Source organism: Plectropomus leopardus, chromosome 7, assembly GCF_026936395.1.
Source record: "Plectropomus leopardus strain MGB_pleo_1.0 chromosome 7, ASM2693639v1, whole genome shotgun sequence".
Classification (NCBI taxonomy): domain Eukaryota; kingdom Metazoa; phylum Chordata; class Actinopteri; order Perciformes; family Serranidae; genus Plectropomus; species Plectropomus leopardus.
Window position 1 is genome coordinate 29,992,336 of NC_142182.1, and position 125,868 is coordinate 30,118,203.

At 40.4% G+C, this 125,868-nt stretch overlaps 2 protein-coding genes and 2 long non-coding RNA genes across 5 annotated transcripts; 1 reads left to right on the forward strand and 3 right to left on the reverse strand.

The window, feature by feature from the left end:
• Nucleotides 1-2,781: 2,781 nt before the first annotated feature.
• alx4b (ALX homeobox 4b) lies at nt 2,782-30,026 on the forward strand. Its single transcript, XM_042496334.2, has 4 exons — nt 2,782-3,468; nt 15,324-15,637; nt 24,622-24,750; nt 26,006-30,026. Exons 1-4 carry the CDS (start codon nt 3,135-3,137, stop codon nt 26,324-26,326), a joined length of 1,098 nt encoding a protein of 365 aa, XP_042352268.2. The 5' UTR covers nt 2,782-3,134; the 3' UTR covers nt 26,327-30,026.
• LOC148189219 (uncharacterized) lies at nt 29,365-44,745 on the reverse strand. 2 transcript variants are annotated; one of them, XR_015777060.1, is made up of 4 exons: nt 44,581-44,745; nt 43,388-43,442; nt 43,116-43,258; nt 29,365-29,438 (listed from the first exon to the last, which is right to left on the reverse strand). It is a non-coding gene; the product is annotated as an uncharacterized LOC148189219 (long non-coding RNA). The 2 variants fall into 2 exon arrangements; XR_015777061.1 differs by lacking the exon at nt 29,365-29,438 and adding an exon at nt 30,592-31,013.
• Nucleotides 44,746-47,970: 3,225 nt separating this feature from the next.
• On the reverse strand, nt 47,971-89,067 carry tspan18b (tetraspanin 18b). Its single transcript, XM_042496899.2, has 9 exons — nt 88,734-89,067; nt 63,873-63,956; nt 55,510-55,605; nt 52,770-52,964; nt 52,404-52,478; nt 51,715-51,813; nt 51,281-51,457; nt 50,501-50,584; nt 47,971-48,899 (listed from the first exon to the last, which is right to left on the reverse strand). The coding sequence occupies exons 2-9, from the start codon at nt 63,873-63,875 to the stop codon at nt 48,852-48,854; spliced, it is 777 nt and encodes a 258-aa protein (XP_042352833.1). The 5' UTR covers nt 63,876-63,956; nt 88,734-89,067; the 3' UTR covers nt 47,971-48,851.
• Nucleotides 89,068-108,942: 19,875 nt separating this feature from the next.
• On the reverse strand, nt 108,943-111,028 carry LOC148189220 (uncharacterized). The gene is made up of 3 exons (XR_015776894.1): nt 110,975-111,028; nt 109,392-109,501; nt 108,943-109,266 (listed from the first exon to the last, which is right to left on the reverse strand). It is a non-coding gene; the product is annotated as an uncharacterized LOC148189220 (long non-coding RNA).
• Between the last annotated feature and the right edge of the window lie 14,840 nt (nt 111,029-125,868).

Below are 125,868 nucleotides of genomic sequence, written 5' to 3' on the forward strand. Positions count from 1 at the left end.
GCCTGTAGCAGTGGCGTGGTTTATATTACGGGAGGCCTACATATAGGCTGCACTCAGAGTCCGTCACTCTTGATTGTTTTAGCTGTGTGACAACCTTCGATTTGTAATTTCTAGTTTCTTTACCCAACAATATTATCTTAAAATGTCTGTCTCCACCTCTCTTTACTTTGACGGGGAAACAGAAACACAAGGAGGAAAAAATAATTCCAATACAGTCTTCCTTTACTCCTTGAATTTTAAGCCAAAGTTTCTCATAACTAGACAAAACTCATGCATGTGCAAGTGTGCATGCACATGCATGAGCGTGCATTTTACTACCCTGTGCGTGCAAGCCATTGAGGTGCAAATAAATCCCATAATTTCCGGACCACATCTGATGAAATTTTGAAAGCTGTTTTCATTTTAATGCGAAATAAATCTGAACAGATCTACCAACACTAAGAGACATTATTTATATGCCAAAGGAAACACCAATTTGTTCTTTTAGCAAAATTATATAAATGTTTCGCTAAATTCTTTTGAAAACAGCGTGCAAACTGGGATCAACTGACAAACAAAGAGTGGATATATTTTTGGGATATGGATGAAATTTCAAAATGGGGGGGACACATATTAGAATGTTGGAGGTCTTCCGCAAGAAATTTTTGAGCATCATACACTTAATTTCTTGCATTTTGGTAATTTTTTTAAATGCACCAATTATTGCCTTTTCTGCATCAATTGATGGTGTACATGACAATCATTTTGTCAAAATGCAGTTGTAAAAGTCCTCTGCTACTTTCATGTTTTTATTGGAAGGACAAATGCACGTTTTCAGTAGCCTATTAAAGGGGGGGGTGCCCCCTGCCTCCCCCCAAAATCTACACCTATGTTTGTGTCAATATAATATATATAAAGATACATTTTAATTATGAAGTCAAAAATTGCATGAATAGTAGCCTAAATAAATTGGACTGAAATAAACTGAAGAAGGGAGTGCGAAAACACCCGGAATAACATGAAACAGGGTCTGTACTTCTCCTTATGTTAAAAAGCCGCAACATAAAAAAGAATACATAAACAAAAGTTGGGGTCGCAGCCAAAGTTAAACTCATTAAGTTATATTAGAAATAGCTCTTAAAATCCGGAGACATTTACTAATAAACCAACAAAGAATATAGACAGAATACTCGTTAACGAATACCTGCACAGCGAGAGAGGTGCCGGCGGTGAACGACACGATAAGACTGCACGTGCACTGGGCCCAAAACAGTAAATTCGTTTTATTTTATTATCAATATTTATTTTATTTTTTCCAACTGAGATATTAAATTTTCAAATTTCAAAATGTCACCTCTGGATAGCGAGAAACTTTAGATTATTTATTGCGTTTTGGAAAGTGAAAAAAACAGGATCTTAAAATATCTTGTGATTTTTTTTTTAAATGGTTTCTATCACGTTATCTTTCATCTTTCTTTTTTTTCTTTTACAGAAATGTAATCCCTCTGCAGATGTGGCCGACATCATGTTGCGAGCAGCTACAAGACAAGAGTTCTGGCTGAAGTCATAATTAATGAGTTATTTTGCTGGAAAAGAAAGAAAGAAAGAAAGAAAGAAAGAAAGAGAGAAAGAAAGAAAGAAAAATAAATGAATAAAAATAGAAATAAATGCAGAAAGAAAGACAGAAAAAATATAGCCTAAAGAAAATGAATAAAGAAAAATAAATAAATACGTTAAGATAGAGGGAAAGGCAGAAAGAAAAAAAGAAGGAGGCGGACTGAAACGTCAGTGCTCATATAAATGTGCATTCAAGCCTGACAGCCGCAGTTAAAACATTATAAAGAAATATTTCGTTTCATTAAAATATAATACTTGCGAGGCAATTCACGAGAATACTGTCATTAATATAAAAAATGTTTGGCCCTTAATTAATTGCCTAGGTTCTTAATAATGCATTGTAAATTAATCAAAGCTTGTGTCAGATTTAACATGATATATTGTCATAATACCGACATCACCTTGATCTTGTCAATTGCTTAAACAGAACAGAAAATTAAGCACTTCATTCAAAACAATTTATCCAATTTGACTGGCATGCAAAAGGCCTCTTGTTTCCTTATAGGCTGATATACGCGTTAATTCAGATTTTTATAACCAAGAACAAGCAAATTGCCGGCGCAGCGTCGTTTTACCAAATTACAAAAGCGCACCAAGCCAAATATTTCAACGAGCATCATTGGCTTAATGGTTCATAATAAATTTAGTATTAAGAAGCAGCCGTTTTTCAGATCGCAGGACTGAAAGTCGTTTAACGAGCTCTAATTCTCGTCATTATAAGTGGATCTATCCACGGTGACAGACTCTGATCTCTCACATAACTTGCTTAAACGGTGAATGTTTCGTTTAAAATAAAACAAACACAAAGAACATAATTCTGTAATATTTAAGCTTAACCTCGCTTTACTATAAGCACTGTTATTAGTTCTCATTCCCGACTTTATTCTATTCATTTACACTTTTTTTCTGTATAGGAGGCAAATAAAAGAGATTTGATTTTCCTTCAGTGACAAAGTGTGGCTCCTCTGACAGAGATGGAAACAACGTTTTAAAGATATAAAGAAAAGTCAGGGGTCAGGGCTCTCAGTCATGCAACAGCAAGAATTAAAGCAGCTATATTCACCCTCTAATTACATTAACGTCATGTGTTGTGTCTCCCGCGTGTTTACCAAAAAAGCTTTCCCCCTTCTGAGCTTGACCTCCCATTTCTGCAGGCTGCATAATAGCGCAGGCTGCAGCTCGGTGTGGGCCTACTTCAGATGTGTGTGGAGAGAGTGTGTTACGTGTGTGTGTGCGCGCGTGTTTGTGTGTGTGTCAGATACACTGTAGGCTACTGAGGCGGCATCAGCTTGAGCAAGGCATTTCTCTTTACCCCGACAAACCTTCAGGGGGCTTTTAGCATTTGTTCAGTCTGCAGTCTCTGGAAAACATCTGATTCATTTTGTAACCAGTCCCAGATGCGGCAGCGTGAGAGTGTGTGTGCATGAGCGCGTCAGTGTGAGTTTGTCAGTGCATGAGATTTTGGGGAGAATATCTGCTGTCTAAGGGGAGGGAGAGAAGAACCGTGTGGATTTTTTTTTAATATAACTTTTTTAGGTATGAACGCAGCGTGCGTCTCATACTGCGATATGACATCGATGGATTCATATTATAGCACTTCTACTGCGCAAGGTAGAGAGGCGAACCCGTTCAGGACTTTCCCGAACACTGAAGCCAAATACAGCCCCACGTTCATCCCGGGGAAAGGGCAGGCTTACGGAGAGAAGTCCCGGAGTCCTTTCCAGCCGGAGTGCCAGTCATTGGATGGCGCTGAGGAGGGCACCTTCAGCAAATACCAGCTCTTCATGCAGCGACCGACCTGCAAAACTCCGCCCGAAGGAGGCAAGCTGCACCCGGACAGCGGACACAACGGGACGCTCATTCCCTGCTATGGTGAGTGCGCACAAAGACAGCCGCAAACTGCGCGTCGGCATAGAGTTAAACGGAGATGCAAGACAAAAGCGGACATTTGCAAGCAACAATGGAAGCTGTAGGACAGAATCTGATCAGAATCTGATCATGTGAGAGCGCAGAGCAGAGAGAAGAAGAGGTCAGACCCACTATGACTCCTATCAAACATCCATGTTTTTAACCGATTAGAACTGCGCGTAGTTCTGAAATTAGTTTATATTTAATGTAACAAAATAATTTCCCATCAAACTGATGGTGGCAACGTACGCTATGACGAGAAAAAAATGGGGAACCGATACCTTTGTCGCATACATTAAAACGTAGTAAAACCCAGATAAAACTGCATAAGATGAGAACCTACATGGAGAAGTAAATTTTAATCACTGACTGACAAAATGCAACCATAAATGAATCAGAAAACTATTCAAGAAAAAGTAGGATTTCCTGCCCCGCAAGCGTGCAAGCTGAGCTATAATTGTAGCGCTATTGCAAATTTTATTCTTGATCTAAAGGTTTTGCTCGACTGAGAGATAAAGTGCTTATTTCAAACAGTTTTTTAAATGGACTTTTGCCCTTTATTGTGCCTTGACCCCATGATGTTTCATCATAATTTCATGCAGAGCCGCAGCATCACTGTCACTGATCTCACTGGCCTACAACTGCAGTCTGTTGCTGTCTATAGACAGTAAATCTATCCGTCAGCCACAATAAAGGCGTTCTTTATTTTAATATTAAAATATGAAATACAAGCCACCAAGGCACGCGCACACACGCACAAACAACCTGAGAATCCAAGAGCCGTGTAGTAAAAATGAAAGTAATTATACATATATATATATATATATATATATATATATATATATATATATATATATATATATATATATATATATATATATATATATATATAAAAATATCAACTGGATTATTTAAACGCAGTTTATTGTCTTTTTTGCGATTTCTTTTTTTTTTATAACCAATGATTATTTAACGATAATAAAATCACTCATTACGACAGGCGCAACTATTTCACTGTTATAGAAATATACTTTTCTCCAAAGGAGCTCCAGTTTCAGGCCAAAATTTTGCTGTTTGTCGACCACAATACAACTGTCAGTAACAAATTTAAACATTTAGAGACCGCTTTGACGTCCTGACAAATAGCATTCATTTAAAACGAAATCGTTACTACCTTTTAGAGTCTGCCGACAATCCGTAGCCCAACAAATGTCCAGTTTAAAGAAAACAATCTATTTTACTGTCCCTTTTTATTTTAAGCGTCTAATGAGACACTTAAAATAAAAAGAGCAAACCCTCTTATAGCAGACGGAATGGACTGTGTGACAACAGTTCCACAAGAGAGGGCCAGTAGACCTAAAAAAAAAAAAAAAAAACGTCAATTGTGTGTAAAAAAATTACTTTTCTTATAATATGTTTACATAATATATATGATCAAATACTAAAATTAACTAAAAAATAACATTTTGTTGAGTTCTCAGCGTATAGACTCACCGGCGCCTATATATTTTCAAGGCCCAGATGTTTATCATGACGCGGATGTTACAGAAGAATACATCTGTTATAATCGTGGCTGAAACTTGATGTTTTTCGAAACGTACGCAATAACTCAACCTTTAAATTCACATTTAAATCTGCGATTCGTGCTGGAAAATAGATTCAGTCACTGGAAGGGAAAAAAAGGCAACTCCGAAAATAAAACAGACTAAACAAACACATATAAATACACTCAATTGCTGGTCGAAAATAAATAAATGCAAGTATTATGTGTAAGAAAAAACATTGAAGGGTCCTAACTCTCTCAGTGGGACCAATTACAAGGCCTGCTGTATATAAGTATTTTCTGTGCAGTAGCCAGTCCCACACTTTGCCAAAAAACATCCATAAAATGCAAAGTAATCTGTTTTCCTGGGAAACAACTGGAGTCACTCTGAACTTTAAGCTGAAGTGTCACTTTTTTTTCACTTTTTTTTCTGGAGTTTGAGAGCAATGACTCCACACAGATTGGTGCACCCCTGCACTGAAGTGAATTGATTTGGCAAGTGCATTGACAGGACCATTTAAACACCATCATTAAATGCAACATGCCTCCCTTGAGGAGAGCTGTGCAATGTTATCATTGAAAATGTTGCAGCCAGATGAAGGCATCATGGCTTTGGGGAGGATGCTTTGGGGTCTTGCCAAAGCCTCAGGCGTCAACAGGCTTGTGCTGTTATGTGTGGTCCTCAATGGGAGATATATTGCTCAATGCTGACTCTTTATCTCCATCATGATGACAAAAGTCATCTCATATCCCAAAGGGAGTTTGTGTGGCAACTTTAGCTACAACTTACACGGCAACACAACATTTTGGATTTCTTTTCATTTAGGGGATGTTAAAAACAGTGTTTGAGAGCACAGAAATACATTATTACAAAAAGAAAAAAAATGCTAAAATAACTTATATGTTAATATTTATATTTAATAGCACAAGAGGATAAGTGAAGAAAAGATGTGAATTTACTGTTATTTCTTTCTGTTAAAAAATAATTGGAAATATTTTGGGCATATGCTGCATGCTCATTTTCATTCTTTTTATTCCGCACACTTCCAAACTTTTTTTTTTGCAAATGATTTCTTTTGAAATCAGTCTGTACCAATGACACAAATATGATTCAGCTGTGTTAAAACTATATACAAATTTAAGAGCTTAAAAGTGATTCTAAAATTCATATCTTCTTGCATTTTTGTAGTTTAAAATCCTTTTTTTGTTTTATGTTGTTTGTATAAAAATCATAGTTGGTTGCAAACAGATTTTAAATGATTTCCACTAAACACTAAAATAATGCCCCTGGAAGAGCGAATGAACCTATTTCTGCACAGTAGTTGCTCAGGTCGGCGGGCCTGTTTCCTTGAGTGCATGTTAATCAGTGAGACTGTCCCACAGCGAGAGCAGGGATGGAGCCGTCTACCTGCTCACACAGCGATGAATGAAATAAAACCCCTGGAGCTGATCGAGTGCTGAGGAATGCAGGTCAGCGCTGCAGGAGAGGTCCACATTAATCTGAGGCAGATGTGCATTACTGAGCTCCTATAGTTATTATTCATACTCACCAAACATCACATCTCCAAAGCTACAGAGGGTCCCAGCGAGTGACAAAGTGGGACTGGTTTACATAACCCCGTCTCAACAATACCTTGTACAAATAAGCAACGAGTCAGAAATGGACATCGAGATTGGGTAACGATTTGAGGGGCTCGGGAGAAATAAGAGGGTTTCTGGGAAAGCCGCACACGTGTGGGATTAACTGTTTACATCCACGTACTTCACTGAACTCTATGGCTTTGCATTGCATATATGAATATATGACTTTCTTTAGAAATTTGTGAGAACGTAAGACTAAATCTGAAAAGAAGAAATTGTGTTTTTTAGGCCTGTAGTTGATAGGTTGACTTCTGCACTGCTGCTGTGCAAAATAGTGTTTGTGTGAACACTGCAAGGCTGTCTGTGTCTAATCCTCTTTGTAGTCTCACAAAAAGAACCGTTTAAAGCAAATTCAACACTTACAAAACAAAGCTTTTTCAAAACTTTAATACAACCCCTCCTCCCTTCTTGAAGCATCCTGTGATATGTAAAACATTTTTCTCTGCATATGAAAACCAAAACAAGACCCACCCCCCCAAAAAGTCCTGGCAACGTTTTAAAAGCCTCCTGTCAAAATATAGTACTCTAAGTACATGTTAAAAGGCTCGGGGAAGTGATGTCACAGGATATGCATGTGCTGATGACTAACACATTGCTTCCATGTTCACAGTAAGCCTGAATGACACCTGTGATCGTGCCGGCGTGTGTCTGTGAACCAGAATAAATTAGAATATCTAATGAGGACACTTGAAAGGATTAATTCTTGGCTTGTTAAAACGTAATGGCTTGTATAAATGTGTGACTCAGGAGCAGCAACAATCTGTCTGCCATTGAATGAAAAGACATTCAACTCAAGGGACAGAGTGTTTCATGAGGTGTTCAGTTAAAGCTTTTCTCATTGCCACTCAAAAATACTTTCTCCTCATGCTGTTTTGCAGCTAACGCAGCATGCTGTGGCCTTCTTTTTTTTTTTGCTTTGAGACACCTCTCTTTCTTGCAGGGGAAGGTAACTCCCCACTGCCTACCTGAGCGCCGCATACAGGCCAGATTAAAGAGATGCTTTGGAAACTTTAACCAGCTGCAGCGCATTTTGATCTGTGCCTTTTGTGTTGTGAGTCTGTCGCTGTGTCTTTACTTTAGCCTCCTCGATTCTTATCAATGGACTGAATCTAACCTCTGTGGGAGCTCTTGAATAATGCAAACATTTGGCCTCACAAAATGGTCAGAAAATGGATGTGAGCTTTTCGCCTGACACTTTTGCAAATGATGGAATATACTGGGTAACGCAAAAGTATGATGATCATTTTTTGGTCCATGGTGAATGATATTTCTTTTCTCTTTCTCAGCTTGCTTTCAGCAGAGATACGAAGCCCATTTTGCTCATTTGATATATTTTTTTAAATAAAAACCAGGGGTGGAAAGTAACCCATCCAGTGACACTGCCTGCACCAAAGCTTTTCTTTATGACTTTCTCTGATTGCAAAGAGGCAAAATTATTTCATGAAAATGTGATTCCAATATGATCCACACAGTGTAAATGTGGTCATGGAATGGGTTCAGGACTACTGGAAAGCCAAGAGGTTGACAGATGATTGATTAAATAATCACATTTGCTTTCAATTCCTCTGCATTTTAATTCAGTCCTCTTTTTACTTGCTGTTTAAAGTAATATTGATAATGCAAAAGCAATCAAACCATTAAAAATAGCAACCTGACAAATGTCCTACATCTTGGCCCAGACTACGGACGGTTTCTCTACATTCACATATATCAACATTATGTTGAACATGTACTTTTAATTTTCACACATGCATTTAAAGGTGTACTATGCAGGATACATTGGTTATTGGTTGTAAAAACGTCTGCTTTTTCGCCTTGCTACATTTGCATTTTTTCAGCATTTTTCTGCAATTTTTGTAGCTTCCTCTTGGATGTGTGCTGCTTACGGTCTGGCACACTTATCAAGTCTGGACCTCACCTGTGCACTGTTATTGGCTGGGGGTGACACACCCACTGCTCCCAAAAGACAGCAAGTTGAGAAGAAAATAGAGGAATAGGGCAGGGTCTATGCAAATCAGTTCGCTGCCACAGACTTCTGGTTATCATACGTAATGATTGAGATGGATCCCTTTTTTTTGTTTATTTATTCTATTTACATCCTGCATATTATATCTTTAAAGGTCTAGTGTATAGCATTTAGTGTCATTAGTGTAAGTGTAACCTCTTCCCTGTGCAAAGTGTGTTTAAGAACTATAGTGGCTGACGCAAATATGCAAATGGACCTACCTAGAGCCAGAGTTCGGTTATTATATTAACATTATATACAATTTCTGTCAATAGATGTCCCTAAATAAACACTTGACCTTGAAGTATTAAAAATATTTCAAAATTCTCAGTTTTATGAATGTGCTCCACGTTATTTTCCCATAAGATGAAAACATGTATACTTCCACCAGCCTTTAAAAAAAACAAACAAATAAAATTCTATAAAATCCGAAACTGTTTTGAAGCTCTTGATTTGAGACAGTGACAGCTATAGCCCAAGGTATCATGACAGTAGTGAGGTCAAGGTCGTGTCAATTTATCAGGAGCTGAGGCTGAACAGAAAGATTTTTCGTTTCCCAGGGAATCTGCATTCCTGCGTGAGCCGCTGGCATAGATCTCTCCTCAAGGAACATCTGGGAGCCTCCCTTCCACTAAGGAAACAACAGTCAACATCAGGTCTTAGACTGTGCTGCAGGAAGAATAATTCAGCCCAAAGCATGTCTGCAGACCAGCACTGAATGTAAAATTAAACGCCACAAAAGCCAATGGAATATTTGTCTTTATTTGGTCCATATAAGGTGTGATAAGTAGAGAGCCATTGTGGCAGACTGAGTGTTTTGGGAGAACATTTTGGAGCACTCTGGTTAAAAGCATTCCCTTCCCTATTTAGTGTTTGGTCATTAACCCTTCCCCAGGTTACTAATTTATAGTGTTTCTTTTATTTGGCTTCACTTGACCCTCCCCGTCCCTTTCCATAAAAACCGAGAGGGTGCCCTGTTGCTTTACAACCAGTTAAATTACACTTTGATGTTTTCTCTCTGTTTTCAGCAGTGATTAAATTGCTGACCCTAGTAAACATCTGACCTCTGCTAACTGAAGAGGTCTGCAGCTTGTCACAGAGTAGCTTTGGCAAATTGCAGGATCAGTCGGTGATATTCGCCGCATTTATATATGTATATACGTTGATGCATACTGAAATGAGAACAGTCAAAAACACATTCCTCTGAATGCCAAAAAAAGCTGGAGCCAACGCAGTGGAATCTTGGCTCGCAAAAGAAAGTGTGTGATGGCTGTGTTCTCCAGAACAGCGTGCATAGAAGACAGCTCAGCATGCGGGAATACTGGAAGATGTTTGTGGCAACAGACTGTGTGTTGTTAGCGTGACAGAGAAAAAAGAGATGAGTTTGAAGAACTAGACACAGAAAGATGTCGATGAGAACAGATTATATTGCAAATTGTGGTTAAATTAGTCCTCAAAGGACCTTAAGAACCTTAAAGGAAAGGCTTGATATTTTGGGAAATCCTACTTATTTATAGGGGAGAATTAGATGAGACGACTAACACCAATCTCTTGTCCTATATAGTAAATATGAAGCAGCTACCATCAGCCAGTTAACTCAGCAAAAAGAGTGGAAACGGATAGCCAAGCTCTGTCCAAACGTATTAAAATCGGACCACCAGCACCTCTGAAGCTCACGAATTAACAAGATGTCTCATTTGTTTAATCTGCAAATGCTGTGTAAGAACATCAAACTGTCATTTTACAGGGGTTAAGTATCAAACTATTTCGAGGTCAGAACAAATAACTAGAGATGTTGCCACTGGATCTGAAGGATCAACTTCAGGTCTGATCAATACATTTTTTAACTGATCGGGGTCTGTTATTTTGAGCATATTCCCCACCCATCCCTTGTTTACGTCCACTGTCACACAGGTGTTGTAAAAGCAGAGCACAATTTGAGGCAGTGAGGCCCATACTCCATAAGTAGAAACTGATTTTCTTCCATGCTTAACTTAAGCTGCTACACCACTTTAAGTGGAATTAAAGTGAAATTTTTGTTGTTAATTTTTGGTAAACTAGTTTTATTGTAATGCTGTAATAAGTGCTGTGACCAATTTGTATTTGTTGAGACATTGAATGTTAAAGTTGAGCTATAGCACTACTTTGAGGTGAAATTGTGATTATATTACTCATTTAAAGTGCTCTTTACTTTTATTATAATGCTAGACTAACTGGATTTAAGAGCAATTTCTGAAGACACATTTTAGTTGGCTCACTTTGTTATTTTGTAAAAATAAAATGAAAAACACTTACGGAACTGTTTGGATGCAGACATATTTTCTTGTATTGCATGGCAGAGCTGTAAATTGTCAAAAAAATACTATAGATAGATTTTAATAACTTTAAAGAACTTGAAGTGCGCATTGTGCAGCTGCATTATCCAGGTAAATACAAGTATCAGATCAGGACTCGGTATCCACAGATACTCAATATTAAATGACCTGCATTGGGACTAGGGGCAAAAAAACTTGATGAGGACATCCCAACCAGTAAAAAGCTATGCTGTTTTCCTGGCAACTTGTCCCAGTTTGGCAATAGTTTCATAACCCCTGTAAAATAGTGAAATTCAGCTCTTCATATTAAGATAAGATAACCAGCTTCATAGCTTCAATAGCTTCATTTTAATTGTGCAGACATGTGAGTGGTATTCTTTTCATCTAACTCTCAGTAAGAAAGCAAATAAGTTTGTCTCTCTAGATGTCAAACTTATCTATTAAATGTCCTAAGAAGTGCAGATTCCAGTGTAAATAGGCATTTTTGGACCAGAGCTTTTTCATAGCTCTAAGAACCCCACTTTATATTGTGTCCACACCGCAAGAACTACGAACAATCACAGCTCTAAGTACGCAGTTTTGAGGGACTATTTAAGCTCCTATTTCAGAGACGATACTATCATAGCATAACAGGAACCCCGAATGACGCAAGTGACACTAGCTATCAATATGATGTCAGAAAGATTTGGAAAGACTTTAAAATTTTGGTTGGAGTACAAATTGGGTTGAACATTAGCATTCCAGGTTGTATGGATGTTAGCACTATGAAGTTTTGTAGATGTTGGGTTTTGGTCTCCAAACCTCCCAACTAAATGTTGTAATTCTATGTTAAGATGATGCTGAGACGTTGGATTTTGGTTACTTAAAAGTACAACTAAAAACCAACAAAATATCAACGTCATCTGTCATTATTTAATGTCATATTGAAATTGTTATTAGACGTCCTAACAATGGTGGCCAGCTGTGTGGTGATTGGTCAAACACATAAGCCAATGCAACACCAGCAACCGCAATTTTTAAAAAACCTGTTAGCCATGCAAACAAAAATGACAAAACACACACAAATGCACCAACAGTGAAGTTCCAACTTTACTGACCATTTATGCAACGGAAATACAACGCAATGTTGACTTTTCGCACTGACAATATGTCATGCAGAAGGGATGTTGCAATATCAACTTCTCACCAGGCTTACATAACGTCAGAAATCCTATTGGCGGCAATGCAAACATGAAAAAAAACAGCCCTTGCAGGCATGTAGTTCTCAGGGGAACTCTGCAGTTGGCAGTTCATCTCAGGGAGTTTCAAGAACTGCTACGTCAGAAAACTTCTAATGTTGTGAAAATATAGATCTGTATAGGAATGCGAATTTAAAACATCTTCATTTACTATTCAACCATTTTCTCTTATCTGTGTGCCCAGCTGCCTCATTGGCTTACAGGATACATGCTCAGGAGCATGACTGCATTTTCTCTTGAGGATGCAAATGCCAAGCAGGACCCTGGTTTTGACCTGTCTTACTTCTCAACATTGCAGCCACGCTCCTGCTCAGGGGTAGAAAGGAAATTTTGCACAGTGCTTTAGCATAAGAGGCCAGTGCAGGGGTAGGTGATGTCAGAACATCTGCCTGCATGGAGACTGTAAGAGGGTCTGACAGGTGGGCCACAGCGATATGAGGTCATGAACTCCAGCTGGGCGAGCTGTGTTGTTCCATTAGCATCTCTGTCAGGGCCAGCGTGAGCAAGAGGAGCGTAGGAGGGCTGCTGCAGAATTGAGAGCATGACTATTGACAACTCATTGTGGGACACATGAGCCAAAGGCGTACTAATCCATGAAAACAAACATGCTTGTTGCAGACAGCCACCGCCTAGCTTCATCACTCTCAAACTATTCAGTCATCTTACTAACCGCTGAAACACTTAGAGAGTCACCATGCCACAAGGTGTCAACTTTCTTTACCTCATTGCATTGGGTTTCCCAGAATGACAGGAAGCCATTACTCATAAACAAAATGCAAACTGACAAAGTAAAATGCACATTAATCCTCCTAAACTGGACCTAACTCAAACACAAATGTTGTTGGACTAAAGTAATGCTGGTGTTGCACAAGACTTGTAAGTGTGTTTATGCGGAGGAGACCATTATGCGCTGGTTTCAGACCAATACAGTTAGGACAGGGCGCTCGGCGTGCCCAGTCGCAGGAAAGGCAAACAGAGAGGCTGACAGAGCACACTGTTCTCACTGGCCCGCAACCAGAGCCCTTCAGCTTATTTATTCACACAGCTGTTTGTTTATTGAAGGAGAAGGGACAGCTTTCTTCATCTCCTAAAAGGACACAAAAAAGCTTAGCGAGCGCTGACAGGAACAGAGCGAGGTCTGTCACAAAATGGACGCTCTCGAAATTGAAGGTGACAAACACAATGTTGTTTACATCTCAGGGCAAGGCCGCAGGGGCAAGCGTGCTTGTACACAAGGCACTATATACAGCATCGAGACGAAGCAGCTTTTGCGCGGCTCGGGTTTCAGGTGGCGTGATTGAGAGATGTGAGAGAGAGTGCTTCAAGGGGTTGTGTCACAGGTCACGCCAATGTAAAGTGACATACCTTTCAAACAGAAAAAGACATTTCTTCTCTTGTGGCAAACAGACAAGGCCTTTGAACGCCAAAATAAAACATTGCAGAGGTGATGTAAGCTTAAAGTAAATGTCTTTTCGTGTGGATGTTGTAACGTGATGATGAGCAGACACACTGCCTGACTTGAACGTGAGGCAACGTGGTTTTATTCAGCCACATGTTACAGAAAGCATTGCTCTGCTGAATATTTCAATTATAGTGTAGTAACGATAATTATAGGACTATTATTGACAACATGTGGCCCTCCTTTTTTATGCTATGAAATGGTCAGAAAGTTGGTTGTAATATCTTGCTTGAGAATAATATTATTACAGTACGAATTTGATTAGTGAAGCCACGCGTAAACTGTGAAGGTTATTTTGATTTTTCATGCTTCGTATGAAAATCGTAAGAACGCCGCACTTCAACCGAAACCAAAATTACTCGAATGTAGTTTATTAAAACCACAGTGTAACATCTTAACTTTAAAACCTCCAGTATGTTTTAGGAGGTTTTTGAGATGTATCGTCAATACATGTCATAGAATTAAAGGACTCTCCAATGAATTTCGTGTTGTGCGTCCATAAAGCTGAAGATATAGATAAAAGAGAATTGTCAAAACATGCCTCAGAAGACAAGATGTCTTGAATTTATTTTCTAGCAATGGCCAAGCTCCAAAAAACCCTGGATCCTACATTTCCCATAATGCAAACAGACAACATCTGTCGAACGACCCACTTCTTTTCAACCCCACACCTTCAGGTAATCATACAGGCTTTCTGTTAAAAACTGAAGTCCACCGAAGAAGAAATGATCATATATTAATCATATTAACTCTTTATTGACCAAGTTGTTCATGTGACAAATAAATAAAAATTCATATATACAATCTTTTGAAGGGCCCCTTTCAAAGGTCCAGTGTGTAGGATTTAGGGCTCATGTACGCTCAACGATGTGTATACTGACATGAATGTAGTCTTCTGGCCGCATTCTGCATTCATTTGTTTGCATTTGTGCATGTTTTCTGAAAGCTTATAAATACAGATAAAATGAAGCAGTACCACCAGAGATTCTGGGGGCAGTGAAACATAGTTCATGCGGGATACAATAGTAGGAGACAACAAAAACATAAAAAAGCGGACACAGAACGAATCACTAATATAGTGAAATAAATTCTCTGTCACCATGTTGCAATGTATTTAATGGCCTCACATATCATTGCCATCTACAGCGCTGCCTGCATTAAAAGATAAATTATCTCAATGTCCTCCACTGCCACCTCATTTGTTGTGTGAAACTTTCAACTCAGCCATCTATTGACATCTATTGGCTGTATCTACGCTTTCATTAAGGATGCATGGAAGTATGAAGGCAGTGACGTTTCCAACATTTGAAACATTTTGTTTATGATAACCTGAAACTAAGAACTGCTGTGTTTTCGTTACCTTAAAGTGAGTAATTTATATACAGAGCGGGTCCTCTTCCACGAGTCCACCATGTTGTTTCTACAGTAGCTCGGAAAAGACAAACCAAACACTGGCTCTAGATGGGGCCATTCGGGAGAAGTTTTATTTGGTTAATATCTACAACCTCACAACAAGTTGCTCCTCAATCATACACACTGGACCTTTAAAAGAACAAAATACAATCGATCGTAACCCTTCAACTTTCTTCCTACGTCTTTCCATTTCTAACACTTACAGGAAAAGACAACAGCAGCCTGACAGAGTCTGAGTTGCCCCCGAGCGTCGACCCTCCCGGGATGGAAGGCAGCTACCTGAATCTAAAACCACCAGGCGAGAAGGGGCTGAGTGAGCGGCCGGGCTCTGAACTTTCCAGCCCTCTTGATAAAAGTGAGGCCGAGAGCAACAAAGGCAAGAAGAGACGCAATCGCACCACATTCACTAGCTACCAGCTGGAGGAGCTGGAGAAGGTTTTCCAGAAGACACACTACCCAGATGTTTATGCCCGTGAGCAGCTGGCACTGAGGACAGACCTGACGGAGGCTCGTGTGCAGGTGAGGAAAGGGGAACATATGACAAACTCTGATTTGGCATAAGGAGACAAGTCCTCCAAATTAAACGACAAAATATGTTCTTTGTCCACACCCTCTAGAAACACGACTGTTTCATGAGCTTCCTAAATCATTACTGTTGAAATATAAATCAGTTTTATTGTGTGACAATACTATGATTGAGTTTAGGTAAGGTTAAAGGAAACATGGTGGTCTGGCTTAAAAGGACCATTTTGTTATAAGGACAGTTCATCCCAAAATCATAAATACATATATTCCTTCCTGTCTGTAGTGCTATTTATCGATATAAATTGTTTTGGTATGAGTAGGGTATGAGCAGAGTGTTGGAGATATTGGTCATAGAGATGTCTGATTTTGAATATATAAGAACTATTTGGCACTTGGCTTGTTGTACTCAAAACACCATAAACAGAAATTTGAAAAAGTTGACATCAATGTCTCTTTCCAGAAATCAGGACCCGGTCACTCAACATAATCCAGAGACCTAGTTGTGAGCAGTTTCATGTAGGAACTATTTTCTGTCTACAGAGCTACACTCTATCACTGCGCTGAAGGAAGTGTGCATCTAATCATGGACGAGATGCTCATGCTCATGACAGCATGAGATTTAAACATTAATGGTGTCCTTTATGGCTGAGCTGTAATGTAAACTAGCTCAGTGGTGCTGGGTTAGCTAGCAGGAGGCATGCTTCGTTCCGCATGCTGAGGAACTGTATTTTCCAACTGAACGACACCTACTGACCAAATCATCTTTATCATGGCCCTAATCCTCCGTCATATGCTAATCATCAATCGAGATCATTTTGGTGTGAGTTGCAAAGTGTTGAAATTATTGGCAGAGATGTCTGTCTTCTCAAATAATGAAACTAGCCTACATGGTACTCGGCTTGTGGTGCTCAAAGTGCCAAAAAATACATTTGAAAAAGTCAAAAGCAATGTCTCTATACAGAAATCATACTTTGTTGTAAGCAGTTTTATGGAGGAACTATCTTCTTTCTACCAAATTACACCCACCAACCGTGCACAAAAGGAAGTGTGCATCTACTGCTAGCTCACCTAGCTCCACTGAGGTAGCTGATGCTACAGCTCAATTAAGAAGGACACTATTAATGTTTCCATTTTGCGCCATCACGCCTCTTGTCTATGAGTAGATGATTCCTTCAGTCAGTGATATGGTGACAGTTAGGGAACGATTGTGATCATGCTCACATGTTTTTCTTTGTTGTTTCCGTGAAAATTACTACAGCCGCTTGAGGGCTTTGTCACTTTGTTGTGAAGAAGTTGTTGGAGGCATTTGCTGAAACAACGAATGTTTGTTCCATCCTGGGAGGACAGTCTCCATGAGCTGTGTTGTATGACTGCAATCGTCAATGTTTGCGTGCTAATAATCACTTGGGGAACTGACAGAGAGGGCTGGGAGAGTCAAGACTGGCATGCTGACAAAGATTGTTCGGAGCAGCAGACAGCGAGCTCTATTGTTCTTCATCTCTCTTTCTGCCTGCCAGTTTTAGATCAGAGTGGGATGGGTGGGACTAGGGGAATACTCTGCTCTTAGCTCTTACATGCTGCAGACTCTGCAGAGGGGTCAGAGGCCAAGGGTTTCTCCTCAGCACTACCATGTTCAAACTACTTCACCGCACAACTCTGCAGGCAGGGAGGGAAAACACATGGAGAGGGGAAAAAAAAGAAAAGTCATCAAAGCTATTTGGCAAGGATATAAAAAACACTTTGAGATGCCAGTTTCAATTTCCACGCATGGTCCAAGACATAGTCAGGGACAGAGAACCTGGCCTGGTCCCTGTGGTGGTACAGTAAAATAAGTACATTCATGTTGTGTTCACACAGACCCATCTATTCCCCAGATGAATATAATTAAGTTCTTCATCTGACAGGCACACAGCAGACTCTGTTGAGTCACTGTGAGGTTTGACCCATACTTCTTAAAATCAGACCCTAAATATGTACGCAATCAAGACTAAACCCCACAATTTCAACTGAAGGTCTATCAAGACAAAGTCCAGGGATATCCAATTGTTGAATACCAAGGGGCACTCGAAGCTTGGCAAGCGATCGGAGAATCCTTTTCATCTCCAAAACAACAGCAATCGAAATCTAAAGTGCAGATGTTTTCTGCCAAAAAGCCAATGTCAAGGTCCTACGGTTTCACCCTCAGTTTGATGATGAACGTCTTCATAAAGTTGGGCTGCAGTTTTCCGAAATCACATCTGCGACTTCTGCTGCCGCTAGTTTATTTTGCACAATTAGCGCTCAGCCTCAGACTTGAACTTCACCGCGCTGCCTATGTTTTTATGGAGAGGGAGGCTGTGTGTGAGTGACTGCTGAGGCAGTCTATCAATCGCAGTGGTCCTGGATGACAGAGATGAGGTGAGACGGCTGGACTTCAAAGCTGCGTTTGGAGTTGTGCACTCTGCCCTCCCTCTCTCCCTCTTCCCGTCTCTTTCTGCCTGCTGGCTCTGGAGCATAAATAAAGCTCTTTAATGGCTCTGTAAGCTGCCTCTTGCTGTCAACGTCTTTAGCAATTACTGTATCACCGCCAAGCACTTTGAGCTCAGAGAGCTCTGAGCCACCTTCCTCGCAGATGTCCGCTAGATAAAATAAAGAAGAGAAGTAAGTGTTTGCAGTTGGTAAATATCATCCTTTTCGGGCTTCACATGGGTTCACCAGTGATCGTTATGAGAAATAACAAAAATTCTTCGTGTTAATTGAAATTCTGCGCATGCAAAAACACCACCAGCTTTCCTTTCTAATGAACGTGGAAGTTTGGGAATAAGAGACACGGAGTCGCAAAGGACACATCTGACTTCATAATGTTCCCCGAATGATCTCCCAGCCAAACTATTTGGCTTGGGTCTCATTCCTACTGCCGTTCAAAGGCAAAGCTACGTAGAGCGAACCCTCTGTGAAACATGACACACTCAGTACCCAGAAACCACGACTCAGGGCATATATGTGTTCAGACATTGTTTGCTTGTTTATAAAAGGGCTCCAGTGTGTGTGTGAGCGTCCAGGTTAAAAGAACGCATTTGTTAGGGACTGACTTTGAATTTTGTATATAACATGGTATGTAAATGTGTGTCTTTTCTGTGTGTATCCTGTGTGTGTATGTGTATGCTCGGCCCGCTTGCTCTCGTCTGCACGCCTCCGAAAGGTCAGTGGGGTTAGCTGCGGAAAGCCAAGGGCTTAGGCGTCAGGAAATTAAACATGAAATGAAAACAAGCTCCAGTTTGAACATTCTCCCATCTCACTTTCCAATATCCCCACTTCCCCTCGCTGACTTAAAAGGGAGGAGGGAGGAGAGAGACATGGAGAGAGGGGTTGGCGGTGGCGAGGGGGGAGAGAGGGGCTGGAGTGAGAAGGAAGAGGCTGAGCCTCAGTCGAGAGGGGTGGGAGTACAACAGAGAGATTCAGAGTAGAGAAGTAAAGTTGTGTTATCTTTGATCCATCACAATCAAGATGATGGCTCAGAAACTGATAAAACTTTTTTTATTTTAAAAGGGAGAACAGAGCTTTGATTTATCTGTGCATTAACCTTAACCCCAGTTTGTGCTTCTCATGTATTATTATTATATTCAAGTCACAGAGCTAAACAATGAATTTTTCTTTGAATAAATTCTGGATGATCTTTGAAGAGGGTTTTTTTTGCAACATTAACCACTGCTCTGATATTATTTCCAGAATCCTACAACACTCCTCAAATGATCTGAATGAAAAGTTAATTCTATCAGCTATATAATAAAAATAGTTTTACCTGTTTCTGAAGTTGTGACTGTATTTCCTAGACCAGCCATCCAGAAATTATGTCTTTAGTCTTCTTGTGAAACACAAGCATGTCTTTGTTTATAAAAACTCAATATATTCATTATCCAAAGTATGATCAAATATTTCATTTTGTTGATACAATTGATACAATTGGTGGCACTTCCACAAAAGTGAAAATAAATGAAGCTAACATCACTTTTAAAGGCTGTGGCACGCTCATTTTTCAAGCAAGGTGGTATTTTGTAAAACTAGAAGACCTAAGGCATCCATTGGTACCAAACTGTGTCAGCATAGCTTGTAAGGCAGGGTGCTAAACAATGCCCAGTCTGGCAAGGGAACAACTGGCATGGCCATTTTCACAGGGGTCCATTTAATTTTCAATACAAGATATCTGAATGAAAACAGGTTCTATGGGTACCCAAAAGTCTCCCAAAGCTTGAGAGCACCTGTCCTCTGTAAATATTATTTTCCTAATCAATGTACTCCTTCAAATTAAATTTGTAAATTTGTCCTTTTAATGAAAACAACAACCAGCCTCTTGAGAGAAGAACATCATCTAACATACAGCCTATAAATACTAGACACATAAAAACAGCATTGCTGTGAAAGTCAAAATGTTAACTGGCTCAGTACTAGTCCATGCACATCATAGCATTGGTAATATCATCTGTAAAATAAAAAAGATCAAAGAATATCAGCATTAACTATCCTAGGTTTTAACTAGCCTAAAAAGTTTAGCAGCATAATCAAATTCCTAAAGATTCAGTTTGGCATTTTGTTTTGGTGTTCCACCCTAAGATTTTTAGTGGCCCCATTCAGCAATACCTAAACTCTTAGTATAAATAACTCTCTTATTTGGTCTTCAATAACCTTTGAGTTTTTTTCAAATATTGCTATGTATTCATTCTTAAGGAAATCAGTTAAGTTAGCTCTGAGACTTGAGTATAAGAGTAATATGTAAAAAGTTACATCAACCTCTGACAAATCAACTGTGTCTTCGATAGATTTCTTTATTCTGTGTCATGCACACAAACATGTGCCCAACGCTCATGTGTGTACAAGACACTATCACAATACTGTGCAGTTATCAATGCAAAATGTGATCTTACTGCTCAATCACCAAACATAATATTCAGTCTATACAAGACTCGACAGACAAATTCTGCCACAAAAAAGGTTCCCCCTCTAAAATATTTCTCAAATTTGCCATAGTCCTCCACCTAAAAGAAATCAACATAAATGGAGGTCATTTTACCGAAAAGTACATCCCTTTTATCTCTGTTTGCAGGAAAGTAAAACAGAAAATTAACCTCATTTTCATTTTCATTTTCTCCTGTGTCACAGAGCAAACATCTGTCCTCCACTGGAGTGGCACCAAACCTGCCAGTCTCTAAGGGGTCGCTTACACAGCAATGATTCTTTCATGAAATGTTAAGCTTTTGCTGCGGATTGGCCTTTCATTCACACAACCACAGCGTTTTGGGACCTCGAAATGTAAACTTTTGAAACCAGGTTCCAGAATGTAATTTTTTGAAAATTCTTCCCTTTCTGTCGGCGTGTAAATTGGCAATGCATGAAACCTATGAGAACGGTGACATCATAGCTGCACTTTTCCCATTACATTTCAGACAAATAGCAATAACAACAATAACTACAATGGCAGACTACCGAGCTGTGTTTGTGCTGCTGACTCTACTGAGTTCGTTAACGTTGTCAGACCTCGTGCGTGCGTTCGCCATTGTCTTCTTGTTTGTTTATACTCACCACGCTGTAGAGGTGTTCTTCTGTGGTGTGTCATTACAAAGTTAGACTGCAAAATACTGGCCTGGCATGCATACTACACTGTTTTTGTTTGTTTTTGCACATCCGTGTACACGATGATCACTTTCACAATGTTATCATATCATCGCAGATTTTTTTTTTAAATGCAAAGGTGTAAAGTTTAAAGTTTCTAGAGACTAACTGCAAGAAAGCTTTGTGCTTATCAGCCCAATCAGGGCCTCTTATGTTAAGGATTATATAGGGAAAGCTGTGATGTTATGAGCTCACATAACCAAAGAAGAACCAAAGGAAAGACATGACAAACCCTAAACAATAATAGACCAAAAATCCTCAGGGGGCGCATAACGTAGACTCCCAGCCCCCCTGCAAACATATGATATAATTCAAAGGGCAACAACCCCTCACCTTGACATTGGGGTTCAGCCAAAGCCTCGGATATCAGCTTACCACTTTGCAAGGGTGAGCTGTCCTCTAATCTCACCAGCTGACCTGAGGAATGTCGGAGTCAGACGACATTTCTTTACGTCACCTTCTCGCAAAAACACAGCGGCTATTTGTGCCAAAGGAGGCCATATATGGTCCTCTATTTGAAAATGCTTGTTGTTTTACCGTGTCAGAAAAATGGCAGTTGTGTGTGCATGTTGAAGTGCTAATATCTGGTCTTATTTCATAAGATAAAAATCCACTCCTGCCCTTGTATGAAAATCTCAGTATGGGATCATATCTTTGTGCGACACTGCTCATGTTTGTCACTATTGTGTTGACTGAGAGAAATGGTGAGAGAGAGACATGAGTGGGGACTTGAGGAGGTTGACTGAGGGGAAATTGCATGTCAGGGACTGTGAAAACCACAAGCTGATTGGGCTGGGAATCAGCCCACAATCCGAGTTCAAACCCCTGTGTCGAAGCAGGATCGCTCTCTCTTTTCTCTTTGAAGAAGTTTCCCTTTCCCTCTTGGGAGGATTAGATTCAGACGACCAACAAATACATACAAATAAACATGTGGAGACATCCAGTACCTCCCTTTGCTTCTTTATGTGCTTGCATCAAGATGTGAGAAAACTTTGTAGAAAAAAAGTCAGCAAAAGTCTCAACTGATTATATTAAGAAATAGCAGAGATGCATGGTTGTAAAAGGAGAAAATGTGGAAAAATAAATGAGGTGGCTACCACCGGCTTACATTTTATTATATTATTATATTGTATAAAAATGGTGAGAATTAAGGTTTTCATAATACCAGAATTTTTTGAAAAATTATCATAGTATCAACACGTATATTACCAGTATTAATAATGTCTTAATTTGTGTCATTTGGGTAATGAAACTGTATTATTATTTGAGAATTGATAGATTTTCGTTAACAGGCAGATATATATTTTAGTCTGACTTTACCCCACTTTAGATGATTATTGCAGAGGTATTTTATATCTGGACTACATATATAAGGTGCATGCTAAGACTGCAACTAACTATTATTTACAAAATCTGCTATTCTAGCAATTACTTTCAAGATTAATCAAATAAATGTTTGTTTTAAAATAAACTCAGAAAACGGAGTAAACTGCCCTTCACATCTAGACAGCTAAAGGGTGACGTCTTTCTATTGTTTTGCCCAACCAACAATCTAATACGCAAAGACATTCAGTTAACTATGATGAAAACAAGGAAAAACAGATTTCAAACACAAATTTCAAACATTGGGACTGTCAAATGTTCGGCATTTTTGTTTGAACATTGAAAAAGATTTCCCACAGATCATTTTCTTAGGATAGCTGTCTCACGTTTGGCCTTTTTAAAAGTTTGAGACACCACATAGGTGTCCAAATACTTCATATTTAATGAATTATAAAGCAATGTGGCATGTACAGAAGAACTGAAACAAAAGAAATGGCTTTTGCTACAGAATGCATTTTGTCTACAAGGTTGTTTTATATCTATCATCACTATTCATTAGCTGTTTCATATGGCCAAAAATGTCACTGTTTGACTGTCTCCTATAAGTAATCATTGTATATAATGAAATTGTTTTCATAATTACATTGTGGTGTTAATGTATACACTATCAATTTCTTTGAGTTAACAAAACATTTTATTTAACTATATTTATGTACTGCGATGGATTCACAGGGAGGTGGTTGGGGTGGATGGCATACATGCAGGATTTTAACACTAGAATACTGCATTTGCGTCCAGATGATTAAATGTTACTTAAAAAGGGAATAATACAAAATTGCTGTAGTCACTACAAATGGAAAGTGTGTCGCAAGATTTCGGTGGAAAACAGATTCAAAGTTTAGGACTTGGAACTGAACTTGGGACATGAATACCAAGACTTGCAGCTTACTCGCGGCTTGCAAAACAATGACTCGGTCCCATCTCTGGTCATACGAGACAGGGCTGCTGTTCCTGTTTCTCATCATTATCTACACTATTGAATTAAATTTAGTTTATCTGGCCCAAAATCACAAAACAGCAAATTTGTCTCAAAAGGATTTACAGTCTTTACACCCTTTGTACTCAGATCCTCAATTTGGGTATAGACAAACTACTTACTACGTAGAAAATATTACACAGCATTGACAGTAAATAAAAAGACTGCGGTAAGAATATTTTGTTAATTTCTTTCAGGCTACAAATTTTACTTTTTTGCTCAAAACAGTCTTTCTTTGATAACTGTCTTACACCCTTCAGTCCCGCTTTCCCCTGTGCCTCCACAGTTAGGGAGAGGTGGGCTAAGTAGCCTGCACTCGGTCTGTCAGCAGGTACTGAAAGTACAACCACTCTTCAGAGCAGCACGTCTATCAATCTCACAGGGAGAAATTACCCAGCCACTTCATAAACCGCATCCAATACTTAATTATCCCAAAGACATGCAGAGAAAAACATATTCTTGGTCGAAAGTTGAACTTTGGTTTCATGGATTATACAGAGGGATTCCCCGCTGTATCCCACCATGCTGACATGTGGGGGAGAGCACACCTCTCTCAGAGTGATTTATGAATGGCTACAGGCCCAGATGTGGATCTGTCGACACTGGCAGCCTGAAGGGAGGCAGACGCCTGTGTATCAAAGGGAGGAGCTGATTCGTGCAGCACCAGGGGAGACTCAACCATTTTCACATCAATAGGTCCGTGTGGACGGCACTTTAAAGACACGTCAAGTCTTAAAACCTGGGCCTGGACTTTCATGTGTGGCAGAATTTATTTGCTACACTATCTTCATTTTTATGTAGTTCAGTTTCTGACTTTGTCTCACTGAGCAGAGAGGATGGCCTTGTTTCCTGCAAAAAAAGAATACTTGGGTTTGCACGTCATATGAGGGCGGTGTTTAAAGAGATATTCAAGTTTTGATGTTTGGTAATGGCTGGTCTGTATTTTCCTGATAGATTGGGGATTTTTTTGCAGGTGTGGTTCCAGAATCGCAGAGCCAAGTGGAGGAAGAGGGAGCGTTATGGCCAGATGCAACAGGTCCGGACACACTTCTCTACTGCTTATGAGCTGCCTCTACTGACTCGACCTGAGAACTACGCACAGGTAAAGGAAAAGATGGGGTAGTCCACTTGCTGATTAGTACTGAGAGCAGGTGCTCATGATCTGAGATATCAGAAACATAAATGGTTATGAGCATGGTTTGTTTTTAAATCAAAATAACTCGTGTTAACCACCTGGGGGCAGCAGTGAACACAACATTTACATACTATCAACTTTAAGGCCCGGACACATCGAAAAGAGCCAAAGAGTCAGTGGCGATGAGGGCTGACTGTTGCATGGGCTCATGTAACCTGTGTTCAGCCAAAAAGTTGCACATGAACACATCCCAAAGACTACAACCAATAGCCTGCTAGCATATACGTTCTGGGTCTACATGAGAGGAAATAACTCCCCATACCCGCAGGCATCAAAAGAAAGACAGGACAGAGTCAGGATGCTAGTTAGCAAATTGAAAACATAACCCATTGTTGCAAGAACAAAGGATATTTACCATGCACTGGTGAACAATAACACAAACAACTGCAAACCATTTCAGCCTAAGAGTCTAAAAAACACCTAATATAAAAAGTTTGCTTTAATATCATGGCCTCTTGCACTCAACTTCAGAGTGATTTCACCAGGCTCTGCCAGCTGTGACACTGATTCAACGTGAGGAATTGGCCGAAAAAAGGTAACAAGGGCCAACAAGGGCCTTGGCCAAGGTTGCAGTACTTACCACAAAGATTAGGGCAACAGACACTCACTGACAGCCCGACACTGACCAAAAGCCGACGATCGCCTTGGTGTGTCGGGCCTTGACAGTTTATATGACAAACTAGTAAGCAAACAGTTGCTTATTTACACAGCCAGATGTTACGGAGCAACATTATAATTTATTCAAACATATTTCTGTCCACTGGGTAAATGCCAGTCCAATATGCACTTTATTTTAGCTCTGTTTTTGATCTCTCCCAATCCCTACTGAGAGATTTCTGTCTCCTTAACTGCTAAATGCGCACTACCAGCTAATTGCCAACTGTGTCTGTCTACCATTTAATGCTGAGCAGGTAGGGTACAGTGGGTTTGTGGAGCTTTTTTTTACTCAAAACATCTGCTTTCTGCAGCCAAAAACAGCAATATGAGAGTTGTGAGCATGAACCAAAACAGTAAAGTTGCAGCTAAACAATAAGCTGAAACTCACTGTAATGCTTTGTAAATGGGGGAGCTTCATCACAAAAAGCAAGTTTTTTATGTTATGTTATGATAAAAATATGGATTAAAGCTGCCTTAAGTCCTAAACACTGCTTTTCTCCCTCAGATCCAGAATCCTTCGTGGATCGGGAGCAGCAGCGGAGCATCTCCAGTCCCGGGTTGCGTTGTGCCATGTGACTCCGTCTCATCCTGCATGCCTCCTCACCCTCATGGTCCTGGAGGCGTCTCTGACTTCCTGGGCGTGCCCAGTCCAGGGAGCAGCCACATGGGACAGACACATATGGGCAGCCTTTTTGGGGGTCCCGGGATGGGCGGGGGAATCAATGGCTATGATCTCAATGTTGACCCAGACCGCAAATCTTCCAGCATAGCTGCGCTGCGTATGAAGGCCAAGGAACACAGTGCGGCCATCTCTTGGGCTACATGATGTCTCAGCCCGGTTCCACCCCGCCCCCATATGGCTCTCGACTCTGGAGCAGCCAGCAGCGAGCGCTGTGGGGGAGGAAGGAGTTTTCCTGAGAGCACTAATGATAACACAGGTCAAATGAACAGGGGGAGACGGTGGAGATAACAGAGGCCAATACAGCGGCCAAAACAACCAAGATAACAACTGTGACTGTGACAATCAGCAGATGCTGAAAGTGAGAGAAATACAGACGTGTGACTCAGAAGAAGACGATACTTTTCATTTTTGATTCCTTGATCTCTCAGGTCTTGATAAAATATGGGGTCAATAAATCCCTAAAAAAACTGGGTATCATTCTTGATAGTAATAGATGTCAATAAAATAAGCAATATAATAAATATAGTTTACAAAAAGCAGTCACAGAATCCAGGAGTTCAGTGCCAAATCCAGCCATATCATACAGTATTTAACTGAAGCTTGATTATTTACTTCCTTTAGCTTATTTTTTTATACCATCCATCCTGCCCCACTCATTTTTTGTGTTACTTTATAAGCTTGTCTCGTATCTTTGAGTTCAAGTATCTGAACATTCAGTATTTGCATTCAAAAAGCCATTTAAAAAAAACATGCTTAGAGGGACACCGCATGTTATGAGTCTCTTTTCTGTCACTTGCCATTCACAAACTGCCCTTTAAAGCAAATTGGTTAGAAAGGAAAACATGAATTTTGTCAGAGCTTGCAATGGGTACTTTATGTCCCTGCTAAAGACAGAAGTTGAATGCAATAAGTGAACAGAGTCTAATTGACTGCAAGCAGACATGGGCCTGTGCCAATTTATTCTGGGAGGAGGGCAGGCCTTGGATTGGTAGCAATTTCAAACCAACGTGTCATTTCCTCCCCCAGGGCTGCCTCCAAAGGTTCCCCTGCTAGGCTCAGGCCTCAGGTTACAGGAAACACTGTCTCCACCGGCAGACAAGGCGCAGCAATGCACAGCAGCAGCCTTCAACACCAACTAGCCACGCCAGCTTCAATCAGTGACCGACGGGAATAGACACACTTAATTAGCTTCAAAGTGAGCCGTCCTGCCCCGCGAACACCGTAGCACATCACAGCGTACATGGTGAGGACATACTGCACACACAGTTCCACACGCTGTAATAATCAATTCATCGTCAGACGTGGGCTCAGCAGAGATGACTCTTGAGCTCGCTCACACAACCCGCCACATGCCAGAGACTGCAGGCCAAATCAGTGGCCCCAATCGTCCCGAAGTGCATTCTGTAATGTTTAGGTAATGTGATGACTTTTGAGCTGGACTGCAGGAATGTGGTGAATATGTCCAGTGATTGCTGGGGTGTCTCTGTGTGTTACCCCGCAGGAATAAGCTTGTCACCAGAGCTGGGCTGCAGGCTGAGGCTAGAGACAGGCTTCATTAGTCTTTTGGCTGATCTTTCTGTGACGCCCGCTGGGCTACATATCCGTTTTCTTTCCCCACTGAGGATGATGGCAGGAGAGTCTGTTTCTGCTCCTCATAGCTGGCTGATCTTTGTAACATATGAGTGCCAATTACAGCCGTTCTTTTTGAAAGCAGAACTGCAAATAATCACTATTTTAAGTACAGATTTATTTCTCAATTGGTCAATTAAATGTTTGGGCTAAAAAATCAGCACATCCTGGATGTTGCAAACGCAACAATTAATGCAAATTCAAGCAATCCTCATGAATTCTCTGCAATCTCACAAATTTGTCCATTCACCTTTTCCACAAATTTGACCAGGCCTCATAGTTTCCCATGAGTATCACTAGTCATTGTAGTCCCTCGCACAAAATCATCAAACCTACCAAACTCACCACCTTGTTTTTGTTATTGGTCAGTCTTACATTTACCAACAAAATTTACTGCTACCATGCAAGACGATGCCCTGATGCTCTGCACAAAAACAGGGGTAAACCATTTTGCACCGCATGTAACGTTGTGGTGGCACACAAATAAAATCATTTGAAAAACACTTTTCCACAGCAACACACACCCAGAAAATGGCTGAAACAAGTTGACAACAGGCAAGGCAAATCACAACAGAGGCTGTTGCATCCAGATTTGGAAAGAATCAAGGTGAGTTAGATTAAATAATCATGGTTAGTGGTTAAGTTAGTGTAGTGTGACTCGCAAACTTAAAAGGGTTCAGTTTTATTCTTACTGAAACAAGTCACCTTCAGTTTTTAATAAATTACACAAAAATAAGTCACAACTTTTTTTTATTTTTTTACTTGCTCCCTCAATATTATTACAAAAAAAACACCTACCAAACTTTGCATCACATCTTTATTTTTTTTTTTTTTATAAGGAAAGCTGCCGTAAAATCAGGCAATTTAGACTGCAACAATCACTCCCCAAAAAAGCCTATGAAATCTTGGAGGGACTGTGACATGCCAGAAAACAGTGAAAAATCACAACCCCTCAAAACTCAAATGCCATATATTCCGTTTATTAATACTAAGGAAAAGCGCCAAAGTGAAAGGATGGAACCAAAGAATAGTAGCCATTTTTGCTTGAGGAATTATCTAAAATGATTATAAATACAATTGTAGTTTAATGTTTTGTCTACTATTTGTTGCAAGTCTACAATTCTTCATTTAAAATGTAGAAAAAATTGCAAAACATTTCTTTTTCCATATGAAGGCAAAAACATTTTAAAAAAAATTCTTCTATCATCTAGTGACAAAACAGATTCATTTTTATTGGCATTTAAATCGAGCCCCCTCTTGTCAACATAAGGTGACAACATAATGAATGCTTTGACACAAGTATTCCTGCTGTTAATATATTATAGACAGCGGGCTTATTGGCAAAACTTAGAAACAAGTGTCATCAAATGGAAAGACAAAGGCCTCTAAAATTGTGCCAGGAACTACATTTAGTAAAGATTTTGAATGAATATAAACTTTGTTGGATGTGCAGAATAAAAGTCAAAAACATTATTGTCTAAATTTCAAGAAAATAAAACAGGATGTGGCTAAAAAAAATTAGTGCACGACTTTGTGTGTGACTGAATTCCTACCTTGTTGTGTTTGTCTTCTCGCTGGTCGTCCCTCAGTGCTCCACTCCTCTGCAGCTCCGTCCATGTTGATACTACTGAAATGAAGCAAATGAAATCCATAGTTATAATGTCATATTGTGTGAATGTGAACAATATTAATGATATTGTTCTTTTGCTTGTACATTTGTTTTGCTTATTTGTCAAGTAATGGACCTCCAGAGATAAACCATTGAAGTATTACAGTAATATTGCCAAGAAATGTAAAGTTATGTTTTGTGTGTTATTCTGAAGAGTTGCTCTGGACTTTTTACCAAGGTTGAAATTGCTTTCTAATTTCCTTGTGGCTTTAAGCAGATTTCTGTATATTAATCAACTATTTCTACTTTTGATTGTGTCTTTATATAATGTGCCATTGCAATAAGTTATTGCACTTACAGTGTTGGAGGAGATGTTTTGTTTTTTTGACCTTCACTGGGACAGTGGTCTCTTTGCTAAAGCCAGAGGCGTGTGGTTTTGTGGCCCAACAGTCGAAAACTGTCTCCTAAGCCCGTCCATATTTAGCACCATGAACAGCATCACTGACATCTGTTTAAAGTGCCTGACATTTGTTTGTACAGAAGTAACTGGCTGTTTCTGTTGATGATGGTTTTGAATTTTTAAATAAATGATTCTCCAAATGTTAATTGAGTTCAGATAGTTTCTTCTTGACAGGCTGTTAAAAAAACAACATTCTCAGTTTCATACTCCACCTCATGGAAGTCCTCCATGAGTTTTTTATTTGTCACATACTCAACCTATTTTTACACTGAGCAATGAATTGGTTTCTGACCTCTCCAGTACAGTGCTTTGAATAAAAATACCATACAACAAGAAATTAGATACAAAAAAGATACTATAAAAATATAAAATATAGTGCAGATTAAATAAGGTATAAATATGGTGCAAACACAGAGGGATGCAAGGGACTAGTGGAGGTAACTGACACTAAAGGTGTATTCTGCCAGCAGCCTTATGTTGGCTTAAGCTGTAACCGTTTAATTATTATTTCACATAAGATATTTCTTTATTTGTGTTTTTGTCTGTGCTCGTCTCACTGGTTTGAGGGGCTCAGGTGCACCAATCAGGATTTAGCAACATTTGGATTTAAATCTAATGCCGTTTGTTGGGTTGTTTACTTTTGAGGTCAGGCCAATGTCGATTAAATCTGATCAAATTACCCACACAGTTTTATGAGCAGACATATGATATTTCTCTCACTTATGAATAATTGTCGTTTTGCGTCATCACTGACCATTGATGTGTTCCAATATCTAAAATAATTAGACACATTGCATTCTGGGATTGCTACAGAGGCAAAAAGTGGTGTTGTGGTGTGTTGTTGTGGAAATCTTCTTAGAACACTAGAGCAGAAATTTCCCACTCAACATTTGGACACTAAAATAGAATTTTTGAGTATTAAAACCTTAAAAGGAATAGTCCAACATTTAGGGAACACTGACTAGATTTAGACCACAACGTGTCATTTTTACAGTTCATTTTTGTAGAGATAAAACAGACAAGATATATCATTTTAATCAGTGAGCTTTACAGGTTATCTTAAAACAAAAAAGACATACAGAAGTCAGTAAGTAGTCAAAAATGCACAACAGATGCAACAGTGAACATGTCATCTAAACTCACAAACAACAGATCAAATACACAAAGGGGGAGAGAGAGAGAGAGAGAGAGAGAGAGAGAGAGAAGGAGAATAAATTAGAAACTGTATTAAAGTATTAAATTTGCTGCACAATCCATCAACAGACATGTCCAGAAATAATTATAGTGTCATATCCAGTTAACAGTTCTTAACATGTGAGATGAGTGGCTGCCAGGCCTTTTAAAATTTGTCAGTAGATCCTCTCAGAGTGGATCTAACTTTCTCTTGTTGGAAAAACTGCATTAATTCTCTAATCCAATAAGTGTGGGTGGACGATGTCTCACCCTTCCACTCAAAAAGAATTAATTGTCTAGCAATCAGAGACACAAAGGCAATAGCGTTTAATTTATATTTTGGAAGGTTAGCGTCTTCAGCCCCCACTCCAAATACTGCTGTCAGCAGAGACTGATGGAGAGGGCTCTCAACCACCAAAGTCGAGGGACAAGAGACCCTTTTTTAATTTCTACATCTAGCACACATGGGATTCACATTAGCATAGATCTTGGATGATTTCTTTGTAGTGAAGTCGATGGAGAATTTTAAACTGTATGAGTCAGTAGATGGATTTTTTTTACAGAGCCCTATATGCTTAGTTAACTGGGTGCTGGTTGAAGTTTCATCTTTAAAGGGAAAGTTCAGATGTTTTTGAAGTGGGGTTCAATGAGGTACATATCCATACGTGGTGTATTACCTACAGCATGGTGGTTGGCACGCTCCCAATTTGGAGAGGCAGGTAGGAGGACCAACACAGAAGCTCAGTGTGGTACTGCTGTGGCCGAGGGCAGCAGCAAAACATATTTTAGCCACCTAAAATATCTATTTCATTTTAAGAGTACACTATATTTAGAATATTTTAACCCATTTACCTTGACATTAGAAAGCCCTTTCTGATGGGGAGCTAAGCTGTTATTTATGCTCTCTTCAAAGCCACCAGACTCCATTGATAAAAATAGTCATTTTACCTCGCAGAACACAGGAGTTGCTGGTCTACCTCTGCCTTGGTCAGTTAGTTTATTTGTGTGATTGTGGGACTTTAGTGTATTGGAACTAACCCTTTAAAACACCAAAGTCACACATTGATGTAAAATAACTAACTGATCAAGGCAGCTTTAGACCAGTAACACCTGTGTTCTGAGAGGTAAAATTACTGTTTTTGTCAAAGGAATCCGGTGGATTTGAAGAGAGTGATACAACAGTTTCAGTTCCTCAAAGGGCTGTCTAACATAAAGATAAAGCAGTGAAAATATTTTAAATATAGCGTACACTTAAACTAGTATTTATTTTTTTAGGTGGCTAAAATAAGTTTTGCTGCTGCCCCAAGCCCAAAAGAGTATATTGCTTACTGCATGTAAGTACCTAATTCTTTAAAAAAAAAAAATCAAAATTATTTCTTTAACAGACGGATACAAGAGTGGTACCAATCTTCCCATATAACTCTCACCAAGAATGTGTATTACTTCCCAAAATGTCAAACTATTCCTTAAAAAAATACAAACTAAGACTTCCTCCAATCTGGAACTTTGGCAGAAAAACTTGAAACAAAGTTTTGAACAACATGACAACAAAATAAGATGGGTAAACATTCACAAATACTTGCATGGTGATATGTAATGACACATAGAGCTCAATCCAACCAACACGTATTAAACTACAGAAATGTCTAATGTATCACTAAGCCAAGATGAGTATATGCATGTGTGTGTATGTGTGTGTGGTTGAAGGTGGATGATATGTGATCCCATTCTTTTTCTCGCATCAGCAGCTTCCAGATGGGATGCTCTGCCCAAGCCATTAGGCCCAGAGTTAAGCCTAATAGTTTGAATGGGACTTAAATACCTCCAGGTGGTCTTTGGCTAACAGTGTAGTTATGGCCGGGGCGAGAGAAAGCTGTCATGCAATACAGTATGCAACATCGTTTCACACAGATGTTCTTTGTTTTTGCAATACGAGCTCAATCATGCAACAAAACAGTCTTCAGAAAAACATTTCTAATCACTTCAAAACGTCTTTCCTACACAACAAAAACTGTGTCTGCAATCAATCCAGCCTTTATTTCAAACTTTGTGCTGAATATCATCCACAGAAGGCACAACAACTTAGGACAACTCTCACATAAGACAAAAGAGACAGCATGGCCAGGAAAAGAAAAAAAAAAGATAACCTGTGCCAATTTACAGCTTGCCATCGCTGTGGTCTTTGCCCTATGAAGAATGTTGGAGCTCTCCCATTTCTGCTCGCTCCCAGCAACAATTGCTGTCTTTTCCACAGTTGTGCAAGAGTTTAACTAGAGCACTGTGATCGCACGAGAATGGGAAAACTCAAAAGAGGCCCACTAAAGCCTCCAACTCTAGTTGAGGAACTGGAGATCATCAATAGGACTGAAATGGAAGGGTAGAAGAGGACCTGCCTCAGTGCAGGCTAGTACCTGCCAAACAAAATACTTATTGTGCAGTAGCTTTATCCTCTTTTATGTCCTTATGATGTTCATAACAATGGCAATAGCAATAAACTTGGCTGATATTGAACTCTTCAAAACAACCTTAAAAAGGTTTAAAGCACTCTTACAACGCTCATGTGCAAAAAAGCAGAGATCTCTGTGCTCAGCTGAGATCTGATATTTTACCACTGCTGGCTGAAACTAGATGGTTTGCGAATTTAAAAGAAGAAATGCAGACTTGCTGTATGTGTTGTTTGGCTGATACACCAAGCACGTTTCATTTTGTTTTCTACTGCCCTTTTTTTTATGTGGAACTGCACAACCTTTTGTTTAGTACATAAAAACTGATATTGATTTCGTATATATGGATGATGCACAAACATTAAGATAGTTATTTACATGTGAAACATTTAGCTCGTTATCTGAAAAAAGCATGGGAGATGAGAAAATAAGCTCTTTATCAAGATAAACTGTAATTTGTGAAATTTGTAAAATTAATTTTTCACTGTACAATTAATTTTTTGCAAGTACATCGGTCATATATTATTTTGTAACTTTATTCTGTGTATGTACTTTTTTTCTTTTTTGCTGATATCTGTAAAACCTGAAGAAGACACATGCTGTGTATTGTGATGTTGTATCGTAATCCCATGTGAGATGGGCCAGAAATGGCATGATACAGAAAAAACTAACCAAAAATACCAAGTAAGTGAGTAAGTAAGTAAGTAAGTAAGTAAGTAAGTAAGTGAGTAAATAAGTAAATACGTGAGTAAGTAAGTAAATAAGTGAGTAAGTGGGAAAGTAAGTCAGTGAGTAAGTAAGTAAGTATGTAAGTGAGTAAGTAAGTAAATATGTGAGTAAGTAAATAAGTAAGTGAGTGAGTAAGTGAGTTAGTAAGTAAATATGCAAGTAAGTGAGTAAGTAATTAAATACTGTTAGTAAGTGAGAAAGTAATTAAATACTGTAAGTAAGTGAGCATGTGAGTAAGTGAGTAAGTAAGTGAGTAAGTAAAGAAGTAGGTGAATAAGTAATTAAATACTGTAAGTAAGTGAATAAGTAATTAAATACTGTAAGTAAGTGAGAAAGTAATTAAAAACTGTAAGTGAGTAAGTAAGTGAATAAGTAAGTGAGTAAGTTAATAAGTGAGTAAGTAAGTACTAACCAACCAACCCACCAACTAACCCACTAACTAGTTTTTGGATCACAATAGAGGTCTCTGGTACTGAGCAATAAACCTTTTCAGCCTTTAACTACAGAGACGATACTGAACAACTTAAAAACAGTAAGAAAGATACACAATGTCACTAGAGTTCCTTAAATCACTCCTACTGATTAATCATACTAAGTAAGAAGTGATGCAGAAACAGAGCAAAATAAACATTTTAGTTGCCAGTGATGACCCCAGTGAGACCATGTTACTGACCCAGACTGAGCTCAGTGGTCATCTGTTCAGGATCCCAGCAACAAAATGGGCTGCTAGTTAAAGAGTCATTCCCTCCGCCTCTGCACTCCCCTTCTGTCTGAAACGCGGGTAGATGAGATAAATAAACACTCGCAGAGAGGAAGAAGAGCAGCCCACTGTGCCCTGAACAGCACTCATTAAATCTAATGGGTCACGCTGCTCCAGCCAGGCTCCACTGACACCCTTAATAGAAGCCTGCATGGTTAAAGGACCATAAAGACCATTAGGGCACTTCAAAGTTCACCCCACTACATTAGGGCCCTGCTGATATGGCAAAGAGGGGACAGATCCGATTCACTACTTTATTTTTCCATTGGTCGGCCTGTCAATCAGTCTGCTCCATAAACAAGTGGATGCTTGAGCTGCTCATTAAGGGCCATCGTTAGCAAGGCCAAGGCTGTAAATCAGCCCTTATATCAGCTTTCAGCAAAAAAATTCTTATAGGTCATATTTTAGAGCTGACACGTTAGCTTACACTATTAAATGATCCCTTTGGTTTAAGCATAAACCTGGTGCTTGCACTGTAAATCAAATTATTCCACTTAATTTTGGACCAATGAAGGGACTCCTGTGAACTGTAGAGGACTGGAGCACGCTGACCAGTAAAAAGAAAACTTCACCTCATAGACTCAGACATGTAAATTCACACACGCCGTGTTTGCTCCAATGAAACCAAAGTCTACCTCACTCAAATAACTTCAAGTGACATGTCGTCGTTAATCAAAAGAGCCAGCAGAAGTTTGATATATTGATGCTGTCCTAAGGGACATAAAAGGCCGAGCTGTCTCCTGCTGCGGCCATAAGTCAGCACTGCAGCCCCTCAGCACGGCTTTGTGGAGAGGAGCATACGGCTAAAGAGGAAGGAGCACCACATACATCACTGTGTCCAGTAAAACTTCCCTTATTACAAGCCGAGAATGCCAGTAAACAGCTTACTTTTAGCTAAGCTTTTGACACACATAAGAAACCAATCCTTAACAGCTTGAATAAACCTAACAGTAGTGACAGCTATTTTTAGATAGATATGCCAACTTGGTAAAGAAGAAAAACAGCGAGAGCAAAAGACAGGGTGGATCTGTCCAAGCTGTCTGAGTTTGGAGGAACACTCATTGGGACATTGAATGCACTTTTGACAAAAATAAACCAAAATGTGTATTTGCACATCACCACATCTGTGCATCACCATCTGACAGGTCATTGTGTAGGAGGAGGACTCGCTCAGAGGGGAGATCAGAGTGGAGGTTTACTGAGAGAGGAGCATGGATACGTTACTTCCCTGAGCTCCTTCTAATGGGGTCTCTGGCTCGGGGCCAGCCTGTCCTATCGACTTATCTACAACTCAACTCTATCAACGAGATCAGTTTCATCTCTTTTGATGCTCACACTGTGGAGCACCTAGAGTTGTAAATTTGCAAACACAGTGGTCATACCTGATCAAAACTATTTTTATTTCAGACTAAGTGACCCTCTCCTTCTTCACTTTATGTTCAGGTGGCAACAACATGCTGTTTAATCCTGATACAAAACCTCAGAGTTGCAGACCCATACTGAACATTTGCTACCAAGCTGTGAGAAAAAGAAAACATGATTTGGCAAAGAAATGCTAAATAATAATTGTATAACATCATAAGCTATTATATTTTTGTGGTAATTACATGACTGAACTTGGCACAGACTCGCTTGCTGCACTTTTGCGCATTACTTTCTTTCATGTCAGCAGCAATATACTGATTGTGAACTAAAGTAGGTCCGCAAGCTCCATCATAACCGCTTACAGCATTCAGCTGTACATGGCATTTTTGGGAGGTAGTGTTGCTACAATGTTTTATCTGTATTTTTTTGCCCTGAAGCAAGTAACCACAATGTTTTTTTTGTCTTTGATCTAGTCTAAAGGCTTAATTGGGTTTCTACTGTGTCTGCAACAAAGAGAAACTGCAATTATCAGACACTGTGTAAAACTAGGATCAAAACTCACAGCCAGTTTGAGAAGGTACTAGCTTGCTTTTTTTAAATGGATTGTCATCCCAAAATCAAAAAATACATATTTTCCTCTAGTGCTATTTATCAATTTAAATTTTGTTTTGGTGTGAGCTGCAGAGTGTTGGAGATATCCGCTGTAGAGATGTCTGCCTTCTGTCTAATGTAATGGAACTAGACGGCACTCGTGGTGCACCAAAAAATACATTTGCAAAACTCAACAGCAATGTCTCTTTCCAGAAATCATGACCCAGTTACTTAAGATGATTCACAGACCTTGTTGTGAGCAGTTCCATGTACTTTGTCTTTCTACTGAACTACAGCTGCCAACAGTATCACTACACAGAAGCGAGCATCTACTCATGGACGAGAGGCTTGTGACAGATGTAATCATTAATGGCATCCTCCGTTAGCTAGCTCAGTGGAGCTAGCAGTAGATGTGCGCTTCCTGCTGTGCAGTAATTTGGTTTTGCAGGTGTCGTGTGGTGCAAAGAAAATAATTCCTCCATAAAACTGCTCACAACAAAGTTTGATTTCTGGAAAGAGACATTTCTTTTGACTTTTTAAAATGTATTAGTTGGCGCTTTGAGCACCACAAGCTGTGTGGTGCTCAAAGCTCTAGTTGAGTGGCAACTAGTTTCATTATATTGAAGAGAAGGCAGACATCTCTATGGCCAATATCTCCAACTCTATGCAGCTCATACCAACAGGATCTAGACTGATAAACAGTACTACATGTAAGAGGAAAAATATTGTTTTTGATTTGGGGGGTGAACTGTATATTTAATCTTTAGTTGGTCTCCAGCCTCTCCTCCATTTTTCCCATTAGCTAGCCACCACAGCCAATATTGTGCCAGCTGTATGACAGGCATCACTGCGGTTTGTAACCATGGAGACAGCCTCACGACGCCCCACATCATTCACTGACTCCCACTAATAAAACTCCAGTTTATTAGAGTGTGGAAACGTCTAGTGTGGCTTTTTGACATGCTAACATAAACAGGGAGGGAAAGGATTTAAAGTGGTACTGACACATGGGTGGAGGTTTGGGCAGGCTGAGGTGAACAGAGTGGATCTTACGCACTGGGTTAGTGGGTTAAATCAGCACTCATGCATTGTTGTAGAGCAGCAGCACTGTTAAAAGTAACAAGCAAATATAAAAGTGCATATTTGCAGAAGCACTGTGTATAAGATGAGAGTGGTTAAGTTTATAAAAATTGTTATTTTGTATTTACAAGATGCATATGGTAGAGCATAAATAATATGACTGATAAAACATGCTTCAACTGTCAGCTGGCATGCTGTAGCAATGAAATGACTCACCCTGTTGATTCCTCTAGCTTTTTCTCTGCCCGTGTGCAGCCCTTTGAAAATTAAGTCAACGCACTGAAATTTGCAGCCTGTCCGCTGATTTCCTCCCTCAAGTTTGTTATCAGGCTATGTTTCTAACCCTCTCAACCTCTTTGCCTCAAGCAGCATTTTGTCTCTCCTCGCAGCAATATGCTTCCAATTATGAATCTTGTGAATATGGGGGCGGTGAAGCATCCTTTTTGATTTATTGTGCACTCAAGTCCAGCTGTGTTTGGCGCATTCGCACAAGGAGCCCTCCTGCCGCAGAGCTCAAAGGTCAGACATACACAACAGCTGACCTCTCGCGGACTCATGTGCAACAGGTCACTCTGGACCTGATTGACAGGCAGAGATGACGGCTAGATGGCGGAGGCCACAGGGTGAGAAAATCTAGCGTCCAATGAGGAGGTGAGCGCTGCATTAGCTTCCAGCTGTGAGGAAACTTTGTAATGCGGGGGGCAGAAAAACTGAAAAAAAGAAAACAAAGATAGCTAATGAGGAAAAATGTAGCCTCATGCAGTCGCTATCACTCGGCTGACGGCTGCCCACAAAACATTACTCTTCTCCTTTGTAACCATAGAGCACTTTGTGGTCCTCTCACATGGGATAGCGTGGGCCATCTATTTGTAGTCATCATCTAAATCCGAGTCCTGTGGACTGAAAACACATGCTCCTCCAGTGAGTCACAGAGCACAAGAGGTCTCTCAAGACAGTGGTGATGCTCGGCCTGAGAAACGACCCATCCCTACAGACTCATTTCCTGGCCTTTCCAGCTCACTTCCGGTTTCACGCTGGGTCATGGGCACCACACTGTGCGTCACAAAGGCTGCCCTGTCGAGTCTGGGGCCACTGGTTCTGTGGGACAATTCAGTCGTTCTACACTGCAACAGCAAGGCTGTTAAAGTGGGCTAAAGCATTATTTGGTTCACTGTGTATTTTTTTTTCAGACTCTCACATTTTCACAATGGTTTTTGCGGTCACATCGCAGCAGATGTGAATCATCTGCCCCCAGTATGGTTTGTGTTGAACGGCCCTCGGGGGTTTCTCCGGGGCCCTTCAACTCCCCACCGGACCTAACACCTTTCACACTGGATAAACACAACACAAAGGAGAAACGTAAGTTTTATGTTAGAGGGTGGGTTATTACATGCAGGAAAAAGTACTCTCTAATTCCCCTGGGAGTCTAACCGCTCATAAATCATCAAGCAATGAAAGTTTCCTCTCCAAACAGGGGGCTAAAACAAACTGAACACAGAGCCCCTCAGCCCCAGTGCTGCCCCGTCCCTCACTCTCTTCTCCCTTTTTTTCTGGTTGGAATTTTTATGAGGAAAGAAGAGATGCAAGACTACACTAGAGCAAAGAGGTAAATACGACAACATCAATCCTCTGCAGTGACCCCAAACTACAAAATAATCAAACATTATTTTAAGGGCTTTTACACAAGTTCCCTTAACAGCAGTAGGAAGACTACAAATCCTAGCCCTGTAAATGCTAACAGAATGACAACAAAGGGGTGTCCAGTGTCTGTTCTTCTTCTAAGATTTGTTACAACAGAGCAGAAAAGCTTTTCACAGATGATCTGTTGGCCACAAGTGAGATGGAAAATGCTGACATTACCAGAGATGCTCAGAGAGAAGTTTAACCACAACACAGAAGTGTGGACTTGAGTAACATGACTTGGACTTTGAGTCAGATTCAAGTTAAATTTGATGACTTTAGACCTAACAAAAAAAGTCTTGCAACTTCAATGGATTTAGACTACAAAGACTTATAACTTCACTTGGACTTGAGCTTTTTAACTTGAAAATACTTGATATTTCAAAAGTGTGCCACGAATCAAATCATTTCCCTTCATTTCCTAAAATCAACTAACACTAACAATTATCTTCCCAATGCAAGTTGACACTTAATTCCACAAATCCATTTAGTTTGAACCAATCTGACTGCACCCAAAAAAGTTGCAGGATGAAATGCAGAACTAACAATGTTATTGATTGCAGTTGGAAAAATGACACCAAAGATTATGTAGTTCACGTAAAAAATCGACATGCTGGTCAGTAAAAAACAAATGTACGCAAAATGTGTGGGTCAAAAATTACAAAGACACAAAAACTTCAAATGATGTCAACATTTAAAGCTGTTCAAAGAGCCGCAAGGCAAATACTAACATGATTAGCGAACTAATACTTAGCTCAACAGCTGAGGAAGTTTTAAACAAACTTAAAGAAATAAACACAAGTTATAAAAACCTGTCATGATTTTAGTAAATGTTATTTTTTATTGATATTTTCTTGCTGAGGTGGGACTAATTCATTGCTTTGCAAGTCGGAAGAAAGTCTCAAGTCTTTTAAGTCCAAAGTCAAGTCCCAAGTCCTTTTGGGCTTGCAGGAAGGTATCACGTACTTTCGAGTCAAAAGGCTCAAGTCCAAGTGTAGTCATAAGTCATTGGTGTTTCAGTCCAAGTTAAGTAAATTGTGACTTGAGTCTGACTTGAGCCCAAGTCATGAAACTGGAGTCCACGCCTCTGCTTTCCTGTGACTTTCAAAACAGTGACTTGGTCCCACCTCGGCCACAAACTGTCAGTTTGTACAAACAAAATAAAAGGAAAATAAATCAGTGTTTTGTATTTTATGGTAAATCTTCAGCAGTCTAAAAAAAGAAAATTTCACAGAATGTCAACACACAAGTGTTTTTTTTTACCAAATCGTTAAATTGTTCGAGTCCTTTCAGTTTGATTTCACGGGGAAAAATTTGATTCAAGCGTTATCATCCCAGAGGCAGAAGCAAAAACAGGAGAATTACAAAATAGCTGTATAGTATGTGTGCTATGATGAAACCAGGAGGGTTGCACACCTCCGGCTTGTGTGTGAGCGAACTGCAGAGTAAACCACCAGGCTCAGGAGCTGCTCGTGCTGACCACCAGTAACACTTAGCAGCTGTTAAATACTCAGTGAGATCCTGACCTGAACCAGTGCAGACACTTCAAATGAGAGGGGGGGGCTCTGACACATTGACTGCTACTGGTGCTTACTTTCTGATCAGCAGGTCAAACACAAAATGTGCCTAAAATACCAAAGACACACTGTTTTAATTTGAGGCTCCGGCCTTATAGTCATGTCAAATTTGCTTCAGTCAACACTGGGAGTTTGTAAGATTGAAATTCTCAGACCTCTTGAGATTGGAGCTAATGTTTACAGAGCCAGTGAAAGGGCACCGTGGAACATTATGCATACAGATGGTGTTAAATATATTTATGTGTGGCAGACAGCAACTTTAATTCTTATTTTGAACCTGTGAAAATGAAGATGAATGTGCTTGAGTCTTTTATTTTTTAATACTAAAAAACACACACACACACACACACACACAACTACCTCAACTACCTACTTACTAAATAATGATTAATTAATTAATACTTGCTAAACTCATCAAGTATACATCAAACAGCATCTATACAAAGGTCCCTTCTTGTTGATGCTTAATGGAAAATCTACATTTACATATAGAGAATGAAAGCGTAGCAGGAATGCTACCGCCCTCATGTGGTGAATGAAATATTTGTCTGCTACTGAACATGAAGATATAAAAACTGGGCTGAATTTTAAATAAGCATTTTATAATTTTTAGTCCTTACTTGTGATAACTTTATTTTGTGTTCTTTTTGTGTTTTACATTTTTTGTTTCAGAGTGTATTTGTATTTATTCATTTTTCATACATATTGTCTGCAACTTCTGTTGCTGCCTGTCTTGGCCAGGACACTCTTGAAAAAGAGACTTTTAATCTCAAGACGTTTTTCTGTATAAACGTAGGTAAAATAAATAAATATATATATATTTTAGACATCTGATGTAATAAACACTGTATGGTAAGCTTAATACTTCGTCAGCTATTTTATCATCAGTAAGTATATGATAGATATGTTGCAGTGAGAGCTAATAAATGAGAGCCACAGAGAGCACACTAATAAAAGTTTTTGAATTGTTCAAACAAAACTTAAGTTTTGTGAGATGTCGTACAGGTTTTTAAATTTATGATTCAGCTTGGTTTCAATTCACTGGTTACTGTTCTGTGACCATTACTGATTGCCATCGGCATGCATGGTGCAGGAAACAGAGCTGCAAATTTTCCTTTTTATTTGAGGTGACTGTAATGAGCTCCAGTATATGGTAATGAGGACGGGAAACTAAAAGAAGTCAGCTGGCCGTTGTTCAGTTCACTTTGAGCTTAACAAGTATTCATACATTCCCAAAAGTGTAAAAGTGTGTTTCTTAATAAGCCTGTTAGGAAAATTGTAATCACATGTTCGGTTGTAGGCTGTTATGTTGTGTTTAGGGAGGCTAAAGTACAGCAAAGAAAATCTGTGTTTTTTTAATTTGAACTATGTAAAACATGCACTGCTAATATGATGCAAAATCATGCAATTATAAAACAAAAACGTGGCATCTCTGCATTTTATTTTACAGAATATTCACTGTGTTTACACAGTCATGCCCATTTATCTACTGGATAAACAATTAATATTTGTCAGGTCTTAAATGCAAACCATATTACTTGATCCCAGTTTGTTGCCAGAGATGTTTGTCGATCAAATTTCCATTTACACTATTGTCTGCCAGAGGCAACAATATGGGCCAACTCATACAACAAGTTTAGGAATATGAGCTCCCTGCCAAAAAAAACACAATTCCTTTTTCTTGTAGAATCAAAGTAACTAAAAAATGGCACCCGTGAAAGGTTCAGTGTATAGGATTTATGGAAATATATTGGCAGAAATTTAATATCATGTAGTAAGTATGGTTTTTTTTAATGAATAATCACCTGAAAATAAGAATTGTTGTGTTTTTGTTACCTTAGAATGAGTTGTTTATAGGGAGCAGGTCCTCGATAAGATTGCCATGTTGTTCAACAGAAGCCCAGAATGGACAAACATAACACTGGCTCTATAGAGCAAATCATGTTCCGTGTCAGCTATCGTAGTTAGTTATGCAGCATCTGAAAAAAAAAATAATAATGTTAAACTTCTGTATTCAGTGTTTTTACCTGATCAAATAAGAAAGAGACATCTGTTAATGATGTGACTCCCGGTTAAAACTTCCTAAGCAACAAACACTGAATCCTTACCAGAAGTTTCAGCGAGCTGCAAACTGCAATCGTCACCGCCAGATGCCATTAAATCCTAAAATGACAAGAAATTGGTAAAGCAGTATCTACCCCACTCACAAAGATTTTCATCAGAAAATGAAACATGGTTGCTCTTAGAATAGATCATGTAAGTGTGACAGTTTAGAAAAAAGAGATAGAGAGACAGAGATATATTTATTATCCACCTCAGTGGAAATTTGTCTTCCGCTTCACTCAAAGATACATACAACTAATAAAACTATACAACATTAAAAACACACAAATGTACAATATACAAGAGACCATAGTGCAAACAGGCATTGGGAGCAATAATTTATCTAAATAGAAATAAATAGTAAAATAAAGCACATCTTACAAAATAGTAGTTCCCCTAATACAATATCCTGTGCTCATTGCATGAATGGCATATGGAATAAAAGACTTCCTATAAATGTTATAACTGGTTTTCGGTACCATAAATCAAAGGCCAGATGGTCCATAAAGATAAATTATTTAAAAGTCTAGAATTCTGGCCACTCTAAACCTAGACTTTCCCAGAAATGATAGCAGTTCTCATTCTAACAAAACATAAAACAAAACACAAAAACATAGCTAACGTGTTTGTGAACAATGTCGCAGGTTTAACAATGAGGAGGGAAATAATTATTACAGACCCCAGTAAACCCTTGAAACATTTTCATCTGCTATTCCTTCCATCAACAGTGCTGAGCAAACTGAGCTGCAATTTGCCCTCCAGTTTTTTGGGGGGGTTGTCTAAACCTACCTGGAATGCAAAGCAAACAAGCCCTACTTACAGAATAGCCAAGAATTAGACAGCTTTTTGCAACTGTTGAACTTAACATGTCTATCTGACTTACTATTTGTTAGATCTAAGCCAGACTCAGTGTGTGCCGCTGAGAGAGCAACCCCAGAGGGAGCTGAATAAAATTCAAGATGGAAAGAACACCTACGGAGAGATGAGTGAAAACAAGCTGCAACAGAGCAGAGTGAGGGAGGTGAGGAGAAACATGGCAAAAAGAAAATCTCTGCCTGTGAGCAGCCAGCACAAATGATGGAGGGCGACCAGGAGAAAGTGAATGAGTAACACCTGTGAAGCCTGACTGGGGAACCTCAGTCCAGATATGTCCATCCCCACCAGCCTCATCGTGCACTTCACGCTCACCGTTACTCACCTAAAACTGGAGGTCTGTGTCTCCCTAGTGAGAGGAGAGCTGAGGCGCAGAGGTTAACTCTGCGTAGTGCTGACAGCATGTAGCAGTCAACTAACACAGGTCCTCCAGCACATCTGTAACTCAGTCTTTCACCTGATGATGGCGCTCTTTGCCAAAGAATACATGTCCTCAGTGTCCAAAGGCCAAAGGAAGTGACGTGGTAGATTACAGGAGGTGATATAGCTGCATTGGCACAGTTCAATACATAATTGTCTTCATTATGAATTAATCTGACTAACTGGGCTCAGAAACATGATCACATGATTTCACCAGTCCTGACATCCTTACATTGGCTACCTGTTGCTGATCTGTTATTGCCCTACATCCCCTCTTGCACTGCTGCAACCTCTGACATCTTTTAAATCTCTTTTAAAACGACACTTGTATTAGAATTTCTTCTCAATGATTTCACATACATTTTAGGACATTCTAGTTCATCTGACCCTGTGGTTTTCCATGTGCTTCACTGCTTGCTTTTAGTTTCATTTCATTCTTTCTCTGTTTTTAAAAACTTACTCAGTTTCTATTATTGTAAAGCTCTTTCTAATTTTGTTTAAAATGTGCTTTATGAATTAAAGTGCATTATTGTTATTATTGTGATAATGAATTATTAATTTAGTCCAGAAAAAGATGGAGAATACTTATCATAATTTCCACAGATCCCATAGACACCTCCAAATTGTGGTTTGTGCTAACCCCAAAATTAATGCACTTACAAGTTTACCTTGCAGTAATCTAGTAAGTAGTACTCACTAAGTACTAGTAGCCTCCTTATCCCCACAGGATGAAGAAAAAAAGTCCTCACAAATAAAAGGTTGCGTGAGTTTGGCATTTTTCTCAGATTCTGTGACCCCGGTATGAACATCAGCTATGTTGTCACTGTAAATGTTTTCATTACATTGTATAAATAGTTGTATATAGTTTTCAGACAGATGTAAGATACATGGTGGCTGAAATAGTTGATAACCGTTGTTGGGGAACATGAACTAACTGTATTTAAACTGATAGTTCAAATACATTCATACCTGCATAGTGATTCAAGTAGCTACATTTTTTTTTATTTTTTTTTTGCCATTGCTGTAGATTAGTACTGAAACGGTGAACTTTTTTTGGCCATACAAGGAAAGGTTTGTGTTTGGACTGTTTGGTTAGACAAAACAAGACATTTGAAGATGTCACTCTGGACTAGTGTAGTGACACAGTATTTGTAGAGCTGGTAGCAGGTTTCAGGTGGTTTTAGCTGGCTGAAGATGGTCTTTGATGGTCCTGACCCAGTTCTTGCTGGTCTATAATGGTTTAATTGGGTGGGCCATCAGCTAGACATGCTGGTGTGACCAGCCTATCAAGCTGTGCACATATACCTCTGTGACAGCAGACTTAACTGATCCATGCCCTTTGCCTTTCATATTTCCCCCTCATGACACAGACTCAAGGACAATGATTTGCTTTCCTTTTTACAGGAACTTCAATGGATAAATCAGCTGAAGTGACCATCACAAGACGGTATGAGCAGAAAATCATCAAAAAATATGCAAAAACATACCTTAAACTGCCCAAACAAGCTGGTCACCCAGTTTAACCATCTTAAACTGGTCTATCTTTGTCTTTTTTCAGCAGGGAGGTCACTTTATCTGTGTCACAGAATTTAGTGTAGCCTAACACTAACCAAAACCAACACAACAGAGTTTACGTGACCACTGTACTTACTTACATCCGGTGGCCAGAGACATGACTCCAAATGATTAGGGATGCTGTTCCGTGTCCACTCGACGTAACCATTTGCACTTGTTTGCTAACACGTTAGCTTAAACTACTTTTACAGGCAGACAGGTGTCTGCCGGCCCACCTGGAGGCTGCGGCTCCATCTTGTTTTAATGCTTCTCTGCCTCCTAGTGGCCAAACATCCGGTCGCTTCAAATGAACACAGCTGCCTTTCAACACGGCTGTTTATATGGCACCGTGCCCGAATGAGTTTGGCACTTTAATATGCATCAAAATAAAGATTTCAGAATAAAAAAAAAAGATTGAAGTCACGCCTGCAAAAAAATAAATAACAATACAACAACAACAACAACAACAACAACAACAATAATAATAATAATAATTACAGATAAACAAATAAATACATAAATAACTACATAAATAAATAAATGTCTAGTTTTGTGCCAATGTTGCGCACAAACTGATGGGAAAAGAAAGTTGTCAAAGACCACATAAGCCTATATTTACTTTCCTGCCCAAGTGTTTTTCTCACTTGTCAAAATATCTTTATAGCAATTAAATTCTTTCATTAGGCACAAATGTCCTTAATTACACAAAGCTGCAGCAATCATGTCTTTGTTTTTTCTTTCAGTTTAGAGACATCCTCTACACATTAGAGCAAGATCGTCAAGAACTAGGCAGGTTTGTACAACCACCAATCTATCTTAAGTATTTGCTGGACCTATACCCCAGTGAAAGTATATCTTTTGTGAGTCCAGTCCTTGTACAGACAAATCAAGGTAATATTTTCTGCTTTGCAATCTGTCACTGCAATATATATGTTCTCGCATATCAACAAAGGACGAACATCACCTTATTTATTCTTATTGTATGTTTCTCCACACCTTTCATGGATTTTTCTAGCCGGGCAAAAATAATCAATACACTAATGCATTTGAGGTGAAATTGAGTCCATTATCACAATAACACCAAGAGCCATGTGTGGACTCTAACCACAGTTTATTATGCTTTGGCTCATCAATAAACGAAACATTCATCTTTTGTGTTTCAATACATCAAATGTCAAAGAGGTGCAGCAGAGATGAAAGATCTGTTTATTAAAAGACTAATCACTAATGCAACAAGGCCACAGCAGAAAACTGTCTATCCTGAATATCTTGGTTTTGCAGTTTAGCTAAAAAAAAAAAAAAAAAAGATTTTATCATGGGCCTTTATAAAAATAAAACCTTAAAGCTTTTTTCTTTTTTGTCACAAAATGGGCATTTGTTTTGTGTGTTCTCTTAAACTGTAAGTCTAAATAACAAATGAAAACTGAACCTTTTTTTTACTTGATGAGGTTGGAAAATAATTCTCATGAGTTATTTGCAGTAAAACGCAACTGGCCCTATCTCTGCTTTGGGCTGCTGTAGAAACAAAGTGGTGCAACATGTTAAATCTGAGCACGAGAACGCACTCACTATGTAGATATAAATGGCTCATTATAAGGTAACGAAAACACGCCGATTAGTATTTTCAGGTGATTACGCACCAAAGAAAACACACTTATTACATTATATTTAATTTCTGACAATATATACCCTGAAATCCAAAACACCAGACCTTCAAAACAAAAAACAAAACACAAGGACAGTCATTTAGAATGCCATTTATGTCATTGACTTTTCAAGAATCTAATACAAATGCATACACATACATTTCACCACCTAAAACCACATTATAACCACTACTGCAATTAACATCACCATACAAATAGAAAAAGAATCAGAGGTTGGCTTTTAAGCTTGGGAGAAGGTCATGAAGAGCTCATATGCTCACAAACTAGATCATACACATTCAAAAAGAGCATCCAGTATGTACACACACACACACACACACATGCACGCGCGGGCGCACACACACACACAGTCTCATACAAAAGCACACGCATGCATCCACGCACAGACACACAGAGCTTATATAATACAGCATAAAAGAGGAGTGGCTGTAAAAAAGGCATATGGAGGAAAGGAGTGTGTTACAGTACACAGTATGAGCAGGAGAAGGGTGACAGCCAAAGTGTACATAAAACACATTTTTTTTTTACAGTTAAGCCAACTTTACTTAATATAAATATTCTTCATCCAAAAGTCAGTGCAGTGCCTTCTGCTCAGGCTTCACCTGGTCCTCATGCCTGGTCCACTTAACACCCAGTCTATGCTAGACCTGGTCCAAAAAAAAATTACTGTTTCCACTTTACACACAATCTTTTTACATCAGTTTTGTCTCTGATCACCCACTTTCTCTATCATTTGTGAGTGTGTGAATGTGTTGTTGTTGGTTTTTTTTGCTACCCAGTACCTCAAAAGTCCAGCTGTGAAGTACAAGAGTTAAAGAGTTTGTTTTTTTCTACCAATTAGCCAATAGAAAAAGAGATTAACAAATTTACAAGTGTCCATTTTTGTTCTTTTCTCCTGAATTCCCCTTTTTTAAAAAAAAAAAAAAAAAAAAAGAAGTTCACAGACGGAGCAGCTCTACTGGATTCCCCTGAAGAGACACATCGCAAAGACCATGGCAAAGAGCTGAGGAAAGGAGGAAAAAAAATAGTATTAGAATATGGGAAAAATTGTGAAGCATGTGACACTAGAACAGCAGCATGTTATTCCCACCCTGGATTACTTTTTTATTTTAACAACTGTTACATACATTTCTCAAAACAAACTCCCTCTCTACACACCGGCAGTCCGTGTGGATTAACCTGGACAAGTTTTCATAGGTTTGACACAAAATGCATTCGTTGACGACATTTATCAAATTTCATGAATTGTTTTCTCACTCAAAATCAACTATGCTCCAAACTCTGTGTATGGCTCAAACATATATACTGACAAACAATGGAAAAGTAAATACCATAAACCACTAACTGGGCCATACAATATTGTGTCTCTATCTGTAGTTATCTAATATAGTCACCAGAGCAAAATGTTGTCACTGTACATTTCTGCAAATCATGCCTATATAACATAATTACGTTTCACACGCATCATCTCAATGTCATATCAATGTTTCTAAAGTGATGTAGTGCAGGAGCTGACTGTGGATGAGTTGAAGGTGGATTGCTTGACACCTAGGTGTGACGCCTGCTAAGCTGCACACCACTGCATACTACTGTTTGACACCAACACACAGCGAAACAAATTGTGTTTTTTATGGATTACAGTGTTTCCAGGAACTTTTTAACCACCAAATATTGCTCTTTTTTGCTGTGTTTCCACCAGGGATAGTGCCATGAAAAGCAGTTGATTGTTTTTTTTACAGGGACATTGCTGCATTTCCAGTGGGTGTTGTGCCACCCAAACCAGGTATTATAAAGCAAAAAAAGGTATTTTCCTATCTATAATCAAGTCATTTTTGTGTCTAAATGTAACCACATGTTGACCACAGTATTGTTGAAACAATTTAAATATAATAATGTACAAATGTAACACATATTTGGTTTGCAGAAATGTACAATACCGACATATATTCTGGTGTTTGGGTTGTGCTATCCTTTATATGTCTGTATAATGACAAATATAGGCTACTATATATTGCATTGCTGGAATTATTTATAGTACAATATTTCTCATTAGTTTCTGTAATACATCCTGTAATTAGCACAATTCATGCAGTAAAGAGGTGCTTTTTATTTATTTTAATGAAATCCTGGTTCATGCACAATTGAAAATTTTAAAATAAATAAATAGAAGCTATGTCAATAGGAATAGCGATACATATTGTGATGCTATCAGTTGTTACTTTTAGATCATTGAATTATGAGTGTCACAGTTGTCATATTTGGTGATAATGTTAGGTTTATTGGGGCATTGTTGATGCGAGAATAATTGTTGTGCTGAGCTGCATGTTGTTAAAGACAACAGTGCAAAGACAAAGTTAACTTAGTACAGAAACAAGCCCATAGCCAACTGTAAAGTCGAATCTGGCTTCCTGTAGCACCAAGTCTCACCGCTAGATGGAGATGTTGCCATACAAAGAGATTTCAAATGACACTGCACATGTTCAGGCAAATATCCTCAGCTCATTGCAGAACTGACCACTTCTAAAATGAATATTTACATCACAGGAGAGACAAAGAAAAACCTGCATATGTGATGATTCCACTAAAAACCAAAAACACTCATACCTCAATGGTCAGCACCACAATGGCCAGCGCTCCGGCCACATAGATGTACAGTTCGAAGTAGTCAACTACTGCAGAGTAACAGCCCTGTGGACACACAAAAAAACGTTGATGCTCAGCAGACAATCAATAGTCTATAAACTTGCAGAATTACCGAGGCAATTAAAGTAACATCACAGCTTTAATCGAGTGAGGCTCGGAACAAAAGGCTGGCTGAATGAGTGGGAAGCAGGGCCTCCAGCCTCACTGCCTTTTAATGAGGGCTCTTTGTGTGAATGAACAGAGACACACACACATTGTGGGCATCTCACATTGTTCTACTGGTCGGAGGAAAACAACAGGTGGAGAGTGTGGTGAAAACCTCTTCCTATCAGCTTTCACTGTAATTACATTTCACTCCAAGGCTTTCTTTACACACATGGAGGCACGGGTGTGGGTGTGATTGTGTGTAACTGTGAAGCACACCTCGTTTTCACATATTCATACGCTCATTATCCTCCATTTTTGCACACATGTGCGCCACACAAAGATTTACAGACACACACACATGTTCAGATGCATTCACACTGGTGTCTCCACATAACAGCACATAGTAAGATTGCCTCCCATGACACCCAAAAGCACTAATCAGCCATGGAGGAGTCAGCGAGTCCCTGGATGTCACCCCTCAACTGTCTCCAGCTCTAATTAAGCCTGGAGGTGGTTTGGAAGGAGGGAGAAAGAGAGAGGGCAAGGGAGAGAGAGAGAGAGAGAGAGGGAGACGTGGTGGATGTCAGAAGTTACCTTGTTATTGCGGAACATCATTTTGCCATCTAAACACTGGGGCAGGTTAATATAGGCCATCTCCCCGGTCTGACTGGCACGCTGGCAGCAGGCTTGTGGGACAGAATGTTCTGGGTTGAGCATCTTGAACAAGCTGTCCATAAAATCTTCTGGGCTGTTCACCCCACAGCAGTCAAACTTGTGGAAGGAGAGAAGAGAAAAGGAGAAGAGGCCGTTATTTCCGAGTCCCTATTTGTGCACTGGCCTGTGGTCCACTGTGTGCGTGCACCAATCCAGCATGAATATTGACCTAAATGTCTCAGATTTTATCTATAAAATATAGCCCCCTGACGCCAGGCTGCGAACCTTCCTGTTTCCACAGACTGTTGGTGAAAGCAATGAGTTGGTAAAAGCTACAGTGTGTAAGCTCTTTGCCATGTGTGCTGTGGCCTTACTGTAGTCATGATGGCATTCCATGTGGAGGTGAAGACATCGGTGTTGTTGTAGCCCTGATAATGTCTCTTCAGCTCCTTGGTAAAGTACTCTCTGGTCAGCTAAAATAATAGAGCAGGTTAGTGTTACTACAGGGATGATGTTTGTTTCTTTCACATGTGAGAAGGTTGCTGAACACATCGACAGAGTATCTTTATAAGAGGAAACTACGCAGAGGTGAATGCTACAATGACCCTGACGGTCAAAAACACAAAATTTCACAAAACAAAACCACGTCCAAGACAACACAACAATATTTCACAGAACGCACGTTACATTACATGAAACACACTATTTCAGGAAATGCAAATTTTCACAAAACACGACCACATTTCAGAAAACACAGTACTTCACAAAGCACTAGACATTGCAGAAAATACAAAGATATTTCACAAAGCACCACAACATTTTACAAAACACAACCACATTCACAACACACAACATTTCAGAAAACATAATTAGACATAATAGAAACAATATTTCTATGTGCTGAAAGCTTGGCTCTGTTAAATATAATTTTGTAAAATATGGTTGTGTTTTATAAAATGCTGCATTTTGTGAAACGTCCTTGTGTTTTCTGAAATGTTGTGTGTTCTAAAATGTTGTTATGCTCTGATCCTCAGGGCCACCCTAGAATATTGAGGCAACTTACATGCTCCCGGAAAATGAAGGCCAGGATGGCAGCAGCCAGCTCTGCTAAGAAGATGAGGAGGATGAGCATGAAAAACTGCAATAAAACAAAATAAAAAAAGGAGTAAGAGCAAGTGGGACAAGGTGGATGAGTGGCAGAAAAAGTGCATGTCAGTCAGTAAAAATCACATTCTGGCTGTGCCCGCTTCACTCAGCATTAACTATGCATGAGACTCCAGGCACCAAGGCAAATAGAAGGGCATTTTGCTCTTTTGGCTTTCCATTTCAAGCATGACAGTCGAAAAACTGACAGACGGAATAATCAACATATATGCACACAAACAAGATCAGTAACAGAACTAAGTTTTGAATTTGTCAGCCGACTCACAAAGAGAAGCAGACACTTGTTTTCACGGATGGCTCCACAGCAGCCTAGGAAGCCCAGAAGGAAGAGCATGCCGCCCATGCCCAGGATGATGTAGACACCAGTGAATAGCAGGGGGTTAGCTGCTACTATTTCCCTGAACCCTGTGGGGTCCACCAGTACCCATACTCCCACTCCTAGGAGGAAAGAGCCCCCCAGCTGATGGAGAAAAAGGAAAGAAGGCACTAGTTAGACAAAACAGAAATTGGCTGCACTTTAAAAATTAATGGGAACTCAGAGGATGGCTTGGTATCCCCAGTGACACACGCAACATTCAACAAGATGTCATATAATGGAAAATAGATTTGTGCCCACTTTCTGAGGAAAACGTGCTAGTCATTCAAATCTTTGAGGGTTGGGGTGAGAGTTTGGGGGCAGATGAAAGACTGGGTATCTATGGGGCCATAAAGCCTCAGTCGGAGGCTTTATGCCCCCCCAACCTGCTAAAGAAGTGTACTGCAGCCTCCATCCTCTACCATCCTCCCTTTCACTAAAACCCTATCTGCAGCCACCGTGAGGTGACTCATGTGATTAAGAAAAGAAGGTACTGAGGTAGGGGGTGGAAGAGATCTGAGCCTAACACACTTCCACTACAATCCCCTTCTTCCTGTCACAGGCAGAAACCTGGCTCTCTGCAAATACATGCCACCTCATGACAGACGCAGAGGTTAAAGTCTGAGGAGAGGAGGGAGCCAATTTGAGAGCACAATGGGCTTAAAATTATTTTTGAACAGGGAGTGAATTTTCATTGTTATGCTGATGACACTCCGTTATATTTATCTGTAGCACCAGGAGATACTGACACGCTTAATCCCTTGATATGTTGCCTTTCCAGCATTGTACAGTGAATATAAAACAGAAGTTCTAACAAGTGGTACAAATGTAAAGAGAGAAGTCATATTAAGCAAACTTTGAAGTCTGGCTCAGTACAGAAAAGTGTTATTCTTTACTTTTATCATTGTACATATATATATATATATTTACATAATTTTCTGTTTTTTTAGTTTTATTACTAAGCTTTTGTTATTGTCTTGGTCTGGGTACAGATTTAATTTGTAGTGTCTGTCTTGTATTAGTCCTGTCTTGTATTAGTCCTTTTTTATTGCTCTCTATTTCACTTGCAACTGACACTTTTGTGCAATCTTTACTGTGTTTACCCATTATTACTGTCTTTTTTTAACTTTTTTACTTTAACTGTCCTGTTTAGAATTTGCAATCATATAAACAATGTTACATAGATTGTTTTTTCTTTTCTCACCTAGACTACTTAAATCCACTAATACAGGATTATCTGAAAAAGCCATTGATAGGCTAAAAGTGTTTTAAATGCATCAGCAAGATTTTTAACAAAAAACAGGAGAGAGAAAATATTATACTAGTACTAGCATCATTATACAGGAAACCTGTAACATTAAGGATTGATTTTTCAACCATTTCCCTTGTTTTTAAGGTCCTAAATGGTTTAGCACAGTTTAGCAACATTTGTTCCAAACTGCTCCTGCACAACAGTTCAAAACTTATTTTTATGGTCTTTTTATGATCTTTTTTAATCAATTCCACCTTTTTATAACAACATTACAATTTCTACCATTTCATTTTCCTGTATTTTTCTTACACTTGTTTTTATGTTTTTTATTGAGAATGTAAGTGATTGGTTGACTAGTGAACAACTGATTTATTCTGTTAAAAATATTGTTTTCAATTAATATTACTTATTACCTTTTATTTAGTGAGGTGTTGTCATGTTTTGTAGGACAATGTGCATTACCTATAATGCAAAGTACAAAGAGCCACATTTAAGCTGTATTTAATGATTTGGTGATTGATAAATGTGATGAACCATTTCAAATTAAAATATGTGCAATAATTTTTTGGCAAAGTTTGCACTAATAAATTACATTGGGCTAAATTGAGACTACTGCTTGTAGAAATTAATCATTAGGATATCCCTTGTTTTCATAACTTCATTTCTTTTCTTTTCTTTTTTTTTACCATTATCAAGCTGTTTTTATTTCTCGTGATATCCTTCATCTTTTAAGGATTTTATTACTTTCCTATTTTTACTTCTTGTGTCTCCTGTTTTTACTTTATTGATTATTTATTGATTTCTCTTGATAAGCACTTCAAGCTATATTACACATCACGAGAGTTGCAATTTAATATTATTATCATTAAAATAATGTTGCGTTACATTAATGTGAAACAAGAGTGAAACAAAGGTCTGTCGGTGAAAAAGGTGGTTTTTACTGAGTGATTCTAACAGCCAAGTTCATTCTTTGGTCTGTTGGTTGCATTATTACCCCGGCCTCGAACAACCACGTCAGAGTAGAGTCTCTAAACGGTTTGGTTGCGCTTAATAAAGCAGCAAAAGAGACAAACCTTCTTACTGAGACCCTCCCCCCACTTTCACAGGCTCAGACTAACAGGATTACTCTTGATTGTCTGATCAAGACTGATAAACTCAGGTGCCAGTCACAAACTCTTCTTGGCACACCGAGCCTCAGATGTGTGTCAGCACACTAAAATCTAATCAAAGGAGAATTTGATAGAATCAAGATTGCCTCCGTCTAATGAAATGCAAATGCGGCTCCATTAGTGAGTCGAGCAGGGGGCAGCCAGAAGCCCATCTCAAATCATTAGATTGACGCTAACTTCAGAGATTGCCAGATTAAGTGTCTTTGAGAAAGAGATGAAAAATACTTACAAAGATGAGGAAATTGAAGACAAACATGAGGTACTTGATACAGCTGAGACAGTCCCCCTCCATGGTCGTCCCCCGTGCTGAAGCCTCTCCCTGCCCCTGGAAGAAAACAACATAAACTTTCAAACGTGCCACTTGATGAATCCTGCCAAATGCTCACAGTATTCCCATTCTCCTGAGCTCAGGATATGCATTCAGATGAAACTGCCAAGAAAATAATACTCTGCAAAAAAAAACCTGCTCACATTTTTAATGAGTTCTGCCACTCAAACATACAAAACACACAAGCAGGCCTGTCAGTTCATTTGGTCCAATTTCAGCAGAAAATCCTTGTATTATCCCCTCAGGCGCACCGTAGCAGCCACAGTCTCTCAGCAATCCCTAAGTAACTACATGTTTGGGCCACAAATGTCAGCCCAACCTGACACAACTCATCTCACCACACACCATGACAACTTATGTCATTTTAAAACACGCTTTCACAGTCAGGAGGCCTGATTCCCTATCAGTACTTCCTGTCTCTGGACAGATGGGGTCCCTGGGTTTAGTGTGACTCGAGGGACTGTTTATGTCAGAACATTTTAAGGATATGAGTCCTGACTGGGGCTCCGTGTGCATTGACCGTCAACGCATGGCCTTTACCATGGAACTTCTTTTACCTAATGTAATGAGAGGCAGGAGCCCTGCGCTCCTATCTGACACTTTCCCTGATGAGGGCCCGTCCTGGAGGCACTCCTGGTTAATGAAGAACGCCTCTCCTGCATCAGGAGCCCACATGGGTGCCTCCGTGTCCATGACCCTGTTTACCTATATATATCTGATGTAGCACAAAGTCTTCACTGAGGCATTTGTTTAACCTACCAAGCTGGAAATGAACAAGATTTCCTCTCAGGGAGGACAGAAATTCTCGAAGGAATCTCTACGTATTCTGAAAAAAAAGGAGTAAAAATCTGTGGGGCAGCTATAATTGCAGTCTCAGTGAAGGAAGAAAATTAATTATTTGGCAGAAACCAACCAGCACTCTTTGCTTTGTAGTTGCGATTATTAATTTGTTCTCCCGCAGTGATAGCCGGGATTGAGGCTGAGAAACATGCGGATTAAAAAGGCGACTCCTCTGAGGAATTGTAAATAGGTTTACACAATGAGGCAGCGAGACACCGTCACCTCTAATTGAAAACAAAAAAGTTTAAATGCCTCCCTTTCACTTCTTTTTGTCCAACTTTGCAGCACGTCCGTCAGATGTAATCTCCTAATCTTCAGGCAGTCTTCCCGATGCCTGATGCGCTGTCAGATGACTCCTCCGGGTGATCTCTCTGCTTCTAGGAGGCGGCGGTGAAGCTGGGGTTATGATCGACGCCAGCTTTGATTCCTGTCTGTCTTTGAAGGGGCTCTGCTGGGATATAATCCAGCCTTGACCATTTCACCCCTTTGACTCGGAAATTCACATTTTCAGGTGAAATAAACCATCTTTCAGAAAACTGTCTTTCACAAGAACTCTCAATTGGTTGCTGCAAATTATTATTTAACACAGAAGTACAGCAGTCATGTGAATAAGAAAGTCATGACCCATATCTTTTTCTTGTCTAGTTTTCTTTTGTTGTGGTGTGCGTGCACTGCTTTGTTTTTCCTCCTGCTCCTAATTTCAATGTGCTGCGAGCTCCGGAGAAAGTTTTTTGTCTCATTGTAGGCTTGTGTAAGTTGCCGTGACAATAAAATTGAACAATACTAAAGATGTGAAGGCAGTCTTTGTCTGCTGCAGGAGCGAGCTAACACAGAATGAGAACATTTCCTCCCCTCATCAGCCTGAGGGCTTATTATTTTTTCCTCTCCTCCTTTCCTCCCCAGACTCAGGGAAATTGATTTAGAGCTATGGTTTAACACCTCCTCTAAATCATAATGATATGCTTAGGTATTGATCACCCTCCTAGTGGTACTCTGAGAGCAACCAACAGCCTCATTGCCCGAGATGGGTTTTAATTAACCCCCCCCTTTCCTAAGCCCCACTGAAAGGCCTAATGAGGGCACAGGAGGTCTTAATTGAGATTTGCATACATTATAGTCTCAGAAAAAAGCATTAGAAAAGGCACTTTCTCATCCCTCCTGCTCTCCACTGTTAGTCCTGGGCCCCTGTGAAGGGTGCAAACTGTAGTTATTGGAGCAGGGGATGAAGAGGCGGAACGAGGAGGGGGAGGAAAGGGTCGGATGGAAAAACTCTCAGGGCTCAGCTCACATCTCATTCTCCAAACAAAATGTCTGATTCCTCTTCCAGTTTCACCCTTTCGCTCTTCGCTCCCATCTCAGGGTCAAACCAGCTGTCAGATCTGGAGCCAATTTTCTTTTCTGCATTAAAATGCATTGAATGCTTAAGAATGAAGTGGACGATACGGGGCCCGGCCAGGCTCCGAATAACAAGCCTATGGTGCAAACCAGCAAAGAATAAATCAAACTGCCATAGAGACCCTGGAGAAAGTGCAGAGTAAACAAACTGGTCTTTCCCATGACTCCCATGGGATCGCTGGTCCTCATCGATCACAGACTGACCGTGGTGATCAGACCGCTAAGTTTCTCTGAGTATTCTGCAGAGTGCATCATGTAGACAGGAGGAACGTGGTTCACACCCCTGGAGCTGCAGCCTTACAACAACACCAGCAAATTACTACGAGATTAAAGGCAGATCTCTCTCAGGTGTACTGCTTTGCTAAGCCAGCAATGTGTCAAAATAAAGAGTTGTGTGTCATTGTGTTTGTATAGGAAAAAAAAACACCCATTATAAACAGACACGGCAGCAAGAAATCCTGCAGTGCTATATTTGCAGACAATGTGTTTGTCAGCTGGAAGTACTGTATGTATGTATGTCCTCAATCTGACAATCTAAACAGCAGTCTTTGCCCTGAGGTATCCACTAAATGCCAACTCCGTCTACGTCTGTAGCGTCTCCTGTTACTGACATCATGAAAATGCCAAACGGCACTAAGATCCCATTGTGTAATCTTGGCAAAGTCCAATCTCCAGCCAGCTTGGGCTGCAGGGCCCAGCATGGCTAAGTTTGATAGGGGATTAATGAGAAGTGATCCTAAATCAACTTCACAAGACCGACAAAAGCCAGAGCTCTGTAATGAGGGCAAACCCATCTGACCTACATTCTTCTCAGTATGAAGATTAGGAATTCTGACACATTTCTACAGGCCTGTTTTCATGCTTAACTCAATGATCCAGGGGTATGTTTGGGCTGCGTCTACATGATCAACATGATGGTCATCTCAACTCTCTGTGGTTAAAAGATAAAGAAGACATAGACCTGCATTTAGTGCGCTGCATGTATAAATAGTACACCCTTGGGTGGTTCTCCTTGAAGTTGACACTTTGGGCACGATTAATGAAGTGAGTCCATATTCCCCTGCTTCACTGGCCACCGCCCCGGACAAATGGATCACCACGACAAGGACACTGCGTCTGCTCCTCGCCAAACTGTCGCCACCCTCCACCTCCCTGATAACCAGTCAGTTCACTTCATTTTGAGTGTGAGCCAGCATAACAAGTAACCATTAATACTGAAACCCTGTTGAGACTAGAAGGGTTGGAGCTTGACCCCTTTAAATGTTATTGACCCTCTAAATGATCACCTGTAGTTGAACCCTGGGGACGGCACATTTCATCCTCTGGCTCCCTGACGCAGCTGGAGCAGGTGTGTTTTTCCGGGCCACTCTAAAGCTCTCTCTGGAGTGCGCTAATACCCTCCGACAATGACACTAAGAGACCACACACATGCCACATCAGCCTTTATCTCAATTAAAAACCCATTTTCATATTTCTTCATGACTTCCTAAATCAGCCGCAGCAAGTAAACACCCCAAAATCCGAATAAAGACAGGCTCCTCTGGCAGTGAGCTGGGCTCCCCTGAGGCGCACCATGTCCCTTAATGAACCTCCAATTAGGAGAGAATGAGCCCTGGGCTGTGCTGTCACACTGAGGAGCTTTGAAGTGTACTGAATGCTAAGCAGCTCTAGCACTGTATGCTGCTTTAGAGGGCATGCAGCTTGCAGACAACAGCGAACAAGCGCAGAGAGAAAGTGTACGAAAGTAGCTCAAAGGCAACCCGGCGCACAGTGTGTGTGGGAGTAGCTCACACAGAGAGCACAGCAGCGCAGAAACTGCAGCCGCGGTTGGGAAGTTGGAGAAACTGCTAGGCTTGTAGCAAAGGTCCTCATGTTGGTTCGATGCTGAGGTGGAGACATACAAATGCTGTACCCTCAGGCAAGATTAGCTTAATGAGTTTTCACAGTATATATATAGGATTGGTGAACATTAACAGCTTCTGCACATACAGGCTAGTTCACCACAAAAAAAAAGTAGGCAGTCTGATGAATTTGCTTTGCCTTGCAAAGCCATTTATCATTTCAGCCCATTGTTGCAGTACGTGCAGTGAATCTAAAGCAGTTCTTATCTGAGCCTGTGAGTGGCGCTCTCCTGACCCATTCGGTTTGGTAATGAGATTGTGTGAACCCCCGAGGGCAGAAGTCCTCTGACCAGGCAGCTGACACACTCCTGAACAAAAGGCCGATTAACTAGAGAAGACTCCCGAAAATGAACAAATGCACAGTCAGACACTCACTGGCCATGTGTTGTCAACTGCACTGCAGGCCACATTCTTGACATCCAAACCGGGCATGCGTCCAGCTGTTAGTTCAGCTAACAGTTGCTCATGCTCCTACAGTGAAATTGATTCTCCAGCTCCTTAGATAAGAGAGATTGGAAAATGGGGGAAGGGTATTGATAGCTTCCTGGTTAACTCCAGCCGAAGATATGTGATTGAGATGAGCAGATTTTGGCTTCTATTGAACACTAGTGTTTGTGTGATCCTCGCTCTCTCAAAGCAGAGATTTTCACTTAATTGTGTCGGCACCTCTATCTGGCTGAGTGAAGATACAAACTGGCTGCGCGGGGCCAGATCGATACCAGGCCCAGGCACATGGTCAATGATGCATTGATCCCCCGGAGTTCCAGGTCTTAGTCCGCTGGTTGTCAGGTAGTGAGGGCATGTGGTAGCAGCACACAATGAACACATAAACACTTCTGCACCTAACCGCCTGGTAGGACTCAGCTAGGGCTTTTCCCACGGGGAACTGTGGAGGATGACACACAGCCACTGGGGCTTTCCATAAAAATGAGTTAGAACTCAATTCAGGACTAAATGCTAAATTATTACTGTTACGACAACAGGGGGAATCATTTCGCTGCAGTCCTACTTTTTGACTTCTGTCTGCAAGTTCCCACAATCTTTGCCAAGTTTTTTTTTTTATTATTAAACCAGGGTCATTAGGAGTGGAATCAATAACAGTTTGACCAAAAGTTTTAATATCCAATCAATAATCCCACCAACTCTGCTGTGTCCAGTGTTTGACCCTCAGGCAAGAGGCAATTAAACTGTTGGTAATGCTCTCTCTGGATCCTGTATACCATTAAATTCAAGGTTGTTGTCGTCGCCAAATCTCCATATAAAGAGAGTTTACATCACAGATGGCCTCGGCAGAAGTAAACAATGGGAGATTTAAGGAAAGACGACGCTTTCAGCCTCAGGGGACCAAACACAAAAGGAAACTTGGGAGTGTAAACATGCGCAGAGGAACAAAATACACACCGACTCGCACACACAAGTGCTCGTACGTCACCAAATGCTGACAATGAGCATAAATATACATACTAAGATATAACAGATAATATGAGTTGTGACTTTCTTTTGGCTCAAATACACAATTTGTGTTGTTTTTTGCACATGTTGGAATCTCTCCAGCCCTCCAATAAGGATGCCGGTCTCCACGGCAACCCGGATATGTGGTGAGAGTGGGCTTTGTCTGAAGAGCCCTGTTTAGCATCTCCACTTAGTACTAGTTCCTGTTGGAAAACAAAGGACAGAGGCTTGCACTTTACGACAGGGGGACAGCTTGGCCAGCCATTTGTCTAATGAGCGATCACTCACACCCTGTTGCAAGGCCATATGTTAGTTTGAATACAGCAAGTTCTCCTCTGTGGAAGGCCTCGACGCTGTTTCATCACTCACTGATGATTCTGTTTAGCACACATACACACACATTTGAACCATCATACACTCAGTTAAAGTTCAACGAAAGAAAGAGAAAAACAGCGAAAGGAACAGCGTAACCTAATTTGTGTTACAGGCTGGAGTTTCAAGCGCAATGCAAAGATTAAAAACAAAAGCCTTGAGGATAAAGCGCATGAATGTTTGTGCCTCAGATGAAAGAGATATCCACATATATTTGAGGCCCCGCTGCAAAAATAACAACTTCATAGAAATAAACCAAAAGACCGTTAATGCCTTTGCATGAAGAGTGTAGCAGAAAATTCAGGACTCTTTGATCTTGCTTGTAATTTTCTGCAACGCGAGCACCTTGTGCTGCATGTGGTTATTAATGTAACTTTGTGACTGTGAGACTGTTTATGGAGAAATTGGAGATCATGCATATTTAGATTTATCACTGGATTTAAAAGGATCATTTTGGTTTATTACAATGCGGGTCTTATCTTCATTTATATTTGACAAAACAAGCCCATCACAAGCTCTATTTATGTTGTATCACACAATCTCGCAAATAGAGTTTGCCCCATTGGAATTGTGGCCAAAAAAAAGGAAAAAAAAAATTTTAAATTTCCATTTAAATTCCATTTAAAGAGTGAACTTTAATCTCAACTTTCAAACCAACACAAAACGAGCGCTGGTCAAAATCCATCAGTTTGAGGGAGATTATGTAAAAAGCTCAGGATCAGCTACTGTAGATGGACCATGTGGCAAGATAGTTTGTAAACTACAGTTTCCAAGGTTAAACTTGGAAGGAATCTTAAAGGAACAGTTCACCCCAAAATTAAAAAAAAATGCACATTTTTTCTCTTACCTGTAGTGCTATTTATCAGTCTAGATTGTTTTGGTGTGAGTTGCAGAGTGTTGGAGATATCAGCTGTAGAAATGTCAGCCTTCTCTCTAATATAATGGAACTAGATGGTACCCAGCATGTGGGGCTCAAAGAGTAAAAAAAAAATACATCTGAAAGCACAACAGCATTATCTTGAGATTATCTTGAGATGAAACTGCTTGCAGCAAGGTCTATAGATTATCTTGAGGAGCCAGGTCAGGATATCTAGACAGAGACTTTGCTGTTGAGTTTTTCAAAAGTATTGTTTTGGTGCTTTGAGCACCAAAAGCTGAGTGCTATCTAGTTCCATTATATTGGCGAAAAGGCTGACTCTAACACCGCAACTCACACCAAAACACTCTAGACTGATAAATACCACTAAAAGTAAGAGGAAAATACATATTTTTGATTAAGTGGTGAATTGTCCCTTTAAAAATCTGTACTGATTTTGATGATACTGTCTATTTTTTATTCATATGTTACAATTGAAAGTGAGCACCTAAAATGTTAAAATTCCTTACTGCACAGAAAGAGTGTATGATGCTGAGTAGTTGTACCAGGAAGTTGGTCTGTAAACTGTATGGGATGTTTATACCTGACCGTTTGGGTAATAGTATTGCAAATTGTGCCTCCTTTTCTCTTCCAAACAACAGTTGTTTGTTAACGTTTGATTCAAATGGGTATGGTCATCTGAAAACTCGTGTTTCTTAAACGTCTGACCTCTTTTTTTTTTAAACAATGTTGCAGTGTTCCCAGGTCTAGGCAACTCATTAGTCGCTACAATCTTATTAAATTATGTCAAACACTCAGAAAACAATACCCAAATAAACCACAACTAACCCTTAAGTCACTTCTTATAAATTTAAAAAAAATCTCGTAAGAGTCTGGTTATAACCTTAAATGTCACTTGCACATGTAACACACATTTTTTTGCCTGCTTGGCTGCTTTTATGGTTATGTGCTATGTCCGATTACAGCTGATGTGTCTGGGTCTAAACTCCCCTTTAACCTCTCAATCTATACATGTCTGCTGCTTAGCCGTGCCTGGAATACTAATATTACAAATGCCAATGCAAATCAGAGGCTAACAAAGACCGGTGCTGGCCTGCTGCGGTGGGGTAAAGGACAAAAGCACTTGTCTGCCTCTTCGCAGGACCAGCTTTACGCACTGGCTCTCGCCTGCACCGTGCCTCCTGTTGACGGCAACAATGGCTTTGCGCCTGTGCTGTCAGCATCTTACTGAAAAGAGTCTGTCAACAAGCTCTCTCTGCTGTTTCTCGCACTGATTTAACATATGTCTGCATGGGTGAAATCACTGCTGGATTCTGCAGAAATCATTCACGGCAACACCCCCACATTACAGATGCCGGGCAGAGGAATAGTTGTGGCTTTTCTTCAAGACCATGTGTGCTTCATTGTTAGATAAAATACTGCCATACCATGTGTACCTGCTGGTTCCTCTTCTTTGTTCAGGTGAAGCTGATGACTTCTCTTGGTTCTCTCTCCTCTCCTGTTTTCATGGGCTGTTGGGCAGAAGCACAATGAAAGAAGCAGAGGTCAGGACTGAGCTAATGAGATGAATAAACAGTGAGGCCCGGAGACGGAAAAGTGGCACATTTGTCTTCGTAATTCACTTGAGCAGAAGAAGACCGAGCATTAAAAAAAAAAACCCACAGAAAATAAAATTCTAGGACACTTAAAATGACAGAGTTTGCATTTATTATGTATGAAGCGCTCGCTCCCAGCAGCAAGCTAATTTAAGACTGCATCAGTGTTTTATGTGTGAATGTTTCACATCTCAGCTAGGAGGCAAAATTAACAAGGAAAGAATAAAATAAAAGGTACTGCCTTTAATGGTGGCAGTCCAGGCCTGTGTTCTGGGCAGGTAAAATTTTAATATATGCCTTGAGGGATTTGAATATGTGTATCTTCTCACTTAGTTAATTATCGTTTATTAGAAGACCAAACTCACTGCAGTCTTCTCATGCAGCTTCTGATGCGACCTTGATGAGCATCTGAACTCATGCATTATTCACTGAAAGAGGAATACCTTGCTTTCTTACTTAAACTGTCAATGCACAATACGTCTCCCACCAACCATGTCTAATGAGCATAAATGCTTTAAACTTCTTTCCCTGTTTCTAAACTGCTTTGCCACAAGTGTCTCCCAGCTGAAAATAACGATATAGCAATGAGAGCCAATTAAACTGCTGGTATTGCAGACTCGATGTGCAAAAATAGTCAGCAGCACAATTTTGACTGACAATACTTTGGAGCCGGTTTCAAAGCACTGGCACAGACAACTGCAGCATCAAATATGGCGAGAGCTGCCTTCGGAGGCATGAACAGCATGCAGCTCTTGCCACATTAGATGGTGAAATACAGGCAGGGTATTCTCAGTCTGACAGCGGCTGGGGATGGAGCATATCCCAGGAGCATTCTGGCTGATAGAGCCCGCCACATCATCCTGCCGACACACCATATTGCCAGCAGACATCAGATTCACCGGGACGCAGAACCCAACTGACAGTGGCAGCAACACACCCTCCCCCATACACAATACAGGGGCTCTGATTACATCTAGAAAAGGCAATCAGAGCCTGAGTGAGGAAAAACGGACAAATCCGAGAAGTGGGGAGATGCACTGGAATGATACACTCCCTTATCACAGAGCCTTGGATTCAGACACTACAAAGCACAAAGCTCAGGGAATCAATAACATTTCTGCGGTGGCTACACATGCATGGGACGCCTATTTGAAAGAGTCATTTACAAAATATTCACCATATGGCTTAGCAAACATATCCCCAGGCAATACAACACTGTAATCCCTTTCCATTTTGTTTCAGTCCATCGCAGCAGCAGCAGCAGCAGCAGCAGATAGGTACATAATCGTCTATAATCTGGTGCTGAGCAGCAGAGTGGTCAAATTTTACCCTGAAGCCTGTTGCAGAGGTGTCTCTCCTGAACCCCTGTTTAGAGAGCTATTAGTTGTTGGAGAGCAACAGTGGTGAGGGTCTGCATTATTTTTTGGTTTCCATGGAAACCCTTTTCACTGGAAAGTGGAGCACCAATAGGATCGCAGAGCCTCATTTAATCGGTTATGGGGGTGAGAAGAGAGATCAGCGCAGACGGCTGAGAAAGCACAACAATGGGACGAACCCTCGAGGGAGACTAGAAAGGCCAGGCCGCTGAGGGTCCAACAAAGCGGGGGACGACTCAACACTAGAGAAAAAGGTTTCATCTCCATGCGCTCAATGGCTTTCCTTTTAAGGATATCTCTCTCGCCAACTAGTCATTGACATTTAAGCTCACAGGCAATGTGGGCAATTTAAACATCAAGGCAGCCGCTAATTGATTAGCTTCTGCTGATATTTCAGGCTCTGACAATACTATTGCATCACCAACATCTATTCAGTGTGTAAAACAGAAGCACGTTATAAATTATGCGCTTAATCTACATACAGTATGTACTGTAGTCATCCCCTACAGGCCAAATCACTACAGAGATAGAGGAGGAAACTAGAGTGGCCATTAAGGAATAAGAGGAGTGAAGGAGTCAGTATGCTTCAAATAAACTGATCGTCAAACAGTGCTCAGCATTGTGCTGGGGGGCTGTGGACCCAAGTTCGACCAGGTCCATATTATACTCAGTCATGGGTGTCAGGTCTGAGTGGATACGAGCATTGTCAGTATCGTCTCTGATCACATGGTGCATCATAGTCACAGCGTGATTTTAGGAAATCACTGGCCTATGAAACAACTGATGCTATTAAATGACAATAACTTTTTGGAATTTGATTCACAATTAAATTGTTTAGAAAAGTATCACCTACTCTCACTCAGTTGGCTACAGAATCTTTTGTTGGTGGAGAACAGAGCTTCATGCTGATACGCTGTTGGAGTTCTTTCTTTCAGGTTGACTGCACTTTGGAGTTTCTGTCTAATTATCCTCAGGTCTGCTCAGATTGGGTCTGACTGTACGCAGTGTAGGAAGGATGTTAACCTCTCTCTTACTGCGATATTTTGACCAGCTTTGAATCATAACAGTGTGTGTAGTTTGTGTAAATGAACTGCGATAAACTTCCCTCCATCTTACCAGTGCAAGGATCTCCCTGCTCATTTGCAAGCGAAATCTGCCAGATGACATGAAGGATTTTCACTGACTAGGACTGTTGCTTGAACTACAGATTGTACTTCCACACCACAGACAGAAAGAGTATAGAAGTGATCCAAGAGGGAGACCCATCCCACTCTCTTTCAAATTCAAAACAAACTGTAAAACTACGCAGTGCTGATCAAATATTAACCACAAATCTGTAACTGCGCTGCCTATCTCTCACCTAAAATATCTAGTGGAAATACCTGACACCAGAAAATCTAAACATTTCTGGAAACACTAAGTGTGTGTGTACAAAGTGGTGATATAAATTCAGTGGTCTACTAAACCTAAGTGTGCACTATTAAGTTTACATTGCACACTCTTTCAATATTTTAGTGCACTGTTTGGTGGTCACATGAGAATTGGTGAACAAGAAGTGGGCACCATATTGTTTCCTGTATTGTTAAGATGGAGGCTGAACATACTCAGATCAAACTAGGCAGTGCGGATACAATACAAACCAAGATTCTGTTACAACGTTTTTATTGATTATGTTAATGTGTTATGTCAATGTGTTCATGGTGTTTTGTTTTAATTCATATTCATATATCTAAGTGTACATTAAATTGTTCAATTTCCACTTCAAATTTGCCTTTGCAATTAAAAAAAAAGTATACTTTCTTTTTTGCTTTATTTTAAAGAAAAGCTATCTGTTCAGGCACCGGTACTCTTTTGAAAGTATAACTTTGGCACTGGTATAAGAAAAAAAAATGATATGGTTATTCTAGACTCCTACCTCTTGAGCAACAGCAAAAGCCACAGCCCCTTTCCTCTGTTTTCTCTTATTTGGCACCAATTTTAAGTATTAAAGTGTTAAAGCATTTGCATCTTTCTATTGCATAGACAGCCAAGTTTATAAAAAAGACCTCTTTTCAGCAGTGAAATACATCTTTAAGTTCTTGTTTTTTAATTTTCACACGACTTCCATTATGCTTGTTGTGCGTACATTCACCACGGGGAGAGACTATCCAAACATATGTATGATTCTTTGTGTTTTGCCCATGCAACTGCAGGTTTTTCACATTGTTTTTAAGTGTGGCTGTTTATAACGGCCATTAACACTTAATGACACACCACACAAACTTGTTTGTTCCCACCATTCCCTGACCTTTACTTTTATGCACTATTGGCTAGGAGCTCCTCTTTAATGTTTTCGCTTTGCCTCCATAAATCATCTTATCCTGCAAATCAGGTGGTCAACCTTGACTGAAATGTCAGAGGTCAGAGAACAGCAGGGAGCTTGCTCAGTGACACTTCCTCTGGGGACAGGAAGTGGGCAGGAAACCGAGGGAGGAAGTGACAAATCTTCCCATCTACTCGTTGCAGCTGCGTTTGCCCTCAGTTTCTTAGCAGTGTTGATAAAAGCAAACCTCTGAGCTGGAGAGGCAACTGCACATTTACAGATGATAACCTATGGGGCCTTTTATGCCTGGAATCAAACCTTTATGTAAACACACTTAATAAAAGGAAAAATCTACAGCTCCGGATGTCAGCTCTCCCTGGTGATCTCCAAGCAAGTCCAAGTCCATATACTTCACAGGAAAATATTATAGAAATGAGAGAGAGGGTAATTGCCGGCAGCCATATATCTCCAGAACGGTCGCTTTAATGAGGGCAATTCTGAGGCAGAATTATCGCCTCACCCCATCTGGATTTATTGATCCAACAGTGCGAGTCAACCACCAGAGATAAAGATAAACCACCACGATGGAGAAACAATCCCCACTATGATCAGAGGGCATCGCTCAATTAATCACTCACTCTCTCCTCTATGACTGTAGCTAACCCACTGTTTTCTTTGTTCTCCGAGCTACAGTAGGTGCTCTCGGGTTACACGCCGGGCACAAGTGTTTTCACTCATTTGCGGTACACAATTATTCCAGCTGAAGACTGAACTCATTACGCAGTCATCTGTTTTCTCTGCATTAATTGTTTTGTGCTAAATGGAAACCTGATAAGAACGCAGCCCCTGGAAACGTGTTTGCAGGGTGCTGTTTTGCTGCTGATGAAAGCTGACACTGTGTCCACCTCTTTGGTAAGGCAGCGGCAAACATTAGCCAGGCCTCGTCTCTTTGTAACAGGTTCCTCAGACAGCGTCTTTCGCCTCCGCAAAAGATGCTCTCATCAAAGACCGGTGAAAAGTGTCTTACATAAACATCTGCAACATGCTTCTATAATTACACCATATCAACTTCTCTCTAGTGACACCCTGATGAAGAGCAGCAACCCAACTACTTGTTGTTATTTTCTTGAACCTGTGCCTGTTTAACTTAACAAGCCGCCTCATACACCAACACACTTTCACCCTACTTCCCAGGCCCCAAAGGCGAGCCCCCTGTCTCTGTGGACCCTGGGGCCTGAGGGGCAGCACAGCAGCTCTTTGAAGTCGAGCGATTAAAGAGGAGAGACCTGTCGAATTGGGATGATGGGGCTAAGGTTGAGAAAGGGGGAGGATCAGTGCGAGGGACAGGAAAGGCTGTGAATACTGAGAGCTCAGGGCCCCCTGGGACACAATTAAGAGCAAGGCTTTTTTAGTGAGGGTTACAAAAACACAGCAAGGATAGCAGCAGCAGCCTTCCAAGCCAAGGTAAGAGTTCATTACTCCTTACATAGAGGAGGCTGGGGCTGTTAAACTCAAACCAGTTTGTTCGTCGACACCCCCACCCACGGGCCCTTCCAGTTGACGAACAGCCGCATGATAACCATTTCCATCCCAGTTAAATCCTAAAGCCCAGTAAAGCTTGAGAATCAGGCAGCTTACAGAGCCACAAAAACTTAGAAGATGAAGATCCAAGCTGCCAGCACAAAGAGGAAGTTTGCATTGAGCCTTCCCTCAGGAGGCATTTTCTTCTGCTAAAACATTACGAGTGCATACATCAACATCCCAGATTCGTAGTCATAAACAGATTCGAAGAGACATAAGACAATGAAATGGTTTTATAAAGAAGGACCACACTAAAACTGAAAGTAGGGCTGGGAGATATGCAGAAGATCAAATATCACAATATTTTATTACCATATCCAAAATCTAAGACAGTATTGAGTATAATATCATGATATCAATGTAACATTAAAATACTGTCCAACGCTAACTGCAATAAATTACTTTCTCCACTGTTGACTTGTGCACTGTCATCATTTGGTTATTAAAATTCCTAAAACCCAAGGTGAAGTCTTAACATTGTTTTATTTGACCAACTGATGCAAAACCGAAACTTTTAAGTTTAGTGACACACAAGTTGGGATTTTTTTTTTAAAAAAAGCAACAACTCCTGACAATTTAGAAGGTGTGTATAGAGAATGTTGGGGATTCATGCTTGCTTGTACAATTAGACAACAATGCTCTTTGCACTCTGGGTGGAATAGCCAATGTGTTATTCACACCCCGGTGTATATTCCTGGGCGCCCAAGAAACATCAAAATATGATGTTAACAGGTCATGTCTATTCAGCTTTTTGTACATAGTGTACATTTAGTGCTTTATACATCCAAAAAATGGGAATAAAAAGTATAAAAATGAAAAGCCAATGCTGACTTACATGTAGGGGGGTAGGTTTTGATTCAGCCTTTGGGAGGACACATATGAAACCAAGAGGTTAGGGGTCCTCTGCTAAAAAATGTTGAGCATAAACCACTGAACCTTCTGCATTCTGGTGAATTTTTATGCACCAATTTGTCCTTTTTCTGCTTTACTTTAAAAAAAAAAGTTCAAGTTTTTTCTCAAATGTCTTCCACTTTAATTATGGACAATAACCAAGATTGAGTAGTACAAGCCCTGACCATGACCTCTTTGCCCTTACTGCCCACAACTTCAACACAACGACTTGGCACACAGTGGGATCCATTAAAACATGTTGCAGGGATGGGTATGAATAGCTGAATAGCTGCAGTTTGACTGTTTTGAACCGGGTGCAGAGTGAAAGTCAGATTAATTTTTGGCAGTCAATCAACTGATTAATTGACTAATCACTTCAGCCCTTGTAATGACAAAATGCCAGTCAAACAGCCCATATAGAACTGATCTAAAACCAACTCACTCTAAAAAGGAAAAAGGCTCCAAGTATGTTTAACACAGCTGTACTACTACTACTAAGGCTGTAATCTATTGGGAATGCATGGTATTTTGTACCAAAATGTATGGCTACATTTTTCACATGACATTGCATGTAGAAATATGTGGCCACTGTTGTCCTATAGGTCAAACCAGCCACTACAACGTGTGCTAAGGAGAACACATCTGGTAACCATTTCTAGGCCTCATTTAAATTTTGCTAAAATACTATAGAGGAGAAGATTCTGTACATATGCTGAAGTCAGATTATGTAGCAAAGACTTTAGCCATGATCTTTATCACAAGGTCCTTATTAGAGGGAACTGTCCTACACTTGCAATGTTACCTGTGAATGTGAATATTTGTCCTCAACTTTACCTTCATTCCTCTGTTGCTCAAGAAAGAAGCTGTTTGGTGTGCTGACAAACAATACGGTAAACATCTCAATGCAGAAGATACACAAGTAGTGGAAACAGATTCTTTACTCTGTGGGACCAGATGCAACTTATTTTCATAATGAAAACCAGTGGAGGGCATTTGAGTTTGGACTCCTCCATGAGCAAAACTCCCTCTCTGAAATAGATAGTTTGCTCATGTGCATGAAAAGCCATGCCAGAGCAGTGATGTTTTGCTTTTGTTTAAGGGAATTTTGCTCAATGACCACTTGGCAACTGCCTGTACATCAGATGGCAAATGAAAAACAAAAACTTTGACACAACTAGCATAAAATATAAATCCCAATAAAGACATTTTAACCAGAAAATGGGCAGAGGGACACTTGGATCGCTGCCTGGTAGTTACACCATGAGTTCAGCCCAAAATTTGAGGCCCACTGGGTCTGGTTCCCATTGCTGATGGTTTTCACTGCATACTTTACTGAGCACACCCACTAAAGCTAACTACTTCATTCACACACCACTCTGAAATTCAGATAATTCAGATTCCAAAGCAAATATTTCCATTTGGCATATTTGAGGCGTAGAATTGTTGTTCCCAAACATGTTCTGACAAGGTAAAACAACACCGTAAAGCTGCAACAACACACTGACTCCCATTGTTTGTGAGCACAAACATGTGGGTCGCATTACCATACAAAAGAGGGAGGAAGAAGGCAGGTTTGCTGCCCAGTTTATATCCAAGGTCTGGTGGTATTTTGGATTTCACAACTTTGTCATGGCAATGTCATGCCAAAAATCTCTCTCAAAAACTATGTTGAGAAATGGAAAGGACATAAAGAAATCTCTTGCGTAATCGGGTCCAAAAGACTCCAAAAAACACATTAAAGAAACACAGAGTTTTCCGCAGTGATTTATGGACAAGCACCCTCACTAACATGCTGAAAATCAATACCTTCTTAAGAAATAAAACATTAACCTTCAGGGAGAGAGCAGAAGTGCTATTTATTAAATGAGTGTGGCTATTTGTACTAAATTGGATACAAGATGAAGTGTGTTGAGATCTGGGTGGTTCACCACCTCTGCTGAACATATTCTTGAGGGAAATCTACTTGAAGCGTAGCATCACTGTTCATTATCAATCAACTGCCACAGCCCAGTGCTTTAAATTTAAGCAGAAATTCCTATAAGAATGTAAATACTGAAAGGCAATTTTACAAAACTGTAATACTTCAAGAAATGCAGCAAATAAGGAATCAACACATTATGAATCAATAAAGTGTCAGATCAGGAAGTCCCTGTTGACTGTAGGGTTGCATATAACTAGCTGACAGTAAAAATCAATAACATTTGATCTTATAGAGGCAATTATGTGCTCGCAAAAATCAATTTCTTGTGCTCAAATTTATTGAATAATAAAGAAGGGAAGTTCATGTATTATCCCTCAATGGAAATGCACAAGTTGCCCAACACACATAATAATTAATAAAAATTGAATTAACTCGTAGTTTGTTTTCAATACCACCTGCAGACACAAGCATAAACAATAATTATATAAATTGTTTTGTGCACATATGTACGTTTTGTTCACTGATGCTGTAACTATTTACCTGAACAGCTGAATATGTGTTTACAGTAAAAAAAAACAAAAAAAGTTTTTATTGTAAGGACACAGAGACACCAAAACAAATAAAAAAAGTTGCACCTAAACACACCGCGAAGACTACAACCAAAGACTGACTAGCCAGTACATTTTACACCTGCGTAAGGCAAAATAATTCTCCATAACAGCAGGAAGCCATAGTCTGAATTTGTCTGGGAAACCAGAAGACCGACAGGGCGGATAGAAGATACTAAGTTAGCTATTTAGCACATTTACGACACAACCTGATGTTGAAAGAACAGAGAACATTAACCCTGTGCTAGTGAACAATAACACTGACAATTACAAACTGTTTCAGCGAAAGAGCTTACTTAATGAAAACATAATCTGTAACCAGTGTTTTGATCTCGCTCCCTCTTGACTTTAGCCATTTGTTTGATTTCCTTTTTTCCATTTCTCTTTTCATACACTGAGTTGATTTACCACATGAGTAATTTCTCTCTCCAATGGCTTCGTCGACACTGACCAACAGCCGACTGTCGGCTTGGCGTGTCATGGCCCTAACATAGATAAAACTGTAATTGATTCCTCCTCTGTTAGTAAGCGGCTTTGTGTCGTTGACATACGTGTGTTGTATTTGTTTGTTTAGGTCCTTCAGCAGGTTTTATTGTAAAAGTCTTCTATTGCAACTTCTGTAAATTTCAGAGCTATTAACTTTGCTGAAACTATCCAATCTGCAGTGATGCCTAACAATGGATTTCAGAGTTTACATTCAGGTGCATTTAGGAGTAACTGAGGCAACACACTGTTTGACTTGAGCTTAGCAATAATTGTGCTCCACTGAAACACACAAAGCCAACACACTGGCATTGTAGAAGCATTGAAAATAAGTGTGAAGCAGCACTTTATAACAAAGTAGCTGCACATGCACACAGAGAACTGGCAGTAGTCTTTGTCTTTGTGGATTTTGCAAGGGAATGTACAGGAGCAGCAGGGCAGGTGTCCCACTGGGTTATGAGACCCAGAAGCTTTGCATCTGGATCATTTCCTCAGCCCAGAGGGTCTCCACTCTGAGACCTCCTCATAAAGCTGCACATGTGCCAAAGAAACCCAAATCCCTCCGAATCCTTCGTCTATGTCAGCCTGTATGTGGCAGCTGTGGTGGTAGCAGGTAACAAGCTGTGACAAACTCACATCACAGAGAGAGGCAGCAGTGAGTATCACCCATGCTTTTTGTCTCTCACACTGTCAAATATGCTCGCACTAATGGCCAAAGAGCCTGAAAATGTCTTTCTGCATGAGGGGCAAAAAAGAGGTTTTATCATTCATGTTCTGCAGCAAACCGGGGCAAGACGGATGGCAGGAGGATTACTGGAGCAGCAGAAGATGAAACCAGGATAAAGAAGAACTCTGAACTGTGTGATTAAGACTTCTGCCCACTCCAAAAACCTTAAGGTACGCTCCTTTCCACATCGGTTCACTCAAAGCTCGATACTCCTGGGACAAGGAGTTGAGAGATATCTTTTGAGGAGATATCCTGCCTGTGAGTGAGTCCCAAGAGGAAGCTAGGAGGGACTGAAATGTGGAAAAAGAGGGTTGGACATTTTCCATGGTACAATCTAGTAAAAACGCAGGATCGCTTTAAGAAGCATTCCTCCGATAGGCTGAGGGAGCCACAAGCGGGGAGACGTCAGAAGAAATCATGCTTGGCTCAACACAAAAAGCACTCAGAGAAAGGCACTCTCAGAAATGAGATTTAATCTGCTAAGCTTAAAGTGTATTAGCCAGATGTAAACAGTCAGCACCAGCTGTGAGAAAGTTAACTTCCACAGCCCTGCTGCTTGGAAAAACAATGCATGAAACATCAAACATTAAAAAAACAAACAAAAAAAACATCTGTAAACAGCAATATTTAAAGACTAAAATAAAACTTTCACAAGCCCAGGACGTTACAGTTGTGGGAGTCAGTGGGTTAAGGTTAACTGGCCACACTGAAACGCTTTCTCTCTGAGAATACACTGCCTCCAGGCCCCGAGCTGTGGGAAAGGGAGTTTATGCAATTACATCACATTGATTTATGGGGGACAGAGGAAAGATGGGGAGAGGATGGAAACTGAGCTGCTTGGAGGCGCTCCAAGATTCAGTCCCTGAAGAAACACAAGTCAATAGGTTTACACCACAAAACATGATGGATCTGAGACAATTGTGTGGGGACGAGTGTGGTCCGAGAGACTCTGTGAGGTCAAATCTATCCAGAATGATTTGATTTACAACACAAAAGTATAATACATCCATAACACAGAAGCTTCTCCATAAGCTTCTGTGTTATGTTTTGCAGCGCATGACAAGTTTAGAATAGCAAAAACACCACCGCTGAGCGTACTCTCAATTCTGATGACAACTGTCTTGCCCGAGCAGATGCTGCTGATGCCGTCTTGGGTATTAATTGGGTGTAGTGATGAAATTGAGAGTAACGCACTCAGGCGTGCACACTGCAGTGCTCACGGGGTAGCATATCTCCATCAGCCCACCGCAGTCTAACAGTTATAAATAAACAGTCCATTTAATGCTCTCCACTACTGTCACAGGACCACAGGAGTGACCACAGCTGGGATATTTATGGTGAAGCACATTACTGCTCTTCTGCTTATTTAAACACTCGCATGTGAGTTCAAATGAAAGAAAAAAACACCTACCTTCCTTGCACTTGTCTAGGAGATGCACGTACAAAAGTCGTGTGAGCTGAAGCCGAGCCACTGTGTGACTAAAGTGCTAATCACCTGTGGCGGTAACTAAAGCAGTGTTCATCAAATTGCCACAGATGACTGTTGCAGATTGTTCAAATCTATGCAGAAAGCTGATATCTCTGCAAGGTTTCTGTCATATAGCTCATGCAGATAAACAACGTATGAGCCCACAAATAAATGCAACTCATTAGTTTTCCCCACGAGTCTTTGATACCAGCCACCAAATGGTGACGATATGAACAAAGCCGACAGAGATTACAGCAGATATTCAGGATAATGAGCTGTGGAATTACGGTAGGAGATATTAAATAGTTTTTAAAGTTTGCAATATCTCCAACTGTCTGCACAGGCTCGAGCCTCTCGGAAACACAACAGAACTCCGGTTTGAGCCAAAAGCAACAGAATAATACATACACAAGAAGAGCTGGCCAAATATTTGAAGGGAGTGTTTTGAAAACTCGCAGCATTGACTGCATTATCAAGGGTGGGAGGCTGTGTGAGACGGGGGGGTTGCTTTAGATGTGGCAAATGTATGGAAGGCTCACTGAGAGATGTTTTGAGTCAGAAAAGGTTGGACATCTGTTCCTTATTACATTAAAAAAAACAGCTTGTCCAATTCCAAACTGCCTGCAGAGATAAGCGAAAGTGGTTTTGGTAATTGCTCAAAACATTGGCCTTCTCCTGCTTCATTGTTTCTTCAGTGCATCATTTTAATTTGGGGAGATCAAATGAGATCATGTCCGGTTATTGAGTGAGACTAAATTTTATTTAAGTATTAAAGAAAGTATTCTGAAAGTGGTTTTATCTGTTAAATCCAGTTTGTAGCCTCCTGCTGAACCACAAGTTAAAGGGATAGTATGCTGATTTTTAACTAGCTTTGTATCAAGACAATGTGAGTAGTACGTGTAAATGAACTGCTGTAAACTTCCCTCCACCTTACCAGCGACCAGGTCTCCCTACTCATCTTTCATTTTTACTGGCTCTTGCGCTGCTTCACGAACTACAGATTGTGCTTCGACATTTTCATATGCCTGCCACCACCACAAACACAAAGAGTATAGAAGAGGATGGAGAGACCTGCCCCTCTCAATCTCTCAAACTTGGACCAAACTCAGATGAGATGGTAAAAATAGGCAGTTCTAATGAGATACAATCAAAGATTATGTTACTGTATTGCCTATTTCTCCCCTAAAATATCTTCAGAAACATATTTTGGTGTGCTGTTTGGTTGTAACATGAGAATCTGTGAATAGGAAGTTCGCACCATATGGTTTCCTGTACTGTTAAGAAAAACTAAGGCTGAAAAATCTGAGATCAAACGGAAAAACTGAACAGCACTCATCAAATATAAACTAAGGTTCTGTTTCTGTGTTGCCTATTTCTCACCTAGAATGTTTTCGGAAACATATTTTTAAAATTTAACTATAACAGGATGGTGCAGAAATGAATCCAAAACCAAAAATGATTTAGCATTTTAGCAACTCTGGTCCCTTCATCCCTAAGTCAATGGGTTTATTTTAATCAGATTGTGTTATAGATGCCAAAAATTCAGATCTGTAGTTCTTATAAACCTTAACATTTTCTTCGATAACATAAAGTATGTTAATAAATAAATACCTTATTCATAAATTTTGGCCTTAATGTTTCTTAAAATATACAGTTGCTAAATAAAACTACGGAGTGTCATCATACTGAACATGGTTTTACAGTCATTTATTGGTGATGTAGGCTTCAGAAATCCTAAAAGTGGTGTTCATTTGTAAATATTATCTTGGTGAACAAAATGTGTAATTCTCATAAACATTTGTTTGCAACAGGGCTTATTTTCTGCAATAATCTAATATATGATGGGGAAAAATCCCATTGACTTTTTGGGCAATACTAACTACAGCCCACAAAAAAATGTCATCCTTGCAGCACTATGCGAGATTATTTGTTAAGAGTGTGCCTCCATACTTTTTTCTGGTGAAGGCTCATATTCTGTCACCCATCAATAGGAGCCATTAATGGCCTGGTACTGCACAGTGTATTCTGGTTGGTGTAAGTTTTCTACCTTTTGAGCAAAAGCAAATGCTACAGTCCTTTTTCTCTCTTTTCTTTAGTCCTGTAAAACCAGTATCAAGAGTATTTGCATCTACCTACTGCATAGGCAGCCCAGTTTTATAATAATTCCTGCAATAACTTGTTATGAATATAGATGCTGCTTTTTTTTCACTATATGGCTTGACAGACAAAGCCAAAAGAACCTCTGCACATCCAGGGGTTTTCAGAGACACCCACAAAATCACTCTGGCTTCAACATTAGTGCTGAGGCATTTCACATGGGATCTCACTCCTGCCAAGTGTTATCGGGAAAGATGATCTGGGCCCGTTTCTGCGGGGAGCAAACTCTTGGAGAAATGCCCGAGCTGTCTTTTTCCCCCCCTCAAACACTTCACAGTTCTAAGCGTCACACCCAGGTGGTCAAGATGAGGTTGGCTGACTTTGCTGCTGGCCTGTCGTTCTGACGTGGGACAGGTGACAAATCAGTAGGAAGCCATCCAAGATCACCTGATGTTTGACTGAAAATAAAATCCCTGAGAGCATCTGCACTCTTTTTTTTTCTCTAACGCCTAAATCAATGAACACTGCAGCCAATTTAATTTCGCGTACCGGAGACACCTGCCGTGCCTGTGCTATCTCTGACTAACACATGTGAAGGTGATCCCTGGATTCTACCGTCAGAAATGCACAGACTGAAATACATTCTCATGAAAATATCAAACTCCTTTAATATACTTCAAATGGTTAAACAGTGGCTAGCTTTCCTGTGCAGTGGATTCTTCTTTTTCCCTAAGCTTCAAAGAAAAGAAGATGCAGTGCAGTGAGGATTAGGGAAAAAAGGAATTATGCTTCACGGTGTGCATGTGTTTACCCTAATAACCATTAGCAAAGAAATTTTTCAGCAAAGAAAATACCTCCTCATATCTATTTTTTGCTCCTCTCTTCTTAGAAAACCATTTTTAAGAATTTCTAGTTGAAGTTGAGCCACTGAGTTTATAAAAATGCAGCTCATTCCCTGCACAGTAATGGCAGCTTGTTTTGCCTGTGGCCGTAACACATCGGCTGGCATTGACCGACTGTTTGCCCAAAGGACAGAGGCCGTGTTTTAGAACAGTGACCCGTGAACGCCGTCTCGAGAAGCGCACTTTTAAAGTGGTGGTGGGCTAAAAATTTCATAAAGCGCCATCAAATAATCATGAGGCAGTGAGGCTCTCGGTCTTTGCTGTCTAATTGTTTTCCCCTTTGAGGAGTAAAAATAACTGTCTAAAGCATGTACATTTGATCTGCTGTTAAAAGGCTAAGGCTATTATTCAGTCAGACATGCAGAGGCTGTTAGGACATGTAAATTCATCACCACAAGAAGCATCCAGGAACCAATAACCATCGCTGCACACAAACTGGGTCATCGAAGGATGCTTGGTCACTTGAACGACCTCAATTGGCTTTACGGCTACAATGTCAGTAACAGTTCAGCACCCCTTTGTGCTTCACTTTTCAACCACATGTGGTCTAACGGTGTGATTGTGGGCAATAAAGAGAATGACACTGAAGAAACAGTAGCAGAAAATCCTTTCCACAAAGCAACACTTGCAACGCACTCTTTACACAAGAGGACTTTATATGGCATAACCGCAGGTGAGATAACATTATCACTCAAGCAAAGCAAACCACAAGAGAGGCGTTAAATGCAAACAGACACATAGCCCTAACCTTACACTGCTATTAGTTTATAAGCTCTAAAGATTTTCAGTTCCTGCTCTTTAACAAGCCGAAATGAAACACAAGCGTGGATCTCAGTGGCTTGTGATCCTGGCAGGAGAGACATCATTAGCCGGCCCTTCCCCCAAGGTTCCCCAGGTAGGAGTTGGACCCCGCTGTGGATTTTTTTTAATCAAAAACTGATCTGTCGCCCTGATGCTGTGGAGGCTTACAAGGAGCCCATATGTCTGATAGACCTGTGGTGAGTCTCGCCCTGTGGGAGGGACTGTTACATCGCTGTTATCCCACAGGAGCTGCAGGGAGCAGTGCAGTGGACAAGGTGTGTGGGCTTCAAAGGCAGCAAAAAGCAGCCAGCCTCGTGGAAAGAAAAAATGCTCTGGCTTTTCAAAGTACTTACTTGCATTGGCATGATATTTGAATACAAATGCACGTAATCAGATTGCAGGAAGGAAGAAAGAGAATCACATTAGCCCAGTTACATCCACTGAAGTTTACAACCTTCACTTCCAAATCAAGAAATCTCTGCTATGCTTTTTCCGTGCCATGTTAGCAAGTTCAATACAAAAACATTTAACCTAGATTCAAGCAGATATGAGATCCGTGTACAGTAAATATGAAACAACCCCATTTCCAGTCGAGTTGTGCCAGGCTGCAGGCATGTGTGTGTGGGAGAGCTTCATGTGCATTTGTGTTTGTGTATTTGAGGTTTGTTCGGTTATCACTGACTGGAACGGCAAAGTGTTATTAGCAGACTGGGATGCAAAACCAAATCACGCTCAAAATAAATCTCTCAGAGGTACTCTATAATTCAGCCATGCTGGAAAAGCCGGGACAGCAAACAAGACTACGTCATATAAACCAACTAACAGTCCTCCCTGTGTCCATAAATCGGCTGTAACCGCACCATCTCGGCTTCATAGCCCAACTTCCAATCAAGGGAAAGTGAGTTAATGAGCGAACATCCAGCTCTATCACCCGACATGCATTTAATTTGTTTAAAATGATAATAGGCTAATTATCTGGGTCATCATTACCAATCTACTGTCCATCCCTACAATAATTTGTGCACTCTACATTACCAAATCAATTTGTGGTGAGAGCAAGTGTGTGTTTGCTTGTAACAATTACCATATCACATTATACTGTGTAGCTCATCATCAGTGATTAAAAATAAACAGGATATTTACAGGGGCTCAGAACCCCTTTAGGCAGAGGAAGTTAAAATGCAGAGCTGAATATGTAATAAAATGGGACGCATTGAAAAAAAAGCCCAAGAAGACTAATGAGGGCAATCTTGTAAAGCTATATTCTCTTCTTCCAGAAATGCGGATGGAAAGAGCAGGAGCAATCGAGGAGGACAACCTGGGTAAATAGGGAGAAAGAGGAGCGAGGGGTGGAGCAGAGGAGAGACGGGACACAGTTGTGGCTGGGGCAACAGAAAAGAGAAAGACCAGAAGCCGGGAGAGAGTCCCATTTCATCAGAAAAATGCCTGAGTCAGGAGACAGGAGAACCATTAGTCCCAATGAGTCACTGGGAGAGGCTGAAAAAACAGATCTGGGCTGAACTCAGCTCGCAGTACCATCCACGAAAAGTAGCCAAAGAGAAGCAGAATAAAATGAAGTACAATGGTTTTTATCCCCATTGGTGTGCCGCTGCCTCCTCATTAGTGAAGACTGATGTCATACTTCTGCAAAAGTACGTATAGATGTCTGCAGATCTGCACAGAAAAGAGGTTTATGGGTAACCATAAGTCTGCCAAAATGCTTACAGATGTCTGCAGCTAACAGTTATTTTCATTATCTCTGAATCTGATAATTCTTTTCTTGATTAATCAATTATTTTTTGGTCTATGAAAGGCTGGAAAACAGTAAGAACTGTCAATTGCAGTGTCCTAGACCCCAGCTGACATCTTCTGATTGCCAATTTGATTTGTCCAACAGATACTCAATTTACACTTATATAAAACAGAGGAAAATAAGAAAATCCTTGCAAGCTGGAACTAGGAAATCTGCTTGAAAATGGCTTTCAAAAACAGTTGAAACACTCATACAAGATCCTCATCACGTAATTGGTTACTTGACTTTTGTATTCAGCTCTAATGCATGCAGTACACCCTTTGAATCTCAACAACAAACGCTGAAAGTCAAAAAAAAGAGAAAAAAAAGCAAAGCCTGTACAAAACAGAACACTGAAACAAAACTGGACTCGTTGAAAAGGTGATGTATGTAACTCTGGACTGGAGAAAGATAGTTGATTGTTGAGTCTCATTGCCAGGTCGTCAAATACCAACACTTTCGGTCAGTGGTTTGGTCTGACTTCCAAGCTTGGCAGTCAATTAGCAGTTTCAAGCTTCTGAAGCTTGAAACTGCTAATTGCCAACTAATAATTTTAACAATTTACATGTTTCAAAGGCATCTGTGTATTGTGATCAGTTTACACACAATTTTGTTCTGCTAATGTTTCAGGAATAAGGGGCTGTTTACACAGCAACAGTCCTTGCGTTAACGTTAAACTTTTGATGCAGTTTGGCCTTTCGATCACGTGACAGCACGTGTTTTGTTGGTCTGAAAATGCAAAATTTTGACACTGGGTTCCAGAGTGTAATCCTTGGAAAACACAATTCTTTCTGTCACCATAAAATGGGGATGCACGGATCCTGTGAGAACAGGGACATCATAGCTGCACTTCACACAAGCGCGTGGTGTTCTTCTATGATTTGTCATTACAAAGCTACACCGCCAACTGCTGGCCTGACATGCATACTATGGCATTTTCGGTCGTTTTTGCGGATCCATGTTCACGAGGAACGTTCTCACAATGTTATCATATCAACACAGACAAGAAAAGCTTTTCTGTTTTTAGTGGGTCCATTCTCATCTAAACGTGGCCTAAGTCCCATTATTTTTTATGTAGATAATGAACTGATGATTAAGAGCTAAGGAGTGAGACATGTCTTATCCTTCTCATTTTGGAGTCGCACATGCTCAGTACCGATCAGGCACTTGCAAGAAAATATTTTTTTAAAAAGCAAAGTTTTTGAGCTGAAGTACAAGCGAGCATTTTTCAATTATCCTGAAAACAGGAGTTTAGCTGGGTGGTGTTAGAGGATGTGAGCAAAACAAAGATTAAACATGGTCATTAAATTAAGTCTTTGTTTTATTTGATAACTGCTAATAAATAAAACAATTTGTGTTGGGGCAGTAAAAATTGACTCCAGGCGAGAGATTTCTAACTCACTCTCCTGACTTGTGTGTTCCAGCAGTCTATTCTTAGTATGTACTCAAAATATAACAGCTATTTTCTTCATCCTCCACACATCTTCTTTATTGCACTTATTCACAAACAATGTGCAGTCCTCCATTTGTGTCTATAACTGATTTCTCTGAACAGATTCTTAATCGAAACCCCTAACAGGAACCAAGCAAATAATGCAAGAAACAACATGTCTCACGAGTTCTTTAGCTATAAAATGTTAAAACTGGGACCAAATATTGCCTATAGTGAAAAGCTCCAGTGTTAGTCAGTGAGTGTGGGAAACAACCACACATCCATAAAAAGAGCTCTTCCTCCCTGGTGCTACTTGATTAGCACCCAGCTTCCTCCTGCCCAGTGTGCCAACACTGAGCCCACTGTGAGTCAACGCAGTGCGATTGTGTGAACTGCGTAAAGAGCTGGTTGTTCATACGGCAAACAAAAACACAAATACCTCCATTTTATAAACATAAAGCATAACGCTGCATGGTGCTCTGCCATATCTTTTGTTCCATGTCGTTCCAGGCAGCAATGTGCTTAAACTTCGGCATCATTCAGTGGATCACAGTTGTGCTAAAGCCAGGCAGGTAATCTCCCCACAAGTCAGCCCCGTGTCACATATCAGTGCCAGGCTCCCCGGCCAGCCTAAGCTCCTCTCTGAGCTTTGACTACATCTGGGGGATGAAAAGAGCACAAGGTGATGAAGAAACCCTCCGGCAAAGGCACAGGGATTTACTGAGTGTGCTCGCTCAGTGTAATGACCAGCGGGTACTCACCAGCAGCCTTTAATGGACACCTGAGTGACACGGTTTATTAGTTTTGAAAAACATTATGCGGAGGAAAAGATGGCTGCAGGGATTTCAAGATAGATGTGATTCAAACATCCCGAGACGGTGCTGAGTGTACCCTCAACTAAGCACCTACCAAGCCGTGAGCTCGTTGGAGAGCCCGCTATCTGCCGAGCCCAGCTTGTCAAATACATACCTTTTACCTCATTACCTGCTCAGCACAGCCATTATTGAGGGAAATAGGGTGAACACAAGATAAGCACAAAGAATTCTTGGGTTGAGCACAAACAGCCAGCCTGCTTCCTCCTGATAAAAATGAAGCGTCAGCAGAGAGAGGCCCCTCAGCTTCCTGGTCTCAGTGAACTGGCTTAGGTCATTCACTACTTCCTGGCCCACATGGAGACACGCAAGGGCCAAAGGAATGCAAAAATGAATGAATACTACTGGTTTATACAGCATTTTCTTTTGTGTCCAAGCAGAAAGCCAAAAGTTTGTTCAGATAAAATGTGTCTTCAAGGGGAGAAGTTCTAAGAAACTTAACAGAGAAAACTTATGTATCATGACAAATTACATGTCCTGCTTTAATTCAAATTTAGCCCAAAGTTTTAATTTACAAACAATCTGCAAAAGAAAAAACTAATTACTGTGATATTCATAACGGTTTGCATCTGTGTTTTTTGGCAACTTGAACAGCGTTAAAGAAAACAATCAAGTGGAAAACTTAACAGCCATGACGGAATTGCCACAATTCCCGTCACTTTTTACTAACATACACATAAACCTTACCAAGCTCCCTTGTACAGCCTCGAGATTATCATACATGAACGAAATAGAGGCCACACTTAACCAAATGTCACTTGAGTTAACAGGTAAAACAAAGCTGGAGCTCAGAAACAGATTTGTAGCAAGAACACCGCCCAACTAACTCAACAACATGAGCTGCTGTCTGATGCTGTCACATCTTCGTGTCTAGGCAAAACAGTTATGTCAAAAAGGTACATTTCACAATTTCAACCAGTATGCAAATATCAGTAGAGTGCTGAATTGAGATAAAGCAGTTGGTAATTTTACACTTAGGTGCCAATAAACCATTGCAGAAAAAGAGGGTACAAAAATAATTGAAAGAGCACTAGTCAAAGATGTTGATAGCACAACGTAATTATGGCATTTATGTTTGGTTCATGTATTCAGTTGAGGAAGGTAACAGTCTCCTCATTGCTCCACATAAATCCAGTATACACCAGTGGACATATAAGTCACATGTTTCATGTTAATCATGATTGATTTGCTTTCTTCATCTGTTTTACATAACTTTTGCATCATTTTACTTTTATCAATACATCAACCTGTCCACATCAGCCATGCATAAAAACTTGTTTCCTATATTTTGATGCCATATCCCAGGCGTTAAGGCTGCCACCATGAAAATCGAAGATTCTAATAATCAGTCAGACCCCTCAGTTGACTAAGATTCTTCAGATCAAGCAATCTTTTTTTTGTCAGTCAGTGTGTGGTGTATTTCTGGGGTTGTGTTGCTACTGGAAGAAGTTTTACTAGAGGGCTTTTCACGCGGAAGGGGTTTCTTAGTTAAGTTAAGGGAAAAAAATCATGCTTTCGGTTACAATGTATAGATTTCTGTAAGAAAAAGAATTTTTCGGGAGAAAGCCTACAGAGAAAACTTCTTCCATGTGCAGTGTTTCAGCCCCCAGATGTAGCAAAGTGAGAGCTCCTCACTTACATGCTGGTCTCCTGTACAGGAAGCTGCAGACCGAGACCCAGGGTGAGTCTGAGGGATGGAGGCAGTTGCCCACAGGAAAAGAGGTTTTTCCTATTCAGGCTCCAAGATAACACTTCGCCTGTTGCACATTTCCAATCAGTGTAGCATAGTTAGCACATATTAGCTCAGAGGGCTAATATGGCTTGTTTGCTATATTACGTGAACGTCGTTGCCATCCTGAATGGCCTAACTCTCAAAATGGGAAAAAAAAGGAACGAATAGCTGAATATTAGAATTGAACAGCCAGATATGTTTTGATTGACATAATTCTGAGTCAGGTACGGCCCCTAACCAACATGTCTAATCTTGGAGGACGTATTTCAGCTATGGCATGCATATGCTTTGTAGCTACACCATAACCCCTTCACAAACAACTACAAATCCAGCTTTAGAAGGGCACCAAAGCCATTAGTTTTTATGTGGCATGACCTTAAGCTAAAACTGCACAGGGTTTGGACACTCAGTGCTGACAAAAAAACACAGTGCAGACATATATAATAACACACACCTTCATGGCTTTTAAACAGCTGATGAAAAATACACCTTTCCCAGAGTAAATTATTTCTGTCAGCTGAAAAGCAAATTTCATTTTCTCATGTCTCCTGACAACAAAGATGCTGAACCCATTACTAGCCGAGGCCTCTGCATCACACACATTAAATGAAGGGTCCTCTAGCAATCGAAAAAAGCAATTTTCTCATTGAGCCAATAGATACTCCATTTAGTTCCGGGCTCTCTACGGACCGCTGCCGCCGTAGTGGGGCAGATACAGGGGAAAGAGAGTGTAGAGTGATGACCCAGCCTCGTTTTTTCCTCCGCCTTGCTGCTCTGAACTCATCGATACAGATACAGACGTGCCTCGCAGGCTGGATGAGGGGGGAATGAAGACAGGGTAGATGAGAAAGGATGGGGACAAGAGGAAGAAAGAATAATAGATGAGATGATACAGAGGGAGACAGATAGAGGAGGTAGATGGAGGCAGTGGTGGATGAATCAAGGATGGGAAATCAGGGGCCAGTCATCAGATGACCGGGCAAAAAGAGGCAGCAGCCCTATTTGCAGGCGCATCAGCCGATAAAGAGTGAAAGTGTGAGTGTGAGAGGGAGAAGGAGGCACCCAACCATGTGGAACCGTAGATTGATTTAATTTCATGCCTTTAATGAGCGGTGCTCTGCCAGGTCAGGCAGCATCATGTCAGTCACACAGTCCCTCTCAGCAGGAGCTGCCACACACAGAAATTTACACTTTCTGCCAAAGACTGGGTGGCTGAGAAGCAGTGAACTCACCACACACACACACACACACACACACACACACACACACACACACACACACACACACACACACACACACATAAACTGCATGGCTCTGCAGCAGGGATACTCAACTTGATTTGCTTGGGGGGCACTTTTTCAAATAACAGAAGGCTAGGAGCCAACTGAAGCAGCCCCATACATATTTCTAGGATTTTAGGACGTTTCTCAGATTTTAGGACATTTCTAAGACTTGAAGATATTTGTGGGATTTTAGGACATTTGTGGGATTTTAGGGTGTTTCTAGAATTTTAGAACATTTCGAGGATTTTAGTACATTTCTTGAAATGTAGGATGTTTTTTAGTATTTTAGGAAATTTCTAAGATTCAAGAATATTTCTAGGATTTAGGATGTTTCTTGGATTTTAGGACGTTAAAGGATTTTAAGACATTTCTCAGATTTTAGGACATTTCTCAGATTTTAGCACATTTGTTGGATTTTAGGACTTTTTTCATATTCTAGGATGTTTCTTGGATTTTAGGACATCATGGACTTAGCTAGGACCTCTGTCAGAGGGTGTGGGGGATCCTCCACTTGCACTTTTTTGATAAGCAAGCTCTATTTTGATGCTGTTTCATACACTCTAGCATCTTATGTACTAAAACTACAAAAACAATTCCAAGTGTGCATACTGTCATTTTTATTGTGAATTAGACAATGGCTGAGGGGCCACCTGGCACCCTATCAGTGGCCAGATTTGGCTCCCGGACAGGAAGATGAATATTGCTATGTCTCGCTAACTCTATCTCACACTTCCTTTGCTATTCATCTGCGTTTGCTGTATGTTTCATTGCTGGCAGCGCAAATGTGTGATTAAGAGCAACACATTATCAGAGGCACTATTAAAAATGAGTGCACTGATCACCAGTGGCAAGTCTCACACCAGGTGTTTTGTGTCTGTAGGCGGAATAAATAGCAGCTTGGCTCGGAGGAGATTTGAATACACTCAAACATGCTCCCTTCTAATTGCTACTCTGCGCATTGTTGCTGCCAACCTTTATTCCCTGTATAAATTACACTGTAGGTTTACAAACCCTGTTGTTTGCATTTGTACTTATCCTGCAGACATCACTTGTGTTTCTGAGCAACAAAACTATTTCCCAACACTGGTGTGAATCAAGCAGAGGAGAGAGAGGCTTTAGGCGGAGTTTAGTCATCCATGTTGGCAGCTGCTCCAAAAGCATCAATACTACTGTTTCTTTTTTTTTTCCTTTTTTTTTTGACAAGGCACCCACAACATGCTGAACAAACACGCCTCTGTTTCCAGTTTGTGTGCTTCTCTCTCTACAAATTGTTAACTCCCAGTCATTTAGGGTTCGGGCATAGAAAAAAAGAAGAGGGTGGAACATGAAGAGACAGTGAAAGAGAGAAATCTTTACATGATGCAGCAGTATGGTCGCCCGGCTCATTAATCACAACAGGAGCTGATTTGTCAGTCTGTGCAAGCTGGTGGGGCGTGATATGATTCTTCTCTCCTCTTTCCAGACACACTGTACCAGCCTCAGGGAGACAGAGAGCTGGTGTGAGTAACTCGAGGCGAGAAAATCCAGCACACTCACCTGGACAATGGTGTGTGTTAATGGGTCGCCTGGAGCCAATCTCCTGGGGCGAAATCTGATTAGAACTTGATTTCCTGCTGTATCCGGACAAATATCTGAGTCTTGTAACTTTTCACTCTGCTGGTTTCCAAACTTTTGAGTGAACTGCCCTGATTTCACTTAAAAGTCACATGCTTGGCACTACTTTGATAAAGCCACTGTCCTCAGGAGTATTGACTTTTTCAAAGCTCTTGAATACATCATGTTGGCTCCGGTGGAGATCAGACGGAGAGCGAGGTTTTGTGGATGATGTATCTCTGATTAATGGAAACTGACAGTGAACTCCTGCCCTACAGCAAAGGTAGCGCCGTCAGAGGCATCCATCTGCTGACCCCAAACATCCATGCAGACAGCCTCCTCCTCCTCGTTATGGCTGGAGCCCCGTGGGAAGGATGCCAGCTTGGAGACTGACACACATCACTCTGAATCCCCCCTGATGTCAGGTCTCTCAGAGTATAACCTACTATTATCTGCATTTAGGCTGCCACATTTTACATTTCAAAGACTGAAATCTGAAATGTGGTCACCTGGGGATATTTAGTGTTTGTGTATGTTTATTCCCAAAGGGGAAAAAACACCAATCTGACCCAAAGTGAATTTAAGTCTACAGCCTAATAAGCAATTATGCTGAAATTCCTCCTTTATTTGATTTTTCTTCCAAAATGTTTGTTCTTTTGGTTTCTGCAGCTCAACTTGCAGCAAACAAAGTAGGCAGAAATCAAACATCGCCCACCAGACACGCTGTTGTAAATCATGAGCCCGTTCAACACGACAGTCACGAAAACAAGCGATTCAAAACATCCAGCTTTCACATTTAAGTTGGAGACTTGTTGTAAAGCGCGTTTCTTACCTCAAAGCGCAGCTCAGTGCTGAAACCTGTGTCTGTGTCAAGCTGTTTCCCTGCGAAAATGTCACTAAAAAGCCGATTTGTAGAGCCTGGGACTGCCGAAGGTAAGCGTTCATGTAGAGCAAAAAAAAATAAATAAATGCCGAGTAGCTGGGACGTCCACGGAGGTGAATTGTGCCCAGCAGTGTAATAAAATCCACTGCTCCGAGATCTGCGATCGCAATTTGGACAAGCACGCAGCGTAGAGAGGAGATTGGTATGCAAACAGTTTAGTGAAGTCACTGAAAGCGGAGCGGCTCCTCCAGCAGCTGCTCTGCTCCGGAGGGCGGAGACTCTCCTCCGATACACACGCCCCCGGTTTACCTTCTCTATTGTCGCTCCGGTATGGCTTCTTGGAGGGGTAAATAACAGCAGTGAACCACATGTCAAAATTAGGTGCAATGCCTCTGATTTAAAGTTAATGTATCCAAAAAGTTTTAACAAATCCTAATTGCTTTATTTCATTCATTGTAGAGTAATATTGAATAGGTTTTGGGATAAAAAAGGAAAGAACACCATAAGGAAAATTCTTGCTAAGAGTTAAAGGGACAGTTCACCCCAAAATCAAAACGACATATTTTTTTTCTCGTACCTGTTGTGCTTTTTATCAACCTGGATTATTTTGGTGTGAGGAAGTAAGTGTTGGAGATATTGGCCATAAAGATGTCTGCCTTCTCTCCAATATAATGGAACTAGATGGCACTCAGCTTGCGGTGCTCAAAATGTGAAAAAAAATAATTTGAAAAACTCAACAACTTCATTTTCCAGAAATCATGACCTGGTTGCTCAATATAATCCACAGACCCTGTTGTGAGCAGTTTTATGTCGGAACTATTTTCTTTCTACTGAAAAACACCTGTCAACCGTATAAACCTTTAGAAGGAGATATGCATCCACTCATGGACAAGAATCTCCTGTTCATGACACCAGGGGATGATGGTCTGCACGCCCTCAGTTTGGAAAAACAGGCTGGAGTCTGGCACAGAAGCTAACTAATATACTGCTGTGGATGGGGGTCAACAACAAATTATATTTTAGCCACCCAAAGAAGTCCCACCTAATAAAATCAATTTCAGTTTGAATGTATGCTATACTGAAAGTATTCTCACCACTTTGACTCTCCCTCAGATAGTTTGTTTGGACAGGGAAGTCATCACTGTTTTTTTCAGTGGAGTCCAGCTCTGATGACGGAAATATAATGGCTTTATTTTATTTATGTTGGAATTGCTGTCTGACATTAAGGTCAAGTGGTGAAAATACTCACAATATAGTGTACATTTAAACTGATTTTTTTTTTATTTTTTTTTTTTTAGGTAGGACTTTTTTAGGTGGTTGAAATAGGCTACATTTTATTGCTGACCCCATCCACAGCAGTACATTACTTAGCTTCCATGGACTCCAGCCTGCTTCTCTGAACTGGGGGCGTGCCAACTGCCATCTAAAGCAAGTCATACATGAATTATTGATAAGTACCTCATACAACTCCACTTCAGAAAATCAGAACTGTCCCTTTAACGGGGTCCTCATAGGCTGAGCTGTAGGCCCTAATGTTGGCTAGCTCAATGTGGCTAGGTGAGCTACCAGTTAATGCACACTTCTATCTGTGCAATTATACAATTGTTGGGTGTAGTTAGCGAGAAAAAAAAAGTTCCTAAATGAAACTGTTCACAACAAGGTCTGTGGATTATCTTGAGTAACAAGGTTATGATTTCTGGAAAGAGACATTGCTGTGTAGTTTTTCAAATGTTTAAACACCACAAGCCGAGTGCCTAGTTCCATTATATTGATGAGAAGGCACATCTTTATGGCCGATATCTCCATCACTCTGCAACTCACACCAAAACACTCGAAACTGATAAATAGCAACAGTGGTGAAAGTAAAAGTATGTTCTTGGTTTGGGGTGATATGTCCCTTTAACTGGCACATATGAGAGTGCCATTCATCCTCTCATCTAATTCTGGGTGAGATAGCTTTTCCCTGCAACTATTGCTTTTTTAAAAATCCATTGCAGAATTAGAATAATAAGAATAAAGTCAGAAATTTTTCATCTCATCTTCTTTGAATTCAGACTTCAGATAGTAATCTTAGATGTCAAATAGTTTTTTCATGTGGCTCTTATCTTTCCCTACAGTTTGTTTGTGTGGTCTCAGTGGGGGAAATGCCTTTTCGTTGGAAGTGTGGGACAAAATAATCATGCATGTCATTGTGTTTATCCTGATGATCTTTTTCACACACAAGCTCTTGGTAGAAGTCAACATCTTGTTTATACAGATAAGACAAGATACAGCCATCACTTGTGGGGAAAGTAATAACAAAAAGTTCAAAAGAATGACTGCTTCTCGAGAGTATCCAAAGGCATAAACTAATATTATCTTTTTGAGAGTAATGAGTATTACTTTCTTGAGAAATGAGCTCAACGCTGTTTTTGATTCTGGCAACAGATAAGTGACAACCCTCAGATAGGCAACTGATAGTTATTGTTTGTCCCTTGTTAATTATTCATGCTGTGTGCCTCTCTCACAGTCAGAAAACAAGAGGAGTGCTTTTGTTTCGAGTTTGGAGGGGGTGAGAGGCGAGGGGGGGTGTCTGAAGTGTTTTCTACCCCTCTGTGCTCCTCGTGTCACAAAATCTACTACAGATGGAGAGCAAGATAAGCGCTCCAGAGACTGATCTTTTTGCCTTCTCCTCTAAGGTCGTGACACTGACATTCCCAGTGGCATACGTGATACTTGCAACCCCCAGTCTCCTTGTATTTTGCCCTGATCCCTTTCTTATTGGCCCTTAGGAAGTGTGCAATTTTAAGAGCATTTCTGAACTCAAGAATCAATGACAAAGAGCAACTTAAAGTGACGTTTAAAACAAGGCAGAGATTATCTTACGGAAAGGTTGGATTCAAAGACTCGTCAGGAGCTCGGTTCAGACGCAGGGCCTCCGCCTGTGTAAGAAAAGTATCACAGGAATGGCTTGGCTGCCGAGAGAACAGCTGTGAGGTATTTTCTTTTTGGCTCCTTGGGTATTTTCAGAGGGCTCAGAGAGTAAAGAAAGGCTGAGGTGAATCACTGACTAAAAGCACCTCCTCCCCCAGCCTTTTGAGAGCTCACATGGATCACTGGTGCTGGGGAGGCATTCTCTCTTCAGGCCCTGAAACAGCACAGTTTGGAGATTATTTGTTTTTCTTAGCTAATCAGTGATTGATCAACAAATGTAGTGATCCGCGGCCCCTCGGGATGTAGTACACCAGTTGATACACAGCTCCAAAATTAGTTAACAGTCTCAGGTTTTGACCTTTCAGTGATGGTCTAAGTCACTTTGCAAGAATTCAAGGAAACAGTTTGAGTCAGAGAGGATTTTAAATAAGTGGTGACTGATACATAAGAAAAGCTGGCATGCAATTCACTCTCCAAACTCTAATTAAGCCCTTGAAACCTGGATTGAAATCAGTTTCCTTGTGTGGCATTGAGACGCCTTTCACAAGCATTTAAACTCCTGAAATGTGAGCAAATTGGTTTGATTTGTTTTGGAAACATGGGGAAAAAGGCAATGAGCTACTTGGCAAGAAATGTCCTGCAAACTGCAAGAAATTTCTAAAATGTGACAAGAAAAATTACCTGAAAAGAAGAGAAAGACAAACAAGATTAATTAAAAAAAAACTGGAGGAATAACTGTATATATAATTATTATAATAATATATTTAAAATTAAGTTACAAAAAAAACTATTTTAAATTATTTTAAGCATTTTTTTCAGACCATTTCCTTGTTTATTTTTTTCTTTTTACTTTTTTTTTCTCAAATTTTCAGGTTTCAGGTTTTTTGAAACTTTTACTAATTTCTTACAGGTATTTTGGGTAATGTCTTGTCAAATTAGGCCACTCATTGCCTTCTTCTTATGTCCTTGAAAGCAGAAATCAGACAGATTTGCTCCGGTTTCAAAGGGTTAATGACATTTGAGGTGACTCAGATGAGGTGATGGAAGCTTTCGGAACAAGTGGAGCAAACTATTTATTTCAGTGAAATCTTCCAATGAAACCATGCGGATATTGAACCACGGGGAATTTGGATTCAGCGCTGCATTCATTACATGTGCAAAAATAATTTGAAACCCTTTTTGGCATGTTTCGGTATACAGTCTACTTGTTTTTCCTCTTTCCAAGCTGCCGGCAATAAAATTTACTCTAGTGTCCATGTTAATCACATATCACACACACACACACACACACACACACACACACTGATAGGCGGACTATGCTAGCTTACAGGCCATTCCTCACACGCACATTCTTATCACACACAAAACCATTTAATTCAATTTACACAGCCCGCGCTTCAATTTCACACACATAGCATCATACCACATGCTATCTCATTAAACAGGCTGCGGACATGCTTCACGAGCTCTCACAAAGTAGGCCTCATTGTTGTGCATGCACACACACACAAACACACTCACAGATGCACACAAGGGACATAGTCTTAAGGAATTTCCCCGGCAACGGCATTGGAGTAATTTAATATTGCATTTTGTGGTAGATGTGATCCAGGATTGCTTTGTCCTTAAATGTTTTTTAATATGTAAATTTTCAGTTCCTGTAAACACACAATGTAATTTCACCATTCTGTGGTTGTTGCACACAAATAAAGCTGTCTCTTCCTCATAATGAAACCTGATTTAGGTTGTGCATATTTAAAATAGCATTAAAGCTCTTTTTCCATTTCAACTGTGCAGCGTGTGTAGTGTAAAAGAATAGTTTGAAATTTGGGGAAATACGCTTATGGTTTGCGTTCATGCTGGCATAGGTGTAAATTTCCTGTAAATATTTACAAGATGTGCATTTGTCTTCCCCAATGAAGACATGAAAGTTGCAGAGGACTTTTATTTTTTTAAAGACATTTTCACCATAAACTGATGCAGAAAAGACACATATTCACCAGAATTCAGGAAGTGTGTTTGATGCTCAAATGTTCTTGCACAGGACTCCATATCCCCTGTTTTGTACAGTATGTGTCCCCCAATGTTCAGGCAAAACCCTTACACTTGTTTGCTGAAATTTTAATCAATTCCACTCTCATGATTTGTCATAGCGTTAAGTAGAGGCGCAACAAGCAAATCTAAGCTAATCTGTAATTTTCTTGACCAAGAAAGTTATCATTTAGTCTATAAAATATAATTTAAAAAAAAAACTAAAAATGCCTGTTACAGTTTTCCGAAACCTTGGATTAAGTCCTCATAGGGCTTCTTTTGTCTGACCAACAGTCCGAAACCATAAAATATTCAATTTACAATGATAACAACCCGTTCAAAGCATCAAATCCTCATATTAGAGAGGCTTAACCAGAGAGTGTTTGTTAAAAACATATTAACTAATTATCAAAATACTTAATAATATATTAATATTTTGTCAACTAATTGTTTCAACTCTAGCGTTATATGTAGAGCCAGCTGGTGATTACCTTAATTTAGCATGAAGACCATCGACCAGTTGTAGTGACTTCACAGTTTCCACTGGTAATCTGGCAACCTCACAGGAATGGCAAGACATACACTGGTGGCTCAGGCTAAAGGTGCAACTTGCAACTCAGTTATGGTAAAAATTCATACACATTCACACATCAACAGCACAGCTATTAGGGGCAATTTGGGGTTCAATATCTTGCCCAAGGATACTACCACACCGCCAATCTTTCAATTAGTGGAAAAACAATCCTGAGCCACCCACGCCATCTACATATTAATGCAGAATCTGTGCACTGGGACAAGATTTTGGTATTGAAAGTGTTCTGGTTTCTGTTTGTTTGTAGTTTGAGTATTGACCAATATTTGGTTGAATGCACATTAGCAATCTCGAAACTCATCGGCTATTGAAAAAATGTATCTGCATTCATATGCATATATCTGCTGAGCACCATAACTCTGTATATATAGTCTCAATTTGCAAACTGGACTGTAAACAATGACAGGTGCACGGATAAGAAAGTCTTGGCCCTGATATCCACTGGCTACACTAGAACACCCAAAATATTGTCTGTTGCCTCCAAAGCCTAAATCATTGTCAGGCAGATAGCTGTTGGGTTACAAGATTGCAGTTCAGCAAGAAGTAGTTCCACCATGTAACTCCCCTGTGAAACCAAAACCTGTCTTTATTTAGATGTAAATATATTATGTGCATCGGAAACAAACTCAGTGACTGAACATTAACTGTTCGGATTAGGCTCACACTCACAAAAAGGCAATTAAAAGTTTTTTTGGCAACTTTATAAAAGACAAATAGAGCATAAATCGCAGTAGGAGGATCAGTCACAAAACACTGATGATTGCTTTTTATGATTCATTTATTTCTGAATTTTTATTTCATTTGCTCGAGCAAACAAACAAAGCCACGGAGAGTTTATCCCCAACTGTGCGATTTGCCTGCCATTATTCAGATAAATGTAACATCCCAAAGACACACACACACGGACATACAAAAACACAGATGCACGCGGGAAGATGTCAAACACACTCATGCAGCCTCAATCTGTCAGGGGGCATCAGCCAGCTCCCTGGGGAAACATGCCATCATGTCTCACGGCTTCCTGCCCTCTCGATGACTCCGGGACCAGGATCAAACTGTGAGGCTGGGTGTAGACGGGTAAGACTCATCTCCTGCCCTCATGCCCCGTGGCGGAACCACACACATACACACACACACACACACACACACACACACACATACACATTTGGTTGCACTACCACTGAATTAGACTTCGCTGTCTTTAATTTTCCATTTGATAGCCTGAGTCATAATTCTGTTTTCCAGAACTTCAACATGTATTTGTCCTGAGGCAAAACCTTTTGGAAAATAGTTAGCACAGATATTTAAGCAGAAACCAGTGTTGTGAGGAAAGAATTTGACTGAGACACTATTCAAAATCAGTGTGCTTTCACATGAAATCATCTGTGAATTCATGCATCTCCATCTGGCTTAGTGAGCCTGTCAGCATCTGTCACATGGCCAAGCTGGCGGAGAAGAGAGAGTAGAGGAAGGTGACAATAGACTTTGACACTCTTAAGCTCGAAGATACTGCATCTTCTTTATTTGGAAACATCTTCATCTTAACAACTCCTGTGGTAATGGTGTGGGTTACCTGGCTGTAACCTAGCAACAAGCCCCCAACGCTCTTTAGAGGAATAATTGGTAAAATCTGTAGGAAGAGGCGTAAAAAGGAAAATCAGAGTATTAGCATGCTTAATCTGAAGTCAAAAAGCTTTTTCAAGCTTTTTCTGTGTTTAGACTGGTATGTTTCAGTTTGACTTTTTCTCTGTTGCTGTGTGCATTCCCCTGCATTAAAAACACCTGTAGGCACTTCAGTGTGAGGTTCTCCTCCACCTTAATAATTACGGGTGTCTACCTGCTGTAGCTCAGCCAGTGACAGGAGCCTGGGGATACAAGGGAGGAAGAGTGGGAGGGAAGAGATGTATGTCAATCTGATATTATATTCTGCTTTCAGGAATTCGCGCAACAGAAAACATCTGCCGGCTCTGAGTTTAACCAAGCAGCGAGAAAACACACACATAAGGCGTCGAGGCTGCATAGCGAGAGGAAATGGAGAGTGTAAAGATGAAAATAAGGAATGACTGGGCCATTTCTGCCCTTGCTCCCTCTTTATGTACAGTAAGTGTGTTGACTGACTCTCCCTCCAGCCCTCTCACCCCCCTGAGTGCCGCCATTTCTTTGCTGTCTTGCGGTGACAAGCCAAGCGTGGCCGAGCTGCCTCCCTACACTGTATACCTCCAGTGCTCCCAAGAGGATGTACTGGCTGGTGAATGGAGGAAAGTAGGACAGGGGAGCCACCGCTGTATCCCCTCCTCCTCCTCCCCCAGAAATCTGATTCACCGGGAGGGAAAGATCCATTTGTCTGTCACACGCAATTTCTCTCCTCCTCTGTTTCATTTGGGGATTTCGTTTTCCTCAGAAAGAACATGCATCTTTAACTCTGTAGATTTCTCATATCCATTCAGTTGCTGTAGGTGTGCTATACATTCAGCGGGACAAGACATCACTGTTTAGTTTAATTCAAAAAGGTCTGAGCCACTTCTTCTGTCAGAAGACTGTGGTTGTGTGTGCAACACAAGTATGGCGGTCTGTGGTTATTGGTCCAGTGCAGACACATTTTCTGGTCTGGGAGTCCTGGAAGCTGGAAATGTGGGATATAAAAGATTTTTAAAAATGAATTGTGATTTGTGGATTGCAGCATTTCTTTCCCCGCGCACTGTAAAATATTGCAAGCTAGTTAGACTTAAGATGTTCACAATCTACAATCTGAGCTGACTATACTGAATCACACGAAGCAGTGAACAAAAAGGTATGTAGTTGGAGCTCCCTCACTGGAGACTAAAAGCACCGTTGATAATTCAGCAGTAAAGTACATTTTATTCTGGTAAAAAGCTTCATAAAAAAAACAACGCAAAACAATCTTAAGAAGGGATCAATCCATTCATGACACAGTGATCCCCGACTCAAGGCGAAGGTCAGCTAGGGGTAAAATGGGGGAGCCCTTCCCTACTACATTTCCTGTCTACTTCTTCCATCCTTGTTCGGACCACACCAATCTTTGAACTTGGTCTTCATTTGTTCTCAGCTGCATATCTGTAAAATTCTGTGACAGTATCTTGCACGGTTGTGTTCTTATCACAACTTTTTAATGTTTTAGTTTTTAATTTTGGGGCGGCACGGTGGCTTTGTGGTTAGCACTGTTGCCTCACAGCAAGAGGGTCCCTGGTTCGACTCCCAGTTGGAATGGGGTTCGGTCCGGGCAGGGGCCCTTCTGTGCGGAGTTTGCATGTTCTCCCCGTGTCTGCGTGGGTTCTCTCTGGGGTCTCCGGCTTCCTCCCACAGTCCAAAGACATGCAGCTTAGGTTAATTGGTGTCTCTAAATTGCCCTTAGGTGTGACTGTGAGTGTGTATGGTTGTTCGTCTGTATGTGTCGGCCCTGCGATAGTCTGACGAACTGTCCAGGGTGTACCCTGCCTTCTGCCCGATGACAGCTGGGATTGGCTCCAGCCCCCCCGCGACCCTTATGAGGACAAGCGGTTACAGAAAATGACTAGTTTTTAATTTTATGCACCTCTTACCAGCAGAGAACAAAAAGATCAATGAGGAGAAATTGTGTTAGAGTAACAAAGGTAAATGTGGTAAATTTCTTCATTTACCAAGCACAGTCGTCCCCCCCCTCCCCTCTCTCCCGCTGGTCAGCTTTCACGTTAATAAGGTCTTTCCATGCCCGAGTACACTTATGTATGTACACAGTCCGATACAGTAGGTGGCAGTATGCCCGTAGTTGGTCTGCAGTACACACAAAGAAAAAGAAGCAAACTGCTTGCGTCATCATCTAGGTGCATTTAGTTATGATCTGTGTGGGAAATGGGCCCAGTGCCCAGTGCTGCTTAGATACAAAGGTTTCGGAAGAGACATGAGGCGTTAAGGAATGTCTTTAAAACTTGAGGGCAACTTGCGGTCATTTGTAAAGTGACAAACAGACCAGTTGTTGACAGGAATATTCTTTTTTGATTTCCACAGTGACTTTAAAAAGTGACAGTGACAGAAGTTATGTTATTATAATGGCAGTGACTGCAGCATTCACATAGCACAGCACTGTTGCTTTCTCACATCCTGCGGACTGTACTTGCATACACGTGAATCATGCACAAGACTACTTTTTCAAGTGGACCCCGGTATAATTGTGTCCACACTAATCAAATGAACTGGACTTTAGGGTCAAGTGGACTCAGTTCTGGGCCCTGGTCCCTGATGTGAAACCACCATTAATCCAGTCTGGGTCAACAAACAAAGCAAAACTTGCTATATTAATCAAGTCAAATTGCCAGCAGTTTCTTTAATTTTAAGCTACAACCTATCTAGCTCTATTTAGCTCTGTGATGAGATACATGAATGAGGTAAACAATGAGGCAACTTGTAGCTGTCTGAAACCACCTTTATAAACAGCGTCTCTACAAACTACCTCGCTTTGTGCTAAACTAAACTTAGCAGCTTACGCTAGCAGCAGACTGAATGTTTCTACTGAGCTGAAGCCTCCGTGTTGAACATTACAGTCATATGAAAAGTGATGCATTCACTTACAGGCGTATACATACTAAAGTGCATTTGATGATGTAATTGCATACAGAAAGTGAACAACCTATATGGGTTATGACAGTGAACCTTTGAACAGTACCCCACTAAGTGAAACAATTCAAATCAGCGAAGTGATACGTAATTTCCAGCTCTAAAGAAAGCTTAATGAGCTAAGCATGTTCAGTTCAATTCAGTTCACATTTGTTTTGTCACACTCATATACATTGCGCTCACAGTTGCTTTCCACTTACGTACTCTCAGAGCAAACCGTCTGTTCTTCATTCCCAATAAAGTCCTTAGAGCTTTAGTTTTTCCTGTTGGAGTCACTTTTGTACCAGCGCTACAATAAAAACAACATGTGAGGTTGATCCCACAGCGTTTGATAAGGACTCAAGTGAATACTTACAATCGACAAGGTTAGCATTGGTTTCATTATTATCAAAGTAAATAACCACAACATGAATTAACATGTATCCGAAGGCACATAGCAAGTTCCCATTGTGTGTTTTTCTGGATAAACCCCTTCAAATGTGTCATCTTGTTTTCAAGGAGGTCCCAAATATGCACTCACAAAAACAAGAAAAAACACAACACATGAAAATGACAGGAAAATTATCAAAATTCAGGAATCAAGAGCAAAACATGCAAGCCAAAGACAGAAGTGGTTCTAACGTAGAATCTCGTGGAACACCTATGTACCAAGTTAATAAATCTGAATAACAACATTGTGAAACATCCCACTACTTTATCCCAGAAGCTTTAACTCCCAAAAGATGCTAATGAAATCTGAGCTGTGCATTAATAGGAACTGTGTGTGAGATTTAGAGGGATTTAGTGGTATCTAGTTGTGAGGATCACAAACTCCAACCATCTGAAACATCTCTCAGTTAGAAATCCTTCAGTGTTCATTGTTCAGGAGTTTTTACTGGGCTCTCAATTACCTGCCAAAGACTCTTTCTCCCCAAAACAAACAGACTAAGTGCTTTAGATTGAAAAAAAACCCCACAGTTTAAAACTGTTTCATGTTAAAAAAATAATGTGTCTTCTGCGCTGTTTGGCATGTCGCAGACAGGGTGTTCGCCCAGCACCCGATAATGTGTGCTCACCTTCCTCTCTGATAACTTAATGTTTACTGTTAGGTTCCTCTCCAAAATAAATGGACTTGGTGATTTAAACCAGTCAAAACACAGAATCAAGCAGTGTAATTTTACAAATAGTGTTTTTCTGATGCTGTTAGCCTTGTCGCTGAGTGGCTGCTAACTGTGGTGTGAAAACACGAGCCCTAGCTAGAACCAGTGTTTTGTTTGTCCATTCTAGGCTACTTTAGAAACATAGCGGTGCAACATGGCGATCTTCGTAGACAAGGACCCGCTCTCTATGTAGATATGGCTTATTCTAAGGTAATCAAAAACACAATGATGCTCATTTTCAGTTGATTATACACTAAAGAAAACATACTTACTATATTATATTCCATTTCTACCAATACATCCCACTAAATCCTTTGAAGCATTTTAAGTCAGGAGCTCATGTGTTCCTGTGTGATGTTTTACAGTGCACTTATTGCAGCACATCTAGTTTTGACAGCTTTTAACTGGAGATTAACAGGTGGGGAATCAACACTGTCATGGCGGTCAGTATTTTTTCCTGCCTCCGGCCTGCTGGAGGCCCTGCTGACCCCAGATTAATGTGGAAACCTGTTAATACAGTTTGAGCTCGGGGCTTTCAGAACCATAACTCTTGCTACTGTCCTATCCCACCACTAACATTGTTTTTTCATGTCCACAAGCTGATAATGATGTTCCCAGAGTTTATTTTGGACCTACTACACTTTACACCACAGCCTTTCTACAGATGCCCAGGTAATTTTCCTCTTTCCCTTCGGAGCTACTATACATAAATGAAATATGGATGCAGCTCGAAATCAACTCCAGCGGCATCCAATCTCTTGAATCAACTTTGGGGATGTTTCCCTGCCAACTCCTGCTTGGATACCGACACTTCCTTAGCAACTGCATGGCCAGCGGCTATATATGTGCATTTAATGCTGACAGGAGCTGCAGGGCTCAGCTGTTGATGGAACACAGTTATCCTTTTTCTCATTACTGTCTGCTCTATGTGAGATTCACCAGGCCTGAGGACAACCATCAGGGACTTACATGTGTGTGCACAGTGTGGCCAATAAGCAGAACAGGCCCACTCCTAGGTAACACCTGTCCAATGTTCTGGACAGAAATCTGAGCATGCAAACAAAGGATTTACTTTCTTCCTCATCACACTCCAGATGACGTCAGATATGGATGCAAACACAGCTCCCTGACAAAAATGAAAATTGCTCAAACATGTTCAAAGTGCCAGAACTTGCATGCATAATTTCATTTGTGCTCCTCCTGTAAGTGTTTGCTAACCTGTTTCTACATGCACAGGAGTCATGCTTCCACTGACAAACACATAACAGAGTGAATACCCCGAAATCAGTGTCCAAAACAAAACCTACTGTGCTGAACAGATGTTTATTTTGGGTACTGTTTCCATGGATATATCAAGCACCTCAGGCTGAAGAAAAGGTGATGTCATGCTTAATCCTTTAAATGCCAGATTTCTGTTACAATGCCACTGTGTTTTTAGGTGAAAAATTAAAAATTAATTCTGTTCAATATATTACATGCAGAGTAGATTTTTATTTGCAACATTGGTTGTGACCATGCACCAAGTGGAAATAGCATGTATTTTCTCCATATGCCAAATATGGTCAAAATTATGTTATCAGCTGGAAAATAGTCAAAATGACAAATTCCAAGTCAAAAAGCCAGAAATAACACAATACATGTCTTTATGTTTTGATGGCTTTGGGATCAAAACTGTCAGTTTGAATGGGTTTCAATGGAGCATTTTTTTTTTACCTTAATAGTCTGAATGTAACTATTTAGTTCCACAGTGTATTTTACACTTATTGTAGGAGCTGAGCTGGAAATTCACTGATTACACTAAAATACCCAATCTGGACTTCATATGCATGAACACAGCCAGAATTACCCAAAAATGTAGAATGAAAAGCATGTAAAATGAGCCAAACTGTCCCTAAAGGGTTAAAGAGACACCTTGACATTTTATGTTTCATCAGGATGCTTGTGTTCACCAGACAAAAAGTTGCAGTTCTTAAATATCAGAGGATGCCTATAAGGTCGCTGGTAATCTCAGAGCAAAAAGCAATACAAGCACTGTATTTCTGTATTGCCCCCCCTCCCAGTAAAGATCTTAATGTAAGTGGGCTCCACCACCGGCCCCTAATGGTCACACAAGGTCATCAGCACAAGCTTTCATCTGGTGAAAGTCCCTGCCACCAAAACATTGCATTTGAAAGCCGCCTCCAGTATTATGGTGCCATCTGGAATCAGCTAGACCAGTCCATGCAAGAAAAAAAATCACCCAGGCTTCTACTGTTTGATGTCTTTCAGCCTAATTGTTTTATTGTAACAGGGTGGCTCATAGTGATGCATTCACACATAATTAACACCCTGCTTTTGAACCCCTCTGTTCTAAAGCAGCATCTTTCAGCTCATGGTTTGGGTCTAAAGCCCAAAACAAATACTGTTTAGCTCACTGTCACTGCTCTTTTTTGCCGTCTGGTTTCCTGCATAGCACCAAACATACAGAAACAGTTATCAACTATAGCTGGTGAACATAGTGGAACATTTAGCAGCAAAATAACCAGACATTTTCCTCAGGGGTTTCTGATGAGCTAAAAGAGCTTAAATGAGAATGAATTTTAGATTTACCATACATTCATCATGTAGACACCAACAGGACTCCCAAATGCTAATGTTGCTCGATATCTGCAACAACAAGTATCAAATTTGTAATATCAGCTTAAAAAGTTGTAACGTGTCTGGTGTGTTTACAGCTTGTTTTTGCTGCAACCAGTAAATGATGCTGAGATTAGTTTTTCTTTAAAAGGTCAATTTGAAAGTCAGCATTTTACTTGCTCCCTTGACAAAAAGCCAATGGAATTTTTCCATTTCATGCTGCACAAATGAAACGTACAAATGTAACATATCAATGGTTTTCCAAAAAGTACAATGCCAAAATTTTCTTTAAGCAACTAGGCTGCAAAAATTCACAGGTTTGAATATTTGCATGTAGGAATTAAAGTTAATAAAGTGAATTTAATTGTTCGCTGTCTTCATTGGGGGATCCAGACATTTTATCCCCCATATGCTTTCCTCCATATTCTACTCACAAAACCCATCTGCTAAATGCACACACAACTCTTTATGACCAATGAATAAAACATTCTAAATAATTATGTAAAATGAATGATCATGTTAAGCTTATTGAAACTCATTTTAGATGTAATTATTACTTGGTCACCTTCTATGGATGGATAGGTCGTGTCGCCAACAAGTCTGTCAAACAAAGTGAAGCAATGGATAAGAAATGGACAATTATTTGTCCACCAGGGCAAAGATGATCCCGGTCCTGTCTGAGTGATGTGGCACATTAATTTACCGATGGATCTCAGTCTCATTATTTGAAGATGTGATTGGGGTACAAAGATAATCCAGATGATTGATTGGAATGGTCTATCAAGAGGAAAGGAGGCACAGTGGTGTAATCACTTCTATACAAGGACAAGACAAGGTGAAGGTGGAGTGTCTGATTGAACATTTAACCTTGGATCTCCATCAGTGGTGATTCAACGTTCGGCCAATGAGCTGTGACATATTGTCATATCAAAGCCCTTCTTCAACATCCATTTGTTGCAGCATCAAAGAATAAATGTCACATACCATATGAGACGGAGGACTTAATGAACAGAAGAAGCAATGAGGAGGTACAAAAAGCAAACAGGAAAAGCATAGCAGAGCAGGTTGACTCTTATTTTCTTCTTCATGTCAAAACTCAGCAGGCGGTTTCAGGGGAAACATCTGACTGCCGAGTTTCATATAAAAGCTCATTTTTAAATCATAAATCCACAAGCCCGAGTCCATCAAGGGGAGAATTGATGCCTTTGTCAGTTGGCAGTGTACATTTTCGTAATAAAAAAGATCAGATTCTTTGATGTGATATTTATATCCCCCCAGGATGAATGTTCAATTTGCTCTGACTCCGTGATACCACTTTGAAAGTGACAGATACATGAAACTTTAACGTGACGTGTGGATTTAGGGAATACTGCTCATATAAAAGCACCAGCCTCCTGCATCAGGTTTTCTTTTACGGGAAGACCTGTAAATCTGCCCCGACCACTCACCTTGTGTTAAGAGCTTCAACTCTTCAGCTGCCTTCTGTTCATTTATTAATTAAACTGTTTATCCTGAAGCAAAGTGCATTAATTACTGCTTACACAAATGCACGCCGCTGTAGGGTCTTCCTTAATAATGAAAGCATTTTCCTCACAGCTGGCAATAATGTGACAAACTGCACACTACTAGTAAATAAACAAAGTACTGTTTGTTGTCTTGTAGGTATGCACTGGTCAAAAGAGATATTATGATTAAAGTGACCTGACCTTAATATCCAGATAAGGCACTGTGGTAAATATCAGGTAGTTTTTGAGCAACATTTCATTAAAGGAAGTTTGACATTTTAAGTGCTTATCGTCTTTACTTGGCAGAAGTGAGAGAGATTGATACTGCTGTGGTGTTATTATACACACATATTATTGGTACTGAATGTCTTATCTAGCCTAACTTTTGGCAACAAAGTGACAAAACAAGGTCATTTCCCAAATTTGAGGTAGATTTTAGAACAAGCTTAAAATGTCATTGACATGCCAAAAGATACTTTCTATGTAAAAGAAAAGTGGAAATTGTGATTTGGGGATTTTTATCTGCAGGTTGCTACAAAGGTGTTAACGTTGTTTATGAAAAAAATGTAGGGTTCAGTGTTTAAGATTTAGGGGGATTTAGTGATGATTGCATTTTGCAACCAGCTGAAACTTCTATTAGAGTTATGAACTATACGCAGAGCTGGAAAAACTCTGAATAAAGCAGTTTCATATTACAAATCAGTATTTCTACAGTGCTTTTCAGGGTGTTGAAAATAGGCTACTAACCCTGCTAATATGTGCTTTGCTTTTTTCTCTGATAATTTAAGATCCAGATGCTTGGGTGCTTTGGGTTTTGTTTTTTTTTTTTACAAGGAGCAGAATTATCTGCAGAGGTCTCCTCCTCTCCAAAAGAAACGGACCCAGTAATCTAAACAGGTAAAAACACTGATCAAAGTGTATTAATGTTAAGAAAAATCAATGTTTCCAATGCTGCTGATTGCAGAGGGGATGCTAACTACAGTGGCTTATACAAAAAATGCAAAAACACGAGTAGCCTTATCTAGAGCCAGTGTTTGGTTTGTTCATTCTGGGCTACTGTAGAAACATGGCGGTGAAACATGGCGGATGCCCATTCCCTATGTATAAATGGGTCATTAAAAGGTAACAAAAGCAAAATGCTTTTTTTTTTTTTCCATTTGAATACAAATGAGAGAAAATATACTTATTATAATGTATTCAATTTCTGCCAATATATACCCTTGTAAAGCAGTTTTGTGTTAAAGGCAGCTTGGAATGACAGGAAGCCATTTTTATAAGTTCAGGGGATGTTCGATTTTATGGAAAAATGGAGCCTAAAAAGTAAAGAAAATTCCACTTGATCAAATGTTCTATCTGCTCAGGGAAAACCTGAAAATGTAGACAGACCAAATATATATTCATACAAACTCTTACCGGTGGTTAGAAAACAGAAAGAAATAATCATATTAAATACTTTATTACTCAAAAGGCTAAAAGAATGGATTTTGGTGTTTAAACTCAGCACTCAGTGTCACCGATTGTTCAAAACAGTCATGTCTTAACTGCCTTCAGAGAATAAAAACAAGATAAACTGTAAGCTTTGAATTACAGCACAATATTTGAGCCTTTTGGTGAAGGTCCTTTTGTTATTAACCAGTGCTTTATATAAAAGAAAAATACTTTTCTGCAGAGTGAGAGGCGAGATGGAGAGACTCAGGCCACATCCTCCTCTCACCTCATTCCCTGTGAACCCTCATCTAATGGCTATTTAATTCATAGTACTAACGGATTATCAAAGCCATTTAAATTAGTCATTATGGAGAGGATAGATTGTGAGACAGCCATGGGAGGTGGGTCACGTTAACCAAAAGGCCTGGAGGAAAAATGAGGAAAGCATGCAAATGAAATATAAAAGAGGATGATTTTTCTTCTCTCCCCGTAGATTCCACGGGCTCTACTTATGATTTAATCTGCTATAAAGCTGAGCCCACTGTGGGAAGCCCTCGGGGAGGAGGAGCTTTGCCTCTACACTTTTACCAGAAATAATGTTACAAATTCAAGAGAATCTTAGGAGAAAGAGCAGAGACAAAAGAAGACGTGTGTTTGAGAACAAAGTTGGAGAGAGAAAGATTGAGGAGCAAGGCGACGGGCGGCACAGAAGCCAATAAAATATAGATCTCAAACATCACACTGCAGTGACAGGGTGACCTTGCAGCCAGTGTGCCGTTTAGAAATAGCCAAGAAAAAGCAAGAGGGAAGCAAATACAGTTATGTTGGACTGTATTTATTTTATGTCAGCCTGCATTACTCTTCCTGCTCTCTCTGTCTACATGTTGTTTTGCAGGGTGGCTAGACAGTTTCCAGACTGTAAAATCACACATCACAGTGAGAGCAAAACTACTTTCCTGTCTGGTTTTGAAAGTAAATATCAGTGTAAGCAAAATCTGAATTTTGTCATCCAGGTTTTTCTTAAAGTAACAGTACAAAATTTTAGGAAATTTGCTTGTTTACTTTCTTGCAGCAACTTAGGCCGCCGCATCATTTTGTATATAAAGTATGATTGTGCAGACACCATTGTGTTAAAAGTCACACTCGTCACACCTCTTTTGCATCTGCGATGCCGGCATACTATCTAAAATCACACACTTGAGCGGTATGATGCAGCCATCATTTCATTCTGTGTAAAAATGCAATGACCTATAGCCCTATAGCATGATCTTTATGTAAAAGGGGCTTTAGATGAGAAGATTGATACACTCTAATATCTGTATGTTACATAAAATATGCAAATTAAACTAGCAGGTGATTAGTTTAGTTTACCCTCCAAAGGTAACAAAATCCACCTACCAGCACATTTAAAACTCAATAATTCTTGTTTTTATGTAATCGGTACAAAAACAAAAGTAAAAATGCACTGACATTTGTGGAATTATGTGCAGAACTGTTTTTATGACTTCCTCATCAGGCCATCTGTTTCCAGTCTTTGTTAAGCTAAGCTAACTATCTCTTGGATCCAGCTTTGTATTTAACAAATTGTGCTCTTTATAAAAAATATGCTGTATTGTTATGTAAAACTGTGGCTGTGGCTCAGGAGGTAGAGTGGGTCATTGGAAAATTGTGTGGATCGATCCCTAGCTCCTCCAGTCTGCATCTTTCCCAGTGTGTCCTTGGGCAGATTGCTGAATCCAAATGTAAGCATAATAAAAATTTCTTATCTGTTTCAACTCACGATTTTATCAATTATCAGTAAATCTATCAGTTATTTTTGAATAAATTGCTCATTTTCACGTAAAACACATGAGGAAAAAGTAACTTCTTAGGTTAAACCTTGAGGTGGCTTCTTCAGACTCTTGATGGGTCTGACTTAAAACCTAAACCCCCCCCCAAAATATTCAATATAAGGTGTCGCAAAATAGAGAAAGCAAGTAATTTATAGTCTGTATCTTCTTTTAATATGCTGCCCTTTTAACAGACTTTTTTAACAAGATGACTAGTAAGATAACACATAGACAATTCCATGTACCTGTACTGCCCTGTTCCTGCAGTGCAAATGGCAAAGAAACACCATATTCAGACATTTGAGAATGTTTGTAACCAATTAACAAATATTTCAAATCACTGTCAATAAAAAAAGAATGATTAAAAAAAACAATTCTTGGTTGACTTCTCATTGTAATCAACAAATCGTTACAGCACCAGTACTGTAAACACACTGCAGTATCAGCGCTCTGTAAAAGAGATTAATGATTCTAATTTAGAGGATCGCTGGAGGTGAGTGAAATTTAAATGCATGTAAAACACAATAAAAGCCCTGTTTCAGAGCTACATTAAAATCCTACATTATTATTCCTATAACCGTTTGAGATTAAAGAGTGCTGAGAGATGTACTTGTGCATCTACACATGAGCAGACAGTCACAAAAGTGTGACACAGACCACTTCATCAGCTCATGTCTCCGCTCACCACAGGCCACAGGCTCTCCTCCACACTGAAAAGAGCTCCAAACCGTATAAATATTTATGTCCATTAATAGTAAAGAGGCAGCGCCAGTAGATGCATAATGCTCTGCTACCGGCCTTATTTTCGAAAGGAGGATGCACTCCAATTGCCACGACGTCTCTGTCGCCATGACAACCGAGTTCAGCGAGCGAGCCAAGCAGGACTTGGCCTTGTCAGTCTGCTCAGACAAAAGTAGCATGATTCTTACAATCTGCACGTTAAGTGTGCTCCAGCAGCAATATACATGATAATGATAACTTGTACTTACTTAAACATCACAAGGGCACGAGTTCTAAGCGAGGGAGTATGTGAACAACATGCTTCAACGTTACCCTTATGAAAAGGCTCACATCACAGACATCAAAACGTGGATATGGACATGATTAGATGATCTCAGGCCATTTCTAGACATTGTTACCAAATAGCAGGAGCCACAGAATACTTTGACCATATAAAGATCTGAACGCTTACGAGGAAAGCAGATGTGAGGAATTACAAGCTATCACATTCACATTCCACAGACCAATGTGTGCCGGAGTCCAAGTCCAAAACATTGTCTTAACAAGGAGCTGGAGATTTATTGTCCTCCTGCTGTCAGATGTTAGTCGAAGGGGGAATTTTGACAGAATCATTACACATATGAACACTATCGCTCATAAATAAACAAATTATTTCAGCCTTCTTCCATCTCACACACATGAGATGGCTGCTGAAGCCCAGAGCACCAGCTCTGGGCTTCAGCAGTCAGTGTATTGAAGTTTTGTGATCACGGACATGATTTCTCTTTGCACTGACATCCCCTCTGGGAGCAGTGACGGTTCTGGGATGGAAGATGGATGGAGAACGAAGGGGGGGATCTTTCCAGAAACAAATGAAAGACAGGAAGCACAAATAAAGCTGAGGCGCGTGTCAGAAAACAGAAGCATGGGGTTATTAGAGTGTGTGTTGAACACAGCAGTTCCACAAGGGATTAGGGAGGCCGAGCAGCAGGAGCTATTTGCTCCAGAGAGAACAGCTTTCTGACTTTCTGCTTTCAAGGTAACGCAGCTTTCACTCACACACACAGCATGCATGCATGTGCTGGCTCAAAGCGCCTCCTGCAAAATTAACAAAGAAGTTTGGTCATTGTGTGAAGAAAAGACATAATATCTTCCACCAGAAGACGGAGCTGGAAAAGTTGAGTTTTTTCCAGATGAAAAAAGCTTGTGAGGTGAGGGCTTACATCATACAGTTAGTCATTTTCCCCATGATGACAGAGTTCCTCTGTAATGACAAGGGTCTGTCCCTCTCAAGCTGTCTTCAAAGACTTTCACTTTCCAGCACAGAGATAACCTTGTGACAGAGTCAAAGCAAATTTAGCAAGGGGCAACGGAAAGTGCTTTACATAAGACAAAAAATGACATTGAAAATGCATGGGGAGAGTAAATGAGTCAATTGAAGATACAGAAAGCAAAAGTATTTTTAAATTTAGATTTTAATGCAGATCACTTTTTAAACATTTAATCCTGAATTTAATGTTGGTTGCACAATGTAATGGCTATGGAACAATGAGAAAACTGCGTCCAAATGGTTTGCTATTAGCCTAGCTTTCACTATGTAATTCTGTCTGCTGAGAGGTATGATCATCAGGGAAAAATGAAGGACCGATTTACGGCAGAAAAGGAAATGTGTCAACCATTGTGCAACAAAAGCAGCCAGTGCTAGCGAACTGCAGCAAGTGCATAATTTTGCAGTGAACAGGTGATTTTGCAGTTGTTATTACTGTCCACAGTTGGAGTGAAAATGGCAGAGGACGGAGCAAGTAAAGTAACTGCAGAAATTTTGCACAGCAAAAGAAAAAGAGCCGCGTTAACAGATGCCACAAAAAAGGCAAAGAGAGAGAGAGTGAAACTGGGATAAATTATAAATAAATTAAAAATATATATATTTTTTTAGTTTATCACCAATCCCTAAAAGTGACCATCAGAGAACTCTGCAGCACATTCAGAGGGCAGCAGGCAAAGCTCTAGGGAACATCTATACTAATGCCTTTTCATTTTTCAACACCTTTTTACAATGAAAATGGTCTCTATGCAAACAAGCCTTTCAGCATCATTTCAGAAAGAATCTCTGTAAATACGAACACACCTGAAAACACACACCATATGACAATTTACTCACATTTAGCATACATATGCAGGTGTAATCTGGAGGCAGACTGTCTACTCTTCTTTTAGAGTAGTCTTTTAGTTTAGTTACATAAAATACAACAGAGATGGCGATAAAGTACAACCTGAGATTTCTGTGCTTGTACCAATAATGAGGTGGAACTGTTACTGAAAGTAATGTTAGATTGGGAGACACTGTGGGACAAATATTGGGACATATCAGACGTACTGGGAGCATTATTCATCACAACAGGTAATGGGAAAGGAGTAAGGAAAGTTATCCACACAAAAAGATAAAATCACTAAAGTATGTAGACCAACTATCTGTAATGTTTTGGCTTGACACATCATGGCTGACAAGACCCAATTGGGAAGTGAACGTCGGTGTCGACATCATAGTTTTCAAAAGTCTGTTTCTGCCCATCTAGACTAAAATGCAACCCCAGAGTTTTCAGACTAAAACAGAGTCAGCAGCATTTTCAAAGGTCTCTATTTCAGGGGATCCAAATAACCAGTGGACGCCAGACGTAAATAATGTGACCTGACAAGAACCAAGAGAACCAAACAGTGCACATCACTTACATACAGTTTGTGTTTTATTTTCATATGTCTGGCCATCTTTTTTAATTTTCAAAGGTAATTAGAATATTGTACTCACCTGTAATCACAGAGGTCTGGGATCACAACCACATCACTGTAACACAGCTAACCTGACAAAGAAAGACAAGCAGTCAGATAATCATATGCATGTATAAAGTTAATTCAGATTATTTTAACCACTTTACATAAAAGGGAAAGTCAAAGGACAGCATGTGCACCCGTAACGTCTTAAACAATCGGTGCACACACAGCACCAAAGGAAATGAAGAAGACTGATGTGCATGTGTTCCTAATCTTAACGGCAGCAATAATTCAACAATTTACAAGTAACGGGTTAAAAAAAATTCAACTTCAATCATTCTCAGTGGTAGGAGCTTGTGAATAAAATATATAAAATGGGAAAATCAACTCTCAGGTTCATATCTTTGAGATATGATATCTAAGATAAATATACTGATGTTTTTGTGTATGCATATGGACGCACACTCATATGTGATGATGTGTGCCTGTATTTAAAAATTCTTAAATTTCTTCATGTGAACTTACATACATGTACCAGTTACTATGATTATTATTATTATGATTATTATTATTGTTGTTGTTGTTGTTGTTGTTGTTGTTGTTGTTGTTATTATTATTATTATTATTATTATTATTATTATTATTATTATTATTATTATTATTATAATTATTTACTTTATGTCATACATTTTGTTTTGTGTTGTATTTTTAGCTGTCTGTATTTTTAAATTCAGTTTTTTTTCTATTTTTTTCTATTGTGATCATTTCTATATCACGGAAGTTCTTAAAATGCACAAAAAAACAACAAAAATGGTGCACACACAATTGTAGTTGGTCAAAGCTGAACCAGGAACTGAGATGTTCATAAACAGGCAGCTTGGGTTTACATTGTCACAGGTTGCCTTTGTATATTCTTTAAATAAGATTATCTGACCCAGGGTGTATGGCAAGCAAATAAGTTTTTTTAAAAAACGTTGCTTAGCAACGTCGCTGTGCTCCCAGATCCATGGAGAGCAAAATGTTATTAGTACTGATAAAAAAAAATGATGCGCTCAGTTCTCCTGGTTCTTGTTAAAACTTTTGTAACACTTTTCAGCATGTTATTAAACTGCCGAATGGTGTTTTCCATTGCAAACTCCATAGCAGTTGCAGCTGTCCACCCAGCTGGAAATAAATTCATGAATTCATGTTATTAGTAGAGGTTATATTTTTTTTCCCATCTACTTGTTCATATTCTAAAAACTGTCCACTGGAAAATGTGGCTGCTATTTGACACTGCTCTGCACTGTCTGCCTGTCAGAGGTGATGTTATTTGTTCAGACTGTGACCCCCAACGTCCCCCCCACTCCTATCTGAGAGGAGAGACACCCCATGTAGAGGCAAAACAGACAAGGGTGTGGAAGAAGACTGGCCTGCTTGCAATGACAGCAGGACGTTCCCACACACACACACACACACACACACACACACACACACACACACACACTGAAATCCCCAACAACAGCAGGAACCCCAGAGCGTAGGAGAGAAGGGCGGGGGGGACTGGGCGGTGGTGGTGGTGGGGGGGGATTCTCAGCTGTGCCTAAGGACAGTGAGACAGCAAAATCCAGGACAGGAACACACACACATATAAATACATGCACACACACACACACACACACACACACACACACACACACACACACACACACACACACACATTCCACTCAGTGTTATTAATACAGGTCGTCAATTAGGCCTGACCCAGAAAGCCTGTCTGCACGAAGGCTACACAACAAGCTGAAACAGACTGACGGGCTGAAAACACTCCAAATCCCTCCACTCAGCTCACTGTCTAAAAGCCTGGATTAACTCACACCCATATAAATACAAACATGCCGAGCAAAAATGCCACTTAAAAAAAAAAACAACTCGTCAGCCCTAAGACTGACTAACAGGTGCAGCATCATGCACAGAGATACATAAATGCAGCATTTCTACTCCATGACACGACTCTACTTAACTTGACTCGATTTAAAAAAACATTGCAGCCTTCAAAAAACTACACCATACACTACATACACTTTACTGTACAAGTGACAAAGTCCACACATTTCTCTGTTTGGCTGTCAATTAAAGGGATTCAGCGAGAGTTGCATTGAATCTGGAGTAATGACCAGCTCATTCTTACAAACTTCAATTTTTTCACAGAAAGTTGCACAGTTCTGCTTGTTAAATGCACAGACTTTTTTTCAGAAATGCTAGGTAAGAAACTTCTTTTTTATTTTTAGGTTTACGTCATTAATTAGACAACAAAATACATGATTAACATTACTTTTAGCCTTAAAATATGTACATTTGTTTCTAAGGTAATGCAGAGGCACATGACAATTGTCACTAGAATAGTATGCTACACATATCAGCACATTACATTGTTAAAACTCAATTTGTGTTTGTTTTACACACATAACACAAACAGCGGGCTCCAGGGTAAAAGTCTGGTATTTGTTTGACCCCTCTAGCCCACCCTATGCAGACATTTTGTACTATGGCAGTTGCTCAGAGCATCAAAAATGCCACCGCCTGTTGCCTCTCATACCACCACTAAAGGACCTTGCTGTGTTGGTATCTGACGCCAAGGGCCACTGACCAACCATCTGTATTTCAAGAGTTCATGGCAGTTTCGTGCTGCATCACGGCAATCAGCTGAGAATCACGCCTACACCAAAGAGCACTATCCCCAGTGGACATTGAGAAAAGGAGAAAAAGGGCCTGGTATCAAAAGTAAGTTGAGGCGAGTCGAGCCAAACCACAAAGTGGAAATGAGGCCAAAGCCTGCATGTAGCAGGACAAATCAGACACGGGAGGAGTGCCAACTCTGAAATTAGGCAACTAATTTACAGTCTTGAAACTGCTTTCTGTGCAGTTGTGAGCAGAAGAGACAATTAGTTCCAGCATGTCTGTAACCTGTTTCTGTGACTCTGCAGGTACAGCATGCTGCGAGGAAGCTGACAAACCACGTAAACAACACTAACCTGCAGTGAGTGATACAGATACTGTCAACATTTTGTCACTGTGTTTTTCTTTCCCTCACTCAGAGAGCAGGGACCGACTGTCAGAGTCTTAGGGGTCATGTCTGAGTGCATTAGCAGAGTAGGAGGAGGAGGGGGCGTTTGTTGAGGCAGAAGGATGTTCTGAAGGTGAAGAGGGTGAAAGTTGTCCTCCTGTGCCAGCCATGTGCTCTCAGTTAGCAGGCAAGGATGTGCCAGGGGCAAGCAGTCGTGTTTTGGCTCTGTTCCCTTAACTCAGACCCTCTGCTTTCATTCATGGTCTAGTCTTAAGAGCTTTTCCTCCTCTGTTGTTCCACAAGGCCTATCTAAAGGGTTTATGCCTCTGACTTGTGCTAAGCACTTGGGGTGACAGAGCCAGAGCTCATCACAAATCCTAAAACCCCCTGCAAATGCTTTTTTTCCTCCCTGGCTGCTTTCTGTCTACTATTGTTTTTTACTCTCTCTCTATTTTTCTCTCTCTTTCTCACCCTCCTCTCTGTCCCCTCCCCTCCTCACTCTCTGCTCTCTTCACATCTCTTAATGCCTCTATCTCCTCTCCGCTCTCACTGTGACAGTGAAGTGCAGGCGTGCTCTAATCTAAGCCAGATGAGCTAGAAAAACACAGGCTTCCTCCACCGGTTGCTTTCCCCATTAACCAAGAGGCCCATCATTTCTCTCTCCAATCACAGAGCAGACTTCTGAGGTTTACCAGCACGTCTGCATATGCACTACAGCAGACGAGCCAGTAAAACTCCTCTTTGAGTGATTTACAATGACACTCGATGGCTGCTGCCATCTTCTATCTCCTCACCGCAGACTATTGGGCAGTAGCTGGAAGCCAGACCGGTGGCACCTGTTGAGAGCACAGCAGTTTTACATAATGTCCTGTTTTTATGGATGGATTTGGATTCCCAGCATAGTCAGGATCCTGAAGGTGCTTCTTCAGATCACATGGGTGCAGTGTTGCATGTAAACGTGGCTCCTGATCAGACCAGGCTGGGAGTCCATTCGCCATCAGGGTTGAGCTGAGGCTCCATCCTCTCTGTCATGGTGAGTTTGGGCTGAGGCTTTCATATGGGATGGCTGGCTCTCGCTCACTGCTGAAGCAGAAGGACATCACGTCCCTCTGGGGACAGTTGTCGTCCCGCCCTGTCACTTTCACTCCGTTATCCACAGGCCACAGAAGCACATGGCATTCAAGTCCAGACTGCAGTGAGGCAGAGAGGGAGCGCAGAGTGAGAGAGAAAGGGGAAAAGATAAGCTGGACACTTGGCAGAAGGCTGGAGATAGCAAGGACTTTTTTTTTATTATAGTATTTTTGAGTCAATGTTTATCTGACTTACTCTCTTTCTTGCAAGAGTTAAGGGCCAAGGGATAGGGCTGCACAATAAAATCGACACGTCATCAGTATTGACCAAATATTGATTTTAAAATGAAATATCAGAATTCACCAACATGCTGATTTTATGCCAATATGAAAAAAATGTTATTTTAATTTATCAATTTTTGGGGGGGACAAAGTGAACATGTACAAAAATCAACCCCAAGGATCAATCCCTACCAAGGGCCAAGAACGATAAAGGTAAAAATGTATTGTTTTAAAAAGCCTTTTAACTCAAGTTGATGGTGGACTTGACAGCACATCTATAACAACGGCAGTGGCAAATGATATCGCCGGGATCACTTTCAGAGCGATAAAATGAACGATATAACCATAAGCAGTCTGTGTCAACTAATGATTGTATGCTGCTTTTAATACTATATCACCTAACTTCCTCCTCTGCTCTCGTTACTATGGCAACTAGAGGGCAACACCTTCTACAGGTCATATTAAGCTGCCTAGTGGCCTAGTGAAAGCATATTATGAATATAGTGTACTGTTGGGGCTCTACAAGTCCACTTATAACACATTATAGGATGTTTGTTTAAAATGTACAAAAACCAAAGTGTAAGAATGACAATTTTAAAGTTATTTCCTAGAAAGCAGAGCAGAACAACAGAAACAGAGCTAACCCCCTTCCCTTCTGTCTTGATGTTAAACTAAACTAACCACTTACTTTTAAAGTCATTTTACAACACGCTTTAGCAGCATAGATATTGTTGCATGAGCAAAATTGTGAGAAAATAATGTCGCTGACAAATCAGTAACCATTACTTTTCACCCGATTTCCACCCGATACAGTGTTCATCACTCCTGGGGGGGGGGTGAGGAGATGCCTGTGGCAGCTGATGATCCACATCAGAGAAGGCAAGAGGTGAAAAGGAGGCTGTTACATCCACAATCATGCGCTGCTCACTGGTGTCACGCACTGCATGCCAAATCAAGCCTTTCCCCTCACACTCTCTCTGTTTCCTCCCTTGTGTTACTCCCTTTATCCACCCACCTTCGGTTCACAGCAGAGGGTACAATAAGTGACGGTGGTGAGATTTCAATCAGCTGCAAGATTTAGGAAGTGAGAAAAAAGAAACTTTCCTCTAACAATTTATCATTTTCCAACTCCCCAACACCTCCACTACCACTTGTGACTACTCATCTCTTACAGGGCACATCTAATATGTTAAGTTAATAACACCAGGAGGAGAGCGTGGTGCAGCAGGAGAACAGGCTCTGGATTGCACAATAACACCCTCACTAGCGAACCCCACATGAATCAAAATGACAAAGCCAATCTAGCGAAAAATTCTCTCGCTGGCAGCAAACTGCTCAGCTCTCTGGATGAGTGGATACAGGATTGTAAGAGGGGGGGGGGATTGTGTGCTAAATTTGAAAAATAAAATTCATTTAGGTGTGCAGCCTCAACAACCCACCTCTCTTTCCCCACAGCGGAGTTAATCACATCCTGGTTTATGGGGGCTTGTACTCTCCCCAGTGATCCAGGCTTTCACTTCTTGAGGGTGAACATGTGTGTCATAAAGGCCTGTCAGTGGAGACGGGGAAGGTCAGTAAAAGTCGAGTGAGTTCACTTAAGCCTGCAGCTGCCTGTTGAGTATAAAACTAACCAGAGCCACAAGCTAACCTCAAGAGGGTACAGTATACGCTATATATACTGCTCGCCTTCACTGCTCAACTCTGCTGACTCCAATTATCACAAGCATGAAGGCAGACAAAATAAAGACTACTTGGGGTCTTTGGGGTATGTAAACAGGAAATATAATGATGCCACAGAGTCAGTTTGTTAGCCGTGGGCCACAACTGAGACCTGCTTGTTTGTTTTTTTGCCTGTATTTGTTTGCGTATTATTTACCCATAGATGACCAGGTAACTATCAGCAGGTTACTGAACAAACTTGAAAACGTGATGATTTTCAAGCAAGCTCTGCAACTGTAATGAGTGTCCTTTTCTGTCATTTCTTAGCAGATTTAGGGACATTTATTCCGCATTTAAGCCGCTCACAGTTTGAAAACCATTGGCCCAAAGAACACTGGAGTCTCTGGGCACTGTGAAAGCTAAATGGGGAGCACATATGTAAGTGGTGAGATGGAAAGATTAAAGGCCACATCCCAATATATCCAATGCCCTCCTGCCACTTATGCCTAACCCCTCAAGTTTTACAGGTTTACGTTTAGGGGTAGGGGGGTTTATTTCTTGTTGGGATAGAGGGATAGGGTGAAGTAAAGGCTAGATGATCCTCCAAAGGGTTTTTTTTTCAAAGGGAACATTTCAAACAGCGTTATCAGAAATCATTGTTGAGTTGCACAAACCAACAAAAGAAACCCGGAAATGTATTTTATTTGTTAATACATTTTTAAAAATTAGGGTAACCCTCATAATATCTCAGTATTTACTATGGTCCTTTTCTTTATAACAAGCATAACAGAAAATGCCAGTTGTATGGATCACATCGCTTCAAAATACAACTGTTGGTTTATAAAGCACTAAATGGTTTAAGGCCCAAATACATCTGCTACACTGTGAACATCAGAGGCCTCTCATGTCTTCTGGGACAGATCTGCTTTGTCCCCAGAGTCAAGACTAAATGAGGGGGAAGCATCATTTAGTTTTTATGAACCACATATCTGGAACAAACTCCCAGAAAACTGCAGGTCTGCTCCACCTCTAGGCACTTTCAAATTAAGGCTTAAGACTTTCTATGTGCCACTGCCTTTTATTAAATCAAATGTTTTTTCATCTCTCACTGTAACTTTTATTCTCATATTTTAGATGTTTCTTAGTTTATTTTAGTTTGATTTTATTTTCTATTGTCTAACTCGTTAGTGGTGTTTTAACTGTGTTTAAATGTGCTTTTAAGATGTGTTTCTTTTGCACTTTGTCTTGTAGCTCTTGATGTTTTAAATAAAGCATTTTGAATTGCCTTTGTTATAGATTATTTATACATGACACCCATGCATGCATATTTGCAATGTCTGGAAACACTTGTCACACCTGTTTACATAAACGGTAACATCGACAACTACTGATGACGAATCAGGGTGTTGACAGGGTTGTCCAATTTCATAGAGGAAGATTTTGACCACTGTCCCTTGTAACACTTTTCCAAGGGGCATGGCGGCACTCGAAAACAAACAAAAATGAGAAATGGGATTGTGCCGAAGTATGGGAAAAGCAGGTTTGAGGAGAGAAGGGGTTAAGCTTCTGTCTGCATCCAGAGCCCAGGTGCACCACGTCCCACCCCCAGGCTGCGAGTCAACATGCTGGGGAGACCTTTAACAGCCTTGAGATGGAAGCACACTATCCCCAGTAGCCCATAAAAGACAGTGTTCCTGTGTCCCATTCCCCCCTGTCTGTCTGGTATGGCCTCATAAAAGACTTAACTGGTCTCAGATGACCTCTCTGTCCACTGGTGCAGCGATTGGCTGGATCCTCAGATGCAGAGGCTGTGACTGGGCGGCTTTGCTGAGCTCATCGTGTCCTGCTGTCTGGTCAGTCTGAAGAGGGCCCCTTCTCCATGATGGCAAACATCAGCTGAGCCTGAGCGGGGAGAGACAAAGGTTGAAAATTTACCAAGAAATCTAGAAAATTCACTAATGATGTCAAAAAATGGACAAAAGGGCAAAATCCATGCAGCAAGATCAGAAATCATCTGTTTTTATGCCACACATTCTTCTTCATTTTCAAAAACTACCTGGTGCCTCCATAATCCATACTGCAACTCAAAAACTTACATTTGTGATTAAGGGTAAATACTCTACCTTAGTAGATATGAGGATATGGGGACGTTTTATGACATTTCTACAAGTGGAGAAGGCCACAGAAGTCTACCCGCCTTGATCTGTTGATGACAACATAATTACATGTATTTCCATTTGCTTTGTCTTTCTTTTGTGCCATTAATATTTGTATAGGTAGCATTTTCTTACCCTGATTATTTATTTTCCTTGTCTTAGCAGTTCTATTAAGATGATACCTTTCTATGGATGTTCTGTATTGTACCATTCTGTTTTCGTTTTTGCTGTAATACATGCAGTATAAACAAAATCTGATAAACACACTATAAAGGGCATCATTCACAGTCACGAGTACTTTCCTGCTTACAAATCTCTTTTCTCTGTGTGTGCACTGAAATCAGCAAATCTTTTTTAACGACCTTCATCTTACTCAGTCAAGTGTCACAGTACAGGAAAACCTTTAGTAATAGTCAGGAAACAACAAACAAGTGCTATACTTGTACCTTAAGTACAAGTACTTGAGTTGACTTGAGTGCATTCTGGTTCAGTTTTTCACTGTCCAAGTGGGAAATTTGTCTTGCAGTATTACAAAATAATCTAAACAAATATCAGACACACATACAATGAACAGAATAAAAATATCCAAACAACAATAATATAAAACAAGTAAAAACAATTAGAACCTTTAAAAAAAACAGTCAAGTCACTGTAAAAAATGTCCATAAAATTAACAGTGAAGTGCTGTAAAATCATGACATCATAAAACTGTAAGTATAAAAACACTGAAAGTCTTTAGTTTACAGTACTTTATAAACAGTATAGCCTACAAATGGATTTTACAATTGATTTTAAAAAATGTTACTGTTATTTGAATGTTCCTTAAAACTTGAACTTTCCTACTGATGTTCACTCCAAACAATGAATGACAACATTTGTTTGGGCATAATATTTAGACATTGACAATATATATATATAACCTGCCAATAATAGCTATTTGAAAGTGAGATTATGATTTTCTAATTTGTAGATTTTCAATCATTAATTTAATTTGAGGGTTTTTACACATAATGTGACTGGTGATGGAATTGCAGAAATGTTATTTTTGTCTCCCAAATGGACAGTATAAATTTTACAGTTTAAAAATGTTGTAATTACTTTGTTAAATTTATGGTTTGCTCTGTAAAGTTGTTTACATCTTCACAGTATTTCTTTACAGAATTATTCTGGCAACCACAGCCTCCATTTTTCTGTAAAAACAATGGATTTTTTGATGAAATTGTCAAAGTGTGACCACAGAGCTGCAGCAGTGCAGTCTGGACAGAAGCTGAGTGCAGTCACATGCGGAGCACTTTTCCCTGGATGCTCGCTTGTGGTTTGGCTTTGTTTATCCTCTGCTGGGGGAAGTCTTGTGTTGTGACCGGAGTGCAAGCGCAGTACCACGGGATTCATCCCTCTATCTGACCCCTGCTGACCTCTCCCTTTTAGTCACGACGCTGAGGCTGCAGCCACACAGCTAACATGGCTGAGGAAGTGTGTGGCCTGGGGGAGGCCATTAGCACCGGCCTGTTTTTTTTGCACTGAAACAGGATCACCTACACACAGACACACACAGACACACACAGACACACACAGACACACACACACACACACACACACACACACACACACACACACACACACACTTCTGCTTAATAGGGGCCACTTTAGTCTAACTGCAAACACCTCCAGTCCCCCTTCCTGCTGTCCACAGTCACAGTCTCAAGTATTTCCTTTAAAACCTCTCTGTCGCCCCTGATTCCCCCTCTTTATCTCCCTCCCTCACACACACACACACACACACACACACACACACACACACACACACACACACACACACACACAGTCTTTTGCGTACACATCCAGAGGCATTCCAACACATTTGTTTCTGTTTCTGCATCTGGCCAATGTTCTACTCTTTCCATTTTTGTTTTAAAGTGCTCTTATGCCAAAAAAAGTAATTAGGTCACAGTTTATCTGAACAAAAAGTACTTGCACAATAGTCCCATCTCAAGCTTTCTCTCTTATGAAAAGGATATGTACACATGTGTCCTCAAACTGGCTGGATTAAGCGTTTCTTACTGGGGTCAACAGCGCTGAAAGCCTCAGATGTTCTCCCCATGAACTCATCCTTAAGCTTATTGAGCTAAAACATCTGGGCCCCCTACTTTCTCTACACAGCTTTCCACTGAGCCCAGAGATGGGTCCTTCAGGAGTTGGCTGGTAGGCAACACACACACATATACAGTGTTCACACACACATACCAGAGCGCTCCGTTGAGTGACAGCACCTGACAGGATAAGATACACTGCTTATAGGCGAAAAAACCAACAGCAGTGGCCCGCTTGTCATTACTCCTGTTAATGTGGCCCAGCTGCCTGCCTGTCACGTGGCGCCACCCGTCCCCAAATCCCAAGGTGCTTTGTGAGTGTGTGTGTGTGTGTGTGTGTGTGTGTGTGTGTGTGTGTGTGTGTGTTGGCTGGCTGCTCCTCTTGCTAAAAGCTGTTTAGGAAGAAGCGAAAGGAGGGCTGAGCAAAATGTGATGTTAAAGGTACAACTTAGCAACTATAGCTGCACTTATGCTGTCTGTTCAAGGTGTGAATGCCACGCCGTTATTCTACCTCGCCATTCTGTATATAATGTTTACTTGTGGAAAGAGGGGAAAGCGTGGTCTCACCTCTGAACCGGGACAGGAGGTAGTAGCAGTGCCGTAACATGTAAAATGTAAAGCCAGAAAGACATGACCATGGGCAGCACGGGTGTGTCGTTTTGACAAAATGTTTATGTGTGTGATCCATCACAGGAGATCTAAAAAGCAGCTGTTAGCATAGTGGCTAATTCAAAGAAGAACAGCAGCCGTTAAATGTTCACAAACTGGAAAAAAATGAGGTTTGAGAGCTTCTTAACCTCCGAGTACAAGACGAGATCAGCTGCCAAATAACAGAGATGGTAAATGATTATGATTGATATGTTATGCTGCATTTATCAACAGCTGGTTATTTGCACACCACGATCAGTGAGATAAGAACGTTTTATGAATCGCACACAAACCCTATAGTAGGATGATTTCTGTGCTCAGGTCGGCACTGGTTTTCACATTAGATTGATGAATAATGGCCATTGTGTTTTTGGTTAGATGCCTAAAATAAGGTTTGTGTTTAACATAAGCTTAAAAGACTCTCACAGTTTCTTTTATGTCATCAAATACGTCAGAAAATACCGAACTCTTGAATTTTGAAGCTTTTAGGTTTCTTTGTTGGTAATGTGCTAACTGGCTAACTAGCATCTTGAAATCGTCCTGTCAGTCATCTGTTTTCCCTCTTTTAATGATGAATGCAGGCTGACGCCACCTGCTGGTATGAAGAGTTATTTCCTCTCACTTAATCAATTAATCGATTAATTTTTATTTGAAAAAAAAAAACATAAAAACTTTGCTTATTTCAAACAGTACCAAATGCCTTTTTTTCCTTAATCAAATATCACAGCAAAATTTTGCATTTACTTTGACAGCAATGCATAGCCTATCAATTAATCAATTAAGTTTTACATGTTCAGTTAAATTCTTATCAACTGATTAGTCGACCGTCATCAATTGTTATTATTATTATTATTATGATTATTATTATTATTATCCCTACTGTTGCCTGTAGTCTTTGCAGTGTGTGCAGGTCCAACATTTTGGCGAAGACACAGGCAACATGGGGTGACCTAACACTCAATCGTCACCACTTTTAAGTCAGTTTAGTGTGTCTGAGACTCAGAGGGCCTGCTGTCACAGTCCACTGTTAACATGATCCCCTGTGTGAAGAAGGGACAGACCGACAGGAAGAGGAAGTACGAAAAGGAGGAAAATATGAGACAAGAAGGGAGACCAAGAAAAAGGGACGGCACAGACAGACACAGTGGGGGGCATGCTGTTCCCCGTATTAGACTGTCAATGAATCTCATTAACATGGCTTCTCTAATCAGCATCCGAGAATATTCCACTGAAGGCCATCCGCTCTCCTCCCCACCTCCTTCCTCTCATTTTGATTACACTGATGCATAAATTTACCCTTACTTTATTCCTTTTTTATTATCAAAGGAGCCAAATTTAAACTCCCTGAGAAGGCAGCATCTGTTCTTTGCATCCATTACGTCCAGCGGTCTGTCTTTACACGTGAAGCACAGCAGGCTGCCATGTTAAGGATATCCACTTTGCCCTCGTCACATCAGGAGAGGCTTGTTTTCCACCATTTCAGCCCCGCTCAATAAGCAGTGGAAATAAATGGGCACTCATGCTGAAAGCCAGTCTTTTCCGGATGACAGCTCACTAGATAAATACACCGAAATTACTTCCGATGGTTGGTCACGGTGACACTAAAAACATTAAGGTTGCTTGAAGATGGTAACAGTAATTTCTGAGACACTAACAAGAGTCCTTCTGCTTTCATTTGTTGATGCCACTTAATTGAATTTTCAATTCTTTCACATTTTTGTTATCTGTGTATAAAAAGCAAAAGGATGGCTGGATGCCTATAGGTGTAAATTTTGCGGGAAATGAAGGGGACGCGGCCCTGTCATTATTTAGATCATGTGCATCCTGCACATTCTCACTGCGAACTCACATACCATGCACAGAGGCACCTTTCGAGGCGGTTTGATACATAGTGGGCGCATCAGTTTTTGAGGCAACAAATTTGTTAAATATCCCTACTTTGTCAGTGAAAGCTGGTGTCAGACACGGACACACCAGGGCACCTTTCGCAGTGGTATGATTACCAACTGTAATATAAAAAGCGAAAAAGCACAGAGACCAGTAGAGGTGGTGGATGGGTCAAACAAACTCCAGACTTTTACTTGGTAGTCCGCTGTTTGCTTCCCCTTTGAAGCCAAACTATGATGTTGTTTTTCCTAAACCTAACCATTTGTTGCCTAAACCAAAGAAATCAAATGTAAATTCCAAGTGTTTTAGAGACAGTGATATATTTTGAAAGACTGTATGCATGAAACAAACAGAAACTGTACATTTCCTGAGAAAATGCAAATTTATTGTGAAAAGAAAAAATGCATGTAACAAGCACAAACTGACATGCCATCCAAAACCGATGCAAGACACTACCTATAGCACATTATATTTAGATGTGTAGGTCCACTGATATTTGACGAGTTGAGATGAGAATTTGTTGGTGCATTTGTCCCCGCCAATAAAAGTATTAAATTTGACTTATATTTTTTACCGAATTTCCACCTTAAATGGATGCATAAAAAAATCACCAGAATGTAGGACATGAAGTGTCGGACATTTCCTAGTGAAAGACCCCCAAACACCCACTTCACATGCCCCCCCCCCAATGTTGAAACAAAAGTTATGCCACTGGCAGGATGTTTGCATTTCCAAAATGTAGTGCAGATTTCCCCCCTAAAGGTCGAGGATGAGGGACAGGGACAGAGAGGTGTCAACGGTCACATGATGGGGCCTCAACAGGAAGCTGGCTGGTTGTTAAACAGGAAAGTGTGACCCATGAATTTGCCCTGTGCTTTTCCCTTAATGAGAGCAGCCGGTATCCAACACAAACAAACCCCAGCTATTGTCCAGAGACATCAAAACAGTAATATTTGATCGTCCTCGGAGAGATTTGCATGGCATAAGATGAAACAGAGGAGATTAGAGGTTGAAGAGTCATGCCAGAGACATTCCCAACACCACACATGCTCATTCTTTAATCATGATCAAGTCCTGCCAATATTGGGGAATCTGAATTCCAAAGGCTGTTCGGCATCAAATGGGACAAGCGCAGCCTCGTCTTTCTCTGTAACATCTGACAGAGTGACTAATGGGAGCTACTGAGGCTTCACTCCCCCAAAACCCCAAACCTAAACACCCACATAGACTCTGAATCTCTACCCTGACGTCTTCTGAAGTAGCCTCGACTTTACATGCTACAGTTCTGACACACATCTTTAGGTCCAGACTAATTTACTATCTGTCCTCTCAGTCCACTGTTTCTCGACACTCTCCAGCGGCTCGAGGCAGCGTTCCCACATAGTGCTGTGTGCTCTCAGGGTGTGTTCCTGGCACTGAATGTGCAGATAGGATAAATAAATCACACACAGGCCCTCTGGAGAGCAGAGAAACTGACTGGAACGGGCTACAGGGAATAAAGAAGACATCTGGTGGAGGAGCTGGAGCCTTTCTGGTGAGGAGAAAATGACTTCTAGAAAGATCTTATGATAGGAAAACGACTACTGGAGACAGTTCCACCAGCTCCTCACAAGTCTAACTTTAGAGCGTTTGCCAGGGTTAGCTGTTACAAAATATTTACAACCTCAAGTGCATTCAAGTTCTGCACTTAAGGGAAATTCAACTCAACAGTTTATAAAATAGTTAAATATACACAATCATGACCTAACAACGGGATGTCGAATAGAATAAATGTCGCTGAATTAGGTAACTGAACCCAACTGATGAACAAATATTAGCTCGCCAATGACCTACCCAGAAGCCTCACCAGCACACAGAGAGAGACTTGTGAAGTTAGCAGCAAGCAGCTTTGTCAGATTTAAATCTACTGTGTGTGAAGGAGGCTTCCAGGTAGCATGGAAACACTGGCGTGCAGATACCGTGAGCTCTCATTGGTCTCGAGGATGCGTGCATATGTGACTTCCACACTAGGAGCTACAGGCTACAACAAGGCTAAAAACATGGTGCCAGTGAGATTTTTCCAAAACATATTTGCACGTTGAGGCTTCAGGACA

Coding starts and splice junctions, on each gene's coding strand:
- alx4b (XM_042496334.2), top strand. CDS start 3,135: ATGAACGCAGCGTGCGTCTCATACTGCGATATGACATCGATGGATTCA. Junction 3,469..15,323: donor GACGCTCATTCCCTGCTATG/GTGAGTGCGCAC, acceptor TAACACTTACAG/GAAAAGACAACAGCAGCCTG. Junction 15,638..24,621: donor TGACGGAGGCTCGTGTGCAG/GTGAGGAAAGGG, acceptor ATTTTTTTGCAG/GTGTGGTTCCAGAATCGCAG.
- tspan18b (XM_042496899.2), bottom strand. Junction 52,965..55,509: donor TCTTCAATTTCCTCATCTTT/GTAAGTATTTTT, acceptor TTTCTCCATCAG/CTGGGGGGCTCTTTCCTCCT. Junction 51,814..52,403: donor CCTTCATTTTCCGGGAGCAT/GTAAGTTGCCTC, acceptor CTATTATTTTAG/CTGACCAGAGAGTACTTTAC.